The sequence below is a fragment of the Falco biarmicus genome, chromosome 2, assembly GCF_023638135.1.
Source record: "Falco biarmicus isolate bFalBia1 chromosome 2, bFalBia1.pri, whole genome shotgun sequence".
Lineage (NCBI taxonomy): Eukaryota > Metazoa > Chordata > Aves > Falconiformes > Falconidae > Falco > Falco biarmicus.
In genome coordinates this window covers 77863773-78007951 of record NC_079289.1, presented here as the reverse complement: position 1 = coordinate 78007951, position 144179 = coordinate 77863773, and the positions used below count along the sequence as shown (strand labels likewise).

The 144179-nt window shown below is 41.0% G+C and overlaps 1 protein-coding gene across 6 annotated transcripts; it reads left to right on the top strand.

Annotated features, from left to right (window-relative positions):
- The first annotated feature begins 25865 nt into the window (after positions 1-25865).
- On the top strand, positions 25866-135785 carry ERG (ETS transcription factor ERG). Of its 6 annotated transcripts, none has more exons than XM_056328800.1 (10): positions 25866-25953; positions 101731-101948; positions 116143-116294; positions 119197-119400; positions 120359-120439; positions 122498-122569; positions 128653-128721; positions 129070-129126; positions 130956-131003; positions 133807-135785. In XM_056328800.1, the coding sequence occupies exons 1-10, from the start codon at positions 25915-25917 to the stop codon at positions 134325-134327; spliced, it is 1461 nt and encodes a 486-aa protein (XP_056184775.1). In that variant the 5' UTR covers positions 25866-25914; the 3' UTR covers positions 134328-135785. The 6 variants fall into 6 exon arrangements, with proteins under 6 accessions (XP_056184775.1, XP_056184777.1, XP_056184776.1 ...); XM_056328801.1 differs by lacking the exon at positions 25866-25953 and adding an exon at positions 70837-70984; XM_056328805.1 differs by lacking the exon at positions 25866-25953 and adding an exon at positions 71248-71268.
- Positions 135786-144179: the final 8394 nt, after the last annotated feature.

Below are 144179 nucleotides of genomic sequence, written 5' to 3'. Positions count from 1 at the left end.
AGAATGGTGCCAGGGTGGATTTTTATGGAAATGCTTTCTGAATAGTGTTTCCATGAAAAGGCAACTTACTCGCAGATGTAGGCTGCATTTGCATGAAGGAGAGTGTGGTGCACCACACCCTGAATCTGTCAAGGTCTATAAACTTAACATATTTTAAGCTTAGGCAACAGAGAGGCCATATTTAAGACACAAAGGTTTTCTTCTTTACTTCAATGTAATTATGCTACCCCCAAAGGTAGGAAATGTAAACGGGGTAAAAATGAAAAGAAATTTATGGAAGAAACACCTCAAATATAAAGTAAACTTCAAATATGATTAGAAATGTAAAGTAAATTAATCTATCAAGAAGGAAATTTTCAGTATAATGAAAAGATACTGACTTGACCTTTCAATGGCATCCTAGTTACAAGGACTTGTAAGTCTATGTCAGGCTATGTGGTGGTCTTTGTAGTGAAGGAGCGCTAGTAGCTCAAAAACTGCAAAAACCTTTCTGTGTTAAGGGCAGTGAGATTTTTCTTATTCACATTAGTAGAAATAAGATTAGGAGAACAATATAAAAAGCAAGAAATGAAGGATGATTGATGTTAGCATTCAAAAAATGGGAGAGGGGGAAAAAGCGAAAGCATCAGCCCATATTTGAAACTGCCATACTTAGATCTACTTAAACACCTTCTCTGGAGATGTTGTAGCCTTCTCAATGGCTGGTTGCCAGATGGCTTGACTAATTTTACTGTAGGCTTACTGGCTATCAGCAGAGCTCTGGCAAAGGTTGATTTTTGGAATCTGTTAATTTTGCTTTGTTTCTGGGACTTTTTTCATGTCACATCAATCAAGTTTGAAATGTGCTGAGAGAGAAATTCTTGAGACAGCCTTGGAATTTTTCAGCCTATTCTTGTATGTCGCTTTCTGAAATAAAAGGGAATGCATTTTTTTAATTTATGATAGCTTATAACTTGATGTCATTGCTATTCTAAGAACAATAATCAAGGATTATTATACTGACTTGATTGTTTACATTTCCTTTTGACACTGGCAGTGATAAACTAGAGGTAATAATACTAAGCATATTCTCCTGTCATCTTCTCAAAACTTGTCACCATCGAATACAGTATGAATGTGCATGGGTTTGAAAGATAAAGGCATTTCTTAAATGCGTAATGTCTTCATGAAGTTCTGCAGTGGAGATTCCATTACAGAAAATCTTTTAAATGGGTGGCCTTTGGCTCGGGTAGTTGGTAGCAGAGATCAGTGACTGCCATTTTTAAACAACATTAGATTTGCCGAAAGGAAAATAATAAAAAGGAATCTCAGCAGGAGGTTGTGAAACTGAGCAGATTTGGTTATGGCATTAAAAAGAGTTAGAAGATGTGCTGTTGGTAGGTCTGCTGCTCCCCCATATTGATTGATGTCTGTTCCCTGCATCCCAGTTGGTTGTGGAGTTGGGGATCCGTGTTGAGGATGTTACAGCAAGGAGCCATGGCAAAGTGATGGGAAATCACCTGCCAGCAGCACATGGGAGGGCATCCGCCTTCCCTAGGTGACAGTGGGCAAGTGTCCTTGCTCCTTTCTCTAAACCTCCCAAGCTGGCACGAAGCCCATCTAATAAATGCAATAAGCCATGGAAAATGCATCGGTAGCACGTGCTGACATGGGTGGAACACACATGAGGATGGAGAAGGGGATCCTGTTACCCCCCCTTCAGCTGCACAGCCTTTCAGCCAGCAGAGAACTAAATGTTAACCCTTTCAAATCTCTGGCGGTGAAAAGGGAGAAGGCAGTAAAATGCTTCTTGCTTCACTGAAATTTGACTGTGAAAGATCTGTATAAGCATAGCAGTGCCATGGGGAAACACAAGTCCAAGTGGCTCAGCAAATATTGCAAGTGGCGATGGCTGTCCTGGGGTGAGTGAATACAAGGCTGGGTTCAATCTGCTGCAGTCAATAAACTGGTCTGCTACGTCAGAAGAGCATTAGAGTGAATTACAGCCTTCTGTTTACTCTGTGACTTTATCATCCCTTGTGTAGTTGGAGACGGGTTTCGCTACAAGAAGCAAGTCACAGCGCATTCTCCTAAAAAGAAGTAAAATCAGTTTATATCAGTGCATCACTTCCTACTGTCTCTGGTTAACCTCCATGCTCCCCTGCCCCACCCCCATACCCACAAATGTATTCATGCATTGCCTACTTAGCACTGGAAAGGGGATATTACATCTCTAGGTTATTTCCCCGGTACTTTTATTATTCAGCCTGCTACAGGAAGGGTTCATACAGTATATCCAGAAAGATGTTTTTGTTCCCCAACCTTGGGTTTCAGTCCCAAGACTGCCAATTAAATTATCCCATAAATCCTCCATTATAGGTAGTAAAACCTAATTTTAGATTTCCTGCCCACTCTAGTGTCCTGCCTGATTGCTACCAGTTGGATAGAGGCTCAACCTGTTAAGCAGACAATTGCAGTGAATTGACTGTTTCTTTCTGTGCCACATGTGGAGAACTTTTTAATATGTGGCATTTGGTCATAATTCTCTCTGGCTATTTTCTACCTTTTAGTTGCTCAAATGTGGTTGTTTTTTGGTTGGTTTTTTTTTAAGGCTGAAAAGTAGACATCTGTAATTTATTCCTTTTCATTCAACATTTTTGTGAGAGAAAAGGTTGTTACCGTGTAGATTAGGAAGAATGTTAACCTGCATGCCACCACTAAAACATTAATAGTTTAAAATTAGTTTTTATATAATTCCTGTTTAAAAGAAAAGCCCTGGATTAATAGAGCTAACACATTTCTGTGTAAGCTGAAAATATATCAGGTTATCTGAATATAAATGCGTTCTTTTCCTGCTTGTTCAAATACAACTACGTTATTTAGCTGCAAACAGTGCTAATTTTCCTGAGGGCAGCTTCTGCTAACCATATTCTCACGGAGGAGCATTTATTTCAGATACAGTCTCACTAAAGAGTCATATGTTATTTCAAGTATAAATGACCCCTAGATTGGTATTTTTATTCATAAGCTTTATTGAGGAGAAATAATAAATTAAGTTGTCCCCAAAAGTGGGTTTCTTATGTGAATAAGCTGTAAGTATTGATGCATAAGTATCTTGGTCTTCAAACAAAAGGATATTTGCATTCATCGCGGAGCACTTTTGTTACTGAAATTTAAGTAGAATTCAAGAATCTGTATGTGAGGAAAACCGGAACCTAAAATACTATGAGAAATCAACACTGTTGATTTCTGTCTGAAGGATTTGTTGTTGTTGTTAACCTGGAAAAATTCCCAAGTTATCCAAATTACAGATTTGGATACTGTAGAGGTACCTGAGTGTATCCTGTGCCCCCAGAAAGCACTGTCCTTCTGCATGTTTCCTACCTGAATAAATTGGTAATGTTTGAGCAACTCCGTGCCAAATCAGGAAGATACATGGCAGTTGGCAAGGGACTTTCTTATCTGCAGAGTATGGTGACAGGAAGTTTAATTCAGGATACAGGGTGCATATAATCTTATGGGTATTTGCGAAAGGGAAAAATACTGCTAAGAGACATCTCATTGAAGGAGCAAACACGGCTTCTCAGGCAAACGTAATGCATGTGCCAGACCAGGACTTTCCTCCAGGATCCAGCTTTGGTGATCCATCAACTGGCTTGTAGTTGTTGAAAGTAGATTTTACCTGAACCTGTTGGTGACAACTGCAGCATGCGCTGGTAGTGTTCAGATGGATGGCATGAACTTTGGCACCGCCTGTCCTTGTTGGCGGGCGGGACTGCAGGCACAGAGAGGGGCAGCTCTGTTCAGATGGGCAAATTAATTTTTTTTTGTGATCCTGATCCACTGATACCAGCTGTCTGTGAGCTGTGAAATGAACCAGCCCCCTTCAGCAGTGCTTTCCTATGTGGATTCTCTGATGTCTAATTAAAACTGCTCCTTTTTAGCTTTCCCCTCGGCGGAGGCACTAACAGTATATCCCTGCTTCATCCAACTGCTTGCTTCCCTCACTCTTTATGTAAGGTAGTATTTTCAAGTCTATTAACCCCATTAAATCTGGGGGAAAACGGGCAATGATTCCTACACTGATGGAAGAAAAGGTCAAGAAGCACTCATATATCCACACGGAATGATATCTGAAGTCTCATTGCTTGAAGAACTAGGCTAAAAATGGAACCACCATGTTCTCCTTGCTAAATGGATCTTCTCCACCTAGCTTTGTTTATTGTACTGTAACTCTCTGTGGGGAGATTATCATCTGTTGAGTGATGCCTGAAGCACTGTATAAAAAATAAAACATAAACAAAGACTAACAAAGAAAAGAAGAAAGGAATTTTGGCCTCCCAGTCACAACACTGTTCCTTTAATTGTTGATGAAATATTATATATATTTTTCCGGTCGTATTATTTGTTCAGTTTAGGAACCTGGAAATATGGGAAGGGATGGTCACATCAGTGCTCAGAAATGGAGAACCGACAGACAGTAGGAAATGATCTACATGTTTTCTGTACTGAAATTAAGTGCAAGAGTGACAGACAGTGCCCTTTGGGGTACAGAGCTCTGTGAACTGCTGCTGAATTTCTTGGATGTGTAGTTAGCTCCAGAAATCACCCCTTGTAGCAGAACTGTGCTGCACAATCACAACTTCAGGTCCCTAGACACAGTGCCTATAAAGGAAACCTTGAAATGTAATCCAAGTGACTCAGTCACATCTGTATATCTGAAGACAGCATGGGAAAAAAATTCTTTGAAGCAGAGAGCACTTGATTTATCTGTGGAGTATAATTCTGAAACCTAATCATGGTGTGTAAAATGTCAATACTGTAAATTATGTCCTAGTTGAATGTTTGGTATCAAACTACCAGCAACATCTTCATCTGTGTCAGAGGTTCCAGCTCCCCTATCTAGCATCTTCTGCACTTCAATGCATGTTTGTTGTACTCTGAATTTCTAATTTAGGAGCAGAAAGAAATGAAGACAATTTGATACCCAGTCCAGTAACACTAGGAGTTCTACACTGATGGATTGTACTGGGAACTTTCATACTTATCTCATTTGAAAATATTAGCTTTTTACATTGAGCTGAGAAGTTTGCTGAATATCCAATATCTTGCATGGGAATGCTCTTAATTCTAGGTATCCGGCTTCAGAATTTGAACTAGGCTTGTGTCAAGCCTGTGCTGTCTTGAATATGCTACTGTTACCAGAAAAAAAGTCTCTCTGGTATGCTAAGAAGAGGGGACGTGCTGGGGTTTGCAATTTTAGCATTACAGATTCTTTATTATTAATAGATTAGTGGGGATTTTTCTAAAGACTCCTATGAGTCACAAGAGCTCCTGTTACTAAATTTCATATACTCATTTATTTATACAACTATACATGAGGTCTTATGGTCTTTTCAGCCCAGAAAGAGTCAAGGCACTATAAGTGTAAATGCAGTTTATTGAGTTCTGGAAATCATAAATATCTCCTTTATATCTGGTTTGTCTTGAACTATGTGCATTGAAAGAAGCATCTCAAAATTAGGAAAGAAGGAGCATATGCTGCTCCTTTGGACAACCTGTGTATTCATACCCAGAATGAAACTTTGGCAAGGAGTAGTTAGAATTAAACTGTCACCGCCAGGGCAGTTTTACTTTACGTACTAGGAGTTTTATAGGTTCATTTATTTTGCTGATTAACAGTCTAGTCCTGTTCTTGACAAAGACTCTTGTTTTTTTCATTCCCATGGCTTCCCCAAGATGAGCAGGAGAGATAAAGTCTCAGGCAGAGGGAAATGTGAGAACAGGAATTTCAAGGGAAGAAATTCCCCCTCCCAGCGTAAATTTGTCTGGACTTTGTGACAACTTTTTGTTTTCATACCATGCAGAAACCACCCAGACAGATCCCAGCAGTGCAAGACCGCTGTACACAAGGGGGCCAGCTGCAAACAATGCCACATGGAGACTCTCCCATGCTGGTAAATATCAAGCAAAGGGATGCCATCAGCTCAGTGGACTTCTGAGTGTATCTGCTGCTACCAACCCACCCGGCACACTGGTAGCTCCAAAGAGGGCTTGGTGGTCGCAGGTCACCCAGCTGTTTGATGGGTATTTGATCTCCCAGCTGTTTGAATGGTATTTTCCAGAGATTTCTTACCATCACAGTTAGCCTTTGCTGCAGGAGCTCTGGCCACCCATCCTCCTCCTCCATTGCAATCAGCAATGACTTTGGATGTCTCAGGCTCCAAACAGCTGGAGAGAGCCTGGAAAACAGCAGCAACATAGCCATTAAAACGAAAGGGCTCAGAAGGAATATTCTGTTTACTGATGCCATTGAGAACCTCTCGCTTTTTATGTTAAGGTGCTAGCCAGAAGAACTGGAAGGAATGTGTAGCATGTATTGAGCAAAGAAATCAGGACCAGATTATGGTCTATGATCTTTCAGCTTCTCCAGGTTGTTTACTCTGTGGGTAGGAAGCCTCCATGTTTAAGGGTGTGTGTGTCAGCCTGAGTTTCTGCACTTTACTACTAAATTATTTTATTTCATGATTTCTTCCATGCTAAGTGCAAGAAAAATACGGCTACATTCAAACACAAATTTGTATAGAACAAGCAGGTAAATGTTATGTAGATCTTAATAATGTAGGTTAGAGTAATTTTTCTTTAATGAAGTGTAATTAAGCTATTTGAAATAATTAATGAGTTTGGGTGTTCCTTGTTCTCTTGAATCTTTACCTTTATCAAATGGGTGCTAGGCAGTTTTTTTAAAATCTGTCCTGTTTCTTGTCTTGACTGGACTGACAAAATCACTGGCTGACTCGGGAAACAGTATCCTGGACTTCTTGCTGCCATGCAAAGAAACAACATTCTGAGAAAATATTTGTACTAATGTTATCTTTGTCTTTTCTTGCTCTCACCACTACTAAAGTGGAATGACAGGCAGACATTGTTTTCTTGAAAAATAAAGGTGATTAGGGAATGTCCCTATCTTATTTCTTTCAAGTGTAAAAAAAAATATGTGAGAATTAAGAACATTCTGAATAAATGGCGTGGCTAATATAAGTGTTTTCAACAAAACAATACACTGTGGTTTCATTTTCTGCAAGCAAATGAACGTGGTGCATCAAGACATGAAAGTGATGGTTATAAAGATGAGGAATATTGTAACTAAAGGTGCAAAATATGATGACAATATAAAAAATTCTGAAAAAAAGTATTTTGTTTTGGGTTAAACTGATAAAACAACCTGAATACATGCCTGTCTGTAGGCAAATGTGAGACAACTTTGTCTTTTCTTTTAGAAGGTCTGCATGGCCGTAGCTGGCTGTCCATCCTGTTTTAATGAGACAGGGAACTTCCTTCCATGTGCAGGTAGTGCAGAGCTGCTTTTCTACTGTGTTGAACTATGTGATGACTTCCATTGTGCCCTCTGCCATGCTCCCTTTCGACAGACCTTTCATAAAGTAAAAGCTCTTTTCCAAGATAAGAGAGGATTTAAAATGGTTGTAATGGTCATAACCGTTGGGCAACTTGGACATAGAAGGCACGGTGTGCTGTTGTCACTTTATTCTAAAGGGTATAGTAAAGAGCAGACTGGCACTAAGTAGAGTATTGGTTATCCTCCTTAACTTGCTGATGTGACAGCTGGCCAATGTGTTATTCTGCTATTCCTTTGCTATTATCTCGTCTTCTTTCCTGTGGAAAGCAACATCTTTTTTTTTTAAAAAAAAAATTGTCTCCTTCCCTGCCTCTATGTTCCCTCATACATGTTATTCTCTTTTCCTTTATTTGCCTTTCACCTGATGACTGTGTTAGAGACAGCCTGTATCCTGAGGGCATGTTAGTTGAGCAGGGAATCTGCCTATGAAATTACTCCCAGAATGAGTTTTTTCCAGTGTTTATGGAAAATAACAACTATGCACACTGGCTGCACTGTTCACCTGTTAATTTGTATGAGTGCATGCAGGAAGAGCATGCTGGCTGAGGGGTTATCACCTGTGTTAGTTTCCAACAAGCTTGTAACTGGTACCCGAGGTGTTGGTTTATATCTGTAGTCCTGAATAATTTGAGATTCAGTTACCAGAAGTATCAGATTTTTCCATAGCTGAGATGAGAAAAGGGGCAGGAAATTCTCTGTAAGAATTCTCTTGTTCCTAAGCCCCACTTATTGTTTTAAAATCCCTTTCATTTGTTTCACAGACTTCCACAACACTGGGTGGGTGCCCACAACTGTGTTTCAAAACATTTAGGGTAATAGTTTTTTCTTCTGTACACTGTTGTGAATCTGACCATTGGAAGTGTTGTCCCCAAGCTCTTCCTAATACATCCTTAAAAGTTCACAAATTTGATTCCCTTCATCATCCATGGAAATGCATTTTCCAGGGTGCTCTGAACACCCAGACCTCAGTTCAAATCCTTACCATGGTTTAAATAGAGTGTGGATATAAAATGGGATCTCTCCTGTTTGGGATATCCTCATTATAGTATCAGAGGGGGCTGTCAGATGGGTCTCCCTCCATTCCCTCTGTAGGAGTGGGTCCATTTTTCAGTAACATGTTTGGTCATAGGGTGAAAAAGACTGTAGCCCCATGGCTGAGACACACGGAAAGTAGGACACATCCATGCTAGTCCCTGCTACAGTGAATGTCTAATTATTTATGGAAAACCAAAAGAAGCAGTTGAAAGGCCCATTGCATCTTTGACTATCCCATTGCACATCCCTTGGACTGTGCTCCCAGGAGGGCTGGGCTGGGCTGTGGGGTGGAGCTGAACCTGCCCCCCCCCCATCATCCAGGGAGTGTGGCAGCCACCAGCGCAGAGAGAGACATGCAAAGTCAGGGAGAGCGGCCGGGGCTCTTAATGCCCACAAAACCTGTTGGAAGCAGGACTGTTGTGGAAACTTGCTTCAGATCTTCTAATAGTTAGGGGAAGCTGAAAGCTGCATATTTTTTTCACTGAAAAAAAAATAAATCCATGAAGTCATCATCCCTAAATTAAGAAAAGAAGAAGAACCACTCTTTGCTTGGAGTGGTTCTCCCAAGAAATAAAAATATCAGCACTATTTCCATGACCAGTACCACATTGTCCTGTTCTCTGCTCTGCAGGGTTTGAATGTGCTTATGGTTCCTTCTTGCTTGATTTTGATTTTGGAGGATGGGAATATGCTTGTGTTTTCAGGTAAATACCTGTCATTGGATTGTCCTGCCTCAAAGTCAGTTCTTTCTGGACTCCATAGGAATGATCCCACAGCTTGCAACGGAAGATTTGCTGTATATCCCCCTGTAAGGGGGTTTAAGTTAACTAAATGAAAACTAAGTTGCAGAACAACTGCGGCTCCCAAAAAACTTTTATGTTGAGACCAGTGCCCGTTTTCAGCCCCAGCGTGAGTCACAGAAGACTTCAATTAGATTAATTTTACTTGTTTAGATGCAAATTCATGTCAAGACCTTTCCTCTAGTTAATAGCTAAAAAAAGTATGACTGAGAGGAAAAAGTATACTTTGTAGCTAGACATTAAATATTTATCTCCTTAAGTGACATTTCATGTTTTCTTTATATTCTATGGCAAGAATTCCATGGGAAAAAAAATGTTACTAAGATGCTTGATCCAAGCTGGGGATTTGGTTACTGTTTTAAAATTCTTCTCCCCCGGCCCTGCCCCCATCCCTCCCCTCTTCCCCCCCCCCATTGTGTAACTCCAATCCTGGCAGAGACGTAAGGTTTTGTTGCAGATGGTTGTTATACATACTGAAAGGACTGTATACTTACAATATGCTCCATAAACTATTAAATGCTGTAAAAGCCTGGCAGACTTTATAGTTTGCATCCTGCCATTAGATTTCCCTCTGAAGTCTGTCAGAGGGATATAATTCCACTCTAATTAAAGCTATTCCCCTTTTCCAAATGTGAAACTGGCCTAATTAATGACTAATTGTTCCACAAATATAAAGTAGACCTATTTGTTCCTTACCCCCTGACTGTAGTGCCCTGCTTACTGTTTTGCTTCCATTAAACTCCATCAGGATTAATATCTGTAGCCAGTGGAAAAGGGAAGATATTTGGAGCATGTTATTTTTCCATTGATGGTGAAAATTGTGTCCCTGAGATGGTAGTATGTGGGTCCCCAGCTGCCCTAAAGACCTCAGAAGCGAGACGAGAGATGAAGACCTTCAAATCATTGCACTTTGTGTGCTTCTGAAAACACCACATCTTATCTCCTCCTGCCTTTCTGCAAGAAGAGGAGAAAAAGGATGTTGAGGCCAATTCCTTGAGGCAAGATGGAATTAATCTTATAGGATCTGTGGTGTTGTGACATTGTCTGGGGGAAATCCTGAGTCATTTTGAAGTCAGTTGGCACTTTAAAACTAGTTTGTTACAAGTTCATGTGTGCCACTGAGGCCTTAGGAAATACATACCATTTCTGTCTACCATAAAGGAAGAGCCTCATACCCATCGCTAACACCATCCTAGTCAACTTTCCCCACCATGCACATCCTTCTGCTGCAATGGAATTTCATTCTTTTTTTGCTTTCTTCATTTTGGTGTGTTTTCTGATTTCAGAGTGCTCTCTTCTCCACTGCTCATTTCCATATTAGTTTCAGTCAAATCCAATGCCCACTCATATGAGAGGGAGCTGAGCAGGATCTGGGCATTTGATCTTTGTAGTTCATATCTGGGGCTGCATCAATTAGCTACTCAAGAGGTTCCTTTGCAAGATATGAGCTGCTTCAAGGTGAAACACATGGATAATATATAACCAGTCCTGCAAACACTCTAAAAGTAAACTTCCGAGTTGCTGTCTTTAAAAATATGGCATACTGCAACTGCAAGCATCAAAGAGAGTGGAAGTGACAATGCTGATTTGTTTCTTTTTCATCCCAACTATATTTCATTAGCAGGTTGTGCAAAGATGAGTCAAAGCTTGGGGTGGAAAGGATGGTGATTTACTTTTTTAATTCTACTGAAAAAGCAGAGTCATTGCTGTTATAGATCTGGTACTTGACATTTATACACACCTGGCACATAAAAATGTGGAAGAAATTGAATCTACATTTAAAAGAAATATTTTACATCATTCAGTTACGTTCTTTGAACTTACAGCTAGGTTTTCTGGGGGTTTTCTTTTCTTTTAGGAATACCATTGCTCAAGGAAATGCAAGACTGATGTTACAGAAAACATAAATATTAATCTACATGCTAAAATATCTAAAAAAGATTTTTAGTACTGATATATAACTTTTCCTAATAGTTAATAATTTTGGAGAACAGAAAATGGACTTTTAGAGCCATACCAGAACTTTGAACACTTATTAAAACTATGATCATACATTAGTTGTGACATGGCAAGACAGTGGTTTGAAGAACTGATGAGGCCACCACAACCACATGCCTATTCTTTTTACTTCACTGGTGGATGGCATAAAGTTTTTTTAGCGTGTAGTCAGTATGAGGTACCTACAATGCCTATTTGGCCCTCAGAAATGAAACATACCCTAACTTCCTATTTTAAGGGTTCATATGCTTTTGAAATAATGTGTTCACTTGTAACACTACACACATGTATAGACACACCCACAGAGACAGACATTAAATCTCTCTGATTTTTAGCTGAACTGAATTATGTTAGTACCTGACTATTGTAGCAAGCCAGTGTAGCACTGAGCAAGAGATCAAAAGCATGAATGGAAAAGGTGCAAAGTTTACAGAATAGACAAAAAGAAAAAAAAAAACCTGCAGTCTTTGGCTATGTAATGGGAAGGTGTAGAAAAGACAGAGCCATGCTTTTCTTGGAGATGTGAAACAAAAGTCCAGGGGATTGCATTTTAAGTTGCAACAGTGGAAACTGTGACTAGAAACAAGAAAAAAAATTGCTATAAGGGTGGCCACACACTGGAACAGGTGGCCAGAGCAGTGGTGTAATTCTAGCCTGGGAGATATTCAGAGCCCAGCTGGGCAAGGACCTGAGCAACCTGCTGTAACTGGTCCTGCTTTGGGCAGAGGTTGGGCCAAATGACTCCAGAGGTCCCATCCAACCACAATTTTTCTGTGGTTCTCTTTCCCCAGAGCTTACATCTGTTCCACCACATGAACACTGAGGTGCTGCAGGGAGCGTGTTGTAGAGTCAGAAGGCATTGTTAAATGCATACAGCATCTTCTCCCAGCATGAGATAGGATTTTCTTCTATGCTGTAGCAGGTGGAGATAAACTTGGTGCTGTTTGGTATCTGTGCATTTGTGTTAACTTGTGGGGAGTTTCTGTTAGTGAGGAGTGGAAAGGGTGTCGTGATGGGCAAATGAAGAAGGTAAAAGTAGAAGTAAAACTTATCCTACATTGTAAGTTCATGTCAAACAAAAAGCAGTTTAAAGGATCACAGTTCAACACCACACCTGTTTTGGTAGTCCTCTGCCATCTAGATTGGTTCTCCTTTGCAAGATGTCCATGGTGGGTCTGGAGATCACCATATGGGGGACCTGAGGGCAGCACAGTATTTGGAGTCCCACTGGACACACCGCCTCCTTTGACAGCATCTCTGTGCCTGAAACAAAAGCCAGATGCTCACATTGCCATCAGTACTGTTGGTTGTTGTTGGAACTGGTCAGAATGAGCACAGAAGAGTCATGGGGCTTTGGAAGAAAAATTGTTAGGAAAGGTTGAATAATTTTTGGATGAAATATTTGTCATCTCTCACTGAGCATAGGAATGGGAGTGAGACCTGGAAATTAGGAATATTTTAGACATAAACACTGCAAAAAAATGTGAACAGTTCCTAGGTGTAGTTGGCTTTGAGGAAATGTACAGAGTGGTGGTGAGGGCAGGAGGAAGAAAGAAAGGGGATTATTTGTTGAATTAAAACATACTGATGGGTCTTGCTTAACATTGCACCTTTGGGGAAGAGTGGCTGAAATCCAAACAAATATGTAGAGATATGAAAAAATTTGTCCTAAACTTGGACTCTACAATCAGGTTTTGAACCACCATAAATTCTCCAAATTGTTATGTGTCTATGTCTCATCATTTTTTAGCAGGAGAATTTGAGATGGGATCTGTTGCTTTGGAGGGAGAGAACAAAAGGAAAAATTTGAATTATAAAAATATTGGAAGAACCTTTTCTTGAGAGCAAAACAATTTCAGGCTAGGCCCATTTTGTGGAGGTATCCTGTGTATGGCTGAACCAGAAGAAGAGGTGGGCAGCCAGCCTGGGGTACAGGAGATGTGTGTTAAATTCCTTTGGCAAAATTCCCATGCAAAAGCACCAGCCCTCAAATACCATCCAGAATGTACCACTTTCATAGGGGCAAGGCATTATTTGGGCTTCCCCTGCTAAAGAAGCAATCTGAATTATTCCTGTCTCTGACACTGCCATCTATTTCTGCCAGTTCTGGAAATGAGGTGTTTTGTGCAGAAGTGTTCTCTGCTAGAAGAGTTGCTGCTTCCTTCTAGGCACAAACCCCTTCAGAAGTGGGTGAAACACATGCGTGTGCCCGCATAGTGGTTGGACTCTGATCTTGCATGGCTGAAGTATGTGATATTTTTGCTGTTTTCTGTAACGTAAATGGGATTGTGTCCTGTGCTAGTTGTGTGCTTTTGTGAACCATCACAATGGAAGGCAAGGCGATAAATGTAGTAAGATAATAAACTTTGGCTGTATTTCTATAGCAATGTATAAGCCCATCTGTATGCCTTATGTCAATAAAAACAACTAATTACAGAATAACTAAATATAAAAGGCCCCACTGCTTAAGCAAACCCTCCCGTATCCCATTCCCAAACTTCCTATTACATCTATGGAAAGTCTGGACCATAAGCTGTATTTTTCCATTAAGTCCTGATTTTGAAAGAAAGCTAAGCAAGAGGGTAACTGCAGCCTTATTCTTGCAAAGGTCTAATCACGTCTTTATACATTAAAACTAGTCCTATTTTCTTTGGGCAAACTACTTCCAAAGTGCAGAGGTGCTTGCATCTCTTAACTCTTTGCCAGCGGCACCTTACAAGGTTCTGCTGGAAAAGCCCACAGGGTGAGCGAAACCCGCCTTAACCCTGCAATTGCTTTTCTTCTCCTATTGTAAGTAAAATGCATTGGAATCGTTAATATTTCTTTTTCACTTATCTACGTGCAAAACCTCATGCACTGCTTTTGCTGTAATTTTGCCTGCTGTGAAATCAGGCTTGGTGAGCTAAATGCATTCTTCTTCCTTCTGTTCTTAAATAGTGTGTGAGGAGGAATGCAGACATTTATTGTGCAATATCGAGAAATAAACACACTAGGAGTTTTCAGTTGATCCTAATGAGTGACTTTTCGATGTGATTTTTTTTTCTTCACATTTCTAAATCAAACTTGCATCTTTGCTTAGCACAGGTTCAATAACGTGTTACAGATTTCATGTTACAGCTTTACACTCACTATTAGGAAATACATTTAGATCCACAAAATATTATTTTTCTAAATGCTTAACTTTAGACTTTACTGTTTCACAAGTCAGTAAAGGTCTGTGTTTCATCTAGCAAACTACTGCAAAATCCAGATGCTGAAAAAATGAGCCTAAAATTATACATTCAGTCAGTATTAGCTATTTATAGACATTCTTCAAATGCATTGGAAATAAAAATGAAAACAAAGCTGTGAAGGTCACAAATCAAAGCATTATTGTAGATGACTTCTATCCTTCCAAACTACTTTCTTGCTAAGGATATGCCGTATTTCTATTTTTATAATGCCTTAACATTTTTTATTGATAAAGCAAGATTCAAGCTGCAGTGGAAGTGCCAGTCTTTCTGATACATACTTTCAAAGTGCTTCTTGCAGTGTAAGTTAACACTTAATGGAAGTCACTTTATTTCTTAAATACCTCGTGTTTATGCAGCTGCTCTGATTTTTTTTTCTTTTACTTTCCAACATCTGAAAGTGCCACAAGTAAAAAAATAAATTAAACCAACAGAAAAAAAAGGAGTTTATGCCAAGGACATACAAAAGGAGAAAAAACATTTGGTAACAAAGTAAAATTAGTCTGAAGAACTTCAAAGTCTCTGCTTAGTTTTCTTCTGTAGTCCAATGACTATTTCCACTGTAAGCTAGCTTAATTTACTGATACGCTAAAGAAAGATCACCACATGTATTTACACTTTGTTTTAAGAATACTTTAAGAAAAAAATGGTGTTGCTAGTCATGTTGGTTGACTTAATGCTGTTCCCTGTGAAGTCCCTTTGCCATCCTTAGGGTGGAGTTTCAGAACAACAGAAATCCTGCAGGAGATTGTGAAGGGTCATCCACACTTCTCCGTCACCCTCTGTTTTGCTTATCCATTCACAGAGGACTTATCCATTCCTTCTGCTGCTGGCATCCCATAAGCTGAACCCTCCTATTTTTCTGATGGCAGGGGACACCCATACCTTGCTGTAGAAGGGAAGCAGGCACCACAAATGTCTTTGAAAACAAAGCTGTGCTGGAGAAACCTGCTTCAGACACCTCAACTGACTATTGGGTCAAGTGTTGTTTCACTTTCAGTGAATGTCCGCATCTAAGTCAGGCCTCCTTCTGGAACGTTTGCACATATGGGACCATTTTCCACACTCCCTGGAACACCTTAGGTCCACAAAGGATGTGCCCAAATCTCTGTTGGGCATTTTCTCTGCGATAGGGTTTGTCAGTATACTTCAGTGAGTAGCCATGGGATGTAGTAGATGTTCACACAGTCTGCTCTTGATTTAACTTGATTCAGAAAAGTTCTTGTTGAGCCCAGCTTAGGGCTTGATACAATCTTTGCTGTCTCTCCAGGCCCAGCACTCTGCACTCCCCAGGGGAACTTCTGAGAGGGGGGTGCATCTACAGCGCCCACCCACAAAACGGACAGCTGAGCCAGTTTGGCACAGGGACCCCTGAAGTGAGGTGCCACAGCAGAAGAAAAGGGTTGATAGGTTGTGACTGGAGTGTACAGGTATGGGCTGGGCAATTACAGCAGTTTCTCCCCACCAATGCTCTGAGACAGCTTCAAAGAAGGCATTCAACATTGCTGCGTCACGGGTGAGTTCCCCAGGACACACAGCTGTCTCTCCTCTTCGCAGCACCGTGGACCAACAAGAGCAAGTCCATATACACAGGGGGAAAAAATGATATTGCTTATCGAAACAATGGTTTTCTTCATTAGAACAAGGAGCATCCCCCAGAAACGCAGGGGAAGAAAAACGAGGACAACTTTCCAGTGCAGATTACTGAAACATTTGTTGCATCCCCAAAGTGAGCACTTGCATGCAACAGATTTGATGCCAGTACATTCTGTTCCTGAACAGCATATATGTTTCTTGAATATGACAACCGAGGAAATTTATTGAAAGCAGAGAAAATGTTAACTATTTTTGATTTCTTGCTCATGTATTTCTAAGCTAAGAATTACATTTTAGTTCTCCCATAAACCTAATTTAAGATTCTTCAGATTTTAGATATTGTTTTTCACTGTAACAATTCAGGACTTTTCTAGGTTTGGCAGAACTATTAGTTAATCTGCAGTAAATAATGCACTAGTCTAATGTACTCAGTAATTATTGAAAGTGCATGGTGTATATAATTTCTGATTATGAAAATTTAATCAAGTAGTTATCCTCAAAAAGTCTGTGAGGTGTTCACACAATTATTTATGACTTTTAAAAAATACTACTGTTTTCTGTTTGTTACGTATATGCCATCAGTCTGTACTAGATGTTTAAATGTGTTTGAAAATGTGAATGTATACCCCTAATGCTCTGTGTCATGCAAAATTCATTCAGATTCTTGCCTAGCACTTTCCATGGGCTTATTAGAAACAGATCTCTTGTGAACAAAATTAAAAATAGAGGCATAGGTATCTGACAGCTAGAGGGCAGCTAGAGCATCTAGTCTAATCTCCTGTGCATCATCCGTCCTTCAGGTTCACAAAGCTACCTCTGGCCTGGAAAATTCAGGTACCAGAGCTGGGTGCAGAATGCCAGCATTGGCTAAGCCATGTATCTTTCTCAAACAAATGTCCTTAAAGTCCAAGAGGCACTAGCCAAGGAAAGGTTGAGGGAGCTGGTAAGATGCACCGTGAGGGGTCGATACGTAATTTGTTATTACTGAATCGTATCTTGTTGTTTCACTTTCTAAAATGCTTTCATTTGCTTTTATCTTTCAAAAAGGGGTATTAGTTTTTCTTGGCTTGGGACTTCAGCTCAAAATGATTTGTGATTTAAGTCTTTTGATAGCAGTGGCTGTATCATCCAGCAGATGTAATTTTAAGTGAAACATTGGTTAAAATGTTTGAAACAAGCTTGGGCTTTAACAGCGGAGTGAATGTAAATCAGAAACTACTATTTGTTACTATATATCTCTCCTGATGTCATCCGGCTTTTGTGCAAGGCACTCTTTTTCTTTGGAAAGTCATTATTTCTGTGGAGCACCAAGGCCCGTAATTATAATCTGCAGACAGAAATTATGTGGTGGTTACTTTGTGGCCAAATGTCTTATTCTTGTGGAGCTGACTGGTGGACACCTTCAGCCAAGCATGGAGTTGAGCTGAATTTGAATACTTAAACAGAGAAATCTGACAGGGCAGCTCTAGCGTGGAATAGAAGGGCAGCAAAGTGCACCAAGCAGGACTTTGACTTCATCTGGGAACTTTTCTGGTGACCTCTGTGGTTTTGCACTTGGAGAGAACAAAGTCTTGAATTCATTCATTAACTCTGCCCTTGGTATCCCATGCCTGTGTGTAAGTATCCTGTAACAGGATAAGCATCGGGGAGTAATCATTATCAAACACCCCTGCCTGGTATGAAGATAGGCAATCAAAACCTTCAGCTATGTAAAGTGGTTGGTGTAGTTAAATGTGTCAGACGTGACTCAAAAGTCTCCTTCCTTTCTGAAGATATTACTTCATTCATGTTAACCACATTTGTAAGTGGCCTGGACTGAAGAGATAGTGTTTGGGGAATTCCAAACTCTTTTATATGCAGTTGGGAGTTTCAGGAATAGCTGCTCTGCATTCCACATTGATATATAATCCTCATTACGGCTTTGAATAAGAACATGGTAATTTGCCAAAAAAATAAATAAAACAAGTTATTGGTCAGAGACATACTATATAGGGAGTACTAATAAAAACAAATATTTTTGGCTCTAGTCTAAAGTTCCTACTGTAAATGAGCTAATTTAGGGCTGTATCCTCCCTTGAGATCATGGGCTGGAACGTGAAGTAAGCAGTAGCTGCACAGATACTTTTGGGTGGTAGCATAGAAATGTGCCTTCTCCACCTCCAAGGGGGGAGGAGCAGGGTAACACTTGCTGTCGCTTCCCTGTAGGAGGATTGAGCCCTCCAAGAAAAATGTATGCAGATCAGCTCTGTATCCCAGAAGAAAATCCATCTTCCATCTTCAGTTTCAATGAACTCCAGGAGAGACAGACATAGACACAGATGGCATAGACACATCTTCAGATAGATGCATCCGTTTGCCCCACAGACGTGAAGGACCTGGAGTGTTGCTATTACTACAGAGCTAACTGTAAACCCTGACCATCTGTGCCTTCACAAACAGGTGGTGACACATGGCTTTTTTTTTTTTGCAGTTACTGACTTGCTTACGGTAATACTCAAGTTGTGGTTTCATGGTCAGCTTGAACCACACCAAGCCCACGTCTGCTGCCGACAGGAGCAAGTCTTACCTACCCACCACCCTCAGCCGGCACATGCTCCCTTCTGCGGTGCATTACCCAGGGGCACCACGGCGGGCTGCATCAGGGAACCGGTGCTGCTGGAAGGGAGTCCCATCAGAAAAGTGATTTGCTGCCAGTTAAACCAGCACTCTGATCTGACTGACAGAAATAGTGCTAACATTGTGTGAGGGAGAGAACTTAGCAGCATGAACCGGTCATAAAACCAGACCCTTGGGAGGCTTTTCAGGAGGAGGGCTGGACAAGGAAGTTTTTTTTTATTTCCAGAAAAAAAGAAAAGAAAAAAACCCCAAAGGAAAAAAAGAAAGAGATTTAGCACTCACATTTAGCACTCATTTTTTATTAAGTTCTTTAGGTGTTTCTCGAAAGTGAAAAATCTAATTTTTCAGCTGCCAGAATTGAAAAAACATCAACCAAACAACCCCACTCAGCTTTCATTTTTCCCACTGATACTTTTTAACAAGTAGTGGCATATTATTAAAAAAACCCCAAACTATCAAGGAGATATACTTGGAAAATGATCAGTGAGTTATTCTTCAATTGAAATTGCTCACAAAGAACTTACGATTTATTGACTCTGCTCATAAGCACAGAAGAGAAGTGTACTAGATTCACAGATTAGGAATCTTTTCTAACCCAGATCTCTTGAACCTAATTTACTGCTGTAACAATCAATGCCACGTAGCATTGCTTCACTCCTGCAACTAAGGACATCAGACGGTGTACAACTCACCCGTTGAGTTCAGTGCTGCAAGGGCAGGATAAATACAAAAAGGTTTCGTAGAGAATGGAAAGTTGTAGAAATGTTGATTGCCACTTATTTTCTTACTTTGGTTTTCTTAATATTGAATTGGATCTTGTTGTTTCACTTTCTAAAACACTTTCATTTGCTTTTATCTTTCAAAAAGAGGTATTAGTTTTCCTTAGCTTGTGACTTCAGCTCAAAATAATTTGTTAAGTCTTTTGATAGCAGTGGGTGGTAATAAATTTTGGTTATTTTATTATTTTATTCATGGTATCCACCTGCAATCACGAAGTCCTACCCTAATAGCAAATATGCACTGACTGCAGGTGAACTGCCTTGGCAGCAGCATTTCATGAGCATAGCAGGATCTTTCCTCAGGGTTTTATTGTTGAGGCTGTTAAAATGCAGAGAGATTACAACAAAAGAAGCAAAAAAAAAAAAAAATCCCCAAACCCTAACACTGAAATGGTTATACCCAACCCCAAGTTAAGCATAAAAGCTTTAAGCCCATGTCATGCAGCTCTGCTGTCAATATTGGCCCTGGGTTGGAACAGTTGTATTTCACAGTCTGCTCATCAGAGCCCTGGTTTGCAAATACTGAATTATAAACATTCTTGTGACTGCAGTTCTGGGCCTTTCTTTACTACGTACTACTGGGCTTTGCTCTTTGAGCCATTTCCCCCCAGAAATACACATCCACAGTGCAGTGAGCTGTGGTCTGCTGCAGCCCCTGGCCAGGTTCCTCTCACCTTGCAAAGCTCCGGCAGCAGCTGACTCAGGCTGCCTCTACAGTGCTTTCCTCTAAACCTGGAAGTATTAGAGAAGACAAAGCGTAAGCTTATAGTACCATGCTATGCAAGAAGCTTGTTGTTTTGTTTGTTTGTTTAGCAGTTCCCAGATTGCATGCTTGTAACCATCTGCTCCCTTCCGCACCTATCAACGAGGGCAGAGTGGGTGAACTGGCCTGCTTCAGACAGTGGCAAAAGTCCGGTTTACTTCAGTGGATGAGGATTTCACCTCTTCTCTTCTTAGTCCTGTTGAAGAACTTAATCTAAAGAACTTCATAACTTAATGTAATAACTTAATTTCCCTAAAGCCCTATGATATGAACAAGGTGGCAGCAGCAGCTCTAGGGGAGTGATTGCACACTGGTTTTCAGTTAGTGGTCCTTGCAGCTCCTCAGATCTGTAGACTACTTCTAAAGTACAGCAAGCCTAAATTTGGCTTAAGTTTGCTATGTAACGGGCTTCCACCACAACTGGAATGATTTTAGGTGTCCACAAATCACAGAAAGTCTGAAAACCACATGTAGGGCATTCATCTATCAAAGAAGTACAGCTCTAAGCTACAGCAGCAGGAGCTTATGCTGTTTCTACACACCTTTGAGAGCAGTTTTATAGTCCTTCTGCCTTTGGAGTATCCCAGCCTTTCTCTTTTACACGCTGTCTCACCAGTGCTGGTAGGACCCAGAAGCACAAAAAGAGATTTCCTGATAAAAGTCTAGAAATGGATGTCTCAAAAGTTCTCCAACAGCTGAGAAACATTAGTTCTTGTAAAATATGTGACAAGTACAGTTGCATGACAGTATGAGGGGGTCTGAAAGTCCTGCTGGCACTCACTTGGGATAGTCTGCATAACTGTTCAGGGATTCACCTCCTGTGAGTAATGGTAAACATCCTAAAGTTGCACTGCTAGATATTCAGTGCAATGCCGCTCTGTATTATTCATCATACCGGAGTGTGTGCCTGTGTCTGTGTGTGTCTGTATGTGTGTGCACATCTCCGGTGCATAGCGTTTCATGCGGTCTGACATTCACATATTTGTAAAGTGCAGGCTCTTACCGTCCCAGCGGCAGCAATACAGAGCTCTTTGGAGAGAGCCGCTGTCCTGCAGGCAGAGCTTTGGTGCTTTTCTCTCCCAGGCAGCCTGTGCTTGGGTAACCGTTTAGTATCATCCTTATTTTCACTGCACCAGGAATCTGGCCCAGCAATTCTGAAACTGTTTGCAACTGATTAGGCAGCCCTTCATTACCTGGTACTGGATATGCATTGTGGCTGTATTTTGAATATAATTCCCTTTGCAGGTGAGTACTTTGTGCCACATTCATCCCCGGCAGATCAGCAGCACGGACCATGTTTCTTTATTTGCTGCAGCCAAGCTCTGCTCTGCGTGGGCGTCACTTTGCTGGGAGTTTGGCCCGCAGCCTTTTTCCGTCAGTTTTGCCGACTGCCCGGTCATGCTCTCTCGCAGCATTTCAGTGCAGGGTGTAGGACACATTGGGAGGAACCTGCTGGGTTTTTTTAGGTGAGCACAGCATGCCAAATTATGGAAAATGGGCCTATGTTCCTGTCTGCAAGGTAACATAAATGCAAAAATGTACGAGAGGGGGGTGCATACTGTACCCCGTATAGAGGGTACATTCAGCTTCTCAGTAATTTGGCAGTATATGTGTACATTAAAAAGGCTAATCCTTTTGAAACAACTATAAAAAGAAAAAACAATGCAATCACATCTGGACAACTCTAGAGCTGTACATAATTCTGTGACCCTTTGATGTGCTTACAAAACTCCAAAAACGTGGGTTGCATGCATGCGTGCACAGAAAGACGACAGACTCCATAGTTTATCTGTCTCCTCGTGTGTGGGGTAGCACAGGCATACCCAAGTTTGGCTGGTTTTGTGCTATAACATTGTTTTATCTTGGTATTTTAATCTGTCCTTAACATCAGTGGGGAATTTGTGTCTCCCCTCTCATGCACAATATCGCTACTTTTCACTTTTGCCATTGGTTTTGTATGGTGTTTTGGGTACGTCAGGCGATGGAAACCAGTACCAAAACCCAGATCCTGTCGTCAGTAATTAATGCTGCCCACAACCTGATGCCAGATATCTTCTTCTCTCGGCGACTTGGGCAGGGCACGTGAGTCTGGTCTACTGTCCCAGCAGTCTCCTGCCTGTCCTCTGTTGCCTTCTTTCCCAGGGTCCTTGGGGCATGCTCAGTACATACTCTGTCCTCCATACATAACTGAAATACAGCTTCTTTTCATTCGGTGGTGGCATGTCAGTTGTGGGGTGGGAGTGAACGTGTGCTCCAGCTCCACTGAGAAGCCATTGCTTCCCCATCCATGCTGCACCATGGCCCCACAGCAGCTCTGTAGCTCCAGCTGGGTGACCAGGCATGCGCAGTCCCCCTGATTACACTGACCCAATGAACAATTATTTGTTTCACGTAGTGGGACAGCTTCCTGTTATGCGACAGGGCCTTTTTCCATTTTGGTCATATGACAGACTTGCACCTGGCCACATGCCAGCCGAAGCTGCAGGGTCCATCCTTTGGGTGCTGCCAGGATTGCTGCTGTGCCTCTGCTCTGCAGTGCCCTGTGAGGTGGGGTGCCACGGGGACCTGTGCCGCTAAAGCAGGATTAAGGAAAGCTTAACTCAGGATGCTGGGAATTATAAGAAAACCTGCTCTGTGGCTACAAATATATCCTTCCAGGGTTAAACCCTAAATCAAGAAGGCTCTTAAGCAAGTGCTTAACTTTCAGTTTGTGTTAGGATGTCCTTGTTTGATTTTCCTGAAAAGAGATGGCTCCCTAAACCAGGCTTTAATGTCATTTTGGCTTGTACATTAGAGTCATGCTAGTCAGGGGATGCAGGGCAAAATCCTCAGCCACGTGCGGACCCTGTGACACACTATCAAGCACAAACATGACCAGCATGAAATTTGGGGTGGGGGTGGCGGAGGTTCTGGCTATAAATACCATCTGGTTCAGCCAGTTAGTACCAGATGTCTGGAAGCTTCCAATTCCAGCCAGTAAAGGTGGATCTGAAATAATTAAAATTATATTTCTGTTTGGAAAAAAGCAAGGAAAACAGTCACAGCTTTTTAAACAATGATTTCCAGAAGTAAAAAGACAAAAGTCGTGGCTTTTTTGCAAACTAGGACATGTCCCATTTTAGAGTAGCTATAAATGAATATCCAGGTGAGAAAGAAGAATGCGCTGCCAAAGGTTGAGTTTAAAGCAGAATTCCCCCTTTTAGGATCACCGCTACACAGCAGTATGGGGGAAAAAATCAAATGGCCAGAACAGTTGCATATGCATCTCTCCAGCTCATATTGGCTAACATTTGCTTGCCTTCGATTCCCATACCATGTGGTGCAGAGTTGGCAACTGGTTTGCAAATGTTCTCTGTCATCTTCTCTTCTATAAAGAATCCGTCTTCTTGGGGAAAAGATGTGATATGAATGGGCCTTGGCATAGTTCAAACAACTTTTAAACCTCAATAGCTTCCAGCAAGTCTGAGCTCTGAAAGAAAAGTCTGTTTCCCACCCCAGAGTGACACAGGGCATTTCTGGAATGGAGTCCACACCTCTGAGCTCAACACGTGCTTCCTAAGCGCAAAATCCTGCTTTTGTTGGGTGAACCACCCAGGCGGTGAGAGTGCAGGAGAGACAGAAATCCCTGCACTGCTGTCAGGCTTTTCCAGCTGAGCGGCTCTCTGAGCTGTGGCAGGCTGGGCGAACTGGGGGTCCTCCATGCTCCCTCTCCACCACAATGCAACATGGCATGCAGCTTGTCCTGGGCAGGGGACAGGCTCCAGGGCAGGACAGAAGCAGCATTCCAGAGGGACAAAGAAGGGGAGAAGTACTCAGCTCTGTAAGGATCGTCAGAGCCCCTCCTCTTTGTCTAGGTGTTGCTGGAAGTTGCTTCCTGAATTGTATCTATCTCCACCTCTCTTCTGAAACGTGGATTAACCAAGTAAAATGCTTGAGTGGGAAGGAGAGACACAGCGCATATTTGCACACTGAGCAAAGACACTAGAGAGACAGAAATAAACACTGATGCGGCACAAGTCCCCTCTTCACTGGGTAGGCTGCTTTGCTGGGGGTGAGGTACCATTATGGCAACATGGTGAAGAAGGTATCCAAACTGTGAAAACATGATCCAGCACTGGGCTTGAAGTATTTTTCTGTTCAGTTTAAACGAAGTTTAGTAGTTTCCACATCCTGTGTATGGTGTTTCAAAAGCTTAAAATACAAATCCCATAAATCCAATGAATAACATGGCAGGCGTTGATTTACTAGGGAAGGAGGAAGGGAACTGAAAGATATGTCGGTGCTGTTAGTGCTTCTGTATGACTTAAATCTGAACAACATTGCTGTTGAAAGTTTGCTTTTACCAAAACAAGTGTCTATTGCTTTTAAAGATATTTAAGTTTCTGGAAAGAAAAATCTTCACTTAAAAGCATGATATCAGTATCTCATTTGATCATCCACAGATAGCTGAGGAGAGTGTACAAAGTGGAAATTCAGCTTCTTTTGGGCTTTCTCTAATAGGCCATCAAATTAAGTATTTTGTTTTCATGGATTTGAAAGGGGCGCAATGCTGGTTCTTTTAAGCAGTAAGGGGGAAGCGTATGAATATCTGAATGGTGGTACCTTTAACTGCACTGTGTACTACCATAGTTTACAAATAGTTCCCTTATGTCATGAAGACTGCTTCTGGGGCAAGCTGCAACTCAGTGGTAGTCTGTCAGTATTTCTCCTGAGTAAATAGGTAAAAGCTACTTGCAATTTGATTTGGAAGTTAGCGTAGATGTAAGAGCAGATAAATAAAAAAACTTAATGCTGAGGGAAAAGATATTATTTTCTCCTGATAGTGCCTTGCTTCTTTAAAAGATAAAAGTTCAAGGTCATGGGCAAAAGGAAATCTCTTGCATGAGAAATGGGAATTTCCAGGCTTTTAGGGAGAATGGAGAAAAAGCCAGATTCCTTTAAATGATATTCATGTTCCTACATTTCCCCACATGTTTTCTAGTTTTCTGACTTACCAGTCCAAATTTATTAGCAGTTATTTGATGTTCTAGTTACTGAGCAGTACTCTACATTATTTACATTATATAATGTTATTATTTAAAATGGTTTTAATGGTCAACCCCCTGCACATGCAGACAAATGCACCCCACCTTCCCCAACCCCTCTGTACTTTATTACCGGACATGCATAAGGGATCCCAGAAGATCCATGCTCTGAAGTGCTGTAATTGAGCGGCTGGACCACATTTGCAGCTCTGGTAAATGGGTGCAACTCCAGTGAAATGATACTTAACTTATATCAGCTCCAGATCTGTCCCAATCCTGCTATGTGTTTCTAAATTGGTAAGAAAGGATTATGGAAATCCTGACAGGTGAATAATGGGGCTGTGCAGGGCAGAGCACATCCCAGAGTTCTTATTTTGGGAAAATTGTCTGTTACAGACAAAGACCAATTTTCCACGAGAATTTCAGGGCCGACTGTTTTCTCCTGTGTGAAGTGTACCCCAAGCAGACTGTATGGAAACAGAAATGCCTTAGAGCTTCAATTGTACTGGTTCTCAAGGTTGTCTGGGGAAGGAAAGATGCTTATCAGTCTATAAAAAGATAAGAGATTTCTATTGAAAATAAACTTTTAAAATATAATCATATGATTTTTGTTTCTTTGGTTATGCAGCTGCCTTGGGATCTGAGCTCTTGGTAATCACACTGGCCTGTTAAAGGACATGATTCAGACTGTCCCAGATCCAGCAGCTCACATCAAGGTTAGTTTCCTGTTTTTTGTGAGACCTCAGATGTCTTGAGAGTCATAAAATTAAAGAGTATGTATGCATATTGCAGGTTTTCTTGAATGTTTGTAAATCATGCTACTGCACAACACTGGCTCTTTTATTCCTTGATATTTACATGCTATTGTCTGAGTCAGTCCTGCAGTCTTTGTTGTGACACCTGTGCTGATGTGCTCTGAAGTGCATGGATATTTTAAGGGTAACTTTTTCTAAGATTAAAACCTCTTGATCATCCATTGATATTTGGTATGCTTGATGAAATACACCTACTTGAAAAATACTGAATTCATATGTCCCCAGTTCTGCTCCATGAAAGCCAGTGGCAAACGTTAAGTTCAACTGCAGAAGGAACATGAACATAATGCAAAAATTCAAAGGCGAACAAGGGTCCTTTTGAAAAGTTTCAGTGCATAATTTTATCTAAGTCATAGGAGTGTAGACATTGAACTGTGCTATTGCCTTAAAAACGACATCGTTTTGCTACATTTCAGAAGGTGGTGTACTGTTTCTTAACGTATTGTTATTATTATGATTACTATTGTTACTGTGGTTTTCTTATCCTTCTTCACTGAAGATTAGGAACCAACTAGACTTAGCAGGCACAGCTGATGTGTTGCTAAGATCAAAACATTTTGGGGTGTTGCACATGAACAACAGCATCTGAGCCTTGCAAACTGACTGGTTTGGGGGACGCTCTATTTCTGCCTCACTATTTCATCATTTAGAAGTTTTGTTCAGACATGGTTTCTTGACTGCTTCTAGAGAAAAACAGTAATTCTCTTCTGTAAAATCAAAATACATCCGTATGGCAATGTCTTAGGTGGGAAAAGCCATCTGATCTTTGTATATAAACAATATGATGAAACTGCATGCTTCTCACTCACATGGATTTTGCCATCTGAAAATGGTAGTAGTAAGTTGGTGTAGTAAGATTGCTGCAATCAAATAAATAGATTAGCCATGCTAAGCAGGCTGTAAGTGAAAAGTTTTATTTTATTCTTTCTGCCTACCTTTCTGTCTGCCGTCTTTCTGTCTTTCCTTGAAGTTATATTTTGTACAACTTCTTTGGTGGAGTTTCTTCTCAGTTGGCTGCTATCTACCAGTCAACAGCGCTTTATAGAAAAGCTTCATTTTACAACTTATTTTTAACTGAATAAAAATGAAATATTATTTTAAACAACTCACGTTTCCTGTAAAAAGGTAGCGAATGAAAGAACCTCTCTATATACCTTCCTACAGTGTTTTTGGATTGTGTTTAGCTACTGGGATGACTGGCAGTAGTGGGAGAGCTTGTCCCTTCTCTCTCTCCAAGTCTTCCAAAACCCAGCACTTTCTTAGTCTTCTCATCCTCGGTTATTTTTACAGAAAGAAACAGAAAAACACAACCCCCATAAGCAGTCTTACCTCAACATGTCTCGTCACCTGGATTTCAACCAGTAAGACTTCAAAAGACTGAAGGGGATTGAGTACCTCTTCATGCTGTCTACGTGTCCACAGAGCCAGAAATAACACTAAGGAGAACTCAGTTTCATGCTTTCTGCCAAAACTGGTATCTGAAGTAGGGGTTTTTTTAACCATGGGAGTTAGGAGTTTGAGAGGGCAAGGCTGGGTATGCATGCATCTTATTACGGCAAGTAAAAGAGGTCTGTCTAAAAATCTCTGTAATGATGTGTTCAAGGGAACTTGTAGGAGCCTGTTTTCAGCAGAACATCACACAGAAGTTGCACTGAAAAAGGGTGTGAGGAAGCAATTACTTTAATATTGTGTTTGGGATAGGAAAGCTAGCCAACTAGACATCAAATCCTTTGCATTTCTGTTTATGTCATTAGGGTCTGCTTTGGTCTAAACAGTCTTCAGAAAGCTGCCATGGTTGCTTTATTCATTTAGACTTTAAAAGTGGACGTAACTACAATGTTAAAAAGAAGCCATTAGAAAGTACAATGCATGGGACATGGGCAAGACTATTTGGTATGATAGGCTTTTCTATCTCTTATTGCTGTGGTGATGTAGAAGGTACAAACTGGGTTCATTACGCTCATCCTTGGTATGGTTTTGTTTCATTAACTGTACTCCATCAGGTAGTCACATGGTATTGTTTCTTTTATTTTTTTTAAATAAGCAGACACAGCCTCATTCCTGCACATTTAAAGCTGTAACTTTGAAGATCACTTTCTAGGAAGTGTCTGAATTATTAATATTTGATAGATTTTAAGATGTATTTTCTGCCTGAACATGTGCAGAAAATTAATGTGAAAGATAAATGAATATGGCAATATGAATATTCAGATACATCCTTTTTGCAGAAAGGGTGATTTCATTTCCATTATGTGAGTCTTTATGTGTGCTATTTTGAAATCGGCCTTTCCTACTACCAGGAGAAAATGTAACCAGTCTCACAGCTTTTGTGCTCCATTCCTGAAACATAGAATCATAGAATCATTTAGGTTGGAAAAGGCCTTTGAGATCATCAAGTCCAACTGTTAACCCAGGACTGCCAATTCCATCACTAAACCATGGCCCTAAGCACCACATCTATGCGTTTTTTAAATACCTCCAGGGATGGTGATTCCACTGCTGCCCTGGGCAGCCCGTTCTGATGCTTGACCACCCTTTCAGTGAAGAAAGTTTTCCTAACATTCAAGCTAAACTTCACCTGGAATAACTGGAGACCATTTCCTCTTGTCGTTTCACTTCTTTTCTGGGAGAAGAGACCTACCCCCACTTGCCTACAACCTCCTTTCATGTAGCTGTAGAGAGCAACAACATCCTCCCTCAGCCTCCTCCAGACTAAACAGCCCCAGTTCACTCAACCACTTCTAGTAAGCCTTGTGCTCCAGACCCTTCACCAGCTTCATTGCCCTTCTCTGGACACGCTCCAGCACCTCAGTGTCCCTCTTGTAGTGAGGAGCCCAAAACTGAACACAGTATTTGAGGTGCGGCCTCATCAGGGCTGAGTACAGGGGGATGATCACTTCCCTTGTCCTGCTGGCCACACCGTTTCTGATACAAGCCAGGATGCTGTTGGCCTTCTTGGCCACCTGGGCACAGGCCAGCTCATGTTCAACCAGCTGTCAACCAACACCCCCAGGTCTTTTTCCACTGGGAAGCTTCCCAGCCACTCTTTCCCCAAGCCTGTAGCATTTCATGGGGTTGTTGTGACCCAGGTGCAGGACCCGGCACTTCTTGTTGAACCTCACAGAATTGGCCTTGGCCCATCCGTCCAGCCTGTCCAGATCCCTCTACAGAGCCTTCCTGCCCTCAAGCAGACCAACACTCCCACCCAGCTTGGTGTCGTCTGCAAACTTAGTGAGGATGCACTCGATCCTCTTGTCCAGATCATTGATAAAGATATTAAAGAGGACTGGCCCCTGTGCTGAGCCCTGGGCAGCAGCACTTGTGACTGGCTGCCAGCTGGAAGTAACTCCATTTACTACTGTTCTTAGGGCTTGGCCGTCCACCCAGCTTTTAACCCAGTGTAAAGTACACCCATCTGAGCTGTGAGCAATGGGTTTCTCCAGGAGAATGCTGTGGGAGATGGTGTCAAGAGCCTTACTAAAGTCCAGGTAGATGACATCCACAGCCTTTGCCTCATCCACTGGATGGGTCATCTTGTCATGGAGATTAGGTTTGTCAAGCGGGACCTGCCTTTCATAAATCCGTGCTGGCTGGGCCTGATCCCCTGGTTGTCCTGCACGTGCCATGTGATGATGGTCAGGATGACCTGCTCCATAGCCTTCCCCAGCACCAAGGTCAGTCTGACAGGCCTGTAGTTGCCCAAATCCTCCTTCCTGCCCTTCTTGTAGATGGGCATCACATTGGCTAACCTCCACTCTTCTGGGACCTTTCCAGTTTGCCAGGACTGTTGATGATAGAGAATGGCTTAGTGAGCTCCTCTGCAAGTTCCCTCAGTACGCTTGGGTGGATCCCATCTGGCCCTGTAGACTTGTACATGTCTAAATGGAGCAGCAGGTCACTAACCATTTCCTCCTGGACTGTGGAGACTTCACTCTACTACTCTTCCTTGTCCCTGTCTTCCAGCTCAGGAGGCTGAGTACCTAGAGGGTAACTGGTTTTACTGTTAAAGACTGAGGCAAAGAAGGCATTAAGTACCTTATGGTAGCACTTTTCTTCATCCTGTGTGGCAATGCTCCCCTCCACATCCAATAAAGGATGCAGATTCTCCTTTGCCCTCCTTTTGTTTCTAATGTATTTGTATAAACATTTTCTGTTATCTTTCACAGCAGTGGCCAGTCTGAGTTCCAGCTGCGTTTTCGATGCTCTAATCTTCACCCTGCATAACCTCGCAACACCCTTATAGTCCTCCAGAGTTTCCTGTCCCGTCTTCCAAAGGTCATAAACTCTCCTTCTTTTCCTGAGTTCTAGACAAAGCTCTCTGTTCAGCCAGGTGGGTCTCCTTCCCCACCAGCTCGTCTTCCAGCACATGGGGACAGCCTGCTCCTGTGCCTTTAGAACTTCATTCTTGAATAATGTCCAGCCTTCCCGTACCCCATGGCCCTTCAGAACTATATCCCAAGGGACTTTGTCAACCAAGCTCTTACACAGGCCAAAATCAGCCCTCTGGAAGTCCAAGGGGGTGTTTCTGCTGACCCCACTCCTTACTTCTCCGAGAACTGAAAACTCTGTCATCTCATGATTGCTATGCCCTAGACGTCCTCTGACCACCACATCACCCACCAATTCTTCCCTGTTTGTAAAGAGCAGGTCCGGTGGAGCATCTTCCCTAGTTGGCTCAGTGACCAGATGTGTCAGGAAGTTATCTTCCATACACTCCCGGAACCTCCTAGACTGTTTCCTCTCAGCTCTGTTGTATTTCCAGTGGATATCTGGTAGGTTGAAGTCCCCCACAAGAACAAGGGCTAGCAATCTTGAGACTTCTCCCAGTTGCTTGTAGAATGTTTCATCTGCCTTTTCATTCTGTTTGGGTGGTCTATAACAGACTCCTACCAGGATATCCGCCTGGATATCTGAATGAGAAATGGTAAGAGCTGGATTCCAGCACCCAGGCAGATCCTATCCAATTTTGGGAATGTTTTGAAAGTCTTAATGTATATGTCCTCATTCTGTTTGGGCAGCTTCATTCCATAGCTACTAAAGATTAAGCGTTACATTTTTCAGCTTGAATGAAGCATCCATAATTGATATGGTGAACCTGTGTTCCTGTTGCTCCCTAATGTGTAGTTTCACCTGAATCACAGCCTTGTGCTTTGCCAAAGCATAAAGGAAAGAAACATTTGAAGCAGACGAGAAAAAGGCTGTATATGTTCAGATCTTTAGTTTCAGTTCAGCAAAATATGGTGAATTTTGACCCTGATTGTTGAGTAGTTCCACACATTTAGTGCCTGTGCCAGGGCTGAAAAATCTCACTGATAAAGTTGAGTATGCCCCCAGTGGCTTGTGAGATCAGCACCCTAGTTTAATAAAGTTTACTAGTCCTAAGGCTTAAAATAGTTTTAATGTGATATTTTTATTGTTCATTTTTTCGTTAAACTCTAGTTCTTATAACAATAGTCACAGAAACACTGTGCAAATGCTACCTGAGATTTGCATGTTTTGTTTTTAGTAATTTAAGCTTTGTCGATACTGACCGTTTGTGGTGGGTTGACCTTGGCTGGACGCCGGGTGCCCACCAAGCTGCTCTATTACTCTCCTTCCCAGCACAACGGGGAGGAAGAAAATAAGATGAAAAATGCAAAACTTGTGGGTCAAGATAAAGGCAGTTTAATGAAGCAATACCAAAGGTCACACGTGCGGAAGCAAAGGAAAAGAAAAGATGTTATTGTCTACTTCCCATCAGCAGGTGATGTTCGGCCACTTCCCAGGAAGCGGGGCTTCAGTATGTGTAGCGGTTGTTCCAGAAGACAAATATTGTACATAACAAATGCCTCCGCCCCCGCTTCCTTCTCCTTTCTGTTAGCTTTTATGTACGAGCAGATGTCGTATGTTATGGAGTATCCCATTGGTCACTTTGGGTCAGCTGTCCTGGCTGTGTCCCCTCCCAAGATCTGGCCCACCCCCAGCCTGCTGGTGAGGGGGGCAATGTTGGAGAGGCAGCCTTGGTGCTGTGCAAACACTGCTCAGCAGTAGCCAAAACCCTGGTGTGTTATCCCCACCTTTCTAGCTGCCACGACAAAGCACAGCACTGGAGGGCTGCTGTGGGGCTCAGCCAGACCCAATACAGCATTCAATAAAAGTTTCATTTTTTAAGGGTTAAATTCTGCTGTCAGCAGCCTCATTTGCCAAGGTCAAATTCTTGTTTGACTTTAGCTAGCTTGCGCCATCACTGTGAGGGGATTTTGTGGAACCATTTCTCAGGAAAAAATGAGTTACTGCTGTTCTTTTGGCCCTCACTGGGAGAGGAAGAGTCCAGGGTATGGCTTGTAGGTAAAGAAATTACTGTATGTATCAGAAATTGTGTCTAACCTTGGGTTAATGGGTATAGTTTTCATTTAATTAAGGCTAATATATGCCAGTGGAAGATTTGGTCTGTGTCTATTTAGATGGTCCAATTTTTCTGTTCCTTGGTGATTATTTTGAGATCTGGGATGACTGAGGGGACTGAACGACAGCAGCTGAGCTGAACAGAGGTGCTTGTGGACTGCATAACCACCTTTTACCTTGCAGAGCTTGAAGAATGGGGACACTTTACATCCCAGATAGCTTAATCAAAGATGATATCTTTTATAAAAAAATCTCAAAGGGCATTAAACACTTTGAGCCAAATTCAGCTGGTCTGTATCTGTGCAAGCTCATTTGTTCTGTGGATGTAACCAGAGGTTGTTGCCTCTGAATCTGTCAAATTGAGGTTACCAAATCTGAAAGCTGTACCTAATGTTACAATGAAGGAAAACCTGGTTTCTTGGAAGGAATAAAAGTATTACTCCATAGCTGTTTCTGCAAATTACTCCTGAATTTAGCACATGAATTAGGTGGCACATGCACATTTCCATGCACAGACTCGTGTATTATCATTGGAAGTATTACAAATCCCGATTCCAGAGCTCGTTTGTTGGCCAAAGAATATGTTGGGTTTCAAATGTGGCAGTGTAGAGATGGTGCTGGATGTGCCTAATCTGTTGTGTTATGGTTAAATCTGAATTTTTAAACTGGTATTATTCAGTAAGGAGCATATTCTGGGTCTGATACAATCTGTTATTTTTCCTGGAATTGTAGTCTTTAAATTGGATCCAAGACTTCGTTATGCTGGGAGTTTTGTAAGCACAATACAGTCTCTGCCTGAACAGGCATAAGGGAAGGAGGATAGAATTACTATTATCCTCCAGGATAAGGAGGATAAAGCCAGGCTTTTCCTCCCATCTCTTTTCAGGATCTTGACTAAGTTAGGAGCCTGGTCTTTGTGGATTCTTTTCATTGCTGAAGCACTTCTTTCATTGCTTTTAAAATGATATTTGGGCAGCTCAGCTAAGAGTGAGAGCATGGAAATCTAAGCCAAAGATACAAAGAGCTTTGCCCAAAGTCACATGTGAAGTAAGCTAAATGGCAGACATATTGCAGCATAGCTGAGTAGGCGAACCATATGGAGTATGTAATACTACTGTGTCACCACTGGAGTCAATTTGATAACATACTCCCATCCCCTCCAGAAAATATGGAGTAACTGCTCCTGTTAGTTGGCTAATAAACCAAACCTCCTACAGGTACGAATCGGTGATGACCCCAGGGATGTATTGCCTGCAATGGCCTCTAGCTATGAGAAACTGCCTTTAGCCCCAGTGCATGGAGGTGAACAGGCTACTGTGAGTTATCTGGGCTGCAAACTTGTTGCCTGACAGCTGCTCCGGGATAACTGCTGCATGCAGCCTCTCATCTCGTGGGTTACAAATGTGCCTCAGTGACAGATGTGAAAAAGCATCAGTATCAGGAATCCCCGAAGCTGAGTAGCTGTAAGTCCCATCCCCTTTGCTTACCCCTCACTGTGTACTTCATTCATTATTCTGGCAAAACTTTAAAAGCTCTTCCCCTGCTTTTGTACTGACAGGGTAACACCACTGTTTCAATTTTACTGTGCTTCTTGCTAATTATGCTAGCTGGATGACAGTTGCTAAATCGCGTTTGAATGATAGCCATGGTTTACTCTGGGTTCCCATAAAATAAAGGAATGGAATTTATCGTGAACGTGGGTGACACTCCTCTGCACCAGCGCTCATTCACTGAGCCCCCAAACTGCCAGGCTTAAAATCTGGTGCATTATTGCCATCCTCTGTCAGCATACATCAGCTGTCTGTAATAATGCCAGAATCACTACTGTATTTGAATACTAGAATCTCCTTATAAGCAGAAATTGTGATTTACTTCTCAGAAGTTTAGAATTCTGGATTGTAACCAAATTATTGCCATAGAGTTTATATGAGTAAACTTTTTTTCTTTCTTTTTCTTTTCTCTTGAACTCAGCCTTTTCTCTCTGCCTGAGCAAATACCTCCTTGCTAAAGGAAAAGAGAGATAATGGCTTCTGTGTACTATAATTGATGAACTTTCAGCAATTCGGAACAAATCCAAGATTGCTGCCAACAGCCAGATGGAAAACAGTGTTAATGACATGTTCAAAGAAAAGTATGTTATTTTGATAGGAGATGGTCTAGAGACTTTAATCTCTATTGTTCTGGGGACTAATGGCATGGATAATTCCTTAAGTGAGGCCATTTTTAAACAAAAATTATCTTTTTCATAAGCAGGAAAGAGCAAACTAAAGAGTACCAAATGCATTTTCAGTGCTCTGGCTGATATATATGCTTTACACTAACCCTCTGTTATGTGGACTCAGATGTGTTTAAATCTCATTTCTGCAGTCTGCCAGATGGTTAAAAGTCTGGACATTTCTACTGCTGATGGGTAGAAATCATAAAATGGATGGTCATGGAAACTAGAGCCAGGGTGGCAGGCTGAGGGTGGGGAGAAGTTAAAAGAGTTGGGAAGGACAGACAACACTGAATGGGACAGGAACAAAGAGAGTTAGGCTTCGGGGAAACTGGAAAAGAAGATTTCTCCCATCCTCTTCTTCTGCTCTAGAGCCTGGAGGGGGACTGAGGTTCACAAATCGCAAGCTTGTTTTGCTGCCTGTAAATCTCTGTCAAGCCCACTGTCAAAGCTTGTGTCTTCTCCTTCTTAGGTCCTGGCCATCCCTGCAGATGGGGCCAGCTTCGCTAGCCCAAGTGTCCGTGCTGTGTTCATGCCTCCCAGGCCGTGCCTTTTGCGTGCGGCTGCAGTGAGAGCACTGAAGGGTAGGGCTGCAAGAAAGTCTGCCTCGGGGGGCTCCACCAGTGCGGTGCCTGGGCAGCCCTGGGACTCTGAGAGGCTGTAATGACAGTCTCCTTCCTTGTCAAGTGTTTACAGAAACCATCTGCCTAGGACTATCTTTGCATGAATCTATGGTGCAGATGCTAAAGATGTGCAGAGATTATCTCCCAGTGAGTCAAAGATTACTCTAATGTACACTGGATTTGCATTTTGCCCTGATCTGGCCACAAATATCTCAAGTAGTGGGTCATCTTTAACCTTTCTTGAGAGATTATTCCCCATGACTCACTATTGTGAAGCATTTCCTCATACTCAGCTACCCTGCCCCTGTCTTTGACCAGCCTTTGTATATCTGCTCTGTACAGATCCAGACTCCTTAATTTCACACTGACTTTGCTCCTTCTCACCTTAAAGAGGTAGATTTGTAGGGAGAGCTCAGGGGAGGTTGCCAAGCATTCTGCAGCCTGTCCACATTAGTTCTGGTCACAGTCTGTTTCAGGTGATGGGGGCCAGACAGCCTTCCCCACCTCACCACTGCAGCTGCATCCAGCCCCCTACTTTCAGCTGTACTTGTTGCTTGGTCACGAACCACCACATTGTTATCCTCCTGGTAACACCTCCTAGAGCTGAAAGGCATACTCCAGGGGCTGTTGCTCCAGCAGCCCACAGACAGGGAGAGATGCTTCTCTTGGGCTTGGTGATATGTTTTGTCTACTAAAAAAATAAATCTCTTCTCCCTCTGTCTCTCCTTTTAAAAATCTCATATTGCATACTTGTACTGGCAGCCATCCTCCTCAAATTGGAAATCTTATTTCATTATGTCCTACCCATGTTCTAATCTCCTCAAGACCCTTTTGAATTATTTCACCAATCCTGTCGGTGTCCCTAATTTGACTTTAGGATGTAATATCTTTTGCTGATGTGTTGTTTAATTCCTTTCTGTAGATTATTAATGTAGACATTACCTCATAAACAGTTATGGGCATTTGATTAGATACCTTCCACCAACTTGCTGTTTTATTGTTTGCCATAAGTCTTTGCCCGTTATTCTGTTGGACATTTTCAGACTGTCAGTGTTCTTTTCCAAGACAATTCAAATTCTTGTGAAAAATATTTCTTCTTTGTCTCAAGTGAGTAGCCAGTATTTGTATATTCCCAGGTATGTTTCATTAGAAAGAGTAACTGTTTCTATACCTTATGTATATTCTTGGTGCAATTTTTTTGTCTTTATCAAAAAAACGGATCTGTCCTTCTTGCCTTAGAAGAACAGAAAGGATGAACAGCAGTGGTGCTGTCCCCCTAATATCCCATGCCTGTCTTGCCAGCGAGCTCTGTTCCCAAGAGGCTTTATGGTGTGCTCCCTTTGCTACCAAGTCCCATTCAGAAATACACCTTTTTGCTGCCTAATAACCTAAAACCCCCTAGTGTTACCCTCCATATTAATAACATGGTTTTAAACTCAACTAATGTGGGTGAGTTTTACTGTATTACATCCCCTACATCCCCAGGCCAGTACTTCTGTTGCTTCCAGTGTTGGTTTTTGTTTTTTGTTTGTTTTTTTTTTTTTTTTGTGAAACGAAAGGGATCGGTTTGTTCTGCTGCTGAGGCCTGAAAAGAGTGTTTGGCATGTGCATTATATATTGCATATTGTTGGTGATTACCTTGGATCAAAGATAAACTTGCTGGCAGTCATTATCACCTCCTTGCAGAGCAGTAAAAGTTTGGTAGGACGCTGTAACCTGCTATTTCAAATTCAGCAAAGTAGCTCTCAAAAGGAGGCAGATAAATCTGCGGTGTGCTGCGAGCCGTCCAGGATGAGCTGACATAATTATTTGTCCATACAATCTTGGTCATATAGAGAGATTTTCCAGGAACTCAGAAACCTGGCGTGTCTGGGCTGTGATTAACGTGGGAGGAGAAATGCTGTGTCTAGCACAGCTAGCCTATAGGCACTTTTCGGATAGGTGTCAGAAGGAGCATAGTGTGGTGTGTTGGCTTAAATCAATGGTAATCTCACTGCAGCAGAAATCTCAACATGCACCAAACGTTGTTGCCACTGCCCCGGAGGGAACAGCTGGGAATAGGAAAGGGAACTTTGTTCCCAAACGTGTAACCCTTTTTACCTCTGTGTTTTTATGTTTTCTGCTCTGTCATGGTGCTTGGTGTTGTGAACCTTGCTTTGTGCCCTTGGAAAAATAACTTTAAAATGGCAAATGTTCAGGGAGAGCCTGAGGATGTGCTGGATGAGACACACACCTAACTTGAGCTGCTTTTGGTTCGTATTTAGTTTAAGCAGTTTCTGGGCCCCCTCTTTAAAGGACTGGGGGAGACCTATATTAGGGAGGGGTGAGTTGTCCTTGGGAAGCACCTGTGTCTTTCCACTGTTAGCATGGGGACTCAGAGTAGTTACAGGAAGCACAGGGGGACTTGTAGATAGCTCTTCATGAGATGGACTGAATCCCATCTTACATGGTGCATTTTCAATACGTAACACAGAACTAGAGGTACACCCAGGCCTTTTTGAAACAAGCCAGCTCCAAATCCGAAAGAAATATGATCACATCAAAATCACATTTTACTCAAGTCTAGTAATCCTTTGGAAAGCAGGGAGTAGATGGCAGGCTGTGCAGGAGCAGTGGTGTCCTAAACCTGAGTTAGTGTCTCTGGATGGCAGGGTGGGGTGGAGATTTGTATGGCCGGACCGCACGTGATGTCTGAAGACATTTGGGGCACAGTCCTTGCTGCCTTGTCAGCAGGAGACAGGCTAAGCCGCCTTCCTCCCAGCCCCCAAGCTTCCTTGCAAAGGAACCTGTGTAGGTGAGCAGGCAGGGACCTGTAGGGTCCTCCTGTAGGACCCCTCTACAGAGAAGATCTGGGGACAAGGGCTGCAGAACACAGCATCCTGCGTGGCAGGGACCCAGCTGGCACACTGTCCAGGTCTAGGACAGCAGAGCTTCCCTGCCCCATATTTAGACTAAGAAGCCATGAAAATGAACTCAGAATGAACAACAACAACAACAAAACGTTTGAAACTTAAGTGGAGGCCAAATGAGATTTCAAATTCATTCAGTTAAGGGAAGCCACCTACTCCTTAGTTAGTTTCAGAAAATATTTCCAATTCTCCCTGAGTTCTGTCCCAGAACTGCAGCCAGTCAGATAGCAGCACGTGAGCCATCACAGAGATGTTATTAGCTCAGACAGAGAAAAATATACTTTCAGTTATTACACGCTAATAAAGCACAAACTAAACAAATTTAGGCAACAGAAGCAATTATATCATTAAACATTTAACTGCAAGATTGATTTTTAAATTGCTAATAATTCAAGGCATGCACACAAAGTGGAAGGGGGAGGAAGGTAATTTTAACAATTGAATCTAATCAGTGCCTCAGTTCAAATGCATAGCTATAAATGTCAAAATACGTAAGATCTGATGCAAGAAGAGAAGTGGAACCAGAATGGATGAGCATTCCTCACTCGACCAGATTCTTCTAATTGGGAGGAAGTTAAACACATGGAGTGGGGGAACTTTGTGAGCTGGGTTAGCTCCAGAGCTCCCTTTAGATACCAGTCTATGTTCCTGAACAGCCTTGCAGAATCGGCAGGAAGCAGTGAACCCAGGCACAAACTGCAGGATCAGCCTCGTGCTTGCATGAACCCTTCCACGTTCTGCTGCTGTTGCCTGCGAAGGTGAACAAGCTGGATCCTTACCGAATCAAGAGAGGGCTGCTGTGAGGGAATGAATTTTCCCTCCTCATCTGAAAAAAACTGTTTTATTTTGCTTTTTGAATTGCATGGGAAGGAAGGGAGAGACTGTCCGGGGCTGCAGCAGAAGGTGGGTTTGATGATCAGTGCTGTTGGGGTAAAGCAGGGTGGGACTTCTCTCAGCTGCAGGGTTGCATTTGTTTTCATAGTTTATGGCAGGGCTGCTCCCTCTGAAAAAGTATAAATCTTAATCAAATAAAACTGATGTGCTGCCATATTTACCCAATCTCTCTGGTTGTCCTACATCATGTTTTAACATATAAGTTACATGACAGAGTTATCCAGGGGTTGCCAGCTGACACAGAAACAAACCCTCATGTTAAATTGCCTGCAGATGTCCTCTTCTAACTCCTGTAAGGAACTTCTACCAGTTCTCTCCTCTCTCCACTTTTTTTTTTCCTCTGTGTGTGTGTGTGTGTGTGTGTGTTAAATAAAAGCAGCAGAAGAGGAGGAAAACAATCTCAGTTGAATCTCTGTGCTAGTGCCTCTGTTTGCAGGACAGGAAGCCTTAAGAAGACAATGCAATTTATAGGCAAACACAACAAAAAACCCTGTATGGATTTCCATGAACTTTAGTGGACCAAATGGGTCATGGTTATTTTTAAGACTGGAGCTGACTGAGTCATGACTGACATCTGATGCTGCCAAGGTGGGCTTTTCAGAAGATTCAGACCTGAGGAGGTGAGATGATCTTTCTGTTCTGTTGGCTGTAATTTATTTGATACTAGAACTTACGGCTTAGGGTTTTGACTAGACATCCCTTTTGTTTTTATATTGATCTAAAGAAATCAGAGTTTTATCTGATGGACTTAAACTCTTGTTCTTTTGGCAGAAACCTCCAAGTAAGATTGTGACATTCTTGAAAACATTCACTGTTTTCATTTATATAATTAGGAATTTTTGTTTTGTTTTTGTTTTCATTGTACGAATTTACTGAAGTTTGTGAACTTTTTGCCTGGCTGTCTCCTGTGGTTGGGGAATCACAGAATGTTGTTTCTTTTTCCTGGCTGGAGGAGTATGGGCTATTTATGCGTAGTTTTAAAATATGCTTTCTGTGAGTGCTTACACCGTGCTTCGCAATGTGATATTTCTGGATGATCAGTCTAGCCAAAAGCAATTGCAAAAGGTTAGTGGAGAGCAGAGCTCCCATTTAGACACCTACATGAAATATCGGCCCTTCAAAAGCTGTGAGTGCCAAACAACTCCCACTTGGAACAATGGAAGCTGGTGAGTGCCGACAGCTTCCGAAAACCTGGCCTCACACAGCTTCAAAAGAGATTGATTAGCAAGTCCAGCAAACTGGGGTTTTTTCTGTACTTGCTTAGCTCTGCATGGAGAATATTATCTGCACTTGAAGTGTGCTCAGCAGTTGCAGGTGATGCACAGAGAGGAAGGTTCCTTCTGGGAAGGTGGAGTTCCAGGTGGGTCAGTGGGTGGGCAAACAGGTAGCTAGGTGGGCAGGCAGCTTTTTGCCAGGTTTCCTTCAGGAGAGCTTTGGCCAGGAGTGTTGAACTTCCCTAGGCAGGTAGAAGGAAAGCCCTGGGGAGCTACCTCTGTAACTCCGCCGCGTGGATCTTTTTTAGTAAGATAACAAAAGTAGTTTTCCCATTTGTCTTAAACTGCTTCAGAAGTGACATAAACAAAACCAGAAAAGGCCACTCTGACATTACTGAAATAGGGATGTCCAGATGGGAAATTATAGTATTATAACTCTTGTATTTAAACTTCATGTCCTGTGTAACTTCCATGTGTGGGCAAAGGAGATAAATTTGCTCTCTGGAGCTACACATGCGCTTCTTTCTTTTGGTTAAGCCTGAAACACTTTACTTTTGCCTCCTGTGATGGTGGAGTGAGGTCCACAGGAAAAGTAGGATTAGAAATTAATGTTCTGGGAGCTTTATTTTTAAACTAAATTATCTTTGTGGCTTTCTGAAATGTTTGGGGGTTTTTTTTGGTGTTTTGGTGTTTGTTTGGGGTTTCTTTTAATTCTATCTATCACAAATAACCAGCCATTTTTACAGTAAAGCAGACCTTTCAAATATGAGAACAATAGGACTTTGCTAAAATGAGGAAAGATTGATTCTGAAAATGAAAGAATGAGTTTTGGTTATTGTTGCATTTTAAACATGATAAACAGGTTGGGGACCAGTATGCTTGCAAATGACCTAAGTCTTCCTTTTCAGTGGTAATCTGTATTCTTTTGAAAAGCTAATAAAAGTGGTGTATGAAAGAAATTCCTGGGGCACTGCAGAACTCACCCTCCTAGGGAGAGAGCCAGATGTGCTGGGTAATAACCTAGCAAGCATTCAAAGTCAGGGCAGTAACCACTTGGTATCACCTAAGCCAGACATTCTGTATTGGTGCAATGCAATATTGCATACTGGTCACATTCGCAGCAGAGAGCTGGAAGACATGTGCAGTCTTATTAAAGGAAGGGGAAAATAAAAAATAAAAAAAAAGGAGGGGACAGGGAGAAGGAGAGAGAGACAATGTGTCTGTCCTGAGAAGCAGCAAAGTAGCAGACACACTCCTCCACATGTGTATTAGTCTGTCAGCCTGGATTCTGTTATCCAGATGTTGGAGTGGATCCTGTGGCAGGGACCATGAAGGAAAAGGCTTTTAAAAGAAATCATATTTCAGTGGTGAAATTAACGTTACCAGATTTTTCAAATGCAATTGCTAGTGTAATTTTTCAGAATGCTTTAGCAAAATAACAAATTCTAGATTTAATGATTTTTACAGGCTTATTTGGCAGTGTCTCTTCCAAACACAAGCATACATGTGTGAAACTGGTCAATTGCTTTTAGAACCAAGATGCCTTAGAGTAAACAGCCCATTAAAATTGTTCGAAACCTGTCCCACTGAAATGAAAAATGTTTGTGGATGGGGTCCCAAAGTCTGATGGGCCTTTCTCAAGGCTTCACCCCTCAGCATCAAGCCCTTTGAGAGCTTTGGCCATCACATCAGAATGGTGCTTATGCATAATAAAAGCATATGCTTGCAGTGGCAATCAGAATACATCAGCATCAAATAAGTTTTTTTTAAAATTCCAAATTTACTTTGCCAGATGCAGCAAAAAAATAAACTACTTATGGCATTTATGGTGTATTTGTAACTTGAAACTGATGGCTTCGTGTTACTGGGCATAATGTACATGGCATATAAACAAACACTGCACAAAAAGACAAGTCCCAGCTTTGTCTCTCTCGACACTTTGCCTGTGTGACTGGGGTCCCACAACGAATGCCATGTGTATTTCTGCTGAGCTCGTGTTTACATTTAGCTCAGCTCAGCTGTATGCTGATCTTGCCCACGTGTGGCAGCATCAGGGCGTCTGATGGGAAACTGGGGTGCGGTGATAGGAGACAATGTGCATGCCTGACCAGCCATGGTTATCACAAGGGGAAAGGGAGAGCATCTGTGAATAAACATTTATTTGAATGTGTTAAACAATGCAGTTGTTGTTCCTGCCTGTAAAATTTTCATGAGGCCTCAGGAGTGCAACATTTACATAAAAAGATGGTGAGATGCAAATGTTACTAAACCTCATATTCATGACTGATAAGGAGCCACTGCTTTCAGCTATTGCAGAAAGCAGAATGTGGGTACATGAAAACTTGAAGAGCGGATTTGTGATTATGTTGCAAACAGAAACAAGGCAATTTTATATCAATATTAGTATAGTGCACTTTGGAAGCAGTCTGGGTGTTTTCTTACATAATTATGGCTTCAGTAAAATTGTAAGTTTATAGAGACAGCTGGTGTATCTTTTCCCATGTTGGAATAGTATCAGCTGAGTAGGTCTTGTGAGAAATCTTTAGTCTGTAGTTTTGGTAAAAGTCAGACTCTCGGAATTAGATTTCTTTGTGGCATTTCACCATTGGAGATGATCTTGACTCTGCTGTGAATCTCAAAAGTTAGTGGACCTCTGCAGTTCATTCTTGCATCAGTCCTACAAAGTACATGGGGAAGTACAGCACCACCTAACTGGGGTGAAAAAAAATATTTTCCTTTCTAATACAGACAGGGTGTAGCTCTCAGTGCCTGGCAGAGATAACCAAAGTAGCCAGGGGTGGTCCAGCTTTGGTGCTGCCCACAGCAGAGGCACACTGGCACGATGCTGACAGCTCACTAGCTCACCCCGCTTGGCAGCCATACCGTTAGGATTCACCAGTGCCTGTTGTGCTGGGAGAAGGGAGGAAGGGGTCCATGGCTGCCAGCCCCTGCCCTACGGGGTCTCGAGGAGCTGAGTGTTAACCCAGACACCCATAACCTTGCAGCCTGCCCTGGTGCTGCGCTACACTTCAGGCAGGGCTGGGCTGAGAGCTTTCCAGGCGAAGCAGCCCGGCATCGCACCCTGCAGTTTGTCAGAGTGAGAGCCTTGGAGCCGGCAGGGTGTGATTCATCCATCCCAGCAAGGTCTCTGAGGCAATCTGACATTATTCGGACTGATATCATTAATTAATGAGGGCTGAATGTTATTCTTAGACACTGGATTGAGTATTGGGTAGAGAAGCCTGTGAAAGGGCTCTTTGATTTTGGAAAATTCCTATGGCGCTGTCAAATTTGCTAACAAAATTAAATCATCTGCCAACTTTCCAAGTTAAGGAGCACATCCCTTCTGGAGGCCTGACTGAGTCTCCTCAGTGCCTTCTTGGGATCAAGGGATTATTTGATTAATGCCAAATGAAAATGATAGATAGCCTCCAAAAAGCAGTCATATTACGTCTATCAGGCGGGCTTTGGAGAAAGCATTTTTGTTTGCTTCAGCACAGATTTGATCCTCCCCCACCTTTGTTTGGCTGTGTTTGGTTTAACACGCTGAAGGTGGAAGGGAGCCAAAACCAAGAGGTTTTGTGCAGCCTGGGGGCTGGTCACCAGGTTGTGCCTGGGCTCTGCCCCTCTGCCGGGGTGGCCCACAGCCTCCCACAGCGGGAGCAAGGACCTGTTCATGCTGCTGTGGCTAATCAGACAAACCCCAAATTTAATGAGGTTTGGGTCTGGTCTTGAAAATGTCAGGGGGTGCTCCAAAGCAAATGAAGAGAGCAGCTCCCCTTGCTCCTGATGCTCATGTCCTGGGGGCTGGAGCTGCTCTTCACTCCTCCTGACACTTTTCTCCCCAGAGCCACCTCTTGCCCTAGTGTCAGCTAGCCGCCCACTTCATGGACCTTGCAGGTGTCCAGAATTAGCAAAGCCTTTGCGGGCCTCTGGCGGCAGATATATAAATATAATGCTGTCATTTAAAACCCCAGCCCCGGCAGGGCTGGGAGCGCAGGAAGCACGGCGCACATGTGGGTCAGCCGGTGATCACACATGGATCCCATTGCAGCCCTAATAATGCTGGGGTGGGGGGAGAGGGGTGAGGGGGGGCCGCCAGCAGGTCAGCCCCCCTGCATAGTCTGTCTCCAGGCTGCTTTTGGTCTTTGTGTAAACAGAGAGGTGCCCAACCCTGGCTGGTTCCTCAGTTTGCTCTTGCTGCCATGTTTTTGAGCAAGGAGGTGGCACGCGTGGCCAGCTGGTCTGCCCGTGTGGTGGGAGCTCATTTAGTCATTGCTGCATGGAGCCCAACACTTTGTGGCAGGGTTAATGAACATGTTATGTGAGGTAGGCATATTTGGGATGATACCCACGTAGTGACAGTGATCATGTCACCAAGTGTTCATCTGCACTGTGGGTCAGGTTCATCTTTCAGCTGTAGCGTGTTGTCCTCAGGGCAGCTGCTGCAATACGTGTGCATGTGTGCGCACACATGCACAGCTGGGAGCAGACCGGCAGCCCATTTAGCTGAATAAAGCACATGAATGCTCACCATTTGGGACAAAAAAAATAAAATCTGTTATAGATTGTGCTAATTATAAAGAGGTTTGACGTGGTACCATACGTTCAGCAGCAGAAAGGCTTGAGTTATTTGAATCCCCTGTTTGGTTTGGTGTGGCTTGTGTCCATGAACCAGGCTGTAATCTGTAATTCTGGCTGCTGGAGTAAGGATTTTTTTTAGGGATGTGTGAGTGACTTGCTTTAGATATCTGCTCTAGAGGCGCCCTTAAAGCATTTTGCTTCCATTGCCAGGATCAACAGACGAGGTGCTGGAACAAACTGATAAATTAAATAGCAACAAGTTACCCAGACCTGATGGTATTAATCCAGGAGTTGTGAAAGGCCTGAGGAATGAAGTGCCTGAGCTGCTCACAACAGAAATGTAGGGACTCAAGGGAAGTGGAGAATTTAGGAGCGACAGTCTTTGTACTTACTTTTAAAAAAACAAACATGAGAGTGGTGCTGGGAAGCACCTCCAAGCCTTACTGCAGGGCAAAAATAACACCTAACTAGCTGCAATAATAAACAATGGTGAAGTTATAAACACACCTCCTACATCAATGATATGAAAGGGACGAAGTGGGATGTATTTTCCAAAGGAAAATTGGAAGTCTTTGTTGTGTCACAATTTTTAGAACGCACAAAAAAGCAGATTTGGAAGAACAGGTTAGTTTTTAAAAAAAATCTCAAGGACCTTTCTTGTCAAGGGAAAAAGTGACATTAAGTCATCCATTAAAAATGCATATGGAAGAGAAAAAAAGAAAATAATACTAAACATTCAGTTTTCAGCCTGGTACCCAAGATCAGCAGCAGGGTGTCTCAAACTGCATCCTAAATCTGATGTTGTTTAATACATGTAGTAACGTCCAGGAACACATGAAGTGAGGCCCCAATCAGACTGGAGATATGCATGTTCATATATTTTTTAGGTTATTCAAGACAAACTGAAGGAAATAAGGAATGTTTCACCAAGCCAAGTAGAAAGCACTGTGCTATGACAAATCAATACGAAAGTGCATATGAAAAAGTAATGTAGGTAGGAAAAAAATACGTGCCATTGAATAACTATCACTGTGATTAAATAGAGTGAATACTGCTTTTGAGACACACTGCATTACTCTTTTTTTTCCATGCTGAACACTGGTCTGGTACTCTTTGCTTATCAGTTTTTAATTTATGGCGAAATATGAACCTGCATCCTATGACAACTGTTCTTCTTTGATAACTTTCTTAAAGTTATTCTGAAGAAATTCCTGAGCTTCTGGTACACTTGCATTCTGTCCAGACCCACCAGTGATACATGTGGTGCAGTGGCTGACAAATGGCAGTGATGGTAATTAATACCATAATCAGCTGTTGTAGCTGCTATGATGGGCCTCTGTGCTTGTGACTGAGCACGGTGGCTGGGGTGGATTCAGGATTAATATGTGTCCTGGTACTGCTTCTCCACAGAATCATTCTTAGTGCTGCTGCCATTAGTTTTGGTATGGAGTTTGGTATCGGTGTATTTTTGTGACATATTTTTAGCTGGCTTACATTTACTGTCTCTTGCAGTATAAAAACGTTTTTTAATTTGTAGTAAGAGAAGTGAGACAAGTTCAGTGATTTCAGAAACAGAGAAATGGAATATGAAAAAGAAATACTGGAAAGTTGATGCTCAGTGACATATTAGAAACCCACTCTATAACTCTCCCCTAGCCAAGGAAATCTCTTATGTTCTGAGACTGTAACAGAAAACACCCCTGACCCTATCATCAGGTGGGGTCCTTGGAAAAATGCTTTTAGTGATCCTCAAGACTATCTGCAGCCCCACAAGATGCTGTATTATTCTGTGCAGTTTCTACTCAGGCATCATGTCTACTTGCATGAGGACTGGGCACCGGGAAGGGACTGTGGGCCCTGATGACTGGTGACCCCTTTTGCCCAGAAGAACCGTGCAGAGCAGGAGGAAGCCAGGTGAGCATCCTTCCCGCTACATCAGTGCCTTCAGGCATGGCCTTGAACATTTACTTGCAAGATGAGAGCATAGTTTGGTCTCCATCCCTCTAGGAAGCCTTCTTTCCAGAGGAGACTGCCAAGGTTAATATGGGTGTAACCTGAGGTGTGGTCAAGGTCTTGTTTTTTGGGACCTGGATTAAAACCATAACTAAATAACCACCTTTCTGCTGGTGACAACTTCTGGTTGTTTCTGAGCTGGGCTGGATTTAAAATGGTCGTGTGGACGACCCAATTCCTATTTACAGTTTCCTCAGTTCCCCAGTGCTCCCAGATATATCTTTACTCGGGGAACTACTTAAAGCAGTTGCCACATAGTTCTTTCAGAGTTTCCATTAGTATCAGTTTGTGCAGAGGGTGCCAAGTCCAGTTCTCACTTATGTCAGTGGGAACCGAGTGCTCTTTGAGTTCCCTCAGATCAGCAGACTGGCGCTGGCTGCCCAGTACCGTGCATTTTGTAGGAAGTGTTTTCTGCTTTACCATCTCCCACTTTCTGTCTTCCTGGTTTCCTGTAGGTACCCTCCTCCGACTTACATGCCATGTCTTCATTACTTTGTGTCACTCGGGTCAAGGTTCATCTCACCTAACTTGACTTGTCCAAAAGCTAAACCTATCTTCAGAGCTAATGGAAATAGAGGCATAACCCAAGGGTATTTAATCCCATTTAAAAATAGATTTCAAAGGAGCCTAGGGAACTTTAGTCTAGATGTTAAACTTTAGAGCAGCTAAGGTAAGGTAAAGATAATCTCACTAAACGATTTACATACATTGCTGATTCTTAAGTCTGTAGTGAAAGGTGCATTCACAGACTTGAAGAGCTTCCTTAAACTTTTAAAATAAGGTATGACATGCCAGCTTTATACAAATGGATCAGATGGGAAAAAAGTTCTACCAAATATCTTTCAAACTGCTATCTTGGATTTACAAATTACTAAATTTTTTTATGGCTTCTGTGGCAGTAGGAGGGCAAAACTTGTTCATGGCCTCATGGGGCTGTGACTTTTTAAAGTTTCGTAACTCACTTTTGCATGCTATTTTTCCTTTAACCACACTTGTAGGATTACGCATAATTTTAAAAGTACATTTAATCCTGTCTTTTTAGAAGTTTGGTGAAATATTTTGCTTTAATGCTTTGTGTCTGCTTGGCTCTTCCTAAAAATTAAATACATGCTAATCTTTATTCTGCCCCTGCCCCAGAATGAAGTTCTTTTAAAATAGGCTCAAATGTCCAACCCTATTACCCAAGTTGATGGTATCATTCCCAGCTAGCATCCCTGTGCCTCTTGCAGATTTCAGCTTTTGCTGACAAGGAGGCACAGCATTCCCAACTATTTGCACCATATGGTGAATAACTGCAGCTTTTATCGTGAAGGAATCCCTGAGTGCTCTTCAAACAATTTTTATAGGAGTCACTTCACTCATCACTGAAGTCGAGCCAGTGCTAGGATAAGACATGGCAACCATTCAGTGGTAACTGGAGTCTGCAGCACTTCTGGAAAAAACTGGGACCATTTTGCAAAATGTCAATATTTTTGATGACGTTGGTCATGGGAGGCCAGGTCCTCAGTATGAATAAATTAATTTTTTGGCTTCGCTAGCGTCTGTAGAGTTGCCGTGATTTCTACCCATGGTGAAACTGGCCCTGCTTAAGTGCTTTTCACTCTCTGGAGCATTGGTTATATAAAAGCCACTTCTGTGTGATTTCCCACTTTGTAAATCTTGAAGCAGCTGTCAGAGGAAGTGTCTAATGTTGTCTGGGAGGGACACCACCACTGCCTCTCCCTGGTCCTTTCCCTGCTGCTCGCTGATCTCCCCAAGCCCTTTGCAGAGCAATAAACTGCAGTGGGTGCATACCCTGCACCCTGCTCACTTGAGGGTGATGGGAAGAAAAACAGCCTTATCCTTCCTTGGCTTATCCTCATAGCCAGCACCAGGTGGAAGTAATGACCCAGGTGGCTTCTGTATGTTGATCTGTAGGCAGATCTGGCAGCTCCACCAGTTGCCAGTTCGATCCCAAGCATGGTATGAGGTCTCCCTCTGGTTCAGTCTCCTGCTGTGCAGCGAGGAGATAGCATCTCACCAGCAACAAAGGAGGCAGCAGTGTTTTCCCACTTCATGCATCTGTTATGAGGATAAATTAACCAAGTAACACGGGCAAAAAGTTGCAGATTTTAACGGGCAAAAAGATGCATAATTTAAAAACAAACAAACACCAGGCAGAATTCCTGAGGTAAACAATGCAAGTCCATCTCAGATGCCTAAAGCTAGAAATCACAGCTTTCTGCCATCACTTAAGACAAGCAAAATTAGAGATTTTCCCTGTGAAGGTTTTTGAAAGGAAACTATCTTCTCATGCAGTCAAAAGCCCCTCTTAAAACCTGTGGGGTGTTTGCTTGAGTCAGAGCCATAGGATCTGGCCTGGCATGCATTGCCCTTGCAAATGCAGCACTCTTCATCAGAGGGAAACATCACATTGAAGAAATTAAACAGGAGCTCCAAAATAATGTGGTTTTTCTTTAAGATGTGCAAATTCTCATGATCTTGTAAGTACATACCTTAACCAGAGGGTCTCCAAGACAGGTTTAATGTGAACCCTGGGATCTGGTAATGCAGGACTTCCCACGACATCAGCTGGGCTTTTCTGAAAAACATGATAAAAATGAGGGCCATGACATTATGGGTGGAGTTGCGTGGAAGAGAGCATGTGTCTGACAGCATTTTTTCCAGGAAACTGGACAGTGAGCTTGTGGTTTCAGATGCTTTACTAGATACTGCTGGTGATCTTGATGAGCAAACCAGGCTGCCTCTCCGCTGAGTGAGGTTCAGATAGTGCCCAGCCACACTGTTGCATGCTTTCATGTGGTTTAGATATAGAACATTTACGTGGTTTTGAATGAGATAGACTTTAATGAGAAGGCAGTTTTGGAAGTGCTGGCTGTAATAGCAGCACTGTTAATATTACAGTTTTTGGCATGGCAGACACAGAAAAGTCTTTCTAGAGCTAGATATCTGACAGGCTTGAGAGAAGGTAGCATCTCATCTATCTGTCTTGCTCTCATCTATCTGTCTTGCTCTGCATGTGGCTATAACTTGAAACCATTATTTCCTCTGTGACAGGCAAACGATTTTAGCTAAAAATTGACTTGGATGGGGGAGAGAAGGATTGGGTTCACACGTGTAGGCATAACCTATGGCACATCATCTTCCTTCCTATTCCAGAAAAAAGCTTTGAGATAGCTTCTTGAAATGTTTCACTAACAGGAACACGAGAAAGGTTTTTGTAAGGAGAGGTTCTTGAAGGGAAGGAATCTGTAATTACATAACTTTCATTTATGCCAACATCCATTTTTAATGCTTTTCATTTTCAGCTATCAAATCAGCCATCCATTTTCAAATAATCTGTTGGCTGCATTACACTGAAGCTTTAAATTTTTCTGTATCCAATCTGTGTATTTACATTTGAAAAAAAAACCCTCTATAAGAAATATCTTTACATTAGGGTTGGGTTGGTGGTTTGTTTGGGGTTTTTTTAAGAAGCAAAAATGGTAAGTCATTTAGAAGGGGCTGAGTATATGGATATTGTTATTTTTAAGCTATGTATCACTGAACACATTGTCAGTAAAGCAATACAAAACGTTACACTTCTCCGATTTGAGGAGATCTGCTCTCTGAATGGAATGACATTGAAGTAATGTAGAAGAATTACCTTGGAAACCTATCAAGAAAATAAAAAAAGATGTAAAATAGCTTCACAATACTCAATTTAAGTATAGTGACACTTCACAGGAAAAGACAGTCACATGCCATCTACTGTAATACTTCCAAGTCTGCTTTCTTGCACACTAGGCTAATCTTCATACTTTTGGGATGCAACAACAAAGACCAGAACAGAGGCACCCCAGAGAGGCTGCCAAGCCTCTGCCTGCCGTAGGTATGGATGGAGCAGGGGAGCTGGTGAGGTGTGACCCACGTAAGCATCGCCTCTGTGAACGTGTAGGGGAGCTCAGCACCAGTGCAGCATGAGGCCTGTTGTGTGGCCACAGCCCAGGGGAACCATCCCAAGGCTGGGATCAGCCAAACACTTCCAACTCCAGAGGCTGCCCTCTTGGGTACAAAAAGCTGGTGTGAAGAACTGGAGCTGGGCATGTAACAGTCCCATTGCAGGAGAGCAGGCAAGCAGCGATATGTGGGGGCAGCTGCCCTGTTCAGGAGCAGAGGACCTTGCACCCAGGCTGGTCTAAAGCAAAAGTGCTTCTTCTCAGAGAAGCTGCCTAACTTTAAAGAGCTTCTCCAAAAATTTTATCCTGGCAGGCCTGGATTTCTCCTTCTTCTTTAACATGAGGGAATTTAAACACATGTCTTACCCTCCCCAGGACATTGTTCAAACTGCAGGGTCACAGGAAAGCTTAGGATGTGGTGGAGAGCAGGGCAGGGGAAACACTCTCTCTTCCAGGGAGATTGATCCACCCTCTCATGGAGGATTTATGGAGCTGGAAGGCTGGGTTTAACCATTCTCGGTGCACCTTGTGGCAATGATCAGCATCAATGGGTACTGAGTCTCAGAGATGCAATTTTGCAGCCAGGTCTACACTGGCAGAGACACAGCCAGTCCAGGTTCAGGACTTCACAGTAAAGTTTCCATCGGTAGGAAATGAGGGAAAAGTTCACCTTTCATGGTATAAATTTTTCTTCAGAGTTGTGTGAAGCATTTTTTCTACCTGAAACTGGACCTTAAATCAACATACAGGCACAGAAATAACTTCATTTTCTGAGTGCAGGTTGGTTACGTGGGTTGGTGGCCCTTGTAAATTTTAAAAAATCTGGGTAGCCTGAAGTTAACACCTTAGAAGATGACTGCAGAGGGACTCCACTGTCTTCAGAGGGAGCCAGTCTGACTGGCCTAAAGCTTTCAGATAGCTAGCGTAAGCAGAAATTTATCCCCTGCTTAAACTCAGATTTAGCCTGGTAGGCCAAAAATTTCAAAACTGCCAGATTACTTTCAGCACTGAAGTTGTTTTTAAATCTTCCCCACTCACACACACACACATATGCATTTTGGCTGCTATTTATCGCTTTAAATTGTTCCCTATCAAATACGAGAAGTGTTATGAGTAGCTAGGATGAAGTGCAGTCTCTAAGGAAGACAGTGACAAAACTCCCCTGGCTTCAATGGAGACAGGCTTTAACCCTCGCCATTTTTTTTTTTTTTTTTAGCTGTATGTATATACTTCTGTTTGTTATGAACTGTATCACTTTTTGCCATTTTATTTTAGCAGACTTTAATGCTAGATAATAGTGTGTATTTTTTTAAATCAAATTTCTAGCTTTGTAAAAGGAAATTATTTACTCACTTTCAAGCATTATTAATCTGTTGAAAAAAATGGCTTTATTAAGGTGTTAAAAACAGGAGACAGAGCCATCCAGAGGGAGATGACAAGAGCAGGGCTTTTCATAAGGCAAAATGTGTGAATATTTTTTAACAAACTATTCAAGTTTTAAGTACTGTCTTTTTTTCTTCTGTAGTTGTCCATGAGCACAGAATTATTTTCCACACATTTGTATGCCCTTTGAAGTAATTCACACATTGCATCAATGCATTCAGGCTGTGGCTTGCTCAAAAGCTGTGAATTCAGTGTTGATTTATAAACCTATAGTCAAACTTGATGACCAGTCCGCTCCCTGTATTTCCTGCAGTACATTTTCTGAACAGATAATCAAAACTGTCTAAGCTACAGGGCCAGAAACAAATCTGGCAGTGCTCAGTTGTCTTTCACTGAAGTCATCCTTCAGTACAGAACTTCTGCAAGTAAAGACGCAGTGGAAAGACACTTCCATCCTTAGCTTCCAAAGCACTTCAAGATGTGCTACATGGAAAACTAAAAATATGTAAATTTTTTTACACCTGTAGGATATATGGATTAGTAGCAGTTATTTTCAAAGGCTGATGTAGCACAGAGCCTGGTAATTCCTATTCTGTATTGATTTACAATTACAGTAACTAATTTGCTGCATTTTAAGGGAGTTTGTAGAAAATCCTGCTAGATCTTTACGAGCGGTGGTTACTGAATCTCGAAGATAAATGATTAAAAATGAGCTTGCGGAGTGTCAAAAAATGCCAAAGAGAACATTTTTTAAAGTATGCAAATATTTGCATCAATGTCTGCATTAATCTAAGTATTTTGACACATAATGAAAAAAACATTAGCATGAGGAATGCATTATACAAAACCACAATAATCACTGAGATTCTATAGCATCTTGATGACCTTCCAAAATCTAGCCAATATAAACTTTGTTAAGCTAGTAGGAGTAATGATGTAATTAGTCTTGTAAACAGCTTGAGAGGTTTGGATGAAAAACATCAACCTTGGCACTTGAGTTTTTTTTTACAGAACCACCAAAAAAATTGTATATACAGCAAAGTCACATATCTCTGCTTTTTTAGTAGGCTTCATTTCACCTAGCTTCAGACGTCTGTAGTCTCTGCATTTAAGCTATTTATTTGAAGCGTCCTTTACATGACTGCTTCTCTCCAGCGCAAGGGAACCAGCCATTTTTAAGAGCAAAAATAATTTCAGCTGAAAATTAACTAGAAAGACAAATATTCATGCAGAATACAGTCCTCCTGACTCCCTCAAAAGATGCTTTTGTGGAATTGGAGTCTCACTGATGAGGTGACATCTGCAGAAGGTGGGGAGGCCTTGGGGGCAGAGGGCAGGCTGTCGCCACGCAGGTTGTCCCCGGGCAGGTGTCCCCCAGGAGAAGCGGAGCTGTCCAGCAGCTCCGGCGCATCGCGCCTGCTGTCCCTGGGGTACAGCCGCTGCTCTGGCCCGCTGGGGGGACACGACATGCACATGGGGAGAAGGACCCACCTTTCCCTTCCGCCAGCGAGGGAGCACTGCCCCTGCATGCTCCGCAGCTGCAGCCAGTACCGCTTTTGAAGCCTCCTTGTTTGCAGGGGCTAAGAAAGTACCGAATGTGTCTGACATCATCCACAAATGTTAAACACAAGTGTAGCTGGGTCGACGGAAGTTCTCCTTTGAAACATGCTTTTGAAACACTGTGGTCTTCAAAGCTGGCTTACATACCCTGCGCTGATACACAGACTTTTGTTTTGCATAAGTGTTTGTTTTAATGAGGTAGTGCAATGCAGCTCATCAAAATCAAAAACATATGATGCACCCTAGGCAAGAGAAAGGCAATAACTATACAGATTTTTGAAGAGGGCTAGTCATACCACAGGCTACCATTATAACAGAAAAAACAACAAGAATTTTAATATAGCTGTCTGGCCAAATATATTAATTTAAATTGAATGGCTTTTTCTGATATTATAGCTGTGAGGCACAATGTTCTACTGGCAAGCATCTTCAAAACCTTTTTTAGAAGATTTGCTTCAAATTATTTCTGTGCACCAGATCTTGATGGTATGTACATTTGGGAGTCTAACCAAAGGAAAATAGCTTTTGATTAAATCAATGACCTTTCCTGGAGGTTGAATGAAATGGAGATTGTAATATAAAAAGCTCCCTCCTCCAAACAGAGTTTTCTTCAAAATATTTACTCTAAGCTTTGCTCCATTAACTTTGCCCTAACTTTTTTTCACAAATGTTCATATCCTTGTGCCAGCACAGAAATATACTTTCCCATTAGCAAATCCTTTTAAATAAATTTTAGTCATTTCCATGATTGCTTCCCCAAATGGCTTGCTAGCCACTGGTTTCCATTCTTTGCCAGAGATGACTGTTGGGTGCTGTTTAGTCATGGTAACTTGGTCTTTATTAAGCTCATGCTTTGTTGTGCTTCTTCAAAACCCAGTTTTACTTGTTGCCCTCAGCTAATTGCGTCTTTTGTCACTTGGAAAACTGGAGCCATTTTCCTGCTGATGTGAAGAAGAATGAGGGTGATCTTTCCTTAAAAATTATTTTCTGTATTGATTTCATTCAATAAAAAAAATGGTGTCATCTTATTCTGGCAAATATCTTCACACTTTGTTATTCCATGAAGAGCTCTGGGAACCCACTGAAGCTGAGAACGACATGTAACATCCTCCCCAGCAGCTGATGTTAATGAAAGTTGCCCCCACAAGGAGACTGACAGATTGTGTGATACTAGGCTGCCTATTATTAGATTAGGCTTGCTACAAAGCCATCACAGTTTTCACCAAAAGGCACAGGCACCATAACTACTGTGCAGAGCTGGTGGAGGAACATGATCACTTTCCTGCTCACCTGGGTGGCCTCTTTCACTTGAGTGTGGGGCAACCTACAGGCAGCCCTGACACAGCTTGAAGTGGTCTCTTTGGTTTTCTTCTAGTGCTGTCTGGGGTGGACACATTCTCTGCAAGCCAAATTAAAGATTTCTTCTGCTGTAGAAGACAGTGACCCCTTTAGGGAAAGATTTTTTTTATTATTTTTGGCCTCTGCATGTCTGATGCATCATAAAAGACCTGATCAGGATTTGACAGTCTGGCTTTATGCTGATAATGCAAAGATTATTTCAGAACAGAAAACAAGTCTTTGCTATATACTTTTCAGAAATACAGTCTAATGTTTTTCACTCCCAGAACAACCCTGTGTCTCTCAACATGCTTTCCATAATTTGGGAGCCATAAGAGTGATTAAAAGCAATTCTGATAAAATCACTTAAGGAAACAACTTTCTAGAATTTCTCCCATCCCTTTTTCATCACGTGTTACATTGTGCTGTAGTTCTAAAAAGTTGGTGGGCAATTCCGAGCCCCTCAGAGGAGACAACAAAATTCTTCAGTACGTAAGGTGATGGCATTTTGCTTTCTCTTAGTAGGCAAGATCTCCTCTACCCACAAAGGGTATGAAAAATGCTAATGGACATACTAACTAATTATTTCCATTATAATATCTCTGATGCTCTGAAACACTACCCTGGAATAGTGGCCAAGTACCCTTCTCCCACCCTAAGCCTGTGGTACCTTTTCTGAAGTCCCCCTGCAGTTAATACAAGTGCACCATCGGGGTAGACCCAAGGGGCAGCAGCATCCTTCAGTGAGCCGCAGGGAGATAATTTTGTCCAGACAGTTTAGTAGTTCTGCCTTGGTTTCCAGGCTGCATCAGTTGTCTCCGCAGGAAGGTCTGGATGGAAATCCTGCTTGCAGAGCGCCACTCATGACAGCAGCACACAACCAAGGTGTGAAGGGAGCGTAGGCATAGCACTGCTGGGCTGAGCCCGTGCTACTGCCTCAGGCATAGTTTCACACTGCTTAAAACAGTGCAGATTCACACTGTTTTGGGTTTTGGTTTCTTTCTCCAGTTACTTCCTTTGCCTTGAGATGCCTCCTTGGAGGCAGGTTACCATCCATATTTGTTTTTCCTGTGTCCAGATGAAAATTCAAGATACATCAATTAAACCCATGGGATTGAACATGGATTTATGGTCAGTCCCCACAATGACATAAATTCCCACTCTAGATTAGAGGACTGAATCTAGAACTCAACAGCAATGCTCAGGACTGGTTCTTTCAGCTGCTGTCACACATGGGCAGCACAGGGCCCTGATCAGTTACATACAGTCACACTAGCTAGAAGCCTTTCAAATGGGAACTTCTCAAGAAGTAGTGCTATGTTTCAGCATGATCAGCATTGTTTCTTTAGCACAGCCAAATAACTGTTTCTTAAAGCGGTAACTTCATTTCATTATGATGCCAAAATAACCTACTGCATATCAAATGACTTTTCATATCCAGAAAATTTTTGGTACATTTGTCCACTTACCTGAATGCTTCTCTGAGTTTCTGACTCTGCCATCATTCATCTGCTATGGCTAGAGCTTGGCAAAGCCACTTTTCTTCTGACTTACATGCATTTGATTACCTGATTTGCTGTTCTGTAAGTGTTGGAGGATGTCCAAGCCTGTGTCAGATTTGAATATTTTCCAGCAAAATGTTCTCATTTATAAGCCTAGCTTTTATGAAGCAGAGATGTATTTTTCTTTTATCAAGGTCCCCAGCTGTAGCTCTCCCAAGACCCGACCTAGAGAGGTGCTGGTGCCTCAGGACACACCCTGATATCAGATATGCCAGTCTCAGCATAGCTGGGGACTCAGCCTGCAGCATGACAGCCCTTTTATCTCTGGTCAGAGGTGAGAGGCGATAAGAAACAGCTGATTGATGGGTGTGATCAGGTATCTCCCACAAATCATCTTGTGGTAGCATGGTGTGTCTCTGTTCTGCTGTTCTTTTAATGCTATGTGCAGGGATGATGTTTGTGATTTTGGATAAGAGATCACTTTCATTCTAGTTCTGCTCGCTTAGGTTTTCTCCCTAGTTTTCTAGAAACTTTCCTAATAATAATTGACATTCTATTAGCTCCCCATGTGAGGTTGGTTTTATTTTTATTTCCACCGGTTTCGGCATTTACCAGTGGCAACCTATATTTCTACCTGCATTTGCCTACTGACCGTGAATTCAGGAAATTGCCTAAGTGCATGCTTAGCTTTGAGGGTAAACTTAAATTTCACCATTTTTAATGGGATTTAAGCATGTGCCTAAAAGTGAAACCTGAAATAAAATGGCCTTCCTGAATAAGGATGTTCTCCTGAATCAGACCCTGCATGCATTGCCTTAGAATAGATCCTGACTGTACCTCGAGTATGTTAGACATGCCAGATGCTTTCAGAAGTGGTTAATCTGATGAAAGAATTCATCTCAGAGTCATAAAGAAACCACAAGTTTCCTTCACTTTCAGTCTGCTGCTTTGATATCGTTGGTCTGCTGCTTGTGCTGCAAGAGCATTTGTGTGGAAAGTTTCATAGTCTCATGGTTGTGTAGGTAAGAGATCTACCCAGTTGCTCACATATAAGAAGCTGGTGTGACTTTTATTTCTTAACTCTATGCAGATAACCCCATTTGTGAATACAGATTGGGCTTGTGCCCTTTGTGCACTTTGCAAAGTGAAAGTTATCACATGAAGACCAAAACATCCAAGATTCAAGAAACAGGAACAAGGTGCTAAAACACAAATACTGCAAAACAGAGAGAGGGCAAGAAGTGCAAAGGACAGGTACCTTCCCGTGATTATTCTTCCTTGGACAGGCAACATGCTGAAAACTTTGAAAAGGGAAGAAATATAAGAAACAATGTCAATATACAGCACAGCACCATATAAATGTAGTATGGGAGAAAAGCACCACTATTTCTGCTTGGGCACACTTGTAAATGGGACACAGCTCTGAATACATAGAATAATTTTGTTTTAGAAATGTTGTACAATATTTTGACATTTCCTAATTTTCATATCATTTTAATATTATTTTTATTAAATAATTATTTAAATAAAAATAATAATTAAAAATTATTTTTAATAATCCCATGCAACTCATGGGATTAAACTCAAATTTGCAAATATTTCAGATGGCTCAGAATTTTATTTTATAAGATAGATATTACTCACTTCACTCCAAAATGTCAGAATATCCTTATTATGCTATGTTTGGAGTTCTCCTCAAAAACCATTCTCCCATTGAAGTCCTATTCCCTAATGATCTGCTTTACTTAGCATAATTTATCCAGTGCGTAAGGATGTTTTTCACCCTACTGTATCCTTTGCATTTCCTGAGTACATTGTAAATATTTGGGGAAGGGGGTTCTTTCCATGTCTTGCCCAGGGAATCACCACATAATGAATGAGATTGAAGGCTAAAATAGCATGGTGAATAGAGGATGAATTGATGTATATAATTTCCATATGGTAGTTTAATGCATGAGATTTCTTTTAATCTGTAGGTGTTCCAGCTTGAAAATGTCACTGTAACTTCAAATAAAAAAAAAAAAACCAAACCAAACCTGTAGGAGGAAAACCCCATGATAAGAAAATTAGCCCGAGGGAGAAAATCCTTCAAATGAAACTTTGCCCATAGCAGCTGAATATTTTGTTAAGAGCTGAACACACTAAAATCATCATTGTAATTGAAGAGTCAACTGTTTTGACTTCTTTTGTACAGTTTTTAAAATTAAGAACATAAATTATCATGTATGAATCTGGCTATTCATAGTGCACAAAGTTGTTTGGGATAGGAAGCTTGCAAAAGCAATCCATTTGTTTTCCAACCTTACTTGAAATAACATGTACCATTTTATTTGTTATCGACTTCAATTTTGTTTCAAAGGACAATTGCTAGAATGACAGCTTAGTAACATCGGACTTGCCGTAACTTTTGCATTTTTTATTTTCCTATTAGAAACCTAAGCCAGAAATATACCCCACTTCTTGGCAGTTGATTAGAAGCATTTACTATATTTTTTGACACTGAAATTATATGGTTCTGTGTCAAATAATACATCCCAAATTCTTTCCTCATGCAGAGAGCTGTGTGGCTGGCAATAGCTAGATGGACTTCTTTGGATCATACTTATGATATTGGCAGATACACAGCTTTGGTTCTGCATATGCTTGGCTTGAACAAAACCTACACAAACATAATTTGAGAGAAATGCATTCTTTTATAACATTATTTTTGTGTGTTATTTGTACTACAATGGCAAACAAAGCTTCTCCATCCCCCAGATCTGGAGCTGCTGTTGTGCAGGACCCAAGAGGAGTCTATGATTGAAGGTTCTGATCCAGGAAAGCATTTGACCAAATGTTATATTGTAGTTCAGTTGCTTGTAATTCCTTCTGTTCCACTTTGCAAAGGACAATTAAAGAGCAAGCGAGAGGCTGAGCTGGGGAGTGAGTGACTGAATGTTGAAGCTGCTGTCTTGGCAGGTGGCAAGTCCTGCTGGCAAGGGATGGAGGTGATCTGAGTGCTGTGCCTGGTGACGTGCTGGACTACGATGGAGAAAGGGGAGGGGGGCTTTCCCTCCTTGAAAACACTGAGAATAGTGCTCTTTTCTTCCTTTGCTTTCATGACAAGTGCCTTGAAAACAAAGTGTTGAAACCACTTAAAATATCTGTTCAAGGGAATGTCCAGTGTTTTCATAGCCTGCTCTTATTTTTGTTCAAGCCAGAACTACTCAGCAAGTTTGTCCTGAACTAGCAAATGGATTCAGCTGTCCCCAGAACACATTCTTTGGCAAATAACTGTATTGCCCATAAACAAATACAGTTTCACCAAACTGTGATGGAAATGATGCATATGGTAAGAGGTCTTTGCAAGAATGGAAATGTAGCTTGGCCTTGGAGGGGAACAAGCACTGTGCTTGAGTGCTAGGGTGTTAAACAGCCTGGCTGTCTTAAATATCTGTGACTAGTTAGGGAGGTAGGTTTATATGCTGAGCAAGTCCTCATGGAGTACTGGCACTAATAGTAGTGTCAGAAGCTCAGAGCAGGAACATCATTCCACCAATACAGGACTGTTTTTTCAAATGACATTTTTCTATATTCTTGTTAGGAACATTAGCAATATCATGTTTAAAAAAAGTCTGTTGAAGACTGTTTTCCACATCAGACAGGAAGGTCCAGGTTTTCTGAAAACTGCGTGCATTATTTTTTTTTTCATCTGCTGTTTAGGTCTCCTAAAACTCTGAATATTTGATTACTCTGTTAAGTCTCACAGTTACTAACCTACATTGGACATACAAAACAGTGGCTTCAAGCATTTGTGCATATGGTGTGTGAAGACATGAACAGAGGATCAGTCATAGCTAGAATGAAACTTCTGAAAAAAAGGAAAAATTAAAAAAAAATGGTCACAAGCCTGCAAAACCACATCCATAAATTAGTTTCTTACATTTCATGTAGTCTTCACTAAAGTCAATGACAGCGTAGTGTTCAATTGTGTAAAGATAGGCCCATATAAAAGTCTTTGCAGGACTGAAGTTCACATCTGTGGTGTTACTTTCAACACCAAAATGACATCATTAAAAAGAAATCCAACAGTTACAGTTGCTAAGTGACAACAACACAGGTACCAGTAGTGTCCTTTGTTGAACCTAAGGACTGAAAAGCTATAAAATACTAACATATTTCGCATTGCACTGGGCTGCAGCTGCCTGGCACATGGGTACCTGCATGGAGCCAGACTGGCTACAGCACCCTGACTCTTGCACAGCATCCGTGGGTGACAGGAGGGAACAGCATCGTCCTTGGCAGTGGGGAGGAAGGATTAGGGGGCAAAGATGCAAAGGAAACCAAACTGCCTTAATGCCACAGCTCCTTTTTGAAAAATGCGGTAGCACTTTAGAGATAAATGTTTTAACAAAGAACTTCTGTAGGTAAGTCACAGTACATTGTGGGAAACACTGGGCTAATGCTAGAGTAAGATCAAGTTATTCCAAGTCAGATCCAGCCCAACAGAAGAAGGGATAGTTTAAACGTTTATCTTCCACTTGATACAGTCTTTTGAGAAAATTGAGATGAAGACGACAACACCCCATGCAGTTGAGTGCTGTGAACTAGAAAATTTTAGCAACTTCCTGGGACAGGCCCAAAACAAGATCTTTTTAGGATAAGTGCCCTGTTCTACGGGACTAATGCTGCATGCAAAACTTCTGTTTTACTGGATCCCAGCTAATTGCAAATGGTTGTTCGGAAAGTCACAGGCCACCAAGGTAATTGAACACACATGTTTTAGCAAGTTTTTCACACATGTCTGGCAAGCCTTTCATAGTAGGAGAAGGCTTTAGGGATTCTTTCCTGAGCATTAAATCATGCATTAAATTTTATCAATTATTGCTTACCTCCCTGTTCCCACTTCTGCTTATTTTCTGTTATTGTACAGTACTCTTTGTGTCTTGTAACATGACCTACTTATAGCCCTTTGAAACTCAGAATTTCCAGTTTTCAGGAAACTGTGATAATGTGTAATTTTGTTTAATTTTCAGTGGGCTGAAGCCTTAGTCCTATTGAACTGAAAGGAATTTTGCTATCCATGACAGTGGACGCAGGACATTGTCTTTAGTTTTCTTAAAACTGTGTAACCTACAAAATGCAGTAGATATGGATAAAAAGATTGTGACAAGTCCCAGGTCTGTAAAAACTATGAGTTAGAATTATCTTGGCAATTATCTATATTGAATGCTTTTTTTTCAAAGTGATAAGTAGTCTGTGCCCGCAGTTTTTATCCATTAAAGTAATTGAGAACTTCAGTCTCTCTCTTCCTGCTGTATTTAATCCCCAAGAGAAAATATTTTGGTTTATCCTTGCCAAGTCCTTTGATTTCACTGTAGTACTTTTAAGATTACAATCTAATTTTCTTGTATGTTGTTGGAAATGTCTTACTGTAAATGCACTGAGCTTTAGAAATGTGGCCATACAGAAATCAGATCAGGTGGGAATTTATCAATATGGCATTTCTTGGGTGTTGGAAATACTTGGTATTTGCCATCAAGCTTTCAAGTCCAAGATATGCTGTTACTCTTTAGACGATTTTGTGTTAGCAGTAAAAATTTATTTTATAAACTTGCCACCAGGCACCAGGTAACACCAACTTGCCCACAGGTAGTTCCTGGGTCACCCAGTTTCCAAACAAATGTTCTTTCTCCTACCCAGACGATCCTGTGTGACCACCACTGCAGATAAGGGGTAAAGCTCCCAGACGTGGGATCTAGCAGAGGGGAGGAATGAGCTATTTGTAGCACATCATCATGCTGTGATTTGAGAACTATCCTCTCTGCTCTTCAGAAAGCCACAAGAAAACTGCCGTCTCTACAGGCATTCTAGTTATTATTTCCTCTCAATATATTTGCTCTGCTTTTCCAAAATGTGATAAATATTTTTAGTTTAATTGTATAGCTGAGTTTCAAGATAGACCAGCATTAGTTAGCACTGATTTTTTTAATTATTTTTTTTTCTCACAAGGCATGTGGTATTACTGGGTCTTGGAGAAAGCCAGAAATATCAGACAGTTACAGAATGTGTGAATCTTAATTGGTTTTGGACCACACAGCCTAGCCTCGGGAGTATTCCTAGATGCACTATCACATTTTCCAAGTGCTTAATTTGTATTTATTTTGTTAATCTCATTGCAAAATAATTTTCCAATTGTTATTGTTTTCATGTTTTCATTATTTAAAAGGGCCAGCCAAATTTATTCTTCTGTCTTAGGCAGAAAAAGAGAGGAGAGAGGAGAGAGGGGAGAGGGGAGAAGAGAGAAGAGAAGAGAAGAGAAGAGAAGAGAAGAGAAGAGAAGAGAAGAGAAGAGAAGAGAAGAGAAGAGAAGAGAAGAGAAGAGAAAAGAGAAGAGAAGAGAAGAGAAGAGGAGAAGAGGAGAAGAGGAGAAGAGGAGAGAAGAGGTTACCAGTGCAGTCGAAGTAGTTTGCTTTTACTGTGGATGTATGCAGCATTAATTTAGTGTTTGGAAACAATGATGGGAATGGTATCTTCTGCAAAGTGAATTTCTCCTTCATAGTTTTGATAAAAGAAGACTGTGCATGGAGAAGTCTAATTAGTGCATTGCTCCATCACCCCCCCCCCCCCCCCATTGCTCTTCTAACCATGCCCTGTCACACAAGAGATACCTAGTGCAGACAGGGCATTTATTTCAGTTTTAATATAAGATACTGTGAGATATCTGGCATGGATTGAGACATACTAAGTAGACCAAAGTTTTATTTTTATGTCTATGATTTCTTTTACATTTCCTCTCTTCCCCACTGCTGAAGAATTCACCTTTGGTGGGAGACAGCTGTCTAAATGGAAGGAGACTGCTAGATACTGGGGAAAAAGATCAATGGGGAATCAATTTTTTTTTGCTGTTGTTCAAATCTTGAACTACATCTGAGTTCATAATTAGCATAAGGATGTATAGAAGTCCTGAGAATTTCTATTTGTGTCTGTCTGTCTGCTGGGGTGGGGGTGGGGGTGGGGGTATTCCTGGGTATTGGCATGTACCTCAAGGTGGTCAAAGGCTGGGCAGATTTCAGTTATTAAGAATGATCTGGATTAGCCCTGGTCTTTCTGGGTCACTAAGTTTCAAACACAGATATTTCACATCTGTTTCTTGTTCACAGCCACTAACAAAGAAGTACAATACCAAAAGAGTCCCAATTTTAGATGTGTGTCTGGTCCTTTAAGGAATTCAGCTAGTTACTTAGAGAGGGGGGAAAAAGCACAGCTATACCTCCTATTCAAATCTGCAGATTAGGCAAAAGCCCAGAGGTGAAAGGTCAAATAAAACAGTTGAAAGCATTTTCTATAGACTTCCTGGTCATGGAGGGGAAAAAGAGCACACAGTCCTCCAAAGCATGCTATAAAAGTCAGAAGAGTGAGAGACACTTTAATAGGTTTCATTCTTGATGAAAATCTTGAAACAGCCTCACTAATACAGTGTAGAAATCCAATATGCCAGACATATTTGTTGTGTGCAATGCCCATCAATCTAGGGATGGTAGGACCTTGAAGGACAGTGTAATAACCTGTTCAAACTATTGTGTAGTTCTGTTAAAACTCTTTAAAACATTTGGAAGAAAGTGATGAAAAATGTGGCCTTTGCGGTCACAGTTACTTTTTTTTTTCCTTGCAGTGTAGTTGCTTTTCTGAAGTGTTTTGGTTTGGTGGGGGTTTTGTTTGTTTGTTTGTTTGTTTGTTTGTTTGTGGTTATTTTTGTTGTTTGTTTTGTTTTGTTTATTCTGTAGTATCATTGTCACTTAACCAGCTTTAAAATAGCTTCAAACATAAAACAAGTAAATTTTAAAAAAGCTTCAAATATAAAACAAGTAGATTTCATATTGGTGGCAAATTTCAGCCAAAGTTTTTAGCACACTTTGATTAATCTATACAGCATTCCTTTGGCATTTGATGGTACAATTGTTAACATTCTGCAGATGGGATAATTAAGGAAGAATGTAAGGAAAGTTCAGGTGAGATTCATCTCATGTAAACAGTTATCCAAAAGCTAGGTGTCTCAGGTAATGGTACACATTCCCTTTGTAGGTAATGGAGAGAGAGAAAGAAGTACTTTAAATGTGTGATTCATCTCAGTTCTTTTAAGTAGCTGTTGAGGGTCAGACTGAATGACATGATGAAAACAGGTGTATTGGGGACTGCAGAAGTCTTGGAGAACTAGCTTAGTCTTGACACCTGCATTTAAAATCATTGAAGCCTGATGAAGTGAACCACACTTCAGCAGATATTCAGTTCCTGTCTGCAAATGAGTTTGTCACCACTGCCCTTTTATGAAGTATGTGTTAATTATTGCAAATAATTGCAGTGTCAATATAATAGTGACTGTGTCAATGTAATTCATGTGAACGGAGCTCCTGTTTCACTTCCTATTTCTGTAGTATTTTTTTAAGTAGAGAGTATAGCTGGTCTGCAAAGATGATCACAACAGAAAAGGTGGGCAAACAGTGGTGTAGTCAACAAAAAATATTTTGGCTGCTAGAAGTTTAAATTGCTTGAGTCATGGTTAGGGACACAGAGTCAGTAAACAAAGCGTTTTGACTTTCACTTTGAAAACTTACAACATTCCATTTCTGTCAAGCTTTGTCCACTGGGAAGCAATTAATTCTTGATTGCTAGCGTTCCATGAAGCGAAATAAAAATCATGTTGCCCCAAAATCGAGTCCTCTCCCAACTTCTCAGTTCTGCCAGTGAGTGAAGTGAATTCATTGCTATGACTGGAAGAAAGGTCGTGATGGGGAAAAGATGTGAAAGGACTAACTGCCTGCATGGGCTGGAGGAGCTGAAGACAGTGCACGGGGTGATTGCAAGGAAGGAAGCAACGGCGGGAGAGAGGGAAGACGTTAAAGCCACAGCAGAAAGAAACCTCTTTTAGCTGCTTCTGTTCAAGTACTCCTTGTATTAAAAGAAGTGATTTCTGACCTTAGAAGCAGCCGTTCCTCGGGCGGGCCGGGAGAAGCAGCCGGCGGCGAGCCCCGGCGCTCCCGCAGAGCGACAGCAGCGCCCTCTAGCGGCGGGCGGGGCCGCGCTGCCGCCGCGCCGCACCGACGGGGGAGCCTCGGCGGGGGCAGGACACGTCCTCCGTCCTCCTCCCTCCACCGCGGTGCAAGACCTGGTGGTAAGGGGAGCGAGAAGCAGAAAAGCTTGGAAACAGTGCTGGGGGAAAGGGTGCTTTTCACGGGATGCATGCTGTGTTGCCCCAGTGGCCAGGTAATTGGTATTAATTAGGCGGCTTTATGTGGGCTGCTTGCTTTGGCATAGTAACTGGAGTTTGGCGAAGGCAAATGCCCTACTTCACTCAGAGTAGCGCCTTCCTCCCAGGGCAGACCTCCATGTTTCCAGCCATGATTCCATGGGCATGAGCCTACCGCAGAAATGGACCCCATTTTTCCCAGGATGGAGTTTGTCCTGTGCCCTCAGACCTAGTGCTGCACCAAACCCACTCAGGGGTGGAAAGAAGAGGTCCCTTCAGCAGCTCCCAAGGCCCAAGAGTCCTGGGGACAGCAGGGGAGGAGAGTCCATCATCCCAGAGAGCAGCGCTGGAGCTGCTGGCTGGCCCCGCAGCCCCTCAGGGCAGGTTGTGAACTCCTTTCTTCTCCCGAGCACCAGTTTGTTCCCCTGCTGAAAGCAAGCCTACATGTGAGAGCTTTCCTTGTGGTGAGGGGAACGTTTCCCCCTCTGGGAACAGATTTATTGACATTTTCTTCAGAGCCAGCTGAAAGTTGTGAATTAAAGGGAGGAAGTCCTGCTGAAGGGCTTGTTGACAGCTTTCTAAGAGTGTATTTGGCCCTCATACGCTGAGCTGAGTATGGCCAAACTGGTGTTTGGAGCTACATTTAAGCAAAATACTACATGATTTAGAGACAATTAAGACCTTTGCAGATGTATCTTACCGTGCCATGAAGTAGCATTAATTTGCCTGATTTTCTTAAAATCTGCTTCCAAAACCTGCAATGCAAAGTCTTTTATTCTGCTCAAGTTTTTTTGATTTGTAGCATGGTTCTACATAGAGAAGAACCTTCTTTTTACCCGTCATTTTGGTGAGAGGAACAGTGCTTATTTCTTCTTTTCTTTTCTATATTCTCTTAGTTTCTTTTAATACCCACATCTGCAGATGCTGTATGTACTCATACTAAGCATAACACACAAGGTATACAGGTCTCCAGCTCGCCCAGTTATTTATCCCAAGTTATTTATAATGTAAAGAAATCTGTACAGTTAAAGGGATGAAGGCCACATTATTAGCAGTACTAACAACATATTGATAGTAAAAAGGAAAGAAGCTATCCGGGCAGACTGCTAAACAAGTGTTGTGAAAGTAAAAGACATAGTGGAACCAGTGAGGATAGCAGCCTGCGCCTGTAGCCTGTCGATTGGCCAAGGCTGAGAGCAATGTTCTTGGTTTACCTCCCAGACAGCAAGACGGATTGCATATCTGTTTACATAGGGAATATTGCAATATATTTCATACACCCTAACGCTCTAGTGGATATGATATGAAAAAAAAATATCTCAGGACAAGATAGGTTTTTAGAATTAGTGGCATTCCAAATAGCATGAGAAATGGTCTTTTTGGAAATATTTTACATGTGTTTAGGTGAGTACCTGCATATTGAACATATTTCTAGTACATCCTAGAAAGGATGCAACAAGCAAACCAACTTTTTTCTTTGGAAATTCATCTTTGTTTACAACCTAGGCTAATCACTTCTTTTGCATGGTTGGACCAAATCTTTAGGTCTGTACAGGGCCCTGTTGCTTTAAGCAAGCTTACGATCAGCATAGGCAGGATCCTTCATCTCCAGTTTCGAAAGTGCTTCTCTAAAGAGGGAGCTCTTTAGTCCTAAACATAGAAGGAACTTAAAGCAGTGTTTAAGCCTGCCTGTATTCAGGAAATAACTTAAGCACAGTTGTAATTCCAAAGCATGTGCAAAACCCCTGTTTTGATCAAGAAACTTAAGTACATGTGTAATGTTAACAGGTGCGGTGATGTTTTGTTGCTCTGTGGTTTCTAGATGCAGGCTTGAATGTGAAAGAAGATTCTAACAGAAAGGACCCAGACAAACTAGGGTGCCAAGCTTGACAGAAAAATTAATGGGGAAGGGAGTGTTAGGTTACCTGTGTGGATTTTTAATAAGTTTTTGTGTTTTCATTCTGTTTGTTGATCAAGCTGCATTTTTTCAAACTCACACATCATTATTTCAGACAATAGCACATAGTTGCCTAACATAACAAAAATGAATTTTCTTTCTATTTAACCTTAACAAAATGCAGAAAAGAGAAAAATAGTAAAAGTGTTGGTACTATTTTTCTTTTGCAATTGGATGATGGTGATTTGATAACCCGATATTTTCCTTTCCTTACAATACCCAGTTTCTGTCTTGCAATTGGATCAACATAAATGTAAGCACTCAGAAAACTGCCTGTGGCTATTAGTTTGAAAGTCAAATAAACTTCATTGAATTCTTTGGCACAGAATGTGTGCCAGTTTAAAATGACAAAATCCTTGCTGGGTTGTGAGCTCTGTAAAACTTTAATAATAATAATAATAATAATAATAATAATAATAATAATAATAATGCTCAGCAGAGTCTGATATTGCCTGCCTTATACTTTCAAAAGTCCTGTATAAATCAAGAGGAGGTTTGTCTATATGGAGGTAGGCTGGAGAAGGTTCATTAGTAAAATCTTGTGAATTAATTTGTTAGATCCCATCCACTGGAGAGCTGGAAGTGTTACTTCATGCCTCTCAATATATTTGAGAAAAAAATCAAAATATCATGGGCTTAGCTGTAGTGGAAGTCACCCAACTGAAACATTATACAACCCTTTGAAATGTCAAGAAAAAGGTTCCAATCTTTTGGCTGTCTTGCTCATTGTTTGGAGATGAAAAGGGAGGAAATCAACATCCCCATGAAATACAATTACTGTAAATTGCTTTCTTTTCATAATGTTTGTGATGAAAACAGGAAAGTTACCAGAAGTTACCTACTCTGCAGAAGCAGAGTAATTTGGCAAATGTAGGCTGCAAGAAGACATTCAGCAGTGCAAGACCAGATTTCTGTATGAACCAACTAATGGAGAATCATCTAAACTATTGCATGGCAGTGCTGTCTCTGGCTTGCTCTGAAGTGACCAGAAGTAATCGTTACAGTGGAAGAAACCAGAGCTCCTTACAGGGAACTATAAAATCAAGCCAAACTTGTATGGGGAGTTGATCCTGTGGCACCTCAGGGTCCAGAGCAGGGAGGAAAAGCAGTGTGTCAGCTCTCCCCTTCCCAGTCTCTTCACTGGGATCTGGAGTCAGCTGGAGGCTGGCTGGCAGGCTGACGGGGCTTGTGAGGCAGCTGGAGATGAACTGGGCACAGGCTCAGCTGGGTGACACACAGCAGACTTGAAACAGGGTCTTCCTTGGGGCAGCTCTGCCAGATCCCAGTCGCACTGGTCCTGTGTCACTCTGTTGTGTCCAAGGATTTCTAGCTCTGCAGTCCCCACGGGGCACCTGGAAATGAGGATTTCCTGGGACCTAGTGCGTGGCAGAGCCATTGCCATGAGCAGTGGCAGGTGGAAAAGCCTTTCCTCTTGCCCTGCCTCAGGTGAGATGGAGCAGTGCCTGCAGGATGAAAGCCCCAGGGCCAAGCAGGCAGTGTTTCATGTCCTCCGGGTGTGTCTCTGGAAAAGTGCATGGCCATGTTTCATCTTCTTCAGGTCTGGATAGGAGGGAAGAATAAACTGGGACTTAGCGCCGTCATTGTGTACCACTTGGAAAAAATGCATGCCGAATGCCAGCAGTCGTCACCAGTCACAGAAAAACGCTCCAATTTCCTTTTCTTCTCCTAAGGAGCAGGAGAGGAAGGCATTGGGAGAGAGTGAGGTCATCTGCTTCCACTGAATAATGCTATGACAAGCCATCACTAGTTCTTGTTCTTTTTATCATACCAGAGTCCCTTGTCAGAGGGCAGGACTTACTACAGCAGGAATTGTCTACCCAGTGCTGCAGTGCTTTCTAGCAATGTGTCCATGGTTTGCTGTTGTCATAGGAAGCACTGAGAAATTGTAAAGTGGTTATAGTAGAACCAGTTTTTAAAAATTACACGGTTATTAAAAAAGTTATACATTCTGACTTCTTTTAATTTTTCCTTCAATTTTTGAGGGTCCTATTTTCAAGCTTTCCTCTTCTAGCTGAAAGCTCAGAATCTCTACACCAGGAACTGTGTCTTTTGCAAAAGCATAAACTGTTGTAAGACTCAAAAGAGCAAGGGGGTTGTGCCAGCACTGGATCCTGAGTGTTTCTTTACATGTGGACTTTCACACTGGCTGGTACTGTGGAAACACTTCACCTTACTTATTCCCATCCATTTAGGTGTTGTGTTTTTTTAGTTCAGCACTCCTAAGCAAGGGTCTGGGACAGGGACGGTGTTTTGTTTGCACAGCTGGTACTTTTGGGGTGGCCTGTGACTGCCAAGTGCTTCAAAAGGACAAATAAAAATATAACACTGCATAAAAAATTACTATCACACTCCAACTGGGACAGGAATTGCCAGTGAAACCATCTCATTTTCATGCCTGGATAGAGCTGTGAAGTACAGGAAGAGTGTGGAAAATTTAAGATTGTTTATGGCATTCAGGCATTTGCTTTTGAAATGTATGTCTTTTCGTGACTTCCTTTCCTCAGTAAGAAAGAGACATCAAAAAGAAATTATTGTCTCCAATCTACTTGCTCCTTCTCTACGAAAAATGCACTAGGTCAGATCGGCTAGAAAGTGTCAATAGCTCAAGAATCCAGGAATGAGGTTAACGGACAAATATAGATGCGGTGTAAGTGGGGCTAGGCTTCATTAACATATTTGGAGATACACCCGCTTACACCAAATCTGGCTTTGGCCCTGAATCAGCAATTCCTCAGTGAATAGACTGCATGAAACTATTGCCGAATTTGGCCCATTTCATCTGACATCTGCATCCTGCCTCGAAGTTGCATGTCACACTTACTGCACATCAGATCACACCTGCCCAGGCAGTCACAGGCAATTGACTTTTTTGTTAAAAAAAATTAAAAAAAATAAAACAAAAATTAGTCACATATCATCAAGAAAAACAACATTGTTTTAGGACTCTTATCTCTTCACTCCCAAATATCCTGTTTCTTCGAGCTGCGGTGGCCAGGACCAATAGAAACCTCTTCCTGCCATTGGCTGACTTCATTTCCCAGAGTTAGCACAATCTCATCCGCTCTAAACAACCTCATCAAAACTTCTTTCTGGTCAGAGCGAAGCAATAATTATTATTAGCAATTATTAGCAATCAATAATCTTGATCACATTATGGCAAGCACTATTAAGGTAAGAAGGGGGTACCTTTTTTGTTGGAATTTTTTTCAGTGGTGTGTTCTTTGGTTTCCTTTATCAACCTAGATAAGTTAGAATTGGGCAACACCCCCACTGCCACAATAGAGGACAACAAGATTTCCTTTGTACTGCCTAGTAAATTTCCTTTTTCCTACTCCAACCATCCGCAAGGCTTAAAAACTTCAAACTCGGAAAAAAAATTGGGTTTTTTAAATTCACTGTTCAGTGCTGTGGATTGCATATGCGAAGCCCTTTTATGAGAGCTTCTGAAATTTCTTGTAGGTATCATTCTGACAACTTGGATGTGTTTGCGGACTGCCATAAGGGGAGAGGGTGTGCACTGGAAGGAAAAAAAGGGTTCCTAAGAGCGCTAACGTTTTGGATCCTTTTAAATGTTTCTCTTGTTGATGGGGACACAAATATTAGCAAGTGGGAATGAGAGGCACCAGCTCTTGTTTCTCTCTGATGCAGGTGTTAATTATGTGCTTTTCTAGAAACTCTTATCCTTACACGCGGGACCTTTCTGAATGTTATTTTAATGGTGTCAGCGAGATCTCATGGGTGTGTTCTTTTTTGTTTTAATTTTTTGGACAATAAAATTCCCTTACTGGCTTATAAATTGATCTCGGTGCATGTTTGGTTTTTTTAAGAATGGCTTTGCTGAGTTTTTCAGGTTGTGTCACTTAGTTGAATAAATCTATATGTCTATGTATCTAGTTTTTGCTTCTCTGTATGTTGCAATAGATAGCAGTTACAGATATAGCAATAGCTGTGATTAATTGCAGAAGTATAACTGTAAATAAATGCTTTGTGATAGCGAAAGTAATTTTACATATGGAGCAAAAGAGCATGTACAGTGAGGACTCTGCGGTATTCTATTATCAGATTTGGGATCAAGGTATTTGTTTTCTTCGTGGTATTGTCTATTTCTGTACTTTCCTAATTATGCTGGAGATTTAGTAAGAGATACAGAATATCAGTGGTGCCTGGCCATTAGCTAAGTGGAGCTGCAGTTCGATTTCTTGGTATTTTCTGCTTACATGTTTTATTTTAAAGATTATTTGATGCTTTTTTGTTGTGGTTTTTGAAATCTGAAAGTCTTGCCTGAAGACAATGTGATTAAAAAGACTAATGAACTTTCTCTTTTTATGATCACTGATGCTTTCAAGAGGCTATCTATAGAGACAAAGATCTGAATCTCCTCTGCATTGCTGGCCAGTATCTATTATATACTAAGTAGCTCCTGAAACAGCTGAATTCCCTTTGGTTTTGCCACGCATTTCAGAGACACAAGACATGACATGAAAATTGCTATGAAAATCTGGAGGCTCAGGGAGTCAAGTGTTGCATTGCTAAAAGAAGGGCTATACGCTGAGATAGTAATGCTGAGTTTTGCGTCTATTAATCAGAATGCACTATTGATGTCGATGGGAAATTCTTTTCAAAAATGATGGTACAATGAGATTAGATATTGTATGCATTTTGAGGAGCTCTTTTTATTTATTTTTTGATGTTTTGTATTGGCTGAATTATAATAGGGTAAATTATTGTAAAAAATATCTCTTTGTTATTTTACCTCCACCATACACTTAAAGAGGTGAGAAGAAACTGGGTGCAGTTGTGTATTATACAGCCTGGTCGTTATACACTGCGGTTGGCAAAGCCTCCTGAGTGGAAAAATGTACATTTTTTTCTCCTCATCTGGGAGTGTGAAACCTGCAGGGAGAAATAGGCACCCCAAAACACTGAGGATTTTGGTGCCCAGGGTGCTTGGAAAGCTGAAGCAAGGATTTTATTTATTCAAGTGCAAAATGTAAAATGTCTGGAGAGGAATGACAGGTGCTTTGTAGTCCAGCTGCAGAAAATGTACTCTGACATGAAGCTAAACCAGTCCAAAGAGATTCAGTTCTTCTTCTATATTGAGTACATAAAGAAGTCATTTAACTGGGAGGTTTCTGAACTAAAGATATCCCATTTGAAGGCCAAATGGGTGTTTTTGCTTTTGCTAAAGTTAGGTTTAGCAAATATTTCTTTGCAATTTCAACATAATGGCCTGTGTTGTCCACGGACAATGGGTAGCCAAGCTCTCCCAGCGCAGGTGACAAGAGGCTGTGGGCAAGGGAGGTGGAGAGCTTTATGTGGGATCTTTGTATCAAGAATTAACTGTCTTTAGGGAAGCTTTAGAGTTATTAAATGCCAAAATTGGGTTGCAGATAGCTATGCATTTGCTTATAACTGAGTAGAAATTGCTCTAAAGGTACACGCTTGCAAAGGTGGCCTTCCGGTAGACTGTCTGATTCATTCTTTTCCTGTCACAAATGTGTAAACAGACCCATGGGACACTCAGGACTCAGGAGAAATCAGGCTGTCTTAACTGAGGCTGATTGGTATCTATGAAGTTAAGCATTTGTGTAAGTTTTCTGGCACTGGGTTTGACATCATGAGTGTGGCTTTACCAAATGACATGTCTCTTATCATCCTCTGCCCTCCTCCTGCTGCCCTTTTCACCTTCTCACCCATGATGGGAAAAGCAGCGTGGTGGAAGGTGTTTCTCCTAAGTAGGAGGACACAGCAGTGCCTTTTTCCTGGGCTGTGTCATGGATGGCTTATTTTAATTCTGACCTTTATCCTGTAAGAGCAGCTGCCCTCACTCTGGCTGAGGACCTCTTCTTCTGACCGGGAGCAGGACACGCTCCCATAGAGGGTGGAGTAAGAAAACTGCGGATAGCAGTGGCAGAACGTGTGCACCTCCACAGCCAGGACTTTGGTTTCGGTATACAGTCAGAGGGCTGATATTTCTAATGCATTTGCTTCCCTATACTTGGTGCACATGAAGCTAACCTCACTGTGAAGTTTTTTTGGCATTTCAAGGATAAAATGTTTCTTTCAAGTGGAGAAGGTCTCCTAGCAGTCAGGATTTCAGCACTGATAGAAGATACGTTTCCTTCTGGCACAAGTAGTATCTGACAGCTATGTGCAGTAGCTCAACAGTGCAGAGCACTGAAGCTGAAGACTATCAAACCAATACAGCACTGCTAATTATAAGCATCCCACTAGTTACTGTAAATACAATTTTAGAAAATATCAAAGGCTTCTGAATTAGATCTGTCTTTTTTGGTGGTTTGGGTTTTTTTTGGTGTTTTTTTTGGGTTTGTTTTTTTTTTTTTTTTTTTTTTTTAATAGAATGGAACAAAAATTACTCAACTGTTACCTTGAGATGAAGTAAAAATACTTACCCTGAAGGTCATTTTGGTTTTTTTGCTATTATCTGATAGTAAAGGAAAGAACCCTAAATAGAAAAATACAACCAGAATTCTACGTCCTTGCCATATAGCAAGCCTTGTTATATTTCTCTACCTACCTGCAAATGCAATTATACTTATTCTTAGAAAAGCTCTTCAGTAAGTTATCTTGACTGATTACACTGCAAATGTTTCTTACTCTAATTTACTTCTAAATATGCACACGTTCACTTTTTACTATTGATTTCTAATGCAGCGTTCACATGGAAGCTACAATTTCTGCGAGAAAAAGTCTATGCATTTGATAAAGGACAAGAGAATCTTTGTGGTTTCTAAGGCTTAAAAGAGTATGACTATACTGATTAAAGCAGTACATAGTGAAAAGATTTTTTTTTTTTTTGGTGAGGAATCTTAGTCTGTGCTTCTCTCTGTAGTATTACTTTTCGCTCACTTTCTCTTAGAAAATCTAAGTACTCACTCAAATACTTCTAAAGGCAAGGAAGGATGGAAATAGTTAAAAAAACGCACCCTGTTCATGGCATATGGAAATGTTTAAGTCTTTGTTTAGAGGACTGCATCTGCACTGAATCCAACAGAAATAATATAGTAATTTGTACTTCTGCTCCTTACATTAAAAAAATTATAAAGATTATTCTCTTTTTGTTCTCATCTCAATTAGGAAATGATCCAATGGTATATTTAACTTTAAGCCTGTAAATACTTCAATTTGCTTTGGTGATATGACACAGCCCTCTTAAAGCTAAGCACACACCTGAGTGCTTTGGTGAATCAGAAGCAAGAACAGTAAGAGTGCCTTAAACCACTTAGCCTAATCTTGCACTCCTTAATTTAAAGTTTCCACCAATTTCATGAAGATTTGGATCCAATAAAGGCAGTAGAATCAGACTTATAATTATTTCTGGATAAATAGTATTTGTGGCTCGAATACAAATGTACAATTTCAAGGAAAAAATAGTCATAAAAGAACAGAAGAAGACATTTTGGGGATTTTTGCATTGTTTTCTTTTGCTTTTAAGCAGCAGTCATTTAACTCTATCTGGTTTGCGGCTACACATGTCAAAATGAAGTAAAATATAAGGATTTTGCTTTCTAGAATTAAGTCCCCAGGCAAGGAACAACAGCTGAAAAATTTGTTATGTTTGACCGTCTCTGTTTGTTTGTTTGTTTGTTTTTTCTTAACAAGAACTATATTATCTCTTAACAAATTATTTTTCAGCAAGTTCCATGATATACAAAAGGTCCTTCAGAAATAATATTAAAAGAATCAAGTGCTATTGGAGAATGACTTGCTGAAAGATAAATAGAGATGCAGTTTTGACAAATGTCAATGCCAAAAGAAGATACTTTTTTTCCAAATGGTGGTTTATAATCCAGTAAAATATATATAATGCTGTCCGCTCAAAAATCAGCAGGCCTCATAATGCAAGTTTCTAGGTTAAGCCAACAGAATTATTTTGAAAATCAGCAAAGTGGAGAAAAGTAAAAGAAAAATCTGGTTTCTATCATTTGTATTATCAATTTTAATAAAGTAAAGGTGATACAGTAGAAAATACCATGTACAGTGCCAAACCTTGTCAAATTAACAAAATTCTTTTCATTGACTACAATGTGGTTTCTATCAAATTCATCATTAACTATTAAAATTAATTTATTTTGATAGATAATGATACAGTAGGGAAATACTAGCAACTTTTCACATTGTCAGTAATGAAAAACCCATGGTCAGAAAAAATCGCATGTGTTCTGGTCATCTTGCTGTCCTTAATATATGTGTATTATAGAAGAAATATTGACTGTGTTCAAAACATCGACAATGATAGAGAAATTACGAAGTGCTTATATGAAAAAGTCATGAATCCTTTCCTTAAAGGATGGATATGTCTTTATGTTTTAAGGGGTTATTTTAAATGTTGTAACCCAGCCTGCCTGAGGTTGGATAGTGCTGTGTTCCTCAATTTATTCCCTCCCCCTGCTCCCCTTAAAAGAAGGACTGTATTATCCTGTAAACAACTTGTCACAGTGAACAGAGGGAGAATTTTCAGGAAATCTGGCAAGATTCAAGTTGCAAACCTGTATCACAAGGAAGCTAGCTATCCTTGGCATGTGTCCTTAGGCACTGGGTTGCTGATTTGTACTATGCACATAGTCATCCTGTTAGAAATCATAGACATTGCTTTCAGGAAAGGGATATTAGTGGGTAATAAACAAGCAATATTAGTAATGGTTTTTAATAACTACTGTGTAAAAACCAGTGATTACCACTTCTGGTAATTATCATGTCATGAATCAAATTTGTTTCAAAGTAAAAAGAATAAAAGGACAATTGTCATAAAAATTTCATTGAAAATAAAAAGTTAAAAAGTATCATGAGTAATAGAAGTTTTTTAAGGCTAGGCTGAAGGACAGACCAAACAATCACCCACATAGAGCAAACCAGGCAAATAGTTCTTTTGGAATGGTGGATTTTGGAAATTAATGAGTGGAAGGAATGCATATAATCCTATCTCCTTTCGCTTGCAATTTGTGTTTATTTGGAGTGTGTATCTCAAATGATGAGTGGGAAATGGTGTCACTAGGCTGGCGTAACCTTTTCACACTAGGAAAAGATGTGACTTGCTTAGTTAAATGTGTGTGTTGCCAGGTTAAGCAGTGCCTGATGGATGGGAAGGAAATACAACAAATTTTAAGGACTGGGTATATGCAAATATCTGCAGGAAGGGGTGGTTCACTATTTACGGGAAGTAGCAGAACTATTTAAAATTACCTACCTGACTTGAGATAGATGAGAGAGGGAGATACAGAGAAACAGTGTTGTAACTGGGGAAAAAGCCACGGGAGACTAGAATTGTTTTGTTTGACAAATCCCTAATTACAGTTCTGCTGAGAGGAACAAATAGAAGTATATTAATTCTACATGGAAGATTTTGTGTAACTGCAATGCTAGCCTGTAAGGTTTTTTTTTAAACCTTGTTCTTTAGAGTTTAAAAACATCTTTTTTTAGATGATATGTTTATTACCGCAATAAACAGTAAAATGCTACCACAGCAATTACCTTGATGATAAAGAGTCTGTAGACAGATACTTCCTGTGTTCATTTCCTACCCAGATAAGTCGCCAAAATCAGGGACTACCAATACAGGAAATGCTTTCAATAGGAACTTCCTATCTGTTAATATCTAATTCACTGAAAAGATCTAAGCCCTTCTTGTTTCATGTAAAGGTACTGTTCTACCTGTTACTATTTAAACATTTAAGCTACAGTATGATACATCTGTTTGTCTAAAAATTTAAGACCAATGTTGTTATGTTGGACTATGAAATATCAGGGTTTTTCTCTGCAATGGTAGGAAAAATGCCCCTGCATTTTACAATACTGCATATCTGGATGCTTCAAAATACATTGTCATTCTGTCAGATGAAAAGCAAGCAAGCTCCCTCCAACTCCTTGTTGCCTGCATCCTTTCCTTATTTGTATGCATCACCAAACAAAATATGTGTTTCTCTAGCCCTTGATGTGGACTTCTTCAACAAATAGTTCAGAGCATGTTCTGGATATATTAAAGAGTACGGCCACCCCTTGCAATCCACAATGATATATATATATTCAAACAAAATGACTAAAATGGAAGTTTTGCCTCACTGTACAGAGAAATGAAAATATGATTAATCTGTATGTTTGAATTTCTGCTAAGAAAAAGAGAAACCTAGAGCAAAAGAAAAGTAAACAAAGACAGAAAACTTCCATTGCTAATCATATCTTCAGGGCACATGAGTTGACTGAGTTTTTACAAAACCTAAAGTGAAATTGGCCAAAATGGAGTCAAAAGTCAATGGCTTGACTGGGGCCAGGCTTTCACTGAAGTTATTCAGGAGCTCAGCCCAAATTTTGTGTGTTGTTTTGCCAGCGATTGCCCTGGCGTCGTTCCAGGTTTCTGCCGCTGTAACTGAGATTGGTATCTTGGCCTTTGCCCATAGAGTTGAGTAGTCCCTTGCTATTGTGGCTTCACATATATCACACCTTTTCATCTTGAAGAATAGACCCAGGTTCAGTTATCTTCTCAGACTACGGTGGGAAAGGCAGTTGTTTAGGTTCATGTTGTGGTTTAACAGGCTGGGAATCTGAGGTTGGATTTACAGACCCTTTAGAGACCTCGGTGAACATATCACTTGGAGCACCAGCTGTCAGACAGGAGGGCCAGTCCCGTGGGGTTCTGCAAGTTAAAGTTGGTTTTGACAAGTAGTTTCCACAAGGCCATAGGTGAAGTAGCACTAGAATGTTGCTCGTTGGATTTAGGTTCACAGGGGTGCTGGGGAAATACACGCTTTGTCCTGAAAGCAGTGTTCCTCAGACATAGTTAGTCAGCTCTTATCTACTTGCATACATTTTTATTATTGTTAGTCTTTGGCGTATTCACATCAGCTTCCCTCATGCATAAAGTATTCCCTTGGAAGTGCTCAAAATTGTTGCTTTTTACTAATCAGATCAACTCACTAAAGTGGTGGCCAGAGACATTTTTCACATTATTTCCATACAGCCATTACCTTTAAAAAAATTTTCCTGCAGTTTGTCATCAGGGCACCATTACATGTACCATTTTCATGGAATTCAGAATCTGATTGTTTAGTCTATGTAAAGGGGGAAAAAAGAGGGGGATCCTGTGCCTTTAATGTTGTTTATAACGGTTGGACAGAGCTTGTCAGGTGAAGGTTAATTGCTCTCCAGTTAAAGCAGTTCTCTGCACAGATGGGTTATCAGGGCTGAACACTCGTTACAAGATTAATCTCATTTCCGACAAGACTTCCCTTTCCTTCAACTGATTTTTGCTCAGCCATTGGACCTGTCACCAGCCGTTAAAAGAAGGGTGGGTTACCTCTGGGATATTAATGCTTGTGTGCAGTGAAACAATGCAAAGTGTGTGTCATATCGGTAGGGAACATCTTTAGGAGACAGCACATTTCAGTGCTGTTCTGAAGGTCGAGATTCATAAACAACAGAAACAATCAGGAACATTTGTATTAACCCTCTTAATGAACACGGACTCTAGCTGAACCATCCATCGGCTTGTTTTTCATGTCCATTTTCTTCTAAATATGGTATATTTTTAGTTCCAAAGGTGTATTTTTGATGAAAATTTTAGTCAAAAAAATAGCCACTTGTGAGCTGTGGAAACCAGGATGCTTCTGTCTGGTTAATTAGTTGATGGACATAGTCACTTCAGTTAACGCTTGCTTCAGCAGGAGGAAATGTACCATGGTGACCACTGAAGAAAACCAAACGTTGGGAGGTTTGTCTCGGGCTTTACAGTACACATGTTGAATTTTCCCTTTTTTGTAAGCTGGAGTAAATCAGGACTGGATCCACTATGTCCAGTGGGCTACAGAGGTATAAGAAGAATGTAAAGTGAGAGGAGAACTGATCACACCATATTCTTAGCATAATATTGCCTTGCTAACCAAGACTGCAGCAGATCTGCCAGTCTAGGCTGATCCTGAATGGCTGGATGGACTGAGTTGAAGGAGGCTACAGCATGAACGCAAAAGTCTTACTGGAGTTTTGGGTTTATTTCAGGAGTTCTGATACAACCAAAATAACACAGCTAGGCAAAAGTCTCTGGATGCCAGGTTTCTTCCATGCAGCTTTAGTCAGTAAATTCCGAAACATGAAACAAATATTCAAGGCAACAAACAGGGTAGCTCTTATGTTTCCTCAGAGTTTCCTGTCCTGGCTTCAGATCAGCGTGATCCTGTTGATAGTGCTGAGTCTCTTCACTGACTTCAGTGAACTTTGGATCAGGCTGCATTGTCTTAGCCAAAAAAGCAAGCTCTGTGGAGGGTCACAGGCAGAAGCATAGTATTCATTGAGTGGTCATTGTAGATGTGATCCATCAGACCACACAGACGCGTGCTGAACTGAAAGCTTCTGAGCTGTTCCACTGATGTTTTAGGTTAAGAGTGTGCAAAAATGCCTCATCATGCTGGGCTCTGCAATGGTGAGGTGACACCCCCCACCTGCTTTTTATTGAACTAGTAAGGCAAATCCAACACAATTTATACACCTGTAAGGACAGAGGTGTCTTCACATGTACAGCATTAGGCAGGTTAAGTAGTGAGGAGACTTACGTCCAGGGAGACATCAGAAAATCATATTGTTTCTTCTGATTTGGAGTGAAAATACAGAAATAGGATACAAAGAGAAAGATCATTGCCCTTGTCTGATAGATGCACAACAAAGTCGTCATCCTCATTCCCATGTATGGAGCTTCTACATAGTGAGAAGAACAAATTTTTATGCATAATTAATAATACTAGTCAAGAAAAAGTTATTCTCCTGAAAATGTTTCAGTGAAGGTCTTTATTGAAAATGTTCCATTTTAATTCACATTTTATAAACTTTTTTTAAAAATTAACAAATTATCTTTAAAAAGTTTTTGTTAGAAAACATCTATCTAAAAGCTTCTGACAATTTATTTTCTTTTTTTTTCAATCATCAAAGTAGTCTAATAACTTTACTGCTGAATTCTTGGGTTTTTTTTTTTTTATATTGGTGAGATTAAAAATAAATTTTCCTTTGATTAGAATCCACAGGTTTTAGAGAAATGTACTTACTACAGTTATAAACCTGAAAGGTAGACAGGAATGTAACCCCTGGATGTCATGCTCTTCAGCATGCATTCAGAGCCAAAGAAATTCAAGTAAGTGGATTCCATTAGAAATTCAAGTAAGTGGATTCCATTACTGGTTCTAATAAGATAGGAAGAGTGCATAGTAAATCTTTACAAACCCAACTAAATCATTGGTGCTTTGTGCCAGAGGAGGCAATTTTAGTAGAAGGTCTTTAAATGGACCAGGTTGAAATTTTGAAAAAAGGGTCCCTAAGGTTATGTTGTTACATGTCTGCTTAGAGCCCTGAATAAGGATCTTAATTTTCCAAGGTGCTGATCAACTTGAGAGTTCCCACTTTCTGCTTAGTGAGGCTTCAGGTGGATTTTTGAAGATGAACCACTTATCATTAGAAAGTGCTATTATGTCATTTACCTGCTTTCATTGATGTGAAAAAACCTCTACTTGTCAATACTTTCTAGAAAAAGTAAGAAAAACCAAAAGTGGCTAGGTCTTTTTTGTCTATCAAAAGTCTTTAGTAAAATAATGTAATTGAAAGTTGAAGAAAGACAATCACATGGGAGATCAATTTGGGCAAAGTAGCTTTGCTGTATTCTTCTTTCTTGCACCTTCCCCCAACCAGTAGTTTAAACCAGCTGAAATGCTAGAGAGATACAGTTTTTCAGAACTTCTATATTTTCCCCTCCCACCTTTAATATATGAAACAGAGGCTGGTTTTGTTTTGAGAATTAGTAACTATTGCCTTTTAAACTCTTCAGACCTTTTGCTTGATGGTGTTGTGTGAGGTTTTCATTCGCATGGGTATCAATGACATACTTTCAAACAAAAAATTGTCATTAACTATTGCTACTCATGCAAAGTTTTTGTTCTGTCACTTAGGTTGGGAAGCTTTAGCTCCAAACATTCCAAATGGGATAGCAATGAACTACAAATTGAAAAACTGCTTGGTGGGCGAGTGCATTGCAGATTTGGCAACTATAGCACCTTTTTTAAAAAGTGTGTTGAAATAGATACTAAAAATACTTTGAAGTAAAGCCTAAATATTAGCTGTCTTCAGATTCACTTCTCCCCCCCCCATCTTCATCACATACTAATTTAACCTTTTAGAACGCAGACTAGACTAAGTAAATTCTAAGTATGTTTCTCTTCTGAAACTGGGCCTTCATAGTGCTGTTTTCCTCTTTCATAGTGGTTTTTGTTTGGCCTCAATCTCTCTCAGTCTCAGCTGAGAGACTTCATGGAAGATCAAATTCTTGCCAACTCTCACAATTTTTATCAGGAGTCTTGTGATATTTAGTGTTTTTCTTAAAGGGCAGTTACTTAAATTATATGAACAACTGAAGTCTTCAGTTTTCATTGACAAAAGACTTTCAAGTACTAAAGAATCTACTTTAAAGGCTTAAAAGCCAGGAGGCAGACCCAAAGTCTGTGGCTTTTAAGTACTCTCTGTTTTTGAGGCCTGACTTAAAAACTTGAAACACTTCATATAACAGGGCTGAACTCTGCACAGGGCAGAGACCCTGCAGAATGGCTACACACGCTGCCTGGACGTTGCTTAACCTGCTTCTTAAGGGGCTGCTTGTGATGTTTGTACCACTTACGTCTTGACTTCATCCTATGTGCAGAGGTAGATCTCACACAAAACAAGTACCTTGCCTAAGTGTCACGTGCAGGTGAACACTCAGTAACCTGGAATTTTAGGGTGGACTTTTTAATTAATTAAAAAAAAAAATTAATCAAACACATTTTTGGTTATGTTTCTAGTTTGTAAGCTGGCATTCAGATGGATCCTTGCCGTCAGATGTCCAATATTAAGTCTTACTCCTGAAGCTGTAAAAAAATAAAGCTGGCAGTCTAACCCATTGGAGAAGTGTATTTTTTGTATAGAAACTGAGAAAAGCTTCAGCTCATTTTTGAAAATCTGAAAACCTCTAATGTTTGTAATATCACAAGTAAAGATAATGCACCTCTGTATATCTTAGTAGGAATTTTCTTTCCCAATATTGCAATTTAGGGGTCTTGAGAGATTTTATGACACTGGAGAGGATCAAGGGAGCTGGTAGGTTGCTTGAGAAAGGTCAGTGTTAAGTGGGGTATCTATGAGCCCCAAAGCACTGTTTTCCTTCTTTTTTTTTTCCTAGCTGCTTTTTTGTTCCTTTCCTTAGTGAAAAGAGGAGGACTCAGGGAAATTCAGAATTTTGAATTAGAAGATGAATTAAAATGTTACAAAAGGTTTTATGTGAAAATTTTGAGGTGGAGGTAGAGAGCAGTGGGATGTGATACTGAAATCAAGGTGACAATAAAGGATGTTAGAGTTTATGTCGGTAAAAAATATTCAGAATTTGGAATTTGTAAGAGGATGATGTGAGCTTAAAAATAATGGAATTTCAAGGGATAGTATGTTTTACTGTTCATCTTATCTGCTTTTTAAACCTTAGAATTCACAATTTTTTAGCTGAAATGACAACTACCAGTCTTAACTTTTCAGCTGACGAGAATTTAGGTCCGAAGGAACCTAAGATTCAGTAAAATCATGAAAGTTGGCAACTACTGTTGTTAAAAAGGAAGTTTGATAACTCATCAGAATTAATTGTTTTAAAATCTTAAGATATGGTAAATAGGATTGGGGTGATGCTGAAAATGAAACTTCTAAGTTTGTTAATGACACTAAGACTAGATGCTGAGCAGAAGCAGGAGCAATGCAATTTGCTTCAAAATATTTTACAAACTACTATATAAGCAACTGAACCAATAATAACCAGTGCCAGCCAGTGCTGGAGAAAACAAAGTGAAAGGTGGGAAAACAAAATCTGTCAAGGAAGTACTTTGGGTCATGAAATACCCTAAGTAGGACAAAGTTGTAGAGTTCTTGAAACTATCAGCTTAGTGTACAAAAGGATACCAGGAGAAAAGAAAAACAAAGTCATTATACCCTGAATTTTCATGACAGTGAGTATAAACTGTAATCTTCACTACTTCAGAGAGCATTTACAATCACCAGACTTGTGTAAATAAATGAGAATATGGCTAAGCAAAGGAGAACAGAGTTCCAAACTTCCAAAAAAAGTCTAGCTTTCCAGGCAGAGAAGTCCTGTGCAAAACACCACCAAAAATTCCTGATTTTTCCTGTGTGTTAGGCAAACGCACAGAGAATCCAAAGCCCACAGTACAACCTAAAAATTTGCATTTGCTTTTACAGAACGTGGACAGTTGTAGAAGACTCCTTTTTTTCTGCAAAGACCCTGACCTTCTTTTATTAAATGCTGTGCTCAAGCAAACAGCTCTATTGCACTTGTCAGCCACAGCCTGGCAGGTGCCGCGCAAAGGCCACTGCCATCTTCTGGGATATCACCACTGCCAGATGGGCTGCCCTCTGCAATGAGGAAAAGCCTTACTTTCCAGGCCCTTACTTGTGTCAGGGCAAAGACAAGCACTTCCCTACCTGTCTTGTACTTAGCAAATGGCAGAGCGTTGCATCCCTTTGTTCTAGGAGATGTGAAGCCTGTGGGAATAATACACGCTGAGGACTCCTCAGTTCACACATGTGAATGCATTCTCCTTAACGCATGTATCATTTGTGAGCAGGTCATTTAACAAAATGCTAAGTATAACATGTTAGACTATTTGTAAACTCAGCTAGCTCAGGAAGAAACTGCACTGTGATTCCCTAGTTTGTCCTACTGCTAAAATGCCCCAACAGAGCTGGCATGAAAAAATTATTCAACCAGCCACTGTTTTTTTAAGCTGTATCTTCTGTATTTGCTATAGTATGAATGTGTTAATAACTATCTGTTCTATTTCAGTCTGTTACCCAACGTGTCCGCTAAGTACCAAATGCTGATTCTATCGTCTTTTATGCGACAGCGGAAATTTAATGTAAAGCTTGCAATAGAAGTGTTCAATTCCCTGACCTTCAATATCTTTTTTTCTCCTTTCTCGGTTAATATTCCTTTCTGATTCACTTTCTAAGCTTCCTAGAGCCTGTGGATTTGCTGATCATGTGTCAAAACACATCTCTGAACAAAAATTAATATTTTTTTAAACTTAGTTTTGTACACTGCTCCCAAAAAACCCCACTTCATTTGTCTCCGTATATTGAAGTCTTACAACAATGGATAGTCTGTTGCACAAATTGTAAACACACTGGGTATCTTCAGCACATCAAGTCCTTCATTGCCCCTGAATTTCTCAGTTTCTCTGGTTGACTTTGTTGTACTCCATGTTTTCCCAGTGCTCCAGCCACCAGCAGAATCTTCCAGTCTCACAGACTGCAGCCAATTTTATAAACATCCATATTCTTTCCTTTTCTAGATTCCTTTGATCTCCTTTAGGACTACTTCATCTCTTCCTATGTTTTCTTTTTCATTCAGAATGATTGCAGTTTCTCTGCTTTATGTAATCCTCAGTTGCCCTCAACTTCTAAACATGTTTCTGAAGGACAGAGCTGGTTTCACACTGTTGTCCTGCATCTTGGTACAAACATCTTACACCCCTTTCCACCAGAAACACAGTTCACCTGACTGTGTTGAAGTCGTTCTCAAGGTCTTGTTGAAATGCTCATAAGAGTAGCTTGCTCATATGGAAGAATCTTTCTCTCTGAATAATGAAATTAAAGGGAAAAAGTCCCAAACCTTCCTATTTCTATAATCATTAGCCTGCTAATTACTCCTGTTGTTGCTTGCTAAGTACAGGACGTTTTGCCATTTTCAATTCCCATGTTGTAAGCCCAGTGGGAACAGAGTTCTGTAGCATTGATGAATCACAGCAAGTTTTGTACGTGCATGATCTGATGGCTAATGACTTGGGCAGAAGGCTGGAAGGGAGGCTTTTCAGTTACATCTTCAGATCCTCAGTGTTACTTGAAAAAATCACTATGTATTTTCAGAAACAGCAGCTTTTTTTCAGTTTCCCATCTGAGACAATTTCATTGTGATTTTCAGAGCTTTTCTATTTCCCACAGAATTGGTGTCATTACTAAGCTCTCTGCACTTTTAATCTGGCATGAAATGGGACGTTATACTACTTAGCTGCTAAAATTTCATAGGCTGCCACAAAGCTCAGTTAATGCTGAAGTTGTTCTAGTGCTCTGCGAAACATCTATAAATTAAAGGTTGTTAGCTCTTATTTGCAAATAGTTCTGTTTTTGTCAATAGAAGTGCTCGTATAAAAGATCAGTGTGGAATGTAAAATTTTTAGCTACCAAGTTTTCAAATGAGCAGTGTAGTTTTCATTGCAAGAATTGATGATTTCACTGACACCTAAAAAGATTCCTAAGAGTTTGAAAAATAGCCTCAGGTATTTCACTAGAAATACAGAATCGGGAACTCCGGACTTTGAAAACTGCATAAATAAGAGTTGAATTTTCAAGTAACTGATTAAAAACAAATTATTTGTGGATGTGACAAATGTAAAATTTATGTACTTGACATACAAAGCCTATCTGCAGAAAAACTAGAATACAAGAAGTTGTGGCAGGAATTTTAAATGCTTCTAGCAAACTTTTCCTCCACAGTTGTGACTGAATTCTGAAGCTTTGGAGGGTAATAAACAGCTTTAAAACATGCCTTGTCAGTGATGAAATATTCAACATGAGGAAGCAAAAATCTTCCTGAAGCCTTAGATCTGTTTTTCATATTCTTACAAAAGAGTTGGTTTCTAAAGATCTGGTTTAGATTTCAGTCTTATTGGAAGTATTTTATAAGAAAGCTTTTATATATTTAAAAGACATTCAGAAGGGTCATCATTCTCTTTGTAAAACCAATTACGTGTTTCTCTTAACTCTGATGGAGCAAAATTATTTCACATTGAACAATAATTTTGTTTTGGTAAAATTAGTGTTTGAAAACCCAGGAATCAGTTTGTATTTGACTGGATGAAGAATTACAGTCTTGAGAAATTCATGCTTTGAACAGATGCCTAGTTCAAACATGGATACCTGAGGCTGGGCACCTATATGTATGCATGCATTGTAATTATTTGCTTGGCGTGCAAATGTTTTGAACACCCACAACTACAAAAGCCTCATTAACTGGATGTGTTCCAGGTGAATTGAATGATATATTACAAAAACTGTAAGACTTCCCTTGGTCAAATTGCAACCCTCAGTCTGCCAAGCCCTCAGGAGGAAAATAAAACATAAAAAGCCCACCTTCCTGCTCTCTTGTCAAGTGCGCTTAGTGACTAATTGTTGCCTTTGGCTTACCTCAGTTGTTGGCAGGTCCTGCCAAGCCCCATCATTGCAGTAGGGCAGGAGGATTCTGCACACAAGGGGTGAGAGCCATCTTCCCTTTGGTGGGACATACTGCATTAGGGAATGTACCCCAGCAGGAACCTGCAGGGATATTCCCTTCCACCCTGCACAGGTATTTATAGCAGGGAAGATTCGGAGCTGATGGGGGACAGGGGGAGTGCAGGAGGTCACCATCAGTATTCCACATTGCATTTGCTCTTGAACGTTCTCCCCACTGTGAGGTCCAGGGATGGTCCTGGGCAGTCAAAGGACATGTAAAAATGGAGAAATACCTTCACTTTCCCCTTTGCCACCATGATGTTGACACAGAGAGGGAGATCTGCTAGAGCAGAGCCAGAGAAAGCAGCTGCAGAAGGAGACTGGACAGGGATGAGGTGTTTGTGTGGTTTTAGCTGGGCTTGCTCCAGGCTGTGCTGAATAGCTCTTTGCTTTTCCTTCCTTGTCAGTCTTCTCTTCACCTCCACTCCACTTCTTGCCTGCCATGCATAGTAGCCTATAATATTTTATTATCTTCTGTATAGCTCATTCAAATTGAAAAATAACCAGTGGCACAACTGTGACAGTCATACTGGTCACACTATGCACGTAACTTGTGCTTTGTACAATTTCCCTCAACTTGCGTCCTTTCTACGTTAGCTGCAAGCACTTTATTACAAGGTCTATCTACTGCTTTGCCTTAGTGTTGTGCCCAAAATAGCATGAGTCCATTTCTTTCTTGCATGTAGCACTTACAATTATTAGCATTCATGGTCAGTAAATACCATTGAGGCATTTAAAAGGTCCATTTAAAAGTAGTATGCCAGTTTAAAAGTTCACAGTAGGAAGACATCACATCATGACATGAACTGTTGCCCTGTATCTTCTCTGTAGAGTACAGCTTTCATGGTAATACCAGGTCTTGCTGACACATGATATCGTGTTTTGGACTGTGGGTTTTAATTGAAAGTGACTGAAAAGTCTGTGATTTTGCATCTTCTATCAACAGAAAAAAGAAATTAACTACATTTTTTCACTGCAAAAGCAGTATTTCTCTACCCAAAGATTTTAAAGCTGGTCAGATTCTTGATTTGGGGAAAAGCATTCCAGTTGTTGTGTTGAATCTACAGATGTTTCTTTCTTACTTGCATAATTGTCATGGACAGCAAGGCTGAAATAATTTGTTCCTTATTTACTTTTATTCCTTCTTTCCACTTTTATTCCTTCTTTCTACTCTTATATCCTTACAAGCCAGAAACTGTATTTTAAAATGGCATGATGACATTTTTCATTGACTTTTATCACATGTCTCAATGAGTGGTAGGCATTATACCTATAGGACTTTAGTGTATGGGTTTTCTTGGTTTACTGAAAACTGGAAACTGGAGATTGCTTAGGTCAGCCAGGAACTAAATCAACATGATCATCTGGTTTTCCCTTCTTGCAGAACAACATGTATCATTTTGCTTTACTTAGTCCATGCTTTCATTTGATTAAATTGCAAAGAAACATAAATGGCGTTTGTTTACATTCTGTACTGATTCAACTTGAAATTATGACCAAGTATGACTTGAGTAGTCTATAAAAAGATATGGTAGTTTCTGGCTCTCAGACATATAAAGGTGTTCCTGGAAGCTCAAAACCCAGAGTGCAAATCAGTTAGCCTTCTCGATGATTTTGAAACCTCAAATCCTTTGAAATAGTTGGCAACTTGCCTGTTGCATATTTACAGTTACACAACTCTTCCTCTCTGTGACTTTTAAAAGTTCCTCCTTCCTTTTAAGTCCCTTGGCAGCATCAAAACAGCTTCTCCTGCTCTCTCTCTTTCCCCTCTCCCCAGCCCTCCCCCCTCTAGCTCTCCCTCTCCTTGGTATGGCACATTGTTCTGTGGAAATGGGTTGTTTTGAGTTCACACTTTGTTTTCCTGCTGTTTTTCTGGGAATCTGGACATGGCACAAAAGATATGGGAACAGCTTGTAGGAAATGGGTTTGTTTGGGGAAACAATAAAAAAGAAACAGCCTGCATACCTCTCCTGCATGTTTGAAGGCATGGTGTGCAGCATAGAAAGACATTTCAGGGATCATTTTTCAATACAGTCCAAAGAAAAGTAAATAAAAATCTTTTCTTTTAGCATACCTTAAGCTTTGCCTCCAGACAGCTTCATTTCATACAGTAATATTTATTAGACACTTGATCTTACTAGTGACGTATGGGGAAAATCATCTTTTTCTGTTGCAGTAGTAAATGCATATCTTGGGATTCCAGACTTGAGAATGTCTTTATTGGCCTTGACATTCTCAGTTCACTTTTCATCTATGGCATCAGGTGGTCTTTTTTGTCCTTCTGGAGCTAAAATTTTGTCCTTCTGGAGTCATTGAAAAATACAGTCAATATTGGAGCTGCAGGGCATGGTTTTAGTAAGAGTCATAATAATACTGGTAATCACTAGTCCAGAAGATACGCTGTTACAGGGAAAAACTGCAGGATTTTTCTTGTTGCCACATCAAAGATATCACCATGCGCATCTTCCTTTTCTTCTTCACGTGTACAATTAAAAATGGGCCACAACTTCTTTCTGCTGCATATGAGATTCAGCAGAAAGCACGGTTGCAGAGCCACAAGTTGCACAATAAAGATATACATTGGATTTGTGAGATAAGTTGCCTAAAAAAGGGGAAAATAATGAAGAAAGTAGTAAATTTTCTAAAGTAATTGTTAGTATTTTGTGATTTTGGACTGACAATTTTATTTAGAAAGGCATTGCTTAAAAAAAAGTAATAAGAACTCAGTTTAAAGGCAAAACAACAGGTGTAATCGGGATTTTTTTTTGACTGTCACAACACATTTTTTTTTGTGTATGTGAGAGTTTATTGTAGTGGGTTTTCTATTTATTTTGGCAGGGGGAGGGGGGACACACAAGTAACGAACATTCACTCCAACCTTTGTCTGTCATAGGTATGAAACAGCATTTTCCTTCTGATCTGTTGGTTTGGCTGCCTCTCTAACTGCAATATATCACCCCCCCCTACCAGTCTCTTTAACTAATCTCATAGTTAATGTTTCAGTTAAAAACCCCAATATCCTTATTTTGTACTACTTCAACAGAGCAGGTTAAATATGCTTAAACGTAACCATGCACTTTATTACTATTGTACTAAGCATTCTCCTGTGTTAATCTTTACACACACAGAAATGACTTAATACTGTGACATTCAACCCCATATTAATTTCATTAGTCATGCTTTGTGGCAAATGGCTAAAGTAACGTGTGCTGAAGTATGAATGAAGATATTCATTAAAAACAATTATAGGAAAGTATGTTAGGCTATACACTGTAAAGGTTATCATGACAGGAAGTCATATTTTACATACCCAGTGGGCATACTTGGAAAGTTCATTCTGAATTTAGAAAGATTACCCATCTGAGCAATATTCCATATGCTTGTAAAATGGGGAATACCATGAGAAGTATATAATGCTGTATATTTATATATTCAGTGTATACGTGGAAGATCCAGAGTAAAAGGTGGGTAAGGAAAAGGAAGGGAGAACAATGTAAACAAAAGACTTTCTGTTATAGTGTTGTACAAAAATGGGGGGCACTCTTCATGTAGTGAATTTTTAAAAAGCAATAGCAATTTGCATTTTAATTCCAGTTATCTAATGCAGAGAAGTCAGTAAAAAATATCAAGACATACATTTGGAAGTAAATAAAAACATCCATACAAATAAAGATGGCTTAAGCAGTGTTTGTAAAAGCTGTCAAGCAAGGAAATTACTGTAATAAGTGCTGGATGTGATAAGTGTTCTCTAAATGAGAAGGTAAGAATTTTAAATATGTATGAAGGTGAGCACAGGGGAGCATCTGAGACCTTGTCAACCTGATGCAGCAGGCAAGAGGATCTCTAGCTCCAAGGGGTCCCTGAGGAGGAAGCTGAGCTGCAGGAAAGCAGCTCTGCAGATGCTTGAGAACGGTTCCCCCTCCCTTTCCTTAGGCTGATTTCTGTGCCTGGCTGCTGGTTCGAGAGGACCAGCCAGATTTATCAGGTAGCACATCTAGTGGACACCCTTTTGTTTTCCCATGATTTCTTTGGGGTAGTAAATATTGCATTTGGAGCTAAGATCCCCTGTAACTGCAGTCTTTCAGAAAGTGAGTGACCCACTCATCATACCCACAAGCATACACACGCACGTGCACAACACCACACACAGAGGCATTGCAGGGAAGTGATGGGTCACCTAGAAGTTCAGTTCATGGCCATTGTCCAAGTGTTATTTCCCTAATGCTGTTAGGTATTGATAAAATCCAAAGGTTCATTGGAAAGGAAACTAATTTGGATGCTCTTTTCAGTTTTACCCCTAGTATTTAATTCTTTCAATGGAATAGCTGAAAAGATCTCTTCATTCCTTCCTATACATTTCTCATCGCTTTGCTGATGAGTTTGTCTTTGGTACATAGTATGCCTTAGAGAAAAGAAAATTTAACAATGCCTGAATTATTTTCACTTTAATATTTGCTCAAAGATTGAGGATGGGTTTATCTAAAATGTGTCTGTGTACATATACTCATGTGTACATATATAATGGGCATATATAATTATATATACAAATACATATGTGGTGGGTCAACCCACCACAGTTACCAAATATGAAACTTGGTGTCAATGTAATACATAATCTTGTAGTTTTGGCTAAATGGTAGGAAAAAGAGCTGCAAATGTTTCCCTCTTGTGATAACACTGGACAAATCATTTGAATAAGGGAGAAAAAAATCATGGTATCTTTATATTAAGAATTTTCTCAATAAAACTTCCAAAACCTGAGTACCAGGGCAGTTACCATGTTCAAGCAAAGCCATTAGTTCAGGCCAGATGACGAACTCCGATAAACATGCAGTAATTCTTGAAGACATCCCATTCAAACTGCTGGAGCTACCTGTGATGCCAAAGATTTTCAGAGGAAACATGGAAAGGATATGATTGAATGTCTGGAATGGGACTGGTGTCTTGTTTTGGGCAGCTGTTTTGGTCCCAAGACTCTTTCCCGATATCGTTTTGATCTATCAGCACAAGTTCACAGCAGGTGTGGCATGCGGCCTCGGTTCACTTCCGATTGGGCTGCGGGCCACTTTACAAACCTGCCACCTGTTTTGCCAAACAAATCTTTGCTTGAAATATTGCTGATAAACCCCCCAGCTGTTTATATTTTTTAACTAAGTAGAAGGTTGGCTGCTCCTTCAGATTGATAAAGTCCTATACTAGAAAAGCAAGGTAGAAGCAACAGGCTAGCCCTGTGATGAGGCAGAAATGAAAAGGAGTTTTATATCCAAGTTTTTCCAGTTTTCTAGACATTTTGAAGCCCTAGAAGTTAACAGCCAAGCACGAAGGAGGAAAAAACTTCAAGCTTTCACAGTTCATAATTGACAATACTATCAAGATGAAAAGGGAGAAAAGTCTATTGTATTGACTGAAAAAATAGTCATTCAAACTTCAGTGTTACAGCTCTTTATATGGATGGAAGTGCTAAAATAAGCATACAAAGCTACAGTTTCTTTAAAAATGCATATACAATATACAATCTGCAGGATACAGTTGTATTCTTTTTAGTACTGGTGAATTAAGGTTGACATAATAATTCAGGAATACATATTCTGAGCCCAGCCGATCATTGTGGTGCTCCCGCCCCGCAGCCACCTAACCCTGGTGGTTTGGCTGCTGGTGTGGTAGATAAAAACTGGTGTTGCCTCAGTCTTTAAATAATTTACCAGCACTCTGCTCATGCAGGAGGGAAAATGGAACCAGACTCATAATTTTATAGCACTAGATTGTCTGCTGTATTCCCTAATTTTTTTTTATAGTCTTGTGAATTTTGAGGTCCACTTTCATTCCGAAGCCTGATGCAGTGCTACAGTGGTTCTGTGTGGGCAGAGCTGCTTCCAAGCATACCCCTCTTGAAGTCCCTTGGGCATTCACCATGCACTGAAGCAGATGCAGGGTGGAGGCTTTCATCACTGCATTTGAACAAGCCCACTGTGTTGCTTTGATGGTGTCCAGGGCATGTGATGTGTATGAAAGAGTTTCCTATTTCCATTTATCAATTCTTGGTGTGGGGTTAAACTATTAATTTGTGTTTTAATGACAGATAAAGACTGCAGATGAAATAATTGGTTGTGAAATGACAGGTCTTTAAACTAGATGCTCATGGACACTTCCTGATCTCTGGAAGTTAGTGTTTTATTAACTGTACTAGTGTGTGATTATTTTAGTGTGTGAGATGCAGGGTACTCCCAAATATGCTGTGGAGCTTGGCATAAGGGAGATATGTTTTCTAAATCAAGACCCATTTTTAATCATTCTTATCAAGGTATCCCCATCTGCAATAGTGGAACATGATTTTTTCTTATTTTATGAAGTACTTGGAGACCTGGAGTTGAATACCTGATGCTACAAATGTTACCCTATGATGAAAGGAGGTGTCAAAACCAGCTTGGGCAAAAATAAGGTTTGCTGACATTTCAGGAATGACAGTTGATATATTATAAATTATGATAAAGCACCACAGTCTACATTTGAGCTTATACTGTTTCAGAATTTGTTCATTAAGACACAAAACGTTAAACCTTTGGACTTAGCCATGAGGCTTCCGTTCACGTTACCAGTCCTGGTGAAGCCAGGAGAATGACTTACACAAAAAGGGCTGCAGGATCAGTCCTTAAACATCTGCTGTTGTTTCCCAGAAATGAATTTAGCCTGCAATTTCATAACATCATCTTGATGGATGCTTGGTTATTCCTTTTTTCAAGTGGTATTGTGGCAGTTGCTCTGCTTCCAAACGTCCTTCATATTTTTCTCAGCAAGAGGTGAAGATACCAGATAAGTGGCAGCACTGAGCCTATGTTTGGATTAACATGGGCTATCCAAGTGCTTTTTTGCAAATAGGTGGAGGATGTTAGCTGAGCTGGCAATAAGATTCTTATGGGTGGAGGTGAGGACAACATCTGTCTTTCCTATCTTGTACTTGCCAAAGCTTTTTGTTGTTCCTGAACTCTCTCATGAATATAATATGTGGATTTTTGTCTGATCTAATGAATCCAAGACTCAGAGATTTAGAAGGAAAACATATTCCAGATGTGTGCTGCAATTCCTGACTCAGGTGACTGCATTTTAAGTAGTAACCTTTTCCAGTATGTTCCACACACCATATTGAATATCTTGTGAAATCGCTTCTTTTGCAAATGGTCAGAAGAGAGTTGTAAGAGCATCATGATTAATAAGTTATAGCGAGGGTAAAACATAAATCATTTGTCTTTAGTTTCACCGATTATTGCTGGATGCAATGAATCCAAGGCTCAAAGACTTGGCTTTAAAGCAGGACTGCAAATTTAGGCTAGAAGCTCTTGAAGCAGTTCAACCACAGCTTGCTTTATCGTGCAGTGATGCCTGTTGCAGACATGAGAGGAGTTTCAGACTGGAAGACTGCCCACTGCTCTGCAAGGTTCTGGTGTCCAGCCTTGCGTGTGCTCTCTGTTCCAGTGTGGAAATGACATTCCTGGCCTGTTTGAAATTAGGCTTTCACTCCAGATAAACAACTTCCTAAAGCATCAGAAGGTACAGTCTGAGGAAGAACAGAAAGAAGAGTAGCAAGTGAGAAGAGTGACTTGGTAAAGTTTGGAGTGGCTGTACCAAGGTGCATACTGTGCGCTCTTTTGCACCTTTTACCTGTTTTTTTCTTTCAGTTACAATTGTATGTAATTTGATTACACACAATTTCAATAACCAATGTTTTCAAGTATATAAGGGATAGCGAGTGCAAAAAAGCATGGAAACAATAGAGCTAATTGCATGGTCTTAATCAGAGCAATCTTCTCTCAGAAAATGCAGGTCCTCTCCAAATGTAACTGTTTATTAGAATGTTTTAACATCTGCAAAACACACGCCAGTGAGTTACATTTGATCCTTTTAATAAACATTTTGGTGAAAGTTTTCATATAACAGCTTTTTGTCTAATTTAAAATGCAAATAAGTCCCAATATATCAGAATTCTTTGTAGAATGGAGAATTAATTTTTCTGACCAACTGTAGACATCCGACAAGTGATAGGAAACAGCCTATGTCTGAATGGATTGTGGCTGTATGGAGGTGTAAGCTTGTGCTTATGTATGTATAATCATGTAATCAGATTAAAGAAGTAAAAGTTGTTTACATTAATGGGGAGTAATATCATAAAACTGGTGTCAAAAAAGAGATTATATAAATGCAATGACACATGGCAATGCTAATTAAAAGTTCTTCAGTCCCTCATAGTCCAGGGTAACAGGTCCTCTTTGGAATGTAGGAGTGCTGACTTGACAAGTAATAAATGCATTTTACTGTCTGCAGCATCCCTCAATGTATAACGAGGATTCTTGCTGTATTTGTGTCTCCTCATGTGTCCTTCTCTTTATGTGCAGTTCTCACCTAGTGTCCTACTGGTTTGTGGCCAATGTTCTTCATCATACTAGAGTGCTGTTGCCTGCTAGGATTTTGGCAGTTCTGGCCAGTAAGTTATTGACTTTCAGAATTATTGATGCACTTTTTTTGAGCAGTGAATCACTTGATAGACTTTGGATAGCCAATGGGGATAAAAAAGATCTACTAAACCTTTTCTGTAACGGATTAAGCAATAAACCATTGAAATATTTGAAAAAAACCCAAAAAGAACAGAGCTGAAACCATTGAAATATTTGAAAAAAACCCAAAAAGAACAGAGCTGAATATTTTGAGATACACATATATACACATACTTACCATGAGTGTACTACTGGGAGACATGATTCATTTAGATTGTTGTACAAATGAATGGAAGTAGTGTCATGTCTAAAATGGGAGCTGGGTTGGTGACATGGAGAGACAGTGCACAAATATATGTCACACACAAGCCAGAATGTTCCCTAATCAGAATTAACTTGAGAAAAAGCATCACCAGGTTAGAATGGCCTCCAAAGTCTTTTAAAATCCTGCTGCAGTATTTTTCCCCAATAACTCTCAACACAAGCAAATTATGCTAGATAACTGCATACTTTATTGTCTCCATTAATTATTTCTTAAGTTTGAGCAAGCTTTAGGAAAAGTCTTTGTCCTTAGTTCCTGACATTGCATATAAAGGACAGGTCAGCTTGCATATACTTCTTATGATGGGAACTACTTCAATCACATTTCCTGTAACTTCATGCTTCTAGGCCAAGTAATCTTGCATTTGATTAAGTAAACACCTTTGTCCTAATGACTTTATGCCTACTTTAAAGGCGTTGCTGTACCTATTGTTCTACAAATTTGTCAGTATGATATTCTTTTTTTCTTTAACTTATCAGTGAAGTGTAAGTCAAAACCAAATAGAAAAGTAATTTTGTTCTTTTATCATTAGTATGGAAAGTCCAAGCGAGAAGCCAGGTTTTCCATAACAAGCGATTAAAAAACAACAACAAAAAAACCTTAATGAAGGAACAGATTTTTATGTTTTGCTGGTGATGTCATGGAATTCAGTAGGTGGAGAAAGGAAGATGAAATAAAGAAAATCTGTGTTCAATATTGACCTCAGATAATATTTCCAACAGCTCTACTTCACAGACTTGCATGAAATACCTCTCCCACCTGCCACTGTAAGCTGTATGTGTTGCTTTCTTTGTATTATGTTACCCCAGACACTAGTTACTGGAAATGAGAGGCTTCAGTTCTGACATGTCACGAGAATATGCTATTGTCATGTGAAAGCCAGGAAGATGACCCATCCACTACTAAAATTATTACCATAAAGGTACAAAACTTGGCAAGATTGAAAGGAGCTTTATAATGCAGCTATTTAATAACATTTATTAATGTTTACCTTGCTTTATCCAACTTACTGACTGATGTTGCCAGACTGCTCCAGAAACAACATTAATATGGATGAGAAAAAAAGATTAACATGTAAATGAGTAATGAAGAGTATTTCCTAGAAATAGAACTGGCATCCATGTGTAAAAAAACCTTGCCAAATATTGTCAGAATTAATAGTTTTGTCTACATTTATATGTGGCCTGACCATGAGGCTATTCTTCCTCACAGTGAATGCTGACAATTTTTATGTTACATTTGGTCCACGAGCTTGCATTTAGAATTATAGCAGAAAGTACATTTTTAAGTCCCTGAGTTTAAGAAACATCCATACTGTGTACTGTCAACTGTTCAGTATAGTAGTTCACTGGTAGAACTGCCTTTTCACAGCTTATGTAGGGTTAAGGTTTGAAGGCTTTAATTAGTAAAGAGAAATCGGGGAAAGTCAAGATGAAATGATGCGTGCAAGGAGCAGCTGAAGGACATTTTCTATCTGGTTTTGGGGATGCCAAATTATGCCAGTTATCAGACATTCCTGCATAGCTGAGAAATGCTTCATATTTCTTGATGCTATTTCTGTGCTTTTGCACAGTATGAGTTTCACATGAGGTTATATCAGGTTGTATGAGCTCTGATTGTTCAGCATCACTGTGTCTTGCAAGGTCAATGGACCTTTTCCAGCCTGGGCTGGAAATCCTCAACTTCAAAGATTACTGAGAGGAAGAAAGGCAGCCATTGCCAACCCTGGACACACAGCTCCCACCTGTGTGTTACAGAAAACTTTTCCCTGTGCATCAGGATATGCAAGGACCATACAGGTATATCACCTGTAGCAGTCGCTGGTAAATTGACATCGATGATCCTGGCTGCATTTGAATGAGAGGACAGTCAGTATGACTGCCTGAGTCCTGGCTGACAGGAGTAGCAGAACAGATGCTAAACATAGTTTCTATGTTTCCCACGCTGAAGCCTCAATCTCACTTATGTGTGAGAAGAGAGAAAAGATGATTAAAGAGGAAGTAAGGCTACTTCTAGTTTAGACCATGCTCCTTAGTTATGCTGACTCCTCAAAATTATGCAAAAGATTAGATGGCCAGTTCAGCTTTTGTAATGTGCTCAAGGGAGCGGTGATACATGTCCTACTGTCCTTCAAGGCAGGCCAGCACAAAGATCAGTGAGAACTCAGAGGAAAATATCAGAGATATGCACTGTCATAGGGTACACATTAATAAACCTTCCACATAAGGACCAACCCAAGAGCATGTAAAGTTGGCAGAAACTCAGTTATTCCTGCAGAGCCTTTACAGACCTGTCAGCATGCAATAGCTGATAACTAGCGGGATGGAGTACAGATGAGTGTTTGCTGTTAAACCAGAACAAAAGGCTAGCTAGCAAATTGAGCTTTCTTTGTTGGTGAATAACTCGGCATTTTTTCCTGCAATGTGAAGTCTGAGTCTGTCTCTTGGGTTCATTTATGTTTGTCTTGGTTTTGCCATAGTCTTTTCGATATTCACACAACCCCTATTAATTTGGCTCATATTTCCAGCATTTGCTGTACTCCTCAGGAAGTTAAAATGCGTTTAATTTCCCTCTTTGTGCAGCATAATTTCCTTCTTTATGCATCCATAGCACAAGCAATATTTACTCTCATTAGTAACGCAAATAAATAGAAAACCCATATTTGTTTTTGTTTTCATTTATACTTACACTAAGTATTCATGTATTAACTTACATTAGGTGGAGTCAAGCTTAATAGGAATTAGAACAGATTTGCTTTGTTTCACTTGTGTGGTGGAGGATGTGAAATATAGCCATTATAATAATGTTTGATGCCTGTTTTGAAAAGGTCTATTTGTAAATGTTTTAGAGAGTAAACCAATATTCTGCCTATTGTATTTGCAGTTTCACATCTGCTTTCTCCTGTATAATTAACACTTTCATGTATTTACTGGAGCTAGCTCATCCAAAATTAACACTTCATTACATGTTTTTGTGGCTCATGTATTAGCTCTACAGTGGGGCAGAAAAGAGGGAACTGTGGTAAATAGTCTCAAGCATGGGATGCATTGTGATCACCTGGCCATGCCGTGTGTCTGTGTGTGTATATATACATATATATGTATATTTAAAAGGAAAACTCTCATGGACTGCTGAGAAAGAACTTTTTATTTTCCTTCCGGTGTAACATTTTCTTTCTTCTTGTGATATGATCCCTGCTACTTTACTATCCAAGCACATCAAGTCTCCCTGCTGTCTCTCAGCTCAGTGTAGCCAGGGAGCAGTCTTTGGGGAACAAGGGACCAGCAGCCATCTCCCCCCGCCCCTCCTTGAAAAGCAAGAGCTGCTTGCAGGCTTTCCCAGAAATAGCTCATTGGAAAAGCTTCAGACCACCAACAGCAGCAGTTTTTAGCAGGCCAGAGACCCACAGGAGTCTGAGAGGCATGGCAAAAGGAGGGGTGTTATTCTGGCATCCCTTTTGTCTCATGGAAGTGTGTGAGAGCACACCCCCAGAGAGCCAAGAGGCAGCAGTTCCATAACTGGGTGCAGGCTGGTGGAAGAGTGTGCAAAGCAGGGGTGCTGACTGGGAAGTTAATATTAATGGTGGTAGCCTGGTGGTGACCTTTGCATTCAAATGGTATCTAAAAATCAGTAATGAAATGGTGCAGATCACTGTCTGAATTTTGCATCCTGGCCTGTGGTGGGAAGAGTTACTGTTTGTGATTCAGTCATGAGTCTTGTGGCATTTGGAGGGCTGCTTGAGATCCCATTCCCTAAGTCCAGAGATTAAAGGGTGATCTCAATTTTCATGAGAAGTAATAAGAAGAAAATTATGTTCCTGCCCTTGCGGTTGCAAAAGAAACCTATGAATATTAACAGAGTGCACCCTGAGGGTTTACAAACCAGGCAAATAAAAAGAATGATAAATATATGCCCCCTTAAAACGAACAAATACAACCGCTGATTTTTAGGGCAGCGTGTGACTGCTGGAGCTTGTGCAAAGCTGTCTTCCAGCAGCTGGGGAAGGCAGGAGCCTGCAGGCAGCCACCGGCTTCCCAGCATCGGAGGACTTCCACCGCTCTGCCTCTTTTCTCTCTCCCCTCTCCATCGCGTCCTCCCCTACTGACAGGGCCACGTGTTTTTATTGTCCCCCATCGGCCGGCCGTCAGCGGCAGGGCTGGCAGCAGCGGGCCCACCCACGCTGCCGGGGTGCGGTCACACGCGGAGCACCCTGCCCCGACCTCGCTGGGGCTCCCCTCCGGCCTGGGCTCCCCTCCGGCCTGGGCTCCCCTCCGGCCTGGGCTCCCCTCCCGCCTGGGCTCCCCTCCGGCCTGGGCTCCCCTCCGGCCTGGGCTCCCCTCCCGCCCCGCCCCCGGCCCCGCGCCTGCAGCCGCCGCCGGCAGGCCGCCCCCGCGCTGCTGCACGGCCGGCCTGCTCCGCGGCCGGGGGCTGGGTGCTGGGGGCTGGGGCTGGGTGCTGGGTGCTGGGTGCTGGGGCTTGCTCCCCAGCCGCCGGCAGGGGCCACATGGGGGAAAGGGAGGTGCCGGCCTGCACCCCTGCGCCGCTTTGCCTCGGGGCAGAGCCGTAGCGCCAGGGCGGGAGGAGAGAGTCGCGCTTTGGGTTACTGTCCGTTTACACCCTTATGCCCCACATTCCCCCTAAGTAGCCCCTGGAGAGTGGGGCTCTCCTTGGAAAGCTGCTTTTGGACGGGTAGCCCCTGAGCCTGTGCAGTGCTGGGGGCCAGCGGGAGGGTGGGAGCCCAGACCAGTTCCCATGGCCGAGGACCCTTGGCTCAGGCAGGATGGGTCCCTCCAGCAGCATCAGCCCCTCCTGCAGCTTCCTGATGGGCCTGGTGGGCACGCTGCCTTCCCGAGCCAGGCCAGTGCATTTCCCTGCTTCCACGGCTCGGCTCCAGATAATGTGGGGAAGGAATTGGTGCCAAAGTGAATGCATGGCCATGGAGAGAAAGGGTGGCCTTTGCTCCCTCTGGCACCTGTCCAGTCTCCAGCCAGCCACAATGGCATCCACCCCGCCACTGTAGGGCCTCGTGATCCCTGCCACCCTCAAGGGCCATAACCACAGTGCTGCCACGGTGTGGGACGGTGGCCAGGGAAGCCCTTCCTGCAGCCAGAGTGGGATGCCCAGCCAGGCAGCCTGCCAGGAAGGGTTGCCATGAGAGACAGGGAGGCAGCTAGTGGGCATGGTGTCCTCTCAGGGCTGGTGTCAGGCACCTTTGCTGGAGCTGGCAGCAGATGCTGGCAGAAAGAGCAGCGTCCCTGGATTGGAGGTTGAGCCCAGCTGTCTCAGCTCCCTGTCCAGAAGGGACTTGGCCTGTGTCCCAGAGGAAGGAAGAGGAGCTCCCAGTGAGTCAGCAAGGCCTGGCTTTCAGTCGCTCTTTGCAGGGGCAGTTAAAACAGCGATGGCAGCTTGCTTACGCCCCCAGCAGATCTAGCGCTCTGCATCCCTACCTGGAATGCCGGAGGCCCAAGCTTTGCTGCCTGTCCTGTTCCCTCCTTCCTCCCAGCTCCTGGCCTCTGTTCCTAGTGTTTGGTAACGTGTTTGTGCATCTTCTCAGCCACTGGTGGGAGTGAGTCCTCAGTTCCACCGACAGCAGTGGTGTGCCTAAAAAGTAATAAAAAAGTAATAATTTAAAATAAAAAGTAATCATTTAAGCAAGTGACTAGCTTCTTGTGAGATGGACAAGCCCTTTTTATCTTGGGGGACATTGTAATATCTTCTCTGAAACATGGTCACGCTGACTCCTCTTCTCTGGTTTGCAGGAAGCGTTATCAGTGGTGAGTGAAGACCAGTCCTTGTTCGAGTGTGCCTACGGATCACCCCACCTTGCGAAGACAGAGATGACGGCCTCCTCTTCCAGTGAATATGGGCAGACATCAAAGATGAGTCCGCGTGTTCCCCAGCAAGACTGGTTATCACAGCCCCCAGCCAGAGTCACCATCAAGATGGAGTGTAACCCAAACCAGGTTAATGGGTCAAGGTAATAAGGCCAGTGTTGTGGCTCAAGTACGTTTTTTCTTGTGATGGGTATAGCTCAGTTGTCTAAATCTGTGAATCTAACACCATTTTAGATGCCCCAAGATATCCCACCTGGCCACCAGCTCCCGTCCCAGAAGCCTACAGATCTCCGGTACATTGTGGGTCATGCCTACCAGCCCTTTTCCTGTAACCAGGCGTTACAGAGGGCCTTAGATGGTGCTACAGGCACACTCTTCTCATGAGCTTGCGCAATACCTTTCTGTGTTTCCTTGACTGTGGAATTTTGGATGTGAACTTGCATTGCACATTGGGTGAAAGAGCATTTATTAAAGGTAGCAAAACATGAGTTTGCTGTAGTTTGGGGCAGCACCATTGATTCATTTAAGGGTGTGGTGTATGTGATCTAACACTTGATGGCAGTTGTCAAAATACAGTGATTTGGCATTTAGAGCGTTTGCTTTAAATACAACCAGAGAAGCATAGGAAGTCAATCCTTCTAATGGCAGAGGGAGTGAACTATTGATGTTTACTTTTATATTTATTGTAAACATAGTGCCAAAAAGCATAACGATGGACTTGGATTTAAGAAGAGCTCACAGTGAAGAAACAGCATATATATGGAGACAAGCAGGAGAGTAGAAAGGAACAGGAAAAGAAATTACTGAGCTCAGTGGGCAGTAGCCACAGCATGTCAGGGCATTAAATGTTTTCTTGAGACTTTTTTTATGAATGTTGCTATGAAGGAGAATGTTTGATATCTGAAAGAGTAATGCAGTGAATTCATGGATATTGACTTGTAGCTCTCCCAAGCATAGGAGCACTCTATCAGATTTCTTCCATCTGAAAAAGCACAGTGGAGATACTTTTGTTTTCAAGGAAACTATCCAAACAAGTGCTTTCCTGTTTAAAACGTCTGACTGTCAAAACAGTTTTCCTTTGGTGTTGTTGAAGGGCAGAGGTCCAGAGAGTTGGTTGCTCACAGTTGTTGGTGATGTACCAGTGAAGACTGTGCTTCACATCTCACTGTCATAAACACCTGCCTACTAATCTCATACCCCAGGATCAGTTGTTTAGAAAAACCTCAGCCATAGACGCTGTCGTTAGTGTTCACACTTGCTGTGCTAATGTGATGAGCATCACAAGGAGAGCAAAGTGGCTTGACAGCTTACCACACCTACACTTTTCACTGGTAGGGATGGAAATTGTGCTGAAGTCAAATCAGAATTCCCAGTGAATAGTCAAAGATTTGAGATACATAGAAATAATTGGTGAACTGAAGTTACAAAGAATTAGGGAAAGTCTTCTCATAAACACACTTATTCAGAACTTATTTCACAATCAGTTTCAGTGAGGGTCTTTTTCTTTTTCTTTTTTTTTTTTTTGTGTGCTAAGCAAATGCACAGATATAATCACAATTGGAATATTGATACAAAACCAGTTTCACCTGCTTCCTAAAATTACCTGTAAGTATTTGTGCTGGTGTTTCTGTAAGAGAACCAATCACAGTTTTTCTCAGTGTAAATTCCATAAAGTGCATTAGAGTAGATAATTAGTGTTAATTGTTACAGAGATTAATGGTAATAATTTGTACTGTTACACGCAACTAAAGTCAGTCATAAACAGACTACTACTTTGACATACACGCATATCTTAAGGAATGAATCTAGATGATACAGATCCATTTGAAATTGTTGGTCAATAACATTTTTTAAAATAATCAAGCCAGAATCCTGAATTTTCTGACTTGGATTCCTGAAATATGTAACTAGCCTGAATATTAGAGCTCGGTTTGTGAATTACAAGTATTTGGCTGTCACTGTGATGGTTTAAGGAACAAGCTATAGGCAGTAATACTGTCTTTTATTAGCTGAAACCTTGTCCTCTCTAATCCTTGTTAGCAACCCTGTTAAGGATTATCCTCTGATGTAGGAGGTCAGTACCCTTACAAAGACCAAAATGTGCGCCCATAGTCTGATCAGCTAAATTGGGTCTCCAAGCAAACCTGTATAGCCTGGGGGTGAGAGCACAGTGTAGAAAATGTGCTGTCACACCCCAGCATGCCCCAAGCCAGCAGAGATGGGTAGGAGCCGTGGGGAACACAGACATCTCCAGGCACTAAAGCACCTGGCTCCTGCAGGGGCTGCCTTGGTCCAGAGAGGGCCAGGCATCCTGAGGCACCCCTGCTACCGCAGGGTGCCTGGGCAGGCAGGCAAGCCCTGCCTTGCTATCCAGAGGGTCCCAAAAGTGTCGTTGTGGATGGATGTGTGTTTGGGGTGCGCAGCTGGGAGATGCCCTGTGCTCAGTGCATTTGCTTCTCTCCCAGGGTCTGTGCCATCATTGGATAAAAACAGAAGTGACCCAGAGAGCAGGGAACCACAGTGCACCAGAACAGTGTCCCAGCTGCAGGGTTGGAGTTAGGCTCCCCATCTCTTTACTGAACCTGTAGTTCATGTGTTGCTGCCTGCCTGGACTTCAGCAGGCAGGACAGGGCAGACTCGTGTCCAGCATATTTTACAGCCTGGTGGCTGGGGGCATGCACTCAGGTTGGGGGGAGGGCGGGCTTGCCACCCATACCTCCCCCAATCTAAGGTACCTTCACCGTGTATGTGTGAACTCAAAATAGTTTCCAGGCACAGATAAGCATTCAGAAGCCCTGAATTAAACAGGCTATTTGGAAATATCTTTATAATGCCTATCATTTCCCCTTCCTTTATGTTATTTTCAATTAGTGTGTGCATGCATTGAATCACTTAGGGTGATATTCTGGCTACCTGAGGTAAAGGAACAGGAACTGGCAGGTGTTTTAGGCTGCCTGAGTTGCCCTTTGTGGAGAGATTTATATGCCTTTCTTTCAGAGGCATCCTGGTCTCCACACTACCTGCATAAAATGGTTGGGTATATTGTCTGTACTGTTACTAGCAGAGCAGGCATCTACTTTTGCAAGGCTGTATAATCTGAGAATCGTGGAATTTTCCTTGAATCAGTCTTTTTTGATTAGTCATGAGGCATAATTTTGATTCATACTTTTCCAGCAGAACTGTTAATTGTGACATGACACAAGGCATCTGGAACACCAGTGACACACTTTTGCACCATCTTGACCACCTTTGCCACTGTTACAGAAGTAAGGGGCTGAAAAGAAGTATTTTTGTATGCCTCTTCTCTAAAAAAATGGCATTAGGTCTACCTACGCTATCATTTAGACTTGGAGTTTAGTGAAAATCAGCTGAGCAGCAGATGAAAACCAAGTTCTTCGTTTTTCTCTGGACAGCATCACTCAGAGGTCCTTAATGTGGCCATCATTAGAAAATTAACAGCTCAGCAATGGCCATTCTTTCCCAATATGAACCAGCATGTGAGCTGGCACACAAGCTACACTCCTAGAAAAGGCTGTACAAGTTACTGCTCTGAACTGCAAAATGTTTTTTATCAGAACACTGGTTTTCTAAAGGGCATATTCTGGCTGAAAATATAATGGGAAGGAATTTAATTCTTTCTGTATTGAATTAAAAATAACCTGCAGCATTGGAAGCAGGGTTTCGTTTATTAATCTTGGATTTGACAACCTCCCCTATTGACAGAGCAATACAGAGCTGCTAACTGGAGAAAACAAGGAAAATTCATACTTCACTACAATTCCTAAGACATGACATGATAAAAAATAAAATAAAATAAAATTTAAAAATCACTCACAGACTACCAAAAAAATAGATTAACAGAACAAAAAAGAAAATCATGCACATATTGCATGTTTATACTTAACACAAAAATTAAAAAAAAAAAAAAGTTATTAAAATACACTGTTTATTTCATCAGAGAACCATTATTTTGTAAGGCCTAACACATGCCTGAAAAAGTAGATCTTAATGTTACACTTTTAATGGAGAACATTGCCAAGTAACGAATATAAATATGTTGTGGCGTTTCTAGAACTCACATACATGTGTGTTATTGGACTTTGGGAATTAGAATACTTCCTAGTATGAGATGTTCCTGCCAGCTGTAGAAAAAAATGTGTATCACTCAAGCCTTGCATACAAAAAAATTACTTATCAATATTAAATTATTCCTAAATAACCATACTAAATATTCTGATGTGGTACTGATAAGTACTGTCAATATGGAAGTCACTACAAGTAAGTGCAATATATGCATCTCCTACAAATCTGAAAACGGATTTTTCCTTCCTCAAGTCCTCCCTTTGCCATTTGTATATTGGTGTTTCCTGACAGACTATCTGCTGTTCATCACATGCATAATATCAGCCACACTTTACACACTCAGATTAGCAGTACCCTGCCATTCTGTAGCTTACTTGGCATTTTCTTTTCTGCAGAAGCCTTCCCCACCCTGCTCATTTGCAGTCCATAAATTTATTTCCTTAAATGAAATGATCAGTTCTTAAAAATGCTTCATGTGTTAAAAATTAACACATGCAGTAACTAGAGAGCTTAGAGATGCTTTTCCTTCTTAGTAAAACCGTACCTGCTCTGTTTACACCCATTTAAAATCTGGGTTGTCCCAAAGGAGTCTAAAATACCACAGCCACATGGCAGAACTGCAGAAGTACTACCCCTAGGATCTCCAAAATATCCTCTGCAATCTTTTTCCTATGTGGGAGCCTGGGTCTGAATAATATGGTGTAAAGAAGAGGATGCAAAACAGGGTGCCAAATCTCACAAAGTGGTAACCAGAGAATAGTTAGCATCACAATTTTTTTTGCTGTCCAACTCTTCTTTCTCACTGTGTTAGGCTGCTTCCTGGCCATATATTCTGTCATCTGGAAGGGGGTATAAAATTTCAGGAGCGTACTGAACCCCTTACACATCAACGATTAAGTACCCACTCAAAGCAGAAATGTACTCACTCTGCTAAGACTTTCCCCAGATATACTTTGGCTGTAATTGCCCTACGTTAAATCTCAAAGCGTAACAGTTTCAGAACTGGCATTCCTGAAGAAATAACATTAGAATGAAATTAAAGGGTTATTTTCAGTGTGCTGCAGAGGGATTAGCTGCACAGTTTTCTTTAACAATAACAGTATTTTTAAAGCTAAACCCAACTGCACAGCACCAGAAAATATAGCCTCAGGGCCTAACTTAAATTAAATAAAGCAAGAAAAGTTTAAATTAAATCTGTCATTTACCTTGCTGTTGTTGTATATATAATGCAGATTGTCACAGGTGGTATCAAATTGAGTTTCTTAAATCCATTATGTTAGTACAGCCATTATATTTCTTCCAGGTACATAAATCTAATCAGACCTTTTGTGCCACCATATAGTCAGACAATTCACCTGTTTCCGGCTATATATTGCTTTTGAGTCAGACCAAAAGATTCACCCTGTTATAGTAAAGCACTATGATATAAATCCGGAGATTGCATATGTCACACTGTTACTTACTTTCTGTTTATCGTACTTTATATATTTTATCAAATTAAGTATGAGCAATTCTATTACAATGAATGAATGCAATTCATGTTATGCATTTAGGGTGAAATTCATTCCTGTGAAAATGCTCTCATGAGGCCCCAGGTACTGCTTAAACAACATTTAAATCCATGGATTGCTCAGTGTTCTCTGAATACACTCACCCATGGGACTCCACAGTGCCCATGGGTGGGACTATACAAAGTTAGCTTGGAAGAGCTACATTTACTGGTAGGAAATCAATCTTTTTAAGGGAGGCTGAAGTGGAACACAGAGTCTTATTCAGGCCACAAATAAATTTCACTTGCCGTGAACAGTGTGATGATTTCATTTGAGGAAGCATTTTGAAAATTAGCTACAGTGAAAGCACAGCAGAAGGTTTCCGACATCAGCTTGGCTGATACAGAAATTTTAAAGAAATGCCAGAAATAATTAGTTATCATTAAGATTTAATCATGTGCAAAATGTTGATTTAAGTGCTACCAATTGTTGCTTGAAGAACATTTGAGAATGAAATTATAACTTAATGCATCCTTTGTGCTGGCTCTTTTGGGAAACACCGCTTTTCTTTGCATGTTACTGTTCTAAATTTTCATCAAAGAGCCTCTGTACTAGCTGGGTTGAGTGCATCTGACACACATAAAGACTTTCCAGAGTCCAGAGTGACCTTAAGTTTTGGTTTTTTTTCTTTTCCCCTTGATGTGAAGTCTATTAAATGGTAGCTATCTTGTGCTATACAAACGAGCAAATTTGAATGGGTAGTACCATTAAGGTACCTTGTGCAATCTAACTATGTGCCAGCTGATGTGCCCAGCCACTAAAGAGGGTGCTTTCATCCATATGGAGCTCTTATTGACACCATGACAGAACCATCCTGCTCCCAGGATCCAGGCTTATGTGCTTTAAGCTAGATCAGGCACCTCTGCATTGTGCTTCAGTCTCTGGCATGATACTGGTGGATCTAGTTAGAGCATTTGCACCCCTTGTGTGTGTGTGATGTGGAGAAACAGGATTGATCTGACATCATTTGTTTTTCAAGGGCATGGCTTTTTCCATCCCTGGAGCACAACTCCATGGCTGAGGCTCAGTGCCATCCCTCCACATCTGGTGGTGTACCACCAGCATGCAGCCTTGGTATTCTTGGTAAGCCTCAGCTCAGACTAAACAACAAGCGTGGTCCAAAACCCACTGCAGTCAATGGGCTCTCCTCTGTCTCCAAAGGGCTTGAGTCAGCCACTATGTCAGTCCACAGCAAAGCTGGGAGCTCTCTCTTAAGAGGATGACTTTCCTAACGCACTCATTGGAGCTGCCTATATAAAGTAACATTAATCTTGTGTAAAAAGACGTGGTGTTAGTTATTTCAGACTGATAATCTTTTTTCCCACTGACTGGGTGGTTGGTGGAGTGACTGCCTACCAAACTGAAAAAAACGCAGATTCAGGATCTTCTCCATGTAGGGCTTTATGTGTCACTACTTCAAGAAGTTCCTCTTTGAGCTGAAAATCTACCAGCTTAATATTTGTGTGTGTGTATGTCTCTGTGCGCGCACACACATGGTTTGGTTCTCTTCTTGAGGCAAACGTTGCCAAGGAGAAAAACAAACTCGGCTCACCACCACTACAGCTACTTTATTGCAGCTTTTCAGGGGGTGCTGGCCTGGCAGGTGCTGGTTAAGAAGCTTTCCAGTCTGGGTTGATCAGTTCATTCATAATTGGCATGGTTACATTTTGGATCGACCACTGATGTTTAAATTGTGTGCTTAGCTTCAGGAGTTTAAGAAGGAGATGAGGATAGTCAAAATTTCCAAAGTGCTAAGCAACCAACATCTCTCATCTGGGTAGTGAAATAGAAAATTAGTCTTCAAATAATGACATAGGACCTCACAAGAGTTATGATCACTGTCATTATTTATGACTATTGCTATCATTACTGCTTTATTTCCAGTGCAGTAATTACTGTGTCTAGAGCGCTTAGAGCTGGTGGTTGTTCCCCCAGTCTTGCATGGCACAGGCACTGTGACTAGGCAGGTTTTCTGTGACCCAGTGTGTCTGGAGATGAGTGTTCTCCTCTTGCCCTTCATTAGTAGGTGTTTTATTTTGATCAGGGTAGTATCAGTATGGGTATTCGGTATTTAAAGTTTGAGAATAGCATTTTAAGACGAAGCAAGAGGTAAGTAAGAAAAAGAAAAGTGGCTAATCATTGGCTTTGCCATTTCGCACCCCTCAGCCTCACAGCCCGATAATGCTAATCGTGAAAATCAGCAGACATTCCACAGACATGGGGGATTATGGTTTCCATACAAGATGTCACTTCTGTTTATGCCTGGCATGCTCTACTTTGCTAACTTTCAGTATGATCCCTGCCCACAAAAGAAGGCATATGTGGTTTGGGAAGGGCCCTGTCTCCCAGTATTTCATATTTTATGAAACCACAAATACAACAGTCTTACAAGCTCTTGAAATGAAATACAATTTGAGAAATGTAATCCATTACCATTATAATAGAATTTCTATAAAAATAATAAAAGAAAAACAAGAGAAAATAGGTCCTGAAAGTTATAGGCCAACTGGGAAGTCATTGTGGCTTTGGCCCAGCTATCACCATGTCAGACTTCAGCCTTCTCCCAGGCAGCAATCTAATTGTAAATTATGTATATACAGAACATCATTTCTTAGCTTTGGCTTTTAGTGACCCCCTTCCCTTCTTTCCCTTTCTTCACTCCAACCTGACACATAAGAAATATTGAAGTGTTTGCACTAATGGAGAAATGACAACGTGCAGTCAAACTTAAACCAGCTGTTTCCCCACACTGTGAACACAAAGAGCCAGGCTGGTAATATTTATAGCTTGACTGGCCTCTAGTGAGCCAGACGCTGACTGCCTTAATTTGCCATGATGGCCTTAAGGCTTGAAGCAGCTGTGGACTACAAGATAGATGGGGAAAGTTAAGCAAAAGAAAAAAAAATTAAAAAAAATATTGTTTCAATTAGCAAAAGTTATTGTTTGATTGAAAATGAACGGCTGCTGTGTATACAACTCAATAAACAGCATCTTTTGTTTTGCTTACAGAAAGCCAACAATGTTGCCTGTGTTGGCATGTGGTGTTTGCTTTCTCCTTTCGCTAGAGGAAGGAACAGGAGGCACCTCTACATGCCACACTGTGATATCCCTGAGTGACCCCAGCACCAGCCCCGTGCAACCTGGAGCACCTACCAAGCCTGGGGCACCCCACACAGTGATGTCTGCGACTGGTTTGGATGCTGCAGGGGTGTGTTAGCATGGGGCTGCCCCAGTCCCAGTCCCTCTGCAGCCCTGGTCTGTTGGGGCTGCTGAAGACCAGGTTTTTTGCCCATGTGTAGCCCTGCATGGAACTGTGCACTTCCATGACTGTGTGGCCCAGTGAGGGCTTTAGTGTTCCTTTTTTTTTTTTTTTTTTCCTCTTTTGTCTTCTTGGGACTGCTTTTGACACTTACCTTCTAGCAAAGATAAACAGGCTGTCACTGTAGCTTCAGCATCAGCTCAAGCCAGCTTTAGTGCAGGTCCTGAGGGGCTTCCCTTCCTTCCACAGAACTCGGCAGCTGGCTCCCACCCTGGTCATCCCCTTACCTGTGGGCAAGCATTTCCTTCACACAGCCACCCCACGTGGGTGGGGAAGTGATTCAGGTTATAGCTAAGCACTGAGTTACTTACACATCCACCCATTTACTTACTTTTTTGCATACTTGCTGGGGAAGCGGCTCCCCAGCCCAGTTTGCTAAGCAGTTGCACAAGTGCCTGTGTGAGCACCCCAGGGACATTCTGACCTATGTGCATTTTTTGGCATTTTAATGCCTCTGCTATACTAGAGTCGTCTGCAGGGAATTTTATGCTGCATTCACAAGAAGCCTTAGAAGGAGAAAAAAACCCCTCTGTTTTCCTTGCAGCATGTTAAGTGTAGTGGTGGTCATGCAGTAGATTTAAGGGAAGGTGCCTGTGCAGGAGCAGAGGGCTTGGTGTCCTTCCAGGCTTAGCCTGGTATATGTGCGGAAGCTGGGCAGCAGCACCCAGCTGCAGTGCTGAGCAATGAGTGTGCATGGTGGAAGCTGAGCTCTGTCAAAGAAAGTGTTGGGGCCTCCGATACCGTCACTGAAAGTGCTTTTCAGAGTCCCACTGAGCACCCATGGGGATCACCACTGTGCCAGGGAAGCAGCCCCTGGGGCCCTGCAAAGCTGCTGATGCAGCCACAGTCCAGTGGCTGGGGAGCATGGGCTCCTCACCGGGGAGGGTCAGGCTGTTCCCAGTGATTGCTGCCAGAGGGGAACCCAAAGGGGGATCCGCAAGGCCCATCTTTGTGTGTCATTGCTGTAGCAGGTCTCAGCAGATGTGATTCCCATTGATTCATGAAGAGCAAGAGGGTGTAGAGAGGGGCAGGAAAAAGAGTTTAGGGCTGTAGTCTAAAAGTAAGTCAGGTGTGCTTTAAGAAACAGCAGTGTACCTCAAAGTAAGAAATCTAAAAGTTGTTTTGTTTTTCTCTTAATGGGCCACTTTTTCAGTGACAAACCATTTTGAAGGGGGAAGCGCTGACGAAATTCACTACAACTTGAATAGTTGCAGTGAATGAAAACGAGCCTGAGCATGCTTTGCAATGTACTAGGTATGAGCTGACCTTTACATGATGTTATTTTGATTAAATATAAATTTATATATATTGGCCCAAATTAACTGAGGGAGCTGGCTTTGTGGAGCTCTCCCTCTTGTACACAAGACAGGGTGGGAACATTGCAGCCCTGCTGGGGCTGTTTTCTTCTTTCTTAGATCAGTGGTGTTACAAACTGGGAGAGGAATCTGTATCCTATAGGGCAGTGTTATGGTTTGTTCACTACAATGTCACAGAAAAAAGTTCAGTGTGTCCTCTGACTGGACCAGCCATGGGCTGGGTGGGGACCACGCATATAAAATTCTCCAAAGATGTCCTTCCACCACTGTACACTCCTGAGACCCCTTTTCTATAAGTAGCCACTGTAAGGAAGTTACCCAAGCTGTGGTTATTAAATAAACTTATAAAGATACATAGTGATTTGGAGAATAATTTTTTCTCATTTATTTACCTCTGAAATTCAGAAACATTTGAGGGCTTTATATGATGGGAATGCCACAGAGATCATGTAAAATTTTGCTGATTCCTGATCGGTGTTTCTCTGACACCTTGCATTTTAACACAACACAGGTGTTTTATGTCACATGGAGAAAATAGTAGCATAGTAAAGAGGAAAAAATGTGTTTCATACACTTATTTATGAACTTACATCTGCTTTCATCACAGTCAATGTTTGGCAAGACTCCAATCAGCTTCAGTAGGAGTGGGTGCTAAATTTAACTGTCAAATCAGCTTGATTCTAAATAGCCCTGAATAAAAGCAAGGCTTCCAGGTCCAAGACCCATGGAGGAATATTTTCTTCGACAGACATTTATCAGCAATCAGAGCTGAATCAGCTCAGGAATGGACAAAGTGCTCTTGGGTAGCATGACTGTAGTTTTTCCACATTTTTTTTTTTTTTTTTGTAAATTCCAGGTGTAACACAGTATATTTACAAAGGGTAAAAATAACATGCAGCTGTGAAGAAAAATATCTCTGGTTTCATTTCAGACCTGGAGCTGAGGATGAATCACTGCAAAGCTGCACCCTTTGCATTGGGCACACTTTTCTGAAAGCTGCTTTTCCACTGCCCCTGTTCCCCTGGTGGTTCAGAAATAAAGCAGACTCACAGAAAGTCCTAAAAAAAGCCTTTGCAGACAATCACTCTCTTGTTTTTCTGGGCACTAAAAATACCCTTTTCTAGTGTCTGCTTGCATTTTCAGTTTTGCTTTCTATACTGTAGAAGTCCGTTCCAGCCATTTGAATTAAGCCTTGGTTCAGTGGTATGCATAAGCACATGCTCAGTTTGAAGTACCTGAGTAGTCTGTTAACTCCCATGGAGCTGCTTAAATGCTTGAAGTTAAGCATGGTCTTTTAGAAGATTTGCTGAACTGGTGATTTTCTTGTCCACCCAGTAAACTAATGGGACAAAACCCTTGACCATCTGCTTCTGCATTTTAATGAAAAGTTATGACTTATTTATGATCTTCTTCCCCACCCCCGTCTGTTTGTATTCAGATCAGAAAACCAGCTCAGAAGCCCTGTCAGGTTGCCAAAAGCTGTGTGCTACTGCTGGATCTCTCACATCATTTACTGTTCAGTGTTTACAAGAGTGTTTTTAATGCACAATTGCCCATAGAAGTGGTGTAGGCTAATACTGATATGATATTTCATGTCAGCAGCAAGACTTTGATGTGCATATATCCTAAGTTCCTTTTCACAGAAAAACAAAACAAAGTAACTGTGCCACTTAAGCCAAAGGATGCTGCTAGCTTTCTGTTACCCAAAGACATCCCTAAAAAGTCAGTGAATGCACCAAATGGTTCTTCCTTTTGCCTTTGTAACATAGCTGACCTTGGGAATCAGGGTGGGCATCTGCACAGGTATAAAGGCAGGAGTTGGGGGATGTTTCCAAATATACATGATTTAGTATGCAGGCTCACTTGTGCATATATGCCATTTGTATTTGTTAAAGGTAAACAGAAAAAGCCAACATTTTAGTCACAAGCAATCATTACCAAAGCTCTTTTTCAACTTGTTTACGTCTGAAAGGAAATGTTACTTTGTTTTACTGTTTAGACAGAAATAAGCTGCATCCCAGAATTATATTCAGAGATATGTAGTGGGATAGAAAAGTTAAACTGGAGAGAATAATGCCCAGGTACTCTGGTTCTGAGAGGAAAGGCTAAATTCACCACCACTCAATGACAGGCAAGACCATGTGCTGACTGTATCTTCCCTTGTGGTTATTTTTCAGTCCTGTGGATGACAAAGCAGTTGTAAGACCTTTACATAAGGCAGATTTCATATGTAATATGTTATGCAGCACCCAGAATATCTTATACCTGAAAAAGGTATGTGAAGCCAACATTTCCCAGACAGCATTCAAGGCCATGTTCCTTCTCCTAAAGAAGATGACAGTACCCATTGAATGGTTTCTGTGACACATCTTATTTTTAAACTGAAAGCCATCGACAGTTATTTTTTTAAAAAATGTATACATTAACACAACATAGTAAAATTAGCAGTAACATGGCACAGAAAAAAATGGATATACATAAAATGTACTTTCAGTATTTAAGATGCATACTAATTCTTTTCAGCTTTGCAAGTATTAGTTATTTTTTGAAACAGATGTGAGAATTTTAATGGCATTACTTCCTGACCTATGGCAGTGCTGAGCAGTCAACTCAGCCAAGTCACTTGGGCACTAGATAAAATATCTGCCACATCCTTTTGACTTATGTTGAGCAGACAGTCCAAACTGTATATTATTTTTCCTCTCCTGTCCTCAAACAATAGCAAAACTCCTCTGGGAAGGAACCTGTATTTTGACCACTGGTGGGCTTACAGTGACATTACTGCCCAACGCTTGCAGCAAGAGCTGGGATTTCTAAGCTGGGGAGAGCAAGAGGCTCTGGGTAAAACACATTTTGTGGGGCAGGGGACAGATCCTGAAACATGCTTCCAGAGTCTGGGTCTTGGAGGGTCTCTTGGTTCTTTAGTCTACAAAGTAGTTGGTTTGCAAGAAACCAAAATGGAACATTGCAACTTGACTTGCTGCCTGTTCAGTAAGACCATAGTACAGTTTCAGGAGTTAAATGGCAGGACTAAAAGAAAGCTTGTTAGTAATGTAGTATCACTAAAGAAACCAAAACCCAGCTAACACCCTCCTTCCCTTGCCAAACAGCCCCTTTACATTTAAAGGTATTCCCCGTGGCTCTGTGCTTTGTTTTGATTTTTGTAACAATTATTCTCTCTCTGATGAAACACGTTGTAGACATTAAATTAAGGGACAAATATGTCTGTGTCTGCCAGAAAGAAAACTGTGATGCAATTAAAATGCCATTAGGGAACCCCCTGTGGGATGTTAAACCTAAAGACTCTATTCAGAAAGCAAAGCCAAAATTAAAGAGGTGTCTGGTTGCAGATCCTCTGCAGATTTCCATTTCTTGACTACAGTTCCATGGAGACTGTGTTAGTCAGGAGCTGAAAGGTTTTTCCAGTCATGCGTGTGGTATTTTGAATCATGGCTTTGGCAAATGTTCCTTTTCTGTAAGCCATACATAGAAGTGTGTCTACATTGCAAGTTATAAAGTGCAACAGAGCGTGGCCCAGATGAAACAGTGACAGCAGTGGAGATGGGAAGCTGTCCAAGGCTTGGACAGCTTGTCCAGGATTGTCCAGGATGAGGCTTGTCCAAGGCTTGGACAATGGCAACTAAAAGTAGTTCTCCCTCAGAAGAATTGTGTTAATTGCATCTCTGTGTTTGCTGAGTTGTCTGTGAGATGTTTGGAGAGAGAAGTGCAGCTACTTGCAGCCATCAGGCTCAACAAGCCCATGAACAAGCCCTCCATTCTAGCCCAGTCTCTGGAAATAAATTGTTAGTGTTTATATGTTTGGAGACATATAGAAGCCTGATCCTTTGAAAATAAAAATACATCTATAGTCCATCGAGGCTGGTCATTTTTCCTGAGGCAACTGAATGAATCAACAGAGTCATTGGGTGGTAGGTTCTGAGTTTTCCAATGACAGCCCAGTGCTGGTGCTCAAGTTTCCTTTTTTCCGTTTCATTCAGCATGATTCTTTGCTGAGGATATTAGTAGGGGCTGGAATAATAATAGAAACACACCTCTGTTCTCTGTCTAGGAATTCTCCTGATGACTGCAGCGTGGCAAAAGGAGGGAAAATGGTTAGCAGCTCAGACAATGTTGGGATGAACTATGGAAACTACATGGAAGAGAAGCATGTTCCACCCCCAAATATGACTACCAATGAACGAAGAGTCATTGTGCCAGCAGGTTAGACTCTTTACACAAAAATTTCAAGGAAAAAAAATGCATTTCCCCTAAGTCTACTAACATTATTTAAGAAGATTTGGAGAAAAATGGCAATGTGATACAGATGATCAGGAAGAAAAGAACAGTAATTTCCCAGGGTTATTGAGAAAATGAGCTGAGAAATATCATAGTGAAGCCACCTCCTCAACCTGTTCTTCCTATTTCAGCAGCAGAATTGGCTGATTACAGGCACTCAGATCTTATCTGACTTTTCTAGCTCCTGTTGTAGTATTTCATCCTAAAGTGAACAAAATGAAGAGCCACTTCCATTTCCTAACACCATGGACTAGCTGGGTGCAGAGCATGTGGGAAAGAGAAAAGATCACTGTATCACATCATATCCCTTCAAATATCAAGTGCAGCCTGGCCCTCAGCATGCTAAAAACACTATAGCTTCTGTGAAATCAGTGCATGAAAAGCATTTATCTAGGTTATCCCCTGGGTTTGGGTGGTGTGAAACTTTTTAATAAGTAAATTAACAACTCCACTGCAACATAAGAGCACAATTGAGAAATTCTTGGTTAGATTTGTCAAGCTTGGTTGTGGGATTCAGCAGTTAATTGAACAAGAAGGCGTTCACTCCTGTGTGTCTTGTCCTTCAAACAAACCTGGACCATTTGTTGCCTCAGTTTGCAAAATAATTGGCATGCCTATTTCTGAAGTCAAAGCGTTAGACCATTATGACATATGTGGCTGTTCATAAACTACTGAATATACACAGCCTGGACACAACACCTGAAACCTGCAAACAGAAGAAGAAGTTTTGCTGCTAGTTCCTCTCAAAGAGATGTGCCTATTTGACATATTCCTTCTACTGCTATGTTGCTTAATATTCTTACAGTTTTTCAGTTGCTAAGATATGCAAGAGTACTAACTGTGGCCAATTTTGCAAGCTGTGATTATTTCAGTTATTTGTCAAGATATGTGTGGACAAATACGTTGCAGTATCCTCTGCAATGGTATTGACAGTTCTATTCTGAGGAGGATGAAGTGTTTCTGATTAAGTGTCCTGCCAACTAGAAGCTGACCACACTAAAATTCATGACATTTGAATGTTCTTCTGAAACATTTGTCTTCTTAGTGTTTGGCACTGGCACATTTTTTAGCTCAGCAAGTTCTTTTTTTTCAGTGTATCAGATCACTTTTTCCTCAATGTATTCCTGGAGGTGTGTTTTGAGGTGGATTTGAGTGACATTCAAGGAACGTGATGGTCACAGTCACAGCCTTGCTATTTTGAGGTCCCTAGAAGAAAGGTATGGGTAAAAATCAGTTGGTTTTGTTTGACTGCGACATAGGCAGTGTGCAGCTCATGTGGCAATGTTTAAGAATTAAAAAAGCACAAAATTTACAGTTCCAACTATGGTAACTTTCTAGTTATCATAAATAAGAAGCATTTAAAAATTATAGACGTAATCAAAATGTTTTAGTAAACTTCCTGGTGTTTGGTTGTTTACTTCAAACCAAACTGAATATAGTTGGAATTCTCTTCTGTAGGTGTGGGCAATCTCATTCAGACCCTAGGTGTACCACAAGACTTGAATCCCTCTAGTTTGCTACATATTTGATACCACATGGAGGGGTTCTTTTGTGGGTTTTGGTGCACTTCAGAGAACAGAAAAGCCCTCTGAATCTCCAGAATATTAAATATTCTGACTTGCAAGGGCTTAAAATGCCAAGAGAAGCATCAGAAAGGGGGAGGCACTAATGGGTGATGGCTTGGGACTGAGCAACAGCGTGACAGACTCTGAATAGTTGCTAGAATGGAAAGAGGTCCTCACCTCTTTCAGAGCAGCCTGAACAGCCATCAAAAGGAAAGGAATGACACTGAAGTTAAGCCACAGAAAAGCTATTTAGGCTGTCATTCAAGTCCCAGCCCTTCTATAGACTTTCATGTGATGGGCTACAGCCATTTTTCCTCTGTGCACTCCATTCTCAGCCTTCAGGATATCACAGAATCACGGAGCCATTTAGGTTGGAAGGCACAAACTCTGGAGGAGTTTGGCTCCCCTTGTCTTTAACCTTCTGTCTGCAAAAAGTATAAATTCTTCATGGCAGGAGCTGTTTTCCATTGTGGGGATGAGCACTGCAAGTCCTTAGGGACCTTCATGTTGATAGGTGCTTACTATAACTCAAGAACAGGGAAAAGCAGAATGAAAAAGAAATAAGGAGGAGTTTAGAGGAAAAAAAAAAAGTTAACATCAAGGATTCATTCAAAAGCACAAGTTGTTTGGCCTTATGTTTTGCTAAAAATCTGGACTAGTTCTTGTTTTTTTCCCCCGATGGTTTTGCCAATACTTCAGGTAGTAAGTAAAAACCCATGCAGGTATAGCAATGTGTACCAGGACAACAAAGCAGTCTAGGAAAGGAAGTGCAGAATATTTTAGTATGACCCACTCTAGTTTATGAAATAATTAGCTGAATCTGTGAGTGCTTACTTCCACTTGAGTGGAAATTTCACTTGCAGAAAGATACAAATTCAACAGAGAGCTTCAAAATTTGTTCATATACAAGTAGCAGTGCTGTTAGTGGGCTTTCTTAAGTACTCTTCTGCATGGGGACAAAAGCCTATGTTAATCTGTGGATAACAGTGCATAAAAATAACAAGGCAAAAGAACTAAATGGGAGAAAGACCTCAACAGCAGCGGGTTTGTTGTTAATAATCAGAGCTCACAGCTCTTCCCAAATAGTTTTTCACAGTTACTCTCTTTTGCGCTCAACAGGCCAAAGTAATTCCTCATGTGTCTCCAGCAGTCAGTAAACAGGGGATTAAGGTCTCTCCAGTTTGACTGTGGTCTACATTTATTTTGTACTGGTCCAGCACTCTTCCCTCTCTGTCTAATTTTATGCTTTGTGATACCACCAGATCCTACGTTATGGAGCACAGACCATGTACGCCAGTGGCTGGAATGGGCGGTGAAGGAGTACGGTCTCCCGGATGTAGACATCTTATTGTTCCAGAACATCGATGGGAAAGAGCTGTGTAAAATGACCAAAGATGACTTCCAGAGACTCACCCCAAGCTATAATGCAGATATCCTCCTGTCACACCTACACTACCTCAGAGAGAGTAAGCTGGTTTTCTGTTACTATGGTAGTGGCTACAATCAATCTGTGGTTCATATCAGTCTTAGATTTAACGGTGTGGATACACTCAGCTGGGTTTTCAGATGTCTGTTGCAAATGTTGCTGTTCTTAAGAACATAGCAGGGAGCCTGGTCCAAAGCCTTTTGAGTTTGATGGAAAGATTCCCATTAATTTCAGCAGGCTTTCACTCATGTTCATTGAAGAAAAGAGTTAGGGAATGTTTCCATGTGTCCATCTCGGAGAAAAATCGAATTGAAACCCAGCATATTCATCAGCATACTCTAGGAAGAAAATTATTTGGAATTCAGTGCTAATGTTTTTTCTGGTCACATACTCATTTCTTTTCATTTTAACAATGAGAACGCTAAATGAGAGTGCAAACATTGATTCATAAAGTGAATTCCAGGCATGATTCTAAGGACTGACAGCAGTTTGCTTTACTCTGAATAGGGTCAGGTAGATTTCACTGAATTGAATAAAAGTTCTGTAAATTCATGGGAAAAACAAACAGTCCCTGAAGTCCAAAAGCAAATTACTTGTAGTGCATGGCTAACATTTCAAAGGGAAAGAAGGGACTAGTGAATTCCTGGCTTGAGGGCTTTCATCTAAGCTTGAGGAAATTTTGCAGGTTTGCCTCAGTTTAAAGAAGTTAAAGTGAACATGGTTTTTAAAGAAAAACCAAGCATTGCAACACCAGTGCGGTGCAGTCTTCTCCACACGCACACTGTCAATAATCAGTCAGAAATATGATGCATTCATAATGTCAAATAAATGAATGCCCTAGTTTAAGCTGTAGCGCATACACCTCCCTCCAAGCTGCAGACTGAAACTGACTGTCAGTAAACTCACATTCAGACAATCCTGTCAGGGGAAAATATGGTTTAAAAAGATAATTCACTTTTTTTTTTCATTTTGGTGTTGCTTTTTGTTTTGTTTTGTAGCTCCTCTTCCACATTTGACTTCAGATGATGTTGATAAGGCCTTACAAAACTCTCCACGGTTAATGCATGCTAGAAACACAGGTAATGCTGGCACTGCTCCCATTGCTATAGGTCATCTTCTAAAAGCACAGGATTCCTTTTTATGGGTTGCTTGCTAAAAATGGAAATGGTAAATCAGGAGGGAGACAAGCGTATCGTCTCCTTGCTCTGTGTGTGAGTGTTATGCACAGACACACAGAAAAAAAGGTGAGATCATGCAGGGACAGATGATTCAAATATGGTGTCCTTACTGGTAATTTCTTTTGTTCCACAAGAGAATGGGGTCCCTGACACATGATAAACTGTAGGCTTGAGGCCTTTGTCTTGAAGGACTTTTTTTCTCATTCTGTCTCATTGTACTGTCAGATCTACTCTGTGGATCCCTAGAAGGCTGGTGGAGCTCAGAAGTGCTTCAGCACTTGCCTAGGTGCTGTGGGCTCTGGTGAATGGGAACTGTCTCCCCTTTTGTGCAGTATATATCATATAATTCAATAAAATTGCTATTTAGGCAGTTAGCTCATCTCATTTGTCAGCTATATGGGACTTGTGCTGGAAACTTCACTAAGTTTGATGTTGTAATCTCCACTAAGTCTGATCTGAATGTAAAATGGTTTTTGTTAATATTCACCCTTCTGTTAATTTGGCCTAGAAGAGTATTTAGTGTAGGTAGCAGAATAATATAATACATGCCTCAAAAACATCTGTATTTCAGTATATGACTTAAAGTATTTATGAAAATAATTCAGAATACATTTTATCTTGCTCAGTTATGCAACAGAGGATGGCATGGGTTTCTGCATACAGTATGGTATACATACTGATTAAAGATGTTTAGAATATTGCATGATCATGCCTGAGGGTATTAGTTGCCTACAGTGACCAGAAATAACAACTCTTTATGATAAATGAAAAAGATAATACAAAGGATAATGCAAAAGAAAAGAAAATAAACCAATGCCTTTTTCATATTTCATTTAGTGTTTCACTGTGGTAAATAGCAGTGAGTTTCCTAGAAAAATTAACTAGATTAGAAGATCTCTCCCCAAGATTAGACATCTGCCACTTGACATGAAGTCCTATGGTGGGCTGTAGGCCTGCTGCAAACCCTACCAAAAGCAACAATAATTTTTCCATTGACTTTGACAGGGTTTGGAATAAGTCTTAAGCCCTGTCTAAAAATAGATGGACTTGACGGTCTTTTCCATCTCTGGCTTTCCAGATTCTAATTTGCCAAGCAGTTTTCACATACAATTAACCAAGTGCTGTTCAGCAGTTCTATGTGTTATCTTTTTCTGTATTTGTGCACTGACAATGATATTTTGAAATTCATTTCACAAAAAAGAGATTGCTTTTCTGCCATTGGGAGTGTGAATAATATCATGCTGTTCATCAGCATAAGGAAAATCAGTTATTCTGTTGGCATAAGAACTTTGGAGTGGGATTTTGAAAGGACCTCAAAAGAATTAGAAACAGGTTCTTCTTGAAGTCAACAGTAATTGCACAAATCCTTATGACCCTTTCCTGTTCCTAGAGGTGGCCATGAGTAGTTTGTTGATGTAGTTAGAACAATTTCAATGCCTGAGATAAGTGAGATACCATTTTCTATATCAAGCTCATTATTTTTAATTTTTTCACTCTGTGAAGAGAATGAGATTTCTGAGGGTCTGACTCAAAGCCAACCAAAGTCTGTGAGAAGATTCCCACAGACGCCAACAGGCTTTGGCCCAGACCTACTTTGGAAAAGATGAACCTGTTTGGGAAGTGCATGCGCTAATGAAGAGAAGGCAAAGAAGTTTTATTTCAGAAGATATGGAACTACCTGCCTGGGTGGAGGTGATTGTGTTGAAGGTAGAAGGGATTCCCTAAACTTGACTGTCTCCTCCCTTAATACAGATTTTGCACAGACTTCTATCCAGTAATTTTAATGGAGTTACACAGGTGCAAAGGCTGTCAGAATTAACTTTTATATAGAACTGTCCTAAGATAGAAATTAGTTATTCATAGTCTTCGTTCAGACACACTAAAAGAGGGAAAATTTCATTGGATTTAGGGACTGTGAAAATGAATCTTTAGGTGTTATGTTGTCTTCTTTCTCTTTAGGAGGTGCCACTTTTATTTTTCCAAATACATCAGTTTATCCAGAAGCAACACAAAGAATTACAACCAGGCCAGGTATGAGCAATGACCACTTTTTGTATACTGTGATCTTGTTCATTTCATCTCTTGAAGTATGTCATTCTTTTTCTCCTTCAACTGTCTTTTCATAAATACTAGGGTATATTTTGAATACACACACATATTTTATACACATACTTTACATATATGTGTGTATATATCACTGTGTAAAGTGAGATGGTTAAATAGAACGTTTAATAAGTCTTTCTCCCACATATCTCTCTTTGAAGCAGTGCTATCTACTGATTAAAGCACAAGAGAATCAGAAGACCTGAGCTTTACTGACTTGTTCATTTTCATTGTCCCAGAGCAGTCACTTTTCAGTGTCCTTCAAGTCTCTGTAAAATGAAGCAAGAATACCCTTTTTTATAATGTTATTTGAAGTATGTTGCAAAAAAGTACATATCTCCTGCTGTCTACCTTTTATTTATGTTTGGGGCTAACAAACACCACAATATCTGATGGTGAGTTTAAGAGACTAAGTAAAATCAAAACATGAGGAAGTTTTTATTGCTGAAAAGTTTGAAGCCTATGGAAGTATCTTGGGTGTGCTGGTTTGTGAAAGGCTAAAGAGAATAAATAAAGATGAGGACATTGTTATGAAGCTAAATATATTCTTTCTATCAGTCTTCATTACTAAAGATGCTGGAAAAATGCCTAATCTGGACATTCGCTTTTCCAGTAGTAAGTGCAAAGTACTGTGAGACAGTGAGTTGCAGCAAAATACTAACTTTAAAGGAAGTCCGTTACCGAGCCAGAGGCGTACATCCAAGTGTTCTGAAAGAGCATACATAGGAATTAACTGAGCTCTTGTGAAAAGATACACTTTCTCATTAAAAACAGAGGAGGCTTTGGGTAGGAAATATTTCATCTTATATCAATGCTCTAGTGTATAATCCAGGACAGTACATACAAGTTACTAATTTATCTACACTTGTATACAAGTGTACATGCATGTCTGTAGATTTGTTAATTGGTAATTAAAAAAAACAGATAGAGAAACAGCTACCGTGCCATTATGTGTTCAAATCCACCTTGCTCAGTTTCTAGGAAAACAAACTCTTCTTCTAGATTTATTAATCTGTAATAGTGAATACAAGGAAGCCACTTATCCGATGCATATATTTGGCATTCGGCTTTCATAAGGCCTTTACCAAAGTGCCCCACAACTATTAAAAATAAAAGTTAAATTAGCATATCATAAGAAACAGATCAATAACTGGCTAATTAACCTGTTATCAAGGCTAAATAATGGACGTGTTATGTCATAGGCACGTTGGTATTCTCTGCCATGATCTGTAGTTAATAATAATTGGAAAAAGGACACAATAAAATTTTGTATAAGACTCAGAGATGGCACATGATTTTGCTATTACTTAAAACCAGAGATTCCTCTAAAGGATCCCTGTTCAGGTGCCCAGAAGCCTTATTTGAGAGAAATGGGCTTGCAGTAAGTTAACAGCTGAAAATACAAGTTAACAAATGCTGTGTAAGATACAAGTTATTTGCATATCTTATGGATTTCAAATTACCCCTTTTTACTTGTGGAAGAATAAGTTAACAGACATCTTTCTTAATGGCACAACGAAAACCACAGCTCTAGTTGTTGGCCAAGGTGAAAAAAAGTAAACAATTGAAGAAATACAGTGGAGGATCATATGGGAAATCTGACCGTGCCATTAAATAAGTAAGCAGTGTGGCCTTGTACAGAAAGCTGTGTGAGTCAACCCTTATCAAAAAGGCTATTTGCAGAATAAGAAAGTGCTTAGAGCAAGCCGTAGGAATATGGAACATCTTTTGAACACGTTGAAAGATGCAAAAGTTTGAAATTGTTCAACTCAGGGTCTGGGCATGAGGAAAAATGATATAATTATCAAAATGAAGTGCTGCAGAGCACCTACTTAGTCTCAGTATAAGAAGAAATGATATTCCAAAAAAAGTTAGACATTTTCATGAAACATTAAAGCAGACTGTGGCCCACATGGTCACAGGTTATAGTAGCAACCAGGACTTTTAAATGGCAATGGAGGAATGTGGGCATGAATATGGATGAGAAGAGAAAGCATAGCTATAGAAACAATGACCGACTATGCAATGTATAACTGGATGCCCAAAACTCGAACTAGTTTCCAATGGAAATGAACGTGTAATGTAAGACCAGAGGGACCTGGGTGTCCTGCAGAAAATAACAGTGCCAATTGAGAGGATTTCAGGCAAAGACTTAAATGAGTCTGCTGTGAAAGAGTACTGTTTTATGGGTATGTTTCCACTATACATGAACAAAAGATGGATTGTTTTTATCCCAAGAGACATTCTATGATTTCAACATTTGTTTCATCCTGACTTCTGACAGAAAAATAAAATACTAGCTTTCTCTGAAGTGAGAGGTTCTAAACCACATATCAGACATGTCAAACTCCTTCATTTCAGCGTTTTTATCTACATCACCTTTACAGTGATACTTACGAAACAAAATACTTTGTCAACATCTTCCTGCATTTACACAATTACTTGTTGGAGTTGTAGTTTGGATGTAGGGTGTCTATTCTTCTGTGTAAACCAGTGTATCCTAACTAAGCATTTCCTACAACTAACTATCTTGTGATTTTGAAAGTATTATTTTATCTTTTATAATTCAAAGTTGACAAACATCTTTAAAGTCAGAATTTTCACTCAGAAAAAAAAATACTTTTGTACAGAAATTCAGGTTTCGTGCAAGAAACTATTTTGTTGGCTTATTCCATGACTTTTCTTTTAGTTAAATGTCACACTTCAACTAGACTTCAAAGAAGCTGTACCATAACAGAGCACCCTTCATATCAGAGCAATAGCTGACCCTGGGGAGAATCAGTTGATGACATGAAAAAGGTCAAAAATGGGTGAGGGGTGGGTTGATAATGTTAAATGGGAGTTAGCCAAATCCTGGGGTGCAATTCTGGAGACAGTAATTAAGCATTGCCATTGTTAAGGCACTACAATAGAGAATAGGAAATGAGCAAGCTTGTAATAAACAGCAATGACAAAGGCATATTTCTTTGGTCACCTTTACAACAGAACATGAGGTTTCAGCAAGCCGAAAGTAGTACAATGAAGCTATCAGGAGCTCAGGAAGACCTAATATAGGTTTGTCTACATGTCTCATCAAACAGGAGCATTCCCATCAAAGATCTGACTACGATAAGGACATGTTGTACTAATATTACTTGAATAAGAACAGATCTGCTTATCTAGGACAGCAACATGTTTATCGAGGCACAATACTGAACTAAGAATGAAGTTGGAAATTTGCAGTATTTCAAGAAAATCTGGTAACTGGATTTTTCTTCTAATGAAGAGGGCATAGTCAGAAAACCATCTTACAACGTGTTAAATGTCAAAACAGTTTTCTCACAGTAATAAATTTGTATCAAATATATTTCAAGGCTTCAAGTGCCACTGAGTACAAGCACACAGCATCACACAGCCCTCTCAGTGTACAAGTGTCTAATATTTTGGAGACTCACAAATAGAAGGAGAGGAGAGGAGAGGAGAGGAGAAGAGAGGAGAGGAGAGGAGAGGAGAGGAGAGAGGAGAGGGGAGGAGAGGAGAGGAGAGGAGAGGAGAGGAGAGGAGAGGAGAGGAGACGAGACGAGACGAGACGAGACGAGACGAGACGAGAGGAGAGGAGAGGAGACGAGAGGAGATGAGAGGAGACGAGAGGAGACGAGACGAGAGGAGACGAGACGAGAGGAAACGAGAGGAGACGAGAGGAGAGGAGACGAGAGGAGACGAGAGGAGTGGAGAGGAGAGGAGAGGATTGGAGAGGAGAGGAGAGGAGAGGAGAGGAGAGGAGAGGAGAGGAGAGGAGAGGAGAGGAGAGGAGAGGAGAGGAGAGGAGAGGAGAGGAGAGGAGAGGAGAGAGATTGTGGGTAGAGTTGCACAGCCTAATCACAAACACATACCTTCTGTGTATTCTTTCTCCCCTCTTTGTCTGTAGTCTTTCTGGGTAGGCAGTAGAAGAACTGAGGGGGAAAACTAGGTTCCTTATGTCGCCAGTATCTCCCTGGCAAGGCTGGCATGGAGGTAGAAAACTGGCCAGGTAAGGCAGGTCTGGAGAAGATACATGCAAGCAGCCCACAGCTAAGCCATGTCCCCCTCTGTACGGACAGAACTCGGAACCCCCTGGAAGCATGACCAGAGTCCTTCTGTATTTTTTTGCCAGATGATAAAGTCCTCAGGCCATGAGGAATCTCTTAACTACAAGAGTTAATAGCAATGTTGTTCTCAATCTGGTCAGGACATTTGTATGTTACAGTGACGCACCTGCACACCAGCATTCTGCTCAGAGATGAGAACTTGTACTTTCCTCCAAGTTTCTGAAGGACAAGGCTGTGGAATAGTTCTCAAGAAATCAGGGGTAAAAGATCACTAGTTATTCAAATGCAATACAAACATAAATTGCATATCTCAGCAAAAGCAAAGTTTTTGATGTATAAGATCCCTGGGAGATGACAGCACTGGCAGTGCCAGTCTTCTTAAGCCAATAGACTAAATAAATTAAAGGCAATTTTGTTGTGAATTTCACATGATTACACTTTATTTCCATTAGATACTTCTGCTCATAGGGCTTGGAAATGGGCAGAGATACATCTGTTCTGCACAGAGCCAGTCTGTGACTGTTTCTTTACTTACTAACTCGTTTCACTTCCAAACGTCATTTCTAAAATAAAGCACCAGCAGTTACAAATCAAATCATCCATACTAACTTGGTTCTGCCAGGTGGGTACTGCTACCTTCCTGATATCCTAGGCAGCCTACATAAGTCTCTGATTTTGGCAGCAATTTTAGCTAATGTGTTAAAGTCAGCCATAGAAAAGTGCTGACAACTGCAAAAAAATTCAAAGGGTAAACCAGACATTTGAATTTACTAATGTACTTTATGAAGAAAGCTTTTATGTTTTAGTACTTTTTTTGTATGCTAAAGCATATAAATGAAATAGAAGTATGAGTAAGTGAAAGAAAAGGCAAATGAAAATTTAGATACGTAAAGTTGAGAAGCTTGTCCTAAGAAGCAGAAAGAAATATTTAAATGGGGGAAGCAGGAAAAAAGCTATCTACATTTTGGAGCAAATATGATGTATATACATATATATGCTTAATATTTAAATACGTTCACTGTTTTCACATCTTATGTTTCTAAAGATCTGTAAGGATAGTGCGATGTGAAAGGGAAAGTGAAGGAAAAGGAATTATTAATAATTTGAAATTACTAGTAGAAGGGAAACAAATAAGACTGGCAAAGCACGGCAATCAGTTATTCCAAAAAGTTGGATTCTGAATAATGAGAGTGAGATCGGAGGGTGCCTCTGAGGAAGGGAGCGCTTGCAAGCACCAGGAATAATACCATGGGGAGGGCATAATTAACTGTGATGGCAATGAGAGCGAGTTCATACATAAACATACAGTAGTGGTATAGAAGAAGCTCCAAAAGACAAACCCAAGACTTTGTTGTCTCACATATCTCTACCTATGACCAGGTGGCAGAAAAGGGAACTCTCAAACGCAGCCAATAAAATTTGATTAATCTCAAAGGATGACAGCAACAGACTAGCAAAGAATGGCACATTAAGTTAAGTCTTACCTCCTTAAAAGAAAATACTCTTACATGCTGTAATTGGGAGGGAATGGTACATAGTTTATGCTTAATCTGAGCTCTGACCTCTTGGGGTACTTTTCTTGCAAGACTAGGATAAGTTGTCCATGATGTGCAGTGTGTGTCATTCCTTGGTGTCCTGGGATGAAGAAGGGGACCAAAGGGAATACTCTGAGCCTTTGGAAATTATGGACTTTATGAGTGTTTGTACCAGCTATTTCAGTGCAGTTCAGGTATCTAATTAGAATAAACAGCTCTAAAGAGGAATGCAGAGGGCAAGGTGGTACTGTCACTTTTGGAGACAATAAAGACAATAAAGGTTTTAACAAGGAGTATCCTTCCTATTTCAGTAATTTTTCCAATCCAGAGAGTCCCCTAGAAATGTGCCCTTGTGGACGTAAACACTTTATGCCACATCTGCATGAATCAGTGTATTTTTCCTTCACAGATTTGCCATATGAGCAAGCCAGGAGATCAGCGTGGACGAGTCACACCCACCCCAGTCCTCAATCAAAAGGTAAAAGCACCTGCATATGTCTAGCCTGCGGGCCTAATGCACATCTGATGCAACCTGGATAGACTCTGAAGCGAACCGGTAAGAGCTACCTCAGCATTCAGCTCTGAAGGATTTTTACCTGTGCCTTGGCTGAAAAGCCTGTTATCTGTGTATAGGCAATACTGGGACAGCCACATCCTTGAACTTAGGCTTCATCAAATCTATGTCCATGTAGTCTTATAAAACTAAACCCTATTGTGACCATCATCAAGTGGTTAGAAGCAAGAGTTTCAGGCCTGTGATCTATCACAGGTTTGGTGACCAACTTTCAAACTTGAAAAATAACTACCTGGGTGTTTGCATTTTCAGCTACTCAGCCATCATCCTCAACAGTTCCCAAAACAGAAGACCAGCGTCCTCAGTTAGGTGGGTATAGTTTTGTTTGAAATATGCCTGGGTGTGATGGGGTTTGTTGAACATGCTGAGAAGGACAGCTCTCACCTACTAATCAGAAGCAAATTGCAACATCTCATTCAGACCACTAATGAGATCTCCAGCTGGTGACCACTAAGTCTGAGTTGGCTTTACAGCTGGATCTGACATGAAGGCTCCCATGGCCATTGAAAATTGCTTTTAATAATGTTTAATGGCAGTGACGTCCTTGCAGCTGTTAAATAAAGTACCTAGGTAGAGTTTAGGTACCAAGGTGGAAGGTAAGGATGTCAAAAGACCATATACTCCACAGCAGTTGAAATGCTAGCAGTTGGAAAATGTGCACAAGCAAAGAAATGAAAATGTATTACAGCACACAGAAACCTATTTGAATTGGGCTCCTGAAACAGGAAAACTAGAAGGATTCTCAGTCTGTCGGGAAACTGAGGAGAAAGTAGAAGTTTCAGTTTGTAGACTAGTGGTTTTGTGAAACGGGTACATTTTGTGCTTTCAAAGCAGCTGATCCAAGATGTAGGACTGAATCCCTTATTGTGAATTTGACTGTGTTTTGGACAGGTAGCTAGAAACCACTACAGAGATTCTGAGTTAGTTATGGCTTTTGTTAGTAACAAAAGGGTAGAAGTTGGAAATAAAAGAGATTTGGAGGATATCCTTAGCTCAGAAGACTCTAAGCCTTTTTTTTTATCACATGGACTTCAAAAAATTATTCTGGTTTTCGTTATAGCTAAATAAGACTGTGCACATGATTACATCTCATTAACTCATATGCATGCTGCCTGGGAAGTATTGTGCTGCTTTTTGCCCAAATAGCATTTTATCTATTCTGGCCTTCTAACCATGAGAATCTTTGAAGAAATATACTGATGATTTATGTAAGTCCTTAGGACCGTTTAATGGCTCTGTGTGAGCTGCACAGATTATTTAAATGTATAAGGAATGTAACCTGATTATCTTCTTGGCTGTAAAATTGGCAGCCGTTGGAGAGCAGCTGTCCAGAGACGAGGCAACCTAGTGACAGGGTCATTCAGCGAGGGGCTCCGGGCTTTGCTAGCAGCCCATCGCTTTGACTTTTGTACGTCTGTCACAGCCTTCCCTTTTCGCTGTTGTACTTCAATTCAGGCCTAAACAAGTTTTCATTTTTGGAAGGAATCCCTTGAGGAAAACATTGAGATGCTACGGGCGTTGCATGGCTGACACAGGCTCTTCTAAAAACCCTAGATGCAAGGTTAATACAGGGGATCCCTAAGTGGATACTAGCGACAAAGAAGAATTGACCCAGCTACATTGCAGAGGTTCAGCCAAGTACTCTCAGCCCTACTCTGGAGGCTCTTTTGGCCCAGAAAGAGTTAGCAGTGGTGGTGGGGAAACGAATGTGGCCTCACAAGAAGAGAGGCTGGTGTCCTTTGCGAAGTGGGCTCTCACCCCATTACCTGTCTGTGCCTGTGGGACCTGGCTTGCTGCAAGAGCTGATAGCACCAAAGGATGCCCTGTGTGTACGTGTACATTATTTAAGCAGGAATCAGGATACTTCCAAAATTGCAATGTGTCTGAATATATGTTTGTGCACATTAATACGGTACAAAAGGCAAATGTGTATCGTTGCAATTGTTCACTTGCACAACAAGTTTAAAGGGAAAACATGCAAATATTGCAATACAGAGAAAGGAGTCACTTTCCCCAGTGTTGGACATGCAGTCCCATCAGGCAGTATACACTACACTTTACAAAGTTAAACCATAGGTCCTAAAATATTTGACATTATTGTTACATGATTTTAAATCTTTCTATTCACAATTTTATAGATCCATATCAGATTCTTGGACCAACCAGCAGCCGACTTGCAAATCCAGGTGAGAAGGGATTTTGCTGATTTAGAAGGATTTCTCTTCACTGCTAGTGTCCCCACTTCAGCTTTAAGGCCAGACCTGGAAGGTGATGTGACCAATTTTAACACTCTTCAGTATGACTCAGTGGGAGCTGATGATACCCAATGTGTTGCAGGATTAAGTTTCCAAATTACACAAGGGTGGGACGGAGGCCACAGATTAAGACACATAAACTCATATATCTTAGTGTAGGTGCCTATATGTGAGCTAGGTGTCATATTTCCCATTATATTCATTGGAGATGTAGTTAATATAGCTCTCCACAGAGAGCTATTCAAATCATCCTGGAGTAGATGGTTACGTTCAGCCAGTCAAATACCTCATTAGAGGTATCTGAACTCCTTGTATCAATAGGAGTTCACTCAGTTCCTTAAATGTCAGGGTTTTGTTAAATGCTGTAAGATACCCCATATGGCCATTGGGTACCCCTCCAGAAGGGCATGAGTCAGATTGATCTGTGTCATGTGTCCCAGATTCTGTTAACCCACAATACAATGCCATACTGACCTTGCCAAATACAAAATTTTGGGATAAATAAACCAAACCAGCAAAAATATATAGGGAAAAAACAGGAAGGCAGAATCTATTTGCAAAGAATAACTGGGTTAAACATTTCAAACGTTCTCCTGCTTTAAGAAGGGAGCAGTGGGGTGCATTGTGGACAGGGGCTTGTAGCATATTTTAGCTAAAGACAAGGAACCTTCTCGGTGAGTTAATAACACTGATTGTGAACTGTGCAGATTTCACTGTTACTGGTCTGAGTCTGCAGAACACGCTGTGGCCATACACCACCATAACCAACATCATAATCTGCCACGGTGGATTGACACTGTGCATGCCACTTCCTATTTCCCTTGGCTTACAGCCACAGGGCAGTGTTCCTTGTTCCACATTTCAGGTCTCCTCAACCCCCAGTAACAATGTTTCTTCTTACAAGGATTGTATGGATTTTCAAGGCATGAAATTGCCAAAACACAGATCCATTTCCTTTCATTTTATCCAAAGTGACATCAGGCACCGTTCTAGATTAGCTTACTTTCTAAACAGTTTTGCATCACATAGGAAAGCAATTAAATAAGTATTAAGAACAGGATTTTCCAAACGGCCTAAGGCAAGTGGGTTTCCAGGTGATACTGATCTTAACTGGAAGTGGAGGCCTACCTCCCTTTAATATGATCGTAAACCCTAGCTTTTACAATTTTGTCAAGTGTCCTTTTAGTAGACTTTGTTACTGTGGAAGGCACTAAATCTGGATTGGGCCTTTTTTTTTTTTATATTTGGATATGGAATTCCTACACACCATCATTCCTGTGCTTTAACATGTTTTGTGTGTTTATAAATTGGTGGAATTACTTTCTCATTAAAAGGAAATTGACAGCAACCATTTATTTTCATAGGACTATATTTTACATTTGGAAGGCAAGTGTTTATGTTAGAACATATGTTGGATTGCTTATTCAAAAATTTGTGTTTTGTCCAGTGCTGAACTGTTTATTGATTTTCAAGGGCTAATCCTCTTGTTATGTTTTGTGTATTAAAACTTGCATGCCTTGCTCATACCATGGATTCTTTTGTTTGTTTGTTTACTTAATGCATGTTAATGGAACAGAAGAAATTCATTAAGGACAGTTCAGATAAATATCATTTAAAGGAATATGGGTTTCAGTTGCACTGAAGTATAAACTGCTAATGGATTTCAGATGCTACTCTAGCTTGATATTATAATTTGCTACTATAAGCTTTCTAAAGAAAAGCTTGTTTATTATACCCACATATCTGGTTTGGAGAAAAAAAAAAAAAGAAACCCAACTGATTCCTGGTCAGAGACATACTTAGAAGTTAGCACATACAAGCTGGTTGGCAAATTCTGCTGACATTGTGCTTGTGAAACAGATTGCCTTGCAAGCTGCTTCAGTTGTATTTTGCATCATTTCAGCACCGCTTTTTTAAGAAATGCTAAGTTTTTAACATGAATATCAGTGGCAAGGCCCTCTGAAATCTACTCTCAATTACCTAAAATGGTCAAATTTTGTTCCTATAACTCTGGGCAACACCCTTCTGCAGTTGACAGCAGACAATAATTTTTTTTAAATATGAAATTGGCAGAGGAGCGAGAAAGAAACAACAACATTTTAAGTCTTAACTTCAATAATCATTTAAACTCATTGACACAGAAAGATGACAAAAATGTATTTTATGGACCTTTTCACTGTTCTTGCAAATGTTTTGCCCTATGGTTGTATGCAGTGCAACAGCAAGCTAATAAGTTTCCGTTCTGCATTTCCCCGAATGCTGCAAATGGATGATATGGTTTGGCACGAGCCCAGCTTTCTCTAAACTTCTTCATTTTGCGTAGGTTTATTCCATAGCAGAGAACATTTAGTTGCAACATAATGCTCTGAGAACAAGCAAAATGTTACGCAAGTGAAAGCTGTTTGTCCTGAACTTTAGAGATTAGTTTCCTAAATGAGCGCTGTATTATTTCCTCATCAATTGTCTACACTGAATGACATTAGGTAGCTATTAAAACTCCATGTAATGGCATTCTGCCACTCAGATGAGGGAAAACATGACACATTACCATTATCTCTGCTCTTTAGGATTTCGTGAGACAGGGCTGGGAGAAAGGGGACTAGTTAAGAGTAAGAAATAGGAACTGAAATTGCAACATTTCCTAATAGGGTCCTATGTGAGAGCCTGGAAGAATTGATGTCTTAACATTATTAGTCACTAGTCCTGACATTTCTATTTTGTTTCCCCCCCACAGGGAGTGGGCAGATACAGCTATGGCAGTTCCTGCTGGAGCTCCTGTCAGACAGCTCCAATTCCAACTGCATCACCTGGGAGGGCACCAATGGGGAATTCAAGATGACTGACCCTGACGAAGTGGCTCGGCGCTGGGGGGAGCGGAAAAGCAAGCCTAACATGAACTATGACAAACTTAGCCGTGCGCTTCGCTACTACTATGATAAAAATATTATGACTAAGGTTCATGGTAAGCGCTACGCCTACAAATTTGATTTCCATGGAATCGCTCAGGCTCTTCAGCCTCACCCCCCAGAGTCATCCATGTACAAATACCCATCAGACCTCCCCTACATGAGCTCCTATCATGCACACCCTCAGAAGATGAACTTTGTAGCTCCCCACCCCCCTGCTTTGCCTGTAACATCGTCCAGCTTTTTCGCTGCCCCTAATCCATACTGGAATTCACCAACTGGAGGTATCTACCCCAATACCAGGCTGCCAGCTGCTCATATGCCTTCTCATCTTGGCACCTACTACTAAGTGGGGAAAAAAAGAAACACCAGAAAAAGCAAAGAAAGACTTCTCGCTGGGATACAGTCCCTGATGAATTGCAATGAACTCTATTGGAGTACACAAATTAAAAGTGCCTAAAGAGACAAGTGAAGGTTTGGCTGGGGAAAAAAAAAAAAAAACACATGAAAAAATAGATGTCAAAAAGACTTTTTGTAGTAGGGATTTAAAGGAGATATTCAAGAAGTATTAAGATACTAAAATGTAATGTATATGGGCATCGACTCTGTGGACTAAACAACAATAGACTATTGTAGGTAAAAGCATGAAATGATAAGGAAAACCTATGAAAGCTAGCGGTCTTAAAAAGTTGATAAGCTTATGTGTAAAGTTTGATACCTTGCTAGTGCAAAACTGGGTCTATACTACAGCAATATAAGAAAAGTCTATAGTGACCTAACATATGATATAGGAATCATTACAAAAGAGAAGGGAAAAAGGAAAAAAAGGAAAATAAACCTACCTGTATTTAAAAAATAGAAACATATCAACAAAAAAGGCTGGTTTAGTGTGGAAGCTGATTTGGAATATGACAGCATTGTTTTGGTTAAAATCAAATGCATTCCATTCATCAGAGTGTTATCAGCTACTCAAACTGTGAAGACAACCCAAACTTTAAGATTCCTTGACAGTATTACAGGAACCCTGAGCCAAACATTGGAAATGAGAATGTGCTGAAGGGCAAGTGTATGATTGTGTATCAGAGGCCTGCACCTGACAGAGGAAGCAGAAAGGAGAAAGGGGAGGACAAAGGTGGTGAGAATGGGAGAAGAGAAACTTCTTTACCAGTAGAGACTGAAAAGACTGAAAACTTAGTAGCGTTGGGACTACGAAGAAACACTCGTTTGGACTTGTGAAACATATTGCTCAGTATCACACCATTCCCAGTATTACAGGAGGGACAGACTTGATTTTATAGTAATAAAAAGAAGTGGAAAAAGGGAAAAGCAGAAGAATTCAGAAATCAGAATATGCATCTCTTTTTAAAAAAAAAAAGTGAAACTGGAATTGTGTTTGATATTTAAAAAGTTACCAGTTAGAACCTCATCATTATTAAGGGAGTTTGTTTTCTATTGGTTAAAGCAAGAGACAACCCCTGACTGCCAAAATCAGAAATCATCTAAGTATTTTTGTTAGGCGGGCGCCAGTTTTTCTTTATCGAGTCGCGAACGCTGTGCGTTTGTCAGAATGAAGTATACAAGTCAATGTTATTTTTTCCTTTTTATATAATTATTATATAACTTATGCATTTATACACTACGAGTTGATCTCGGCCAACCAAAGACACAAAAAAGGGACAATCAAAAATATTGTGGCCTTGAATTTTAACTCTGTATGCTTAATGTTTACATTATGAACATATTAGTACTTAGAATGCAGAATGTATGTAATAAAATAAGCTTGGCCTAGCATGGCAATTCAGATTGACACTGTAGTTTGCATTTGCATTTGCATTTTTAGTGCCTGAGACGTCTATCAGATCTCCTACTCACAATGTTACAATACAATAGGCATTTTGATTTAATATTCTGTTTTTTGAAATCTGGCAATAATGAAAATGTTGGACCAAATAGCAATGCTTACACTAAATTCAAAGTGGACAGGTGCTGTGTATCTTCTTTTCCAGACAGTTCTGCTAAAATACTTGCAGCCCATCTTTAACAGTGCCTTGCTATTGCTGTCCTGAGCTTCTTTTGCCCAGAGATTGCAACCATGCCCAGTTCTTTAAGAACTTCACGGCCAATGAAGTCTGAAGGAGGCCTCTAAGGAAGAATACTGACACCCAGAAATTATCTTTTGTTGCCATCAGATTACGCAGCATAATCTCAGCCTGAGATGTATTTTCATACTGAATCATATGATGAATTACTATGCCCCCTTGCTATTAATACATACTGTATCATTATTAGTAAATAAAGTGAATAATGAATAACTTCCATTATTCCTCACTTTAGAATGGAGTGTATGGTAGCTTGTTAATTTGTCATTGTAGTCCATCCTGGCAGTTTACAAAGGACAGGATGTTTTCTCTCTCTTCTAGATTTAGAGGCTTCCCACACTGTACCCTAGGCCCCAAAACTACATCTGGTGCCTAATGGCATGACTCCATTTTTTTTGCAACACCAGCTGAAGAACTGGTCTGGAAAATTAGCACTGATACTTATGAGTGGTTCTCCACAGCAGGCAGTGTTTACTGCAGAGACCCCAGACAGCTCAGACCTCCAACTGTATCCCTCTTTTTTGCTGTTCTTTTGTCTCTTTTTTCAGACAAAATGGGTGTGGTTTCAGGTTTTATAGCAAATGTTCTGCATATCTGTTTTGAGGAGCATTAATCGGTGCTGTGCAATGGGAGCCTACTTGCTGGACTCCCATGTTATGGGTGTCTTGGTGGTAGTTTATAAGCACATGATTGTATTACTAATGTTTGAGACCTGAGCAGTGGCATCATAAGCCTTGTGATCATTTGGGAAATAAGCACTGTAAGTCTAGATCTCTTAAAAAATAAAAACTCTTGGAAAGGTTAGAAAAACTTAACTCTTGGAAAAGGTTAGTCACTCACTATTTTAGAAAGTTATGGCAGGCACACCTACATTCTGACTATAACAATAATAGTTTGCCTTTCAGTGGAAATACACCTACAGACACTTGCTATCTATTTCATGTGTACTTCCAACTCAAAAAAGCGTAAGTACTTTGTTGAACGAGCTTTTAATTAAACACTTTAAAATCCAGATAAAACAACCATCTTTGTTTAGATTGGCAAGGACATGCCTGGAGGCCTCCAAAGCATTGCCAGTGTTCTGCCTGCAGATTTCCAGATTGTGTTGCCTGGCTGCTATCATGTGCAATGGGAACAACATCCCGACATTAAAATAAAGGGTCCAAATCCTACGACAAGGATGGAGTCACAGCAGATGGCTTGATGGAGATCATTCATGATGAAGAGCAAAATCCTATAGTAGGCCATGGATAGGTCACTGGCGAACCAATACAGGACACCCATCTTTGAGCTACACCTTTTCCCAGGACCAATTCACAGCTTCCCAGGAGCACTGGAAAATCTGGATTTTGCAACCCTGAGGGTGAAGAGAAGATTGAAGGATGGAGAAACCCTATTGCTGATGCATTGGGATGGGTGGCTCTGCTACTTGCAGGGCCTTCCTACCCCCAAGGGTAGAAGCCACCCCGCAGGGTCTTAGTGCTGGAGGGCAAGGACCAGCCCAGTGACCCAGATCACTGGCAGAGGCAAAACAGGCTCTGCTGCTCACTGCCTGCCACTCAGTCTGGGCCTGCTACTGGGAGCCAGGAAGACCAGAGTAAGGCCAGAGTTTTAGGGGCTGGTTCCCAGTTCAGACCATGACAAGGCATGGGCCCAGCACAGCCAAAATGCTCAAGGAAGCTGAGCAACTCAGCATCCATACCATAAGAGACATTCACGTGAGGCTCAGCCAGACCCCAAAACCTCAGCTGAACTTGCTGTCTGTTTGCCATTTAAGCATTTGGATGCATGGACAACATGGCCCTGATGAGTCCACATTTGTACAAGTTGGTCATGTTGATAACTTCATCACTTTGTTTAAATTAGGACTTCTTTTAATGTCAAGTCTCATAGCATATGACAGCACTCTGAGGACTGCTCTGAAAGTAGAAACTTTATTTTCCCCTGAAATTTAGAGATATACATATGTGCTTATCTTTCACCAAGAAATATATGTCTGAGAAGCTACACTGTAAAATGGGTAGTGATGGTGAGAAAAGTTTTAGAAGTAAAACTAGGAAGCTCAAATTTCACTATTCTCAATCAAGATATTTCCCCGATATTAAAATGGTTTTAGTGAGTATATAAAAGATACCTTTGAAGGATGTATTTTGCAGCATTTATATTGTGAGTCTTAAGGGAAGATCAACAGAGGTTAGGACAGCACAACACCAACTGTACTGAACTCATTCACTCCCCACACTTCCCACACTCAGAAGAGTCCATGGTGTGTTCCTCAAATGCCACATCAACTACACGCAGAAACACAGGAATCATCAGTGATTTAGTCTTTCTTCTGCAAACTTCCCTTGCTCAGACTGTTTCCTACTCCAGCTAAGATCTAATTTTAAAATAAATTTTAATTATAGATACATTAAAAAAGGTACACGCACCCCCACACTCTATATTATATGCTTAATGATTCCATGATCTTTTTGTGTGCATTCTTCTCAAGTTTTGGTAACATCAGGGGAATGGCCCTGAAAATAGCCTCTGCCTGCCTAAACTGTTGTTAAGTCAGAACGGCATCTCATCCATCCAAAGGATTCAGTTAACTCATGCCTGAATTTTAGCTGCCTCCTAAAGCAATCCTGATGGAGCACAAGTGCTTTGTTTCTTACCTGGTCAGTGCAGGAAGCCTTTGGATATCTTCACAGCAGATCCTGCATGCCTTTAGGACCTTGTCTTAAGGAGATTAGGTGCTACCATGAAGGCTCACAATGGACTGTGACTAGTCCTTAACTTGGCTGGGACCTTACTGACCATCAGCAAGACAAGCCTTTTAATGAGTGACAGGTAACCCAGTTACATGGCAGCAATGCCAAGTGGAAAAACCCCAGAGCTCCCTTGTGCTTTCTTGGTAAAGATACTCCATCTTCCCCCCCCCCCCCCTCACTGTCACATCCCTTGCTGTGTTGGGGTGTTCGGAGAGCCCTTCCTTAGCAGAGCTCAGCTAAGAGCTCACAGCCCTTAGGGTTCAGAGGAGGCCACCCTCCAGCACTTGGCATTACACTGAGGAAGGCAAGGGCTAAGGAGTCCATGCAGCCTCCCCCTTGGTTAATTAGCACTATGGCTTTCCCTCCATAATGAGCGCTGCATGTATACACACCTGGTCAAGTCATGAAGCTCTTGGCTATGAACTCCCTCAATGCCTCTCACCTTGTGGTTGTGTCTTGACCTCTGAGCAGACCACATGAGTGGGCCACACCAGGATTTCAGCAAGAGAAAACATGAAAATGAAGACATGTTGTGTAAGACACAACGTTTTCAGGAAGCACACGAGGCTGCTTCTGGCTGTCCTGGCTCCCTACTTGTTTCCAGGCTTCAGCTGCAACCTTCAGAGTGGCTTGGCTCCACCACTGCCCCTTGGGTGATGTGACTGCTCCTTTGAGGCACTGGCAGCTGAGACTACATAAGATGAATGACCCAGTGAAAGCCTTGCTTGAAGAAGGGAGCTACTTGGTGAGCTGGTTCATGAGGACATTAGGCCAACTGCAATGTGGAAAGTGGTTGCAAAATGTAATGGCCATGATTGTTTAAAAAGGCACATATTTTCAAGAAAATAAATAAAACAGCTGGGCTCATTAGGCTAGGAATTGCCCTAAGCTGTAGTTTTAAATTAGTGGAGTGAGGACATCTCAAAGTCAGGCTCCGAAAATTTCTTGGATTGTGTACCAGAATATTGGGCCATATATATTTTATAAAAGAATAAAGGGCAGGATATTTTTCTATGCACAATCTTAGAAAAAGTTGTGAAAAAGCCTACTTGGGAAACCCCATCCACCCCCCTCACTATTATAGAACTGTTTTCCATTGTATACTTACTGATGTTTCCTTAACCACCTTCTCATTTGAAAAGGTCTCAATTCCAGGGTATTTCCACCCATTCCCTTAACACAGAGGCTAATATATCTCATTGTCAAAGGTTTTTTTGTTTTCCTGCTATTTTTGTATTTTGCAGTTTCTTCTGATTACGCTCCCCATGCATCACACTCCAGAGTTCCTAGCCTGCCTCAGTGTTTACAGATTTCCAAATATTTGTGGTTTGTTATCACACTCCCTTTGACTGGATGTTAGCCAAGCTTAGACGTATTCCACTTCACAAACCTATCCCTCTTCTTTGATAACTGTTAATGGACCCTTCTTATTTTTCTTATTTCCCCCCCCCCTCCCCCCCCCCTCCTCAATCTCTGTACCTAGCCAGGACTGATGTCTTGTGCTGCTTAAACCATTTCCATCTATGACTTTCCTGACTGCCACCTCCTTCCTACTGGAGTCTGTACCACTCTCCCCAGTCAAGCAGCTAATATGCTTGTAGCCTCACCTGACTGAAAGGTCTTCCTTGAGCAGCTAAAAGACTCTTCATCCCTTCACCTCTGAATGAAATCTTCTTTGTTTGGAGCAGTTTCTTACTCATGAACTGAAAAAACTTTGTTCCTCAAACCTTTCTACCAACTGACTACTAGGAAGGTTTTTTCCAAACTATGCTTGTGAACTTGCTACACTGATTCCACCAGATTATCTCACACAACTTTCCAGTGTTAACTTTGGCCCTGTTCTGTGTCCTGGCCAGCCTGAAAACTGCTTCAGGCAGAAAATGCACATCCACAAGGCACCCAGTGGTGTGTTGCTGCTTAATACTAGATAATCATGACTGATGTTGCCAAAAAAAGTGCCTATACTTTTGTAGTTTTCATCATGACGAGGATGTCATTCTTCTCCACTGGAAACTTGAAAGCTGCTCTGCAGAAAACGGATACAGGGTTCTTAAAACAGGAGCAAGCACTTGGGCTAAGTTATTGCCGTGGCCTTTTTAGGCTTCAAAGCAGTCCTAAAAGGATATGAAAGACAAGTTTTAATTTTTAGACATGTCTTTCACTCATTTTTTTTCATTCCTTTTTGCAAAATTACCAGTTTGTATCAGTAAACCTGCCATGTAGACCCTTTGGCCACCTAAGACATGAGCGCAGGACTGCCAGGAGTGATATAGGGCTTCAAAGACCACCTTCCCACACCCTCCTGGAGAAGAGATGGAGGGCTTCTGAAGCTCTCCAGTACATCTGCAACAGCACTAACTACTGAGATGGTCAAATTAAAAAAAAAAAAAAGTCTCATTTCCCTTATGGTTTGGGGAGGGGTATGTTCACCTGCATTACGGTAGTTGAAATACAAGGGAGGTGGGAGTGGAAAGAAATTTAAAAAATTAATTTTTTTTATGGTTGAAAAATCACCCCATGCTATCTAGTTCTCAGAAAGACTAGTTTGGTACATCAGTATATTTCAGTTTCCTGGTATGAGAATGGCATTCAGATGACCCAGCCATGAGTCGGATCCTATTGTGCTAGATATAGTAAATACAGATTGTGACTAACAGGTGGTGCTTTGAAGTGTTCATATCTTCAAGTACACAAGACTAATAAATGCTGGAAATGGCTTTTGGAAATTTTCTACCAAGAAATGGAAATTTTCTACCAAGACTAGCTGAAAGTTTTCCACTTCAGCTCTTTCCTCTTTCTTCAAGGAGGGAGGGTCAGATTGTTTTTTTCTTCTAACATGCTCTGAGAATAAATACAGGAAACCTGTAGAAGGTGCTTGGTCATTGCAATGGGCTCATATCCTGATACAGACAGACAGCTCACAGCCTGGCTCCCCAAGGGACTGAAGTGTCTGCTGTTTCTCTGAATAACTGCTGGAACAGCAGGTATGGAAAAGTTGTAAGTGGCTCTGTATGGTTGTAAGCAAGTCGTAAACCTCCCACCATGAGTTTCCAAGGAAAAGACAGAAAATTAGGACTAAAGCAAGTGGCACACAGCCTTTGGAGCAGAGCAGAGCTTGATTCTCAAAACAGGTGTGAAAATAGAAATTATTACCTTGGCTATTCCTGGAAGATTAAAGTGGAGGAGGTGGCAGGAAAGGAGACATACAACCAAGGATGCATGGAAATGACAGAGGTATTATCAGTTTGGCTTGGAAAAGGGAAGGAAAAATTGGAGAAGGAGGCCAAAATCAAGAGGGAAAGAAGAAGAAAAAGTTATGAGTGCTGTCAGGGGGCGTAGCAAAGTGTCGTGACACTGGCCCTCTTATTAGCAATTTATGTAAGGGGATATAAGTGGACCTTTAAGCCATTCTTACAAGGATTATTAGGTGCTAGGTGTTAGATGATGATGGTTTGATGATGGTGACATGAGGTCAGATCTGAGTCATCAGTAAACAGAGAGCCGACCAGTGGATCAAAACATGGGCTGTCAAAATGAAGGGAACAATCAAGGAGGTTGACTTAACCTCCCCTGCCTCTTAGGGAAAGGGGAATTGCATGTGTTTAGGGGATGCCAGGGAGGCTTCAATACCTGGGGAACCCAAAAGGTTATTTTCCTGTATAGTCATGGAACGTGAAAGATGGATCCAAGGGATGTGGGGAAGGAAAAAGCATCTGGATATCAAGAGGTTAAAAGAAAGAGAGGTGAAAGTGGAAAAAAAGAGGACTGTAGACCCTAGGGAATTTAGAAGTTCAAGGGAACCAAAAAAGGCTTAAAAATTAGGTAAGGTCAGGTTTAATTCAAAGTACTGAAAGCAAAGGAGGTGCTGGAAAGCAACTGTGATGTGCAATTCAGTAGGAGGAGGCAGGCTAGCACATCTGGGCTAAAGTAACAGCTGAAGCTGCCTGAGCTGAGGAGACAGTGGAGTTTGTGAATGTTATACTTCATTTCTCTTTCTACACTTACCACTTTAGTATATTTTCAGCTAACATTTCATTACAATTTCCACAAACATTTCATGTCACAACTTCATTACAATGTAGACTGCACACTGAACAGCTGTAAAATAGCTTTGCCAATGCTGGTAATTTGCACTGGGAATGTAGTATCCAGTTCCAATCACTGATGAGTGCTATGCAAAATGAGCTAACCAGCATTTTTCATTTCTTTAACCACTTACCTCAACAATTAAATGTATTGAAATGCTAAATTTATAGTAGATAATAAATCATTCCAGACTGTATAAAAGCATCAGACGATACATCTCTGTTGTTTTGTCATAAGCTGTATAAAATGCTGGCTTAGCACTCTGTAAATGGCTTTGTTCACTCTTGATATTTTAATTGTATACCAAAACCCAGTAAAGTTTCACGCATACCGTGTGTCTCCTGCTATGTGCCAAATCCAATATGCTTTCCTTGGGGTGGTCTTGAAAAGAAAAAGAGCTGGACAACAGTGTAGATTGAAGGTTGTGTTTGAGTCCACCTGTCTATGAAGTCTACAGTCGTGGTCTGACACCTGCATGTTGATGTGGAAATGTGGCCTTCTCTCCCCAAGCAAGCTCTCCCACAGAGATGGAAACACAGGCCTTACGGCTCTTGGACCTCAACAAAAAAGTGCCCATGCATTTTCTAACCCATTCTGTGGGGATTCTGGGGCCTTTTATGGCCTTCAGGATAGTAGCAGCCAAGTGTCTGGGCAGTCACCTATTTCAAGGCTACCACACATCTGTGTGGAGAAGCACCCTCACAGACTGTGAAGGTACTAATAAATTTCCTGAACAGTAACACAGTGTGAGACACTGACGAAGGTCAGTGCTTGTGGCATTATCTGACTGCTAAGTGATCTGGGCAGGGTTGTGATTCATTGTGAACCATATGGAGAACTGACAGGCCTCCAGAGAAGGAGCAGGGCTTCCATACACCTGCTAGGCCTTGCAAAGTTTATGCAATTAGCCTTATAATTAGGCTCCTGGAGGCTCTCAGGCTTAGTCCCCTGCACCTCCTATAGAAAGAGGTGACCTGAACATTTTCTGGGAGTAGGGAGTCGTATGGTTTGCTTGACTGTTGAAGAGTACAGGAGTGCACGCTGGGCTTAGCCTGCAAGTACTTCATGCCTCCACTTTGACCCTCCTTTGTGTCACACAGTGACTGAGTCAGCTCCTGCAGCTCCTGTCGCTTAGCTCAGACTGTGAGATCCAGAAACCACGGTTCCAGTGGCAGCTGGACATTCCAAATGATGAGTCCCTACAGGCAAGGTTGCTCACAGATGTGCGTGTGCAAGGCACCAGGCATTTTTCTCTTTGCA

What these genes read in the sequence shown, in the direction of transcription:
- ERG (XM_056328800.1), top strand. Translation starts at nt 25,915, where the DNA reads ATGATTCAGACTGTCCCAGATCCAGCAGCTCACATCAAG. An exon ending in AACCAGGTTAATGGGTCAAG is followed by an intron (nt 101,949 to 116,142) that starts GTAATAAGGCCA and finishes TTCTCTGTCTAG; the next exon opens with GAATTCTCCTGATGACTGCA. An exon ending in AATGCATGCTAGAAACACAG is followed by an intron (nt 120,440 to 122,497) that starts GTAATGCTGGCA and finishes CTTTCTCTTTAG; the next exon opens with GAGGTGCCACTTTTATTTTT.